This window comes from Rhipicephalus microplus, chromosome 2 (assembly GCF_043290135.1).
Source record: "Rhipicephalus microplus isolate Deutch F79 chromosome 2, USDA_Rmic, whole genome shotgun sequence".
NCBI lineage: Eukaryota > Metazoa > Arthropoda > Arachnida > Ixodida > Ixodidae > Rhipicephalus > Rhipicephalus microplus.
This window is the reverse complement of record NC_134701.1, coordinates 223,124,889-223,250,734: the sequence shown is the minus strand read 5'-3', so window position 1 is coordinate 223,250,734 and position 125,846 is coordinate 223,124,889. Positions and strand designations below refer to the sequence as shown.

Genomic DNA, 125,846 nt, shown 5'->3' with positions numbered 1-125,846 from the left:
CGTACTCATTATTAGAGATTGTAATATTATTGCCGATGACGAGTTGTACTTCTTCAGCCTGACGCATGCTCACCTAAGTGTAAAAAAATTGCAGTTGGCAATTGAAGTTTGCTTCAGTTTTCATTTCTCAACGGTTTTTAATTCTTAAGTTCAAATTAAGAAAGTATTTTGAAAAAGAGCTCCAGTTCTCGGACAGCAGTCATGCTGAAGATTTGGATTTCAGGAAACGTGGCATTTGTCTTGGGGACGTGGTCTGACTTTGCGAGTATGAAAGGGCAATGACAATATGCTGGGTGTAGGTTGGCAAACTCGCTCGTCACTTGCCTCACCCACACTCTGGTTGAGCCGAGAGTCCAAGTCTGAGTGACTAGATCTAGGTGAGCTATATCTTGGAAAACTTGAGTTTGAGTGAGTCTAATTGAGAAAATATTAATGAGTCAGACCCACCCCTGCCGAGGAAAATTTGGCGAGTCTGATTCCGAGTGAGCCCTAAGCACAAAACATATTTTTCAGGTGAGTTTGAGTGGACCCTACATTTTTTGCCGACCTATGGTCCTATCTACTTAACTTCCGTATTACTATGAGCCTCACATTGGCTCATGCTTACAGTCCCGTGTGTTGACATGTGCTTCAATCAATGCACCAGTGTTCATAAGCCAACTTGATATGTATTGATACGATGCACGAGTTGTGGCGGGAAAGAGGTGCCTCCCTCTCCTCAAAATTCTTTAACGAGAGTTCTTTGTAGAAATACTTCGTGTGAGTCAAACCTTTGAATAAAAATGTCCTTACTGAATTGAAACCACTGATGTGCCATACATGAACATAAAAGATCCAAAAGGGCCCTGTGGAGCACCAAATATGCAAGATCTTCGTGTTAAAGAGCATTGATTGCATGGCCGAGAAATCTGATCCTACATTAACACATTCAGTGAGTCAATGCACTCAGGCCCGGATTGAGTTGCAAGACTTCTTCAAAATTTAAATGTGACGAACATGCGATTTATACTTTCTAAAAAAGACGGAAGGTAGTGGTAGTTTGAATAGACAAGAATTCATGCGGTAAATTTTGTTCCTTGCTTTAAACTTCACCATTCTTTTATTTGGCTTTTCCACTAGGATGTTGGCATTAGTGACAAAACAATGAGCCCACCTTCAAGCATCTGATGTGTTTTTGTGAACGTCACATTATCTTGATTCCATTTGACTACTAAATTTTTCACCAAAATTTTAGGAACTGGACAAAAAGAAATGTTTTGGCCAGTGGTTATTTTACTACTTAAAATTTTTTTTCAAGCACGGTAATGTTTACAACATTAATATCGTTAAAGGCAGTTATCCGAAATTTTTGAGTACAAATCTTTAAGGCTATAATTATGTGTACTGCAAATATAAAACAACGTGATGATGATAGTCACATTTTTTTTATACGCATGATGACGATAGGATGGATGGATGGATGGATGTGGCTGTACCCTTTAGATCGGGCGGCGGCTAACGCCACCTAGCCGTAATACTTAGTGAACTAATCATTACATTTATCTTTTTTTTTCCTTTAAATAATGAAGTTGAGGATTCGTACTTCACAGTGAAGGGTTTCATTTTCACTCGTGCCTTGACTTTAGCCACCAATCAGATAACCTCCTTCTAGTTAATTCTACCCGCTTAAAGTCTATTTTGCCCTCGCTGTCCCTAAATCCCAGTGCTTTGAAAAACTCTGCGCCATCATCCTGAACTATAGGGTGAAGCCCTTTACAGAACATTATCAAGTGTTCGGCAGTTTCTTCTTTCTCTCCACACGCACTGCATATTGTGTCGACCCCTTCGTATTTGGCCCGATATGTCTTGGTTCGCAGTACTCCCGTCCTGGCCTCAAACAGTAGAGAACTACCCCGAGTATTATCATAGATCCTTTCCTTGGCAATTTCCTGCTTAAAAGTTCGATAGATCTCTAGTGCGGACTTCTTAATCATGCCCATTCTCCACATGTCAGTCTCCGTTTCCTTCACTTTTTTCTTAACCGATAGTTCTTTTTGGTTTGGCCACCTGCTGTTTTCTAAGTATTTACCAGTCAACTTCCTGGTTCGCTTCCTCCATTTTGTATCGACATTCTTCATGTAAAAGTAGCTGAAAACCTTCCTAGCCCAACGCTCTTCCCCCATTTCTCTCAATCGCTTCTCAAATTTTATCTTGCTGCTAGCTTCCCTGCCCTCAAATGATGTCCATCCCATATCACCTTGTACTCCCTGATTTGGTGTATTCCCGTGAGCTCCTAAAGCAAGCCTACCTATTCCACGTTGCTTAATTTCTAATCTTACTTGAACTTCTGATCTCATGCACAAGACCGCATTGCTGAACGTCAGCCCAGGAACCATGACCCCTTTCCATATTCCTCTCACAACATCATACCTATTGTAATTCCACAGTGCCCTATTTTTCATGACTGCTGCATTCCTGTTACCTTTAGTCGTCACGTATATTTCGTGTTCCCTCAGATACTCGGTCCCTTTGCTTATCCATACGCCCAGATATTTGTATTTATCTGTCGTCTCTAGCGTGACCTCCTGTATTCTAAGCTCACTACCTTCGTTGTCATTGAAAATCATGACTGCTGATTTTTCCCTACTGAATCTAAAATCTAACCTATCTCCCTCATTACCGCAGATGTCCATCAATCTCTGCAAATCTTCCTTGTTGTTGGCCATTAGCACTATATCATCTGCGTACATTAATGCTGGTAGTGCCTGATCAATAAGTTTTCCTTGTTTGACTAAAGAGAGGTTGAAGCCCAGTCCACTTCCCTCTAATTTTGCCTCTAATCCTTGTAGGTACATCATGAATAATAAGGGTGACAGGGGGCACCCCTGCCTAAGCCCCCGTTTTACCTCTGCAGGCTTGGATACCTGTTTTTCCCACTTTATAACTACCTTGTTACCTTTATAGACACCCTTTAAAAGATTAGTGACTACATGTTCCACGCCTAGTGTGTCCAGTATTCCCCACAATTCCTCTTGAACCACGCTATCGTACGCTCCCTTGATATCCAAAAATGCTAGCCACAGGGGCCTGTGTTCCTTTTCTGCTATTTCGATGCACTGCGTCAGTGCGAACAGATTGTCTTCCAACCTCCTGTGTTTCCGAAACCCATTCTGCAGTTCTCCCAGCACCCCCTCATCCTCTATCCATGCCTGCAGTCTTTCTTTTATAATCTGCATCGCCAGCCTGTAGACCACTGATGTCACTGTTATAGGACGGTAGTTGTTTATGTCAGCTTTGTCCCCCTTTCCTTTATAGATCATGCTCATCCTGCTAAGTTTCCATCCATTGGGAACTTCACCATCGATTATTATTGTACTCACTGCCTCTCTCAAAGCCTGCTTAGACTTCGGACCTAATGTTTTTATCAGCCTAATTGGAATTCCATCTGGGCCTGTTGATGTACTACTAGGAACCCTTTTCTCAGCCCTTTCCCACTCTTGTTGTGAAAATGGAGCCATTGCACCACTTGATTCGTCTTTGTCTATTGTGGTGCATAAAGTACTTTGTTGAAATTTTTCTGTCACCCTTGTTCTTATATATTCAATAGCTTCGTCCCCTTCTAGCCTAGCACCTTGGGCTGTAGTTATAAAGTTCTGCTCTAGGCTCGTCTCATCTCTTAGGGAGTTTAGATGGTTCCAAAATTTCGCAGCTGCCTTTCTATCTTTTTTATGTACTTCTGCCAGCCACTGAGCTCCCTTCCTTCTAATCTTTTCATTGATCAGAAGGGATGCATCCCTTCTACAGCTTAGAAAGGTTGCCCATTTTCTTTCCACATCATGTGTCGGTTCACCCCGCTGCTTAGCATGTCTATGTTCCCTAGAGGCTTCCTGACGTTTTGCTATGGCTCTCTTAACTTCCTCATCCCACCAACTTTTGGGTTTGTGTCTTCTTTTCCGGGGTGACTTGTCACGCGTCTTAGCAAGCTCTATCTCAAAGAGTCTAATTAGATTCGTGTATGTCCACACTGTCTTATTATCCTCCGTGATTACTTTCTCAATTTGTTTAGTGGCTATTTCAATTTGCCTTTCTGGATAAAAATTTTCCTGTAGTTGCTCATCTCTTCTCCTTCCCACTTTCACTGCTCTTCCAAAACTTAGCTTGATACGTTTGTGATCGCTACCCAGACTTCTGGAGCCACCTTCATCTATGTGCATTTCCCTGAGCTTATCATACATCCTATGTGACATCAGTGCATAATCTATCGTCGACTGAAGCCTTCCTACCTCCCATGTTATTTGCCCTTCACACTTCTCGGTACTGTTGCAAATGATCAAATCAAGCCTTTCACACATATCCATGATCATTTTGCCTGTCGGGTCGGTATACCCATCTATATCTTCTATGTGGGCATTCATGTCTCCTAGTATAATTATCTCGCACTCTCTTCCTAACTCCTGAATGTCCTTTGATATACACTCTACCATTGCCTGGTTTTCATCTCTGGCCTTTGCTCCAGTCCACAAGTACACGAAACCAAGGAGTGTCATTTGACCTGCCACTTTCCCTTTTAGCCATAAATGTTCCTTGCACTCCTGCTTGACCCTTTGCCAGTCTGTACTTTTATGAATAAATGCCCCAATACCACCCCCCTTTCTGCTGCCTTCTGTTCTATTACAATACTCCCACGCGTAGTCCGGATTGTTCGGAGGTTGTTCCATGTCCCTGAGATGTGTTTCTACAAAACCGTATACCATCGGCCTCTCTTCCCTTAGCTGTTCTTCTATCTCTTCCCACTTCAGCCTGTTCCTACCACCCTGCATGTTAATATACCCTATGTCTGAATTGGCTCAGCGCTCGTGGCTACGTCTATTTATGCCCCGGACTCTACGTATCTTAGATATTGGTGCCACTTTGGAATCGTATCTGTCCGTACCACCTGTCGAAGAGTCTCCCTGGTTGTTTTCCTCGTTACTAGCTATCCTGCACCCCGAAGGGCTCGCTTGCCCCCCAAAAAAGCTACTGCGCGTCCTGCAAGTCGCCAACCCACCTCATGACCTAGCCGCCCATCGAAGTGAATTCTGTCTCGTTGAAAACCCCCCCACCTATGCACCTCTCTGTTTATTTCCACCACCTCAAAGCCTTTCTCTCGACTCATCCGCCATATCTCTTTGTTTGCGTTGACCACCGCTCTTTGCAGGTTGCTATCACGCACCGGTACCTCCGGTATCGTGCATATCACTACCTGCACCTTAGGAGAAGTGGCGCGCATGTCATCGACGCCTTTCGCCAGTGTGGCTGCTAGTCCTGCTGCATCTTCATTTAGGACATCGTTTAAACCGCCTGAAATTATCACGAGGTTGCGTCTATCAGCTGTCGTTTTGAGCTTTGCGCTCGCTTGCTTCATGACTGCTTCCAGCTTGCGTCCTGGGAACGCCCCTACTGCAACCCTCTTGTCACCTCTTACCCTCTCTTTTATGGCTTCTGTGCATCGATTTAAATTTGAGTCCCCGGCGATTATCACATGCTGTGACTTTTCCGCTGGATTGTTCTGCACCTGGGGGCTACTTGCACCTGTGACGCCGGCTCTTTTGTTCCCTTCCTGCCCCACCACTACCTCGCTGAAGCTGGGCCTTGCGACAGTTGAACCGGCTAAACCTGTTTTTTCCAAGCTTGCTTGCTTTTCCTTCTCCACCGTTCTGGTTGCCGGTTCCCTACTGTTCTCTCGGTAGGTCGCTTCTTTGTTCAGCTTCGCTAGCACTTCCTCGGCGGACTTCAGTCTTTCTCCCATTGCCCTCGTTTTTTCTCGCTCTGTCGCCAACGCCGTCTCGAGTTTGGCGATTCTCATCAGCAGTTCACTCTGGGCAACCATCATTTTCTCCATTTTTTCCTCGACCTCACATTGCCTACACTTCGCGTCAGCCTCTTCTCCATCAGCTTCTACGCTTGGGTCCACTTTCAAACCCACTCCACATCCTGAACACTTTACAGTCTTTTTAACCATGCCTTTCTGACACCAATTGTCCCTATACTCGATAATTACTAAACTCGAGCCCTGTGCTACGAGAAAAAAAATCTAAGCTCTACTACAAAAATTTGCGTGTTCAATGTGCGCGCCCCTCCCCCACGGGGTGGCAAAAGAAAAAAAAAACAAAAAATTCAAACACACACACCCGCACTAACTAATAAATACCTGGTGACTGGCCCCCGAAAAAGCCGTACTATAAAATAAGTGCTACGAAGATTTCAACCGCTGCCTTATAATTATAGAGACAAGCTCAAAACATGCAACAACACTTATCTGCGCAGTCGATCCGGAGCGCTCAAAAAACACCGCCATCCACCTTGACAGCCTGAATAGAGTGCCTAGAATATTTCTCCTAGTGTCGTGAACGGGCCGGCCGAGGGGAAATGGTATGCAATACAGCCGCCAGGTGGCAGTACCGCTCTCTGGCGCGCTGCTTTTTCGGCAAGCTGGGGAGGCAGCAAGCCGGAGACGCTTTGTGTTGAAATTGCAGTGGTGGTTTCATGGCTTAGCACGCGATTGCCTTGTTATCCTGCGTTTTCCATGCAGACTGTAAATAAAGCGTGGGAATTTGAACGAAATGTATGCGAGCTCTCTGCCTTGTTGAGATTTTGTGTCCTGCCGTGCCGCCTCTTCATAGATTGGCCGCTCGCGCGTTACCAATGCTACTTTTTAAATTGCGGTAATTAAGGGGTGGCCAACCGGGGGCTCCCAGCGGTACGACTGTTCAACACAAAAAATCACATATTTCTCTCCTCATCCGCGACCACCATTCCCTCCCGTAGGCTGCTGTCGCGACTTTGTTGTCATGTGCAGAATCGCAGGCACTGTACAAACCCTCTCCTCGCAACTTTTTATATATACAATGTATTATGGACACTTACTTTCCCTGCACTCGGTGGCAGGCCTGGACGCACCCACGTTCAAGGGTCATTATCTCTTCGATGGGCCCTTCACGCCTCGAAGTAATCAGAAAAATAAATAATGCCAAAGCAATGACAGTGCGCCAGACGAAACCACTGGCGAACAGGACCCCCTGCGAATGAGTTACCAGCAGTAAGGAAAAACAAACCAATACAAAATGTCAATTTACAATATCAACATTTATTGCAGAAGTCAGTGTCAAGAATTTCTTTACATTTTTCACTTTGGCAGCTCCGAACTCGTAACAGATTCACAATGCCAGATTTCTTAATTACAAAAGCCCCTGTACCAGGAACTTATTTACATTTTTTTACATGAACAGCACTGAACACCTTACTGACACCGCCGCATTTTCAAGAGCTTTTGCTTCTCTCGCTTAGAGGACAGGCTCTTATTTGTTGCTTTCGTGAAGAAGTACAGTCTGGTGAGTGCGTAAAACTTAATAATCGCTGTAGTGAGCTTACGACCGTGCTCAATGCAGCCAACTTTTTCAAGTTCATGACCCTGAAGAAAAAGCAAGAAGCTAACCAAGCTTTCGGCATGAAGCTTGTTCCGGCTGAAAAACACAGTGAACGCATTTTCAAGCTTTGTGATGAGCTTTTCAAGAGCGTCTGATGGGTAGAGCAGGCCCCCATGGTTGAACTGATTCGTCAGCGTGGCATTGCAGTTCGATTCTGCTTGCAGAGGCATAATGCAGAGACAAGATGCACAATCAGGGCATGGAAAATTTTTTCAGAGATTTGCGCACAACATAGCCAGCTATATAGAAAATTAGCTGGCTATCGCTCTTTTCTTCTACCATGCCATCATGGTCAAGCAGGGAGGCATGCCTTTCCAGCACTTCTTCAGTGCCTGCGGACATGCTCGTAAAGCTGTGGACTTTTCATTCGCATAAGAATGCACTCCAATATCCACAGTTTGTCATACGACATGCCTCTGGTTGACTTCCGAGTGGCTGCCTGAAAGCAGGTTTTGACAGCAATACGCTGCTTCACTGGCAGACCACTCAACTTTTTTTCTAAAGCAGCCCTGGCAATTTCCATTGTTGACTGCCCGTAGCTCTTCAATGCTCCTTTGCGCCTTAGCCAGCTTCTTCCTGGCCCGGAACAACTGCTCAGACTTCCTAAAAATGCGCTGCTTGAATGTGCCTCTGCGTTTCTTCTTCAGTGTGTTCCGCTGATTTTGAATCAGTCTCCTCAGGTACTTGCACCTCAAGCAAGCTTTCCCATCCTGCATAGTAACCAAGTACTTGGGCGAAAAACATCCGCTTCCGAAACGGACGCACTTAGTGCCAGCGGCAGGCTCAATTTCGCAGCCGCAACAAAGAAGCAGATTGTCGGCCCTTTTCAGCGAAGCGAGTGCGTCAGTTCCGGTGCTGACATAGTGCTCTTCCACATTTATGCCGCGGCAGTAAGTACTGCAAAGGTACCCATCTGCAGCACCTACTTCCTTGCTTGACGAAAACACTACGTGTTTCAACACGCACACGTCACCCGGCACTGTATTGTAGTGCCATGCGAAGCACAATGCTTCTGGGTTACTGGGCAAGCAAATTTTGCTGCAAAATGCCGACGGCGGTGTTATGCTGTGAAACGGGTGCGGCGCCTGTGCTGTTTCCTCGCCAGCGGCAGCATCGTCACAGGCCTGGGAAGTCGTGTGTTCATTCGGCTCTTTACGCTTAGCAGGCGGAGCTGTGCAGTCAGCAATATTCCTCTCTTTTCTTTTTCGAGGCACTGGTTTAGTCAGGTAAGCGGGGCCATCCGGGAAAATGGTAGGAACGGCATCCGGCGTTAGCGATGGTCGTTCATGGTCGAATTCGACGTCCTCACCGTTGATGACATGCTTGAAAGTTCTTTGGATGTAGCGATCATCAAAATGACGAGAACACACTACACAAGTTTCGTCTAGAACTTTGTCACCTCTTTTGATGTTTCGCGCCCATTCTTGAATACGAACAGGATCTGCCAGGGCCCTGAACAGAGACACCTTCTCCTTGAAAGACTTGTACCCGCCTTTGCACAAAGGCACAAAGCACGTTCTTCCTTTTTTTTTTTTCAGGCATAGTCACACACAATCGCTGCACGAGAATTCACGGCACATATTCGAAACGTAGCGAGAACAGGCTTCACCACACAGACAAGTCGCCACCCGACACAACGTTGAAAGGCCCGGCCGGCACGCAAACTGACGCGCCAGTTGCAAGTAGCGCCCCCTAACGCTGAATCCAAATCAATTTCCCAGTCGCCGATGGGGAAGGCGCCTGTTCATGACACTAGGAGAATATTCTAGGCACTCTAGCCTGAACTGACTTGTTTGTTGTGTAGTGCCATCTAGGTAATAAAGTGCGTACTATGGCCAGACAAGCCCAACCCCCCCTGCGGGCACCACGGCCGCCAGCGCGTTAGCCGTCGCTGTCGGATGATCGTCAGATCGTGTGAGAGCGGTTTTTGATATGCGCATACGTTGAGCGCTTTTGCAGCAGCTAGAGCGCTAACCTGACTGTTTGCCTACACCCACGAAGAATGGCCGCAAGGATAGTGTTGTGCAGGATCTGCGCTCCATTACTCGGCCGAAACCAGCATCTTGCTGCGGTACGTACATACGTGACTGTTTACTGTCCCTCTCGGGTTGCACGTTGCGAGATGCCTAGCGTGTGATAACATCTACCCGCATCTTCTTTACGCGCGCACTACTGTTGCCGCGTAGGACGAACAGAGAAAATGATAAGTAAGCATTATATGCGCTCATCTCTACGACGGGTTGTGTACGTTGTGCAAGATTCAAACGTGAGCTCGGTGTACTACGGAGCTTTTCGTTTGCATTCGTCACATTAAATAAGCGTCGGCATTAATGGTTAGCACTACATTGAAACCATTTACATGGTTTTTTATGGTGTGTCTTAGTGCAATATTGCAACCTGGTCGAACGGTGGGAGTTCAGAAAGGGCGTGATCCTGCGCGCATGCCGCTATTGTCATGTATAAGTTTGCTTTAGCCTCGTTGTTAATATGACACTAATCTTTCCCTCTAATGCTTCCAGAGAAGTATCAGTACGACACCCAGCAGAAATGCCCAGTTTTGCAACTCGGCCGAGGAGGCGATCAAGGAAATCAAAAGCGGTTCCAAGCTGCTCGTAGGAGGTGCGTGAAACGCCCTTGCGGCGTGTTGATGAAAAGAGAGAGGCAGATATTTATATAGGGTAGACAAACGTTGCATTTTTCCTTGTAGTAACTCGTAGTTCGTCGCATATGGGTGATTCCACCTAAGGCCGAACAAAGCATGGCTGGTCGACCTCTTAAATTTCTTTCAAAATATATCTATTGTCGCCTTATCAGTGAAAAGAAGAAATCAGCAATTGGTTTTGCTGTAAAATTTTTTTCTCGAAGCACAGCAAATCAATAATGACGATGAGGTGGTGTGCCATGCTTACCTGCTCTGCTGTTTTTTTTCCGAATTTGGGGATGAATTACACAAAATATATCCGAGCTACGTACCTCACATTTGTTTAGCTAAATATATGCCAGCACTTACGATCAATTATGTTTCGATTCTCTGCATAGTGTTCGTTTTTTAACAAGAATTCCCAAATCTGACTTAAGAGCATTTCTTTTTGTCTAGTTTGCAAGACTTTACTTCAAAAAGGGCCTACGACAGAGCGGTGAAAATCCCGCATTACTTTCTCAGCATGCTTATTTATAAAACTGCCAAAGCATATATTAATAACACCTTATAATAAAAAGATCTAATTGCACTAACATCAAGAAACACCCTATTTTTGATATTTTTTATACTTTCCCCACTTACTCACCTGCATATCAGCTTTCACAATAAATACGTTGCATTATATGGTTTTACTTGCAGTTACGGCCCATCAAAACATGCCATTGCACAAGGATAGGCAATTGTAGATTAGACTTCCTGCCCGCTAAATATGGAATGCGAACCTCTACTTTGGTTTCTTAAAAGGCAAGGCAGCACTGAAATATCTGTCGACTGCACTGAGAACGCCAATTTCGAAATGGTTTGATCATGGGAGCGGCCATTGCAGGATTAACGAGCACGCAAGCGCGCACAGTCCAGCGTGTTCTGTAGCAAAGAGGGCTCGTTTTCGTGTCCTCAGATGGGTAAGCTGCGGTACAGCCAGGGATAACTTCCACATATGGGAATTGGAGCATAGCTACTTTATCCACCCTTTGCTTGCATAGCAGCCATGTGCTGTTAACATTGCTCACGTAGCAGACATTGTTTGCACTTTTTGTGTGTCCAAAGTAAGCGCGAACAAAAGCACGTCTACAGTACATACTTGTGTATTTAAACTGATCTTGTATATTTGTATATTGTAAACTTGTATATTTAAACTGAGGTGACGGATCTAACGTGGGTAAGGCAGGATTTCAATGCACATGCTTGAAGCGTAAACAGAGGCAATCGGCTAGAGTCACATGTTTGCTGTCTGCAGCTAAAGTTCCCCGACCGCATTCTGCGCCCGCACAAGAAACACTTCGCGTCATTGACGTGGAAGTTGAAGTTTGACTCCGTTCCCTCTGTGGTAAGCACCTGAAAACTCTTGTCAGGAAGCTGCGAGCGCTTACTTCTCGCACGCGGGTGACAGCTGCTTTATCTAGATAAACTGTGCTGCACGAATTGATTGATCTCAGTGAAAACCATAAAGGTGGTGCTCTAGAAGCCAAATCAAAAAGGAACAAATGCCAAATTATAGACAACTGGGTACGCCCGCCCATATCAGATAGCGGCAGTAGACGACTTGTACTGGTCGTGCACACAGTCTGCTGCTCACACTTCATTTGACTCCGATAGTGCTTGTGCTTTGCTCTGCTGCTGCTCATTTCATGGCGGCAAAGTATAGCTCCTAGCAAAATTGTTGTGCAGACTACCATTCAAAGCACAAGAAGCCTATTTCAAGGACACAAAATTTTTGCAGAGTTACCGACTTATACATCACAGCTTGAATCTCTAGTGCCTCAGTGAACCCCATGCATACAACACTAATTTCTCATTATTCACTACCATATTTATTACTGCTGATTTGCAGCAGCAAGACATGATTACTCAATACAACATCATGCTGTATGCGATGACAAATTTCGTGCAATCTTCAGACCCATGTGTTGTGCTCAGTCATGTACAAAGGCCTTTTTCGACAGGCCCTCTTCACACCGGAACATGGACTGCGCGCGCTTGCTTGCTCGCTAATCCCGCACCCATGGCCGCTCCCGTGACCAAATCGTATTGAATTGGTGTCCTCAGTGCAGTCGACAGATATTTCAGTGCTGCTTGCCTTTTAAGAAACAGAAGGCCTGCATTGTATACTTAGCTGACAGGAAGTTCGATCTATTGTTGCCTATCCTTGCGCAAGGGTACTTTTTGACAGGCCGTAACTGCAAGTGAAACCATATGATGTAACATGTTTTTATTCATTGTGAAAACTGATGTGCAGGAGAATAAGTGGGAAAAGTATAGAACATATCAAGAATGTTTTTTTTTAGTCGTCATCATAAGCTTTCCTTGCATGCTTTTTTCTTAAAGTTAGCATAATTATATCTTTTGATTAAAAAGGGTTATTATTATAAGCTTTGGTTGTTTTATAAATAAGCATGCTGAAACAGTAGCACAGAATTTTTACAGCTCTGTCATAGGCCCTGTTTGAAATAAAGGCCTGCAAGCTAGGCAAAAGAAAATTTTAGGTCGAATTTCAGAATTTTTATAGAAAAATCTACACTATGCAGAGATTCGAGATATAATTGAGCATAAGTGCGAGTACGTCTATATTTAGCTAAAGACATTACAGGTACATAGCTTTATTATAATCTGTATAATTCATCCCCAAATTTGAAAAAAAAAAAGCAGCAAAGCAGGTAAGCGTGGCACTCCACCTCTTCATCATTATTGATTTACTGCGCTGTGAAAAATTTTTTTTACAGCAAAATCAATTGCGAATCTCTTCTTTTCACTGATAAGGCAACAATATATGAAATTTTGAAAGAAATATAACAGGTTCACCAGCCATGCTTTGTTCGATCTTACGTGTAATCAACCATATGTAAAACTGGAGCGAATGCCAAGCTTCAGCGTTTTTACACCATTTGCAGGGAGTGAAGAAACAGTTATTTTCTGAATTATCACAATAGTGTTGTCTTCAAAGTTTACTCCGTAACTTTTTCATTCAAAGTGCAACACAGGACATCTGACACAACTATATAGAGTGTATGCATGCAAGCCTGATTGGCTAGTACTGACACTTTGTTGATATAATCACAAGATGTTTATACCTGCAAGAGAAACTACAAGTAGAGAAACACACGGTAGAAAAAACAGTGTACAGCCTGCACATTTTGTCTCATTTGCTGGCTGTGTAAGTTTGCCCTGGGCTATTGCCTTGGTTTTTTGCAAAAATCTACAGCAGTCACACAAGTGCCGCCTGTATCTCTTAGGATTTGGTCTCTGCGGAATCCCTGAAAACTTGATATCTGCACTCTCAAAGTCTGGTGTTAAGGACCTTGTTGTCGTCAGCAACAATGCCGGTGTGGACGGCTTTGGCCTTGGGATACTACTCAACACGCGACAGGTTTGCAAGTTTTTTTGCATGCTGAAATTGTGATGTCAGAAACGCTGAGTGGCTTTGTAGTAATTGTGATTGTTTAGGAATGAAGAATGATCTTAATGCCACTTACTTTTTGGTTGACTGACCAATAAATAAAAAGCAACGAAACTCAATGGTTTATTAATTTTCTTTCTATTTCCTGTAGCGAAAGTATACCTTTCAGAATGTGCCTTTTTTAAATAATGGTAAAGAAAAACTGCGTGTGAATGGGCAGCACGAAAAAAGAAATTTGATTAGCATCGGACTAGCGTCGGCTACTTGAGCTTTCTGCGTACGGTGTTATCTGCTCCAGATACTGCTGAGTTTCTAGTGAATAAGAGTAAGCGGTCTGTCTCGTACGGCTGCACGCATTCCTGGCACAGAGCCCAAGGCATTCCTCTCAACGAGTGCTCACTGTATGGGTTAGACAGCTCAAGAAAAATATGCTGCCTGTGGCTTTCGAAACCTCAACTTGTGGAAGTTTTCAAACTCGTGCGTTTTGTGCAAATAATGTACACTGCAGCCAAAATGGCTGCAAATAGATTCAAGTGATAAACTGCTGAGACATGTATGGTTATGTGAGCTGTCGAGATGGCCAATATCAAATCATTCAAATAAAGTGTTAAGAAAGTAAAGTCAGAATGAAGAACAAAACTGCTAACAGTTTCTACCCTTAATATGGCACCACCTACCCTGCTCATGAACCCAATATTCAGTTTCTTGGTGTTGTTGACAGGTCTGTAATGTGTTGTGGTCAGAACATATAAATTATTTCCATCTAAGTAGCTTGCTCTATAACGTACTGAAATATCTTGTTAGGTTTTACCTAGTCAAGTAAACCTTTAGCTATATTTCACTCTTGTTTATTCACATTTTCATTATGGCATGCTAATATGGAAAATGACATCACAAACTAGCATAGTGAAACTCTTTATTTCACGTGTTTAAAGTTATTTAAACACGTAAGGTATTAAAAACTTTATTTCAAACGTTTTTAATTTTGTGAAAGCACAAAGAGCTAATTTTTAAGATGTTTCCTAAACTGCGGCGTTTCCCAAACAGCAGTATATGGGCACCTGCCTGTGCTCCAAAACGCTGAGTCCTCCTCAAGGTCACACGATCACATTTTAATTTTCTGGTGGTAAACGAGGTAACCAGCTTGCTTTAGTATTTTGTCGTACGGTTCGTTCGCCTTTACACTTGCTGGCCCGGTGAGCACACGTTGGCGCATCAGTGTCTCAGTCTCGGCCCAAAGTTCCTTTTAGTGTTTTCATGATTTTCCTCCGGTGCACTTCACACCATCCAGCGTCGTTGGTAAAATCTTGTGGTTGCATATCTTCTCCTTCCACGCTTACAACCTCCATCGCGGGGCTAGACGCAATGTCGAGACGTTCCGAAGGCCCCGCGGGCATCCTGGTCGTTGCTGTACCTCCAGCTCTGTTCGCGGCGGCGGATGCAATGGACGATCTGCGTGGAGACTCAAATTATTGGCGTTAGTGCTGAAAAAGCAGGCCCACCTTGCAAATCTTGTTGTCCAAATGTTTCACTCAACTTGCTCGTCGATTGGTGTGGAAATTTTAGCGCCATTTTACAACAAAAATCGCTTGAAAACTTCGGAGCTCACACAACGTGTGCCTGCTCTCTGCGACTCCTAGCATTCAACCTCCAGAACTTAAAGAAAATGTATTTGAATGTCAATACCGTAAACTCTACTATGAGTTTGGTACGTTAGGAGCAAATGAAGGCTTGCAGAAAGCTTGATATCAATTTATGTACCTAAAACGGTCTGTGCAGGTGTATATTTTCTGTTTATGAAAAGTGTGATTGTTAACCATTCTAAATGGTTTATTCTTGCAAAATTTATGTTACTATTGCCAGATGTTTTTAACAACCTTATTCATTGTGCAATGGATACTCTGCTGCTAGACATGTATACATGAGGCAGTTGCTCTCACAATCTGCGGTCTCGGGAAATCTCCTTGAAGTGAGTGATGGCCAGTACATAGAAAATCATCAGTTCGGGTGTGGCATCGAAATATGTGCTACTAGTTGAGACTCAAGATATGCTGCTTAGTGATGACAACTCCAGACTTGCGTCTCTTCTTCAATCCATCAAAACATTTGAATCTGCTCTTGAAGCCAAAAAGAGAAGCTTATGATAGGCAGAAAGTGAACATTTCACTTATCTTGTCTTTTCAGTGGTTGCCCATGTCCTTAGTTGTGTTTTATGAACATTAGTATTTTTTTTTCTATTTCTCTTCAGTATATGCTGGTTTATTTGTGCTGTGCATATCTTATCTCTAGTTCCTCCACAGTCTCTAGTGTCAATTGTGGCATTTAATTGGTGGGAGCATAATTTTTTTATTTGTCGAGAGTGTCATCAGATTTAAACTTTCAAACGTTTTTCAAAACTTTCAAATGTTTTTATTAAGGGCTAGTAAAAACACTTTGTTTATCTTTACTTTCCTCTGGGTTGGCTCATGTCAGCTGTGCTATTTTAGTAACATGAACATTTATTTTTCATTTGTGTGAATTCTGGTCAGGTTGTGCTAACCAAAGCTTTGCTTATTTCTAGTTGTCTCTTGAGTATTGCTCTTTTGGATCACGTCGATGACGGGATCACATATATTTAATTTGTTGCAAGTGCAGTTGGAAGAGTCATTGTTGAATGTCGATTAGAAGTTATTTGAGTTTTAATTTTAGTGTGGATCAGTGTACCACATAGAAACATGACACGCGCATAGAAAAAGGTTTCACACCTGCCTGTCTCTATGTGTGTGTTGCGTCTCTTTATTATACGTGCTACGCTAATACGCACTATGATTTATAGATGACCACCTCTCCAGAGCAAGAACACCTTTGAACTGTAGTTTTTTGTGTTTACCAGAAATACGAAATAGTGATTAGTGTTGATGTGAATTAGCAGAGACTGGAAATCTGCTACAAAACCTTTTTTGCTGCTACAGGGCAATATAATTCCTACCTCCTGAGCTGCTCTGAGAGGCTCAAGCCTGCTTGTACCCCTGAATATGTTGATTTACACATTATCTATGGTGCCTCTGTCAACAGTCACTATGTAACCATTATGGAAACCCTTTACTGTATTTTCCGCTTTCTTGAACTGTCAAAGGGAGCCTCTGCCTTTTTAAATTGTTACAAATCACCTTTAGCCCAATGTTTGTTGGTAAGTATGGTGTATTTTTTGACATCGTGTGTGTGTTGGTTGGTTTGTTACCTTAGTAATATAGTGATCACCAAGTAATTCATTGTATGAAAGTTACAATCTTCGTAGTAGATCTGATTTCATTCATATGTGGAGTAAGCAAAAATGTTGACCTGCAGAATGGTATTTTAACTGTGCAGCTGTGCCTACTCCTTTTGCTTCCTTGCAAGCGCAGCTAGGGGCGGAGAGGGCTGCCCTTTATGCCGTACGATTGCAATAAATGTTACTTTATGTTTCTTTTGGATAGGTGAAGCGGATGATCTCGTCGTATGTGGGGGAAAATGCTGAGTTCGAGCGACAATATTTGTCGGGTGAGTTGGAACTGGAATTCGTACCACAGGTAAGCCCATAAATAGTCTACTGAGGTAGATAAAACTTAGGTGTACTCCATATGGTGTGTTTTATTTTTGATAACTCTTATGGCTCTGCCCAAAGAGATGAACTCTTATGAATCAATAGTTTGTTACAGGTTTATAACAAACCTGCTGGCAAGTCATTGCTTTCTACCATGAGCTTTCACGGACATTGTGCTGTATGAAATATCTGCGGGCTAACTTTTCTTTCTTAATGTTCATCAGATACTTTTTTTTTACCTCTATCATACACATTTATTTGTTCATTTTATTGACACTTCTGTTGTAAAGGCTCAGTAGTCCTTTTTCTTTCTGTGGTGATTGGTATAGTAACTTGAAAACATACTGTAGTTTTGCTGCTTGCTTAGGTAGTATATGTACAGAATGGTTTCTTTGTAATTCGGATGTTGAACTTGGTGGTTTGGATAACTCCTACTTGTCTTTCTTTAATTGGAGGCGGAAATGTTGTAGGCCCGTGTGCTCAGATTTGGGTGCACGTTAAAGAACCCCAGGTGGTCGAAATTTTCCGGAGCCCTCCACTACGGCGTCTGTCATAATCATATGGTGGTTTTGGGACGTTGAACCCCACAAATCAATCAATTGTCTTTCTTTATTGATTGCTGTTATTACCTTAATTATCGTTTTTTGTTAAGAAAGCCATTGAAAATCGAAGACAATGCTATTTGAAGCTGTTCGATGCCTTTGTGTGAACATTGTTTGCAATAGCATTGAGAGACGTTACCCCTGGACTGAGCTGTTATTTCACTCATTTAGAAACAAAGCGAATATGTAAAAAATATTGATATTACAAACCTCACGAAAAAGGGTCTATGCAGTTGATTCGTAATAAAATAATGACATCAAATGCTTGATTACCTACTGATGTAATGCAAATAGATAAATTTAAATGATATGACACACACCTTCATGAATAGTCTGTCATGTTTCAAAAGTTTATTTGTCTATGTATTCTTTTTTATGTATGTAGCAATCATTACAGTATTATTTAACTTCGACATGCAGATTATCTGTACTTCCTTTGATATTGAATAAGCCATAAATACATGCGTGTATATTTTATCCCTTTGCTGTATACCTTGTACAGGGGGCACGAATCTTCGTCGCGTGGAAATTTACACTTTTTGTTAGAGCCTTCCTCATTTGCATGGAAATAAATTGAAATGCACATGACAGGTTGCAAAAGTAACCCTTATAACATAGCAGCATGACCTTTTTGTACTTTTCGGCCCTTTATAACCTTTTGTGCCCTTTATAACCTTTTGTGGAGCTTCAGCCCATAGTTATTGAATCAACTTTCACTATGCATTTAGTGCGTCTAACTATGCTGTGAGATGTCTGAATGTTCGTTCTCCGTGCGCCCTCATGAAGGGAACGCTTGCCGAGCGGCTACGTGCTGGTGGAGCAGGCATACCGGCTTTCTACACACCCACTGCCTACGGCACACTTATTCACAAAGGTGGCGCCCCCATCAGATACGACTCCAATGGCAATGTCGCCGTCAAAAGTGAACCGAGGCAGGTGAGCCGCATTGAAAAGAAATTATCAGCAAGCATGGGTCATGGGGAACTCTTGTACATGGCCTGTGGAACCGTTTAAAATCATTCACTTTTCTTAGTAGTTTGCCTTGCCGATTATGTTCAGTGCAGTGAGAGCTACTGGTAATTGGAGTGGATGATTGGGCCAGTTGGTTATTCACGATCGATGTATACTGTGTGGTAGAGAACAAGGACGAAAAGTAGATGGGGACAAGTGCAGGCTCCTGTTAACTGTAGCAGGAATTAATAACTTGTTTTTGTAACTCAGTGGCTACAGTGTTGCACCACTGCGTGCGAGATTGCAGATTCATTCCAGGCTTTTTTTTTTCGTTCAGGATTGAGACGTAGCTGCGTATAGTGAGTGGAAAAAGAAAATGGGCTTGCGAATTATGTTCCTGTAATCTATTCACAGTTTCATTCATTCAGTGTGGGCAACAGATGGATTAGTGACTGGCAATGCGTTAGCATTGCCCTCAAATCTGCGGTTTAGTTAGCTGGTGAGACCTGCAGCTTTTGCCGTGCTATGGAGACAAAGTGGTGTTGTAAATATTTTCACCGCATCATTCTAGAATGAATGACTGTAACACACCCATTTGGTGATTAACTATCTTCTTAATGAGAATGCTAATAGAAATTATTTCTTAAGAGACATTGCACAGTTGAAACAAATGCTGCTTCAAATGGATAATATTTTATAGCAACAAACTGCATACAAGTTCGCCCCTGTGTACTTTACTATAGTAGCTTAAACTGTGAAATGTAAAGAAAGGTATTCGGCAGTACGAGAATTAATTGTGTTTCACTTCACAGCATCAGGTATTCAATGGCAAGAACTACATTATGGAACAAGCCATCACGGGCGATTTTGCTCTCGTCAAGGCGTGGAAAGCAGACAAGGCTGGAAACTTAGTCTTTAGGCAAGTTATGTTCTACATTTTTGAAAATTTCAGGTGTAAACAGATTTAAATGTGTGGTGGGCCTACTCTTATTCATGCTTCACAGGAGCATATTCACAGATTCGATGGAAAGTGGAGGCAGTGAAGGTGTTTAAAAGTCCCATCTAATTATTTGCCCGATTAATCTATGAACATAAGCAGTTGCCTGCACCAGTGGAGAAGTTCAGCTACTGTTTAGTGAAGTGCACCCGAGGACTGTATCTCTCGCATGGTATTACCATAATGTTGAACTACCATTTTCGCGTTACCCTTCAGATTGAATTTCATGTCTGGGCTTGACTATAGGTTGGCCGAAAATTACCGGGCCAGTATCCCATGTATTCCTATGGTAGTGTGGCCTGTGAACTTTTAACCTCCCCTGTGCATGTTGTAATTGGTGGAGTTCTCTGTAAGTGTCAGCATAGGTGTGTGCATGGAGGGAGCGGAGGGCGGCTAGCCCCCTAGTCACCTCGTAGAGGGGGGGGGGGGGGGGGCACGAAGTCTGCCCCATACATTGACTTAATAGAGAGGGGAGTGCTTCGGGGGGGGGGGGGGGAGAGGGGGAGGCAAATTCCCCCACCCCTGAAGGGAAACCCTGCGCACATCTATGATAGGCAGCTAAGGCGATCTGTTCATTTCAGTGCATGTTGATCAGATAGAGCTTCAGGGCTGGCAGACTGTGTTCAATCATAAACGCTGCTGTTGATTCCCTGTCCAATCGGAAAACTAAAATGAGCTGTCCACTATGTGGTCTGTTATACCCGTGCCACACGGGCAGAAAAAATGGCATTTACCCCCGAATGCCTTAAGATTTATTGCCATTCGCGTGGTGCCACACGGGCGAACAAAATGGCATTCATCCGAATGCCATTCGAATGCCGTTCGCCACCAACTGCCTTCGCCAGAACTCAGTTGACTGAAAAATGCCTACTCTCGACGACACAGCTCGCGAAGTGAGATTTACCTGAAAGTATATAAAAGAAATCATATTGAGCTAAAAATGAAATTTCCCGTCTTTTATTTGCACTAAAGTCTTAAAAAGGTGCTTTGAACGTTATACAAAGAAAATAAAGTATTGATAATGAAACGCTTGTCAATTTTAGTGTCTATTTACGCTGTGGATCTGACTAGTGTTGGCTTAGGTTGCTACGGTCGGCTGCAACGTTGTAAAACAAAGCAAGAAACTAAAACTTAAAATAGCGTAATACGCTTATTTCTACATTTGATGATTATCTGATGTGTTTGAAGCTTGTAAGTGCTTCTTAATTTTTTTTATTGCTATTCACTCAATGCTCACTTGGAAGGTGCTGTGATCGACATCATCAAGTCAAATGTCATTCGCTTTGGACGTGTAGCAGCGCTGGCGAAACGAATGTCATTCGGGAACTGAAGGCCGTCGCCACCAAATGTCATTTTCTATGCCCGTGTGGCACGGGTATTACTGTTGTCCACTACTGGGGGTATCTTCATACTTGTCTGAAAACTGAATGAGAGTGCGATATGCAGGGAACAGTATTTTTGCCTCTTTACTTTGCCATCGTAGATTTGGCCACGTGACAGCCTTGTGCACTGTAATTGGCTTTCACTTTTGTACTGCTCTTTTCGATAACAGTTGAATCGTTGTTCCTCCCACTCCTTCAGGAAAACGGCATCGAATTTCAATCCAGTTATGTGCAAAGCCGCGAAGTACACAATAGCCGAAGTGAGTCCTTGTGTCACATTTGTAGCTTCTCTTGAGTCTCATTTGCATGTGTGAAACACTCAGTCTTCAAAATGTTTTACTCAGTGCTTTCCCCTTTTTTGGCTCCTTTTCCTTTTCTCCCAATCAGGTGGAAGAGATTGTTGAGATCGGTGCATTGCCTCCCGACCACATACACATTCCAAGCATTTATGTGGATGCTGTATACGAAGGAAAGAACTTTGAAAAGAGGATTGAGGTAACATGCAAGCACAATTTTTTATTTGAGAAAACTGCTTGCATTAACAGTCGCATGTGGTAAACAGTCACATGTGTAATGTGATTGTTACTTTTAGCTGCTTCAGACGTGATCAGTTATGGCCACGAAGAATGTTAATTACTGCTTGTTTATATAATTAATGTGTTGTGGGAATCTTGTAAGTGGGTAAAAAGAAAGTTAGTTGGGTATGTCCTTTTTTTTAGGTTACTTACTTTGAAATTGTTGCGAATGAGGCATGGGCATCTTGAAGCTAGGATTAATTAGCAGAGCTTGGTTTGCTATGATTGCATCTTTTACAATGACAACGCCTTTATTGCTTTCTGTCTCCTATCATACCATTATCTAAAGCTTTCAGCAAGGCAATCGCAGTGCAGCTCTGACTTTTGCTCTGACCAATGCACCAGTGGGGCTAGAAACCTCCCAACTTCGAATCTGTATTACTCACAGGGCTATCCCTGTAAACAGTTTTTTGCAAAGAAGCTTGTTGTAATATCACAATTTGCCACTTTTAAAAAGTATAATTATATTGTTATAACAGCAAAAAAAAGTTAGACAAAATTTGTTAGTTCTTCTGAATTTTGAACAGCTGAATTTTTACCATTCACTTTAGTTTGAAATGATGTCCTATGAAACTTTCTTTGACTAAGACTTTAGAAAAATCTAGAAACAAATTTAACGAGCCATGCAAATTTAGTTTTTGAATGATGTTATTGTTTGGTTCTTGCAAGACTGATAGTATAGCTTCTATTCAAGTGTTGGGCACGCTGTCTGTATTTTCCAGTTTGTAAACTTGTACCTCTGACTGCATTGCAGAAAAAGAAGCTCAGGGAGAAAGCTGGCGCTAGTGCTGGTGGAAAAGATGACCTGAGAAGTCGCATTATCCGAAGGGCAGCGTTAGAATTTCAGGACGGCATGTATGGTATCCTTTTGTGGTTGCTATGCCTTGGTTGCTATGCATTATATAAGTGTGTCGGCTTCTTTACTTTAAAGTTGCGAGATGTGGCATCTTTAGATGCATTGTTATGTCGGATGTTAGATATACACTCAAACCTCATTCTAACAAAGTTGCATCTTACAAGAAAATAAGGTTGTTTTATCCAAAATTTTTTTACAAAGGTTACTTCTAACAGTGTATTCATTGCGAGACAGTTTTTCAATTGCTTTGTTTTAACTGATATTTTGTTATATAAGTGTTTGTTATATTGAGATCTGAGTGTACAGTTTGAGTTGTAGCAGCTGCGTTTCATCCTCTTGTTCAGCCAGAAACTGTGAGAGTACTTCAGCTCTACAGCAAGATATTTGTTAATTCTCCTGCTGATTCCTGGTCTGCAGATTAAGTTCTGTGTTGGCTGGAATAGAAAAACATTCGTTGGCTGAAGATATCAGGGTGGCCAAAATTTTCGAGGATGGCCTCTACTATTGCACAGTTGATGTGCAGCTTGACACCTAGCTTTTCTCAGCTAAATCGATTTATCAGTCAATCATATCTCTATTGCGATAGAGACTTGCCCCTAATATATAGTTCTTCATGTGTATATATTAGTATTATATATGTGCTGTAATACATGCTGTGTGAATCGAAGCAGTGCTGTGTCGAAACTGGTATCCTGAAATGCTGTATTCAGCATTTGCTGGATACAGCATTGGATACAGAAATGCTGTATCCAGCTGGATTTAACGCTGTACCAGAGATTGGTTTGCAGTATTAGGCTGGAGTGTTCGATTTTAGGCCCGGACAAGTCTAGGCTAGGTAATGTGCATCTACCTTTCACAACTGGGAGGAAGCAGCTTGAGCAAGGAGCACCCAGTGGTAAATGCAACCAGTTCTATGTTGAGATCGCAGCCCGTCTAAGGGCCACCCTGGCCCAAAGCCTCCTAAGCACAATTCAATCAGTATAATCTATCAATTGGAAATATTTTTAGTTGGCCGGTTAGAAGACATTTATTTCTTCATGTTTTTGTATGATATGTGTGTTTTATCATTTCACTTTAGCCGAGCAGTCATAGCATTGAAGAATGTATGCTTGAATGTATGCTTTCACAGTCCTTAGCTAGTGTCTCACCAGTCAACCTTGGCATTGGTATACCGGTGCTTGCAAGCAACTACATTCCCAAAGGAGTTCATGTGGTGCTTCATAGTGAAAATGGAATCCTCGGAGTCGTAAGTCGATCTTTGTGTGTTCAAAGCTATACCAAGAGGTTATTCTACTTCATCATTCAATTGTTCCTCCAAGGGATGAATATATTCGATTAATAACCGTGTGCTGTTTTTTGCTGTCCAGAGTCGGTCGAGTTGACAAATGGTTAATGCTGCTGTTTCCTGAACAGTTTCTGATGAGTTATTTATGGCAAGGAAAAGATTTTTTCTAGAAAGTAATGACGCTTAATCATATTTTTATTGAAAGTGTTAGGACATGCACCCCCATTTTACTCTATGACCGGTCTGTCTACCCTATGTTAAATAAAAGAAATGATGAAAGAAAGAACAGGTACTTGAAGCCTACTTTTTTGTTTATCTGGTTCACGATAATGAACTTTCTTTCTTCAGGGCCCATACCCCACGGAGGATGAGGTGGACCCCGACTTGATTAACGCAGGCAAGGAGACGGTCACTGCACTGCCTGGCGCTTCCTACTTTGGCAGCGACGAGTCGTTTGCTATGATTAGAGGGTAAATATTTTGTCACTTATCACAAGCTCTCTCAGCTTTCTCAGTGCGCTGGTTGAAGTAAATTCACTTGATGAACCCAACTGTCTATTCAAAATTCAAACCAAGAATGAAATTTATACCAAGAATGTCTGTTGAGGGTGTGCCGTATCACACCTTTCGCAAATTGCACCAGGCATGATCGGAACAGTTGGGGCTTGATCAATGAAAGTCGACAGAGACAATCGACAACATGTCTGATTGTGTGAATCTGTGCGTAGTAGCGGCAACTATATGTCATCATGACACATGTGCTGCTTTGTACTTTCCTGGTAGTCCGGAAAAGGATACCAATTGCTTTGTCCTTTGCTGAGCATTGTAGCAAATGACTGGGCCTTGCTGAGAGCTTTTCTTGATCGTTATGCAGCATGGAACAGTTGCATTTGCGCGTACTGCACTATGAAGCTAAGAAGGCTGCGGGACAGAGTTGCAGCCTGGCAAGGCATTGCAATGGAAACGAAATGCTAGAGGCCCGTGTAGTTACATTTTGATGCTTGTTAAAAAACCCCGGGTGGTTGAAATTTTCGGAGCCCTCCACTGCGGCATTTCTCTTAATGATATTGTGATTTTGGGACATAAAATTCCAACAGGTATTACTACAAACTCTGCAGCTTGAAAGTCCCTGCCGAGTTGCCTGCTATCTCTAGTCTAACGTACCCCTTTGCATTATTCTGCCATTGTTTTTCAGAGGCCACATTGACCTTACAATGCTTGGTGCAATGGAGGTATCGCAATATGGGGACCTTGCCAACTGGATGATTCCGGTGGGTTGAAATTTCGAGCCCATGAAAGTAGGAATGAAAAGCAATTGCAAATGCCAATGTGAACTTTTTTTCACTGCAGTCTCTCTCAAGAGCATCGTAGTACTACTATAAACAAACATACGTCGTTGCCTTGTATGTAATATGAGATGCAGTGTTTGCGTAGGTAGGTTATAGTGCATGAAACTTTTTTCATCTTACAAAAACAAATATGTTTACAATAGCATCTACTGAGTCGGGAATAGTGCTACTTAATCAGGCTTGCTAGATTTGGTCATTTGCTTTATGACCTACTGTGATTTTGCTGCATGCTTTCCCATTCCTACTAGTCGTCAGGATGGTCAATACCATCTTGTGGTGAAAAATGAAATGTTTTTTCGTCATGAGGTCATGAAAAAGAAGTGTGCCTCAATTTTCGCTCAAAATAGTTGTAACCTGACTTGGTGAGCAAAATTTTCCAAAATAAAGCTTGATCCACTGCATGGCTTGGCACAAACAAAATCTCCCTTTGTGCTTTTTAATTTCTGACGGTTTGATGTGTTATTATGCTGCCTACTCTCACAGCCAATACAGGACATAGTGTGTATGATGTGCTTTGCAATTTCTATCAGGACATATTTTGTATGCTAATCAACTCAATGAGCACGTTACTTTGAAAAAAAAAAACAAAAAAACATTCAGGTATTTCTAGAAATGGCTTAATACAATATGGTTGGTTAATCACAAAAAAAAGAGGTTCATCTGAGAATGTCTTCGGGTGTTAAAGCTGTGTGGTGATAAAACTTGACATTCCTGAGCAAATTTTATTACACCGGCAGGTTTCGTTGAAGTGGGAAGAATTCTGGAGAACAAGAAATCTTATTACCACAGAGTTCTAACCTTTCACTGCTTTTTTATAAAGGAATTGTGTGTGAAGGTAATCAAAATTGATGAACCCATTTTTTTAAGGGGTCTGATTTTTTAAAGGTGCCCTTAACTTTACTTGCACAGGGTTGGGTAGGTGTTCACTTAGGATGCTGGGTGCTACGAAGACCTTATGGCTCGCCTATCTGAAAATGCGTTCTTGTTTTTGTTGTTGTGTCCATCATGCTTGCATTCTAATGGGACAGAACGAAAGAGTGTACAGTCGAATCTCGATAATTCGAACTCGAAGGGGCCTGAAAATTTGTTCGAATTAAAAGAAGTTCAAATTAATGAAAGCTAAATAAACGCAGGGCTCTCCGTGCAGTGGCGCATGTGTATTGAGCTAACACACGAGGGGGAAGTTTCAAAAGACTTACATTTATTCAAAAATCACAGGAAATTCGTTATTAATTGAAGTAATCGGTGATGCGCATCTGCACATGTTTGCCTTGTAGCGAGTCAATCAATTTCGCACGCAGCTTGCAAAGCATTTTTACTTCGGCTTCAGCATTCTCCTGGCAAGAGAAGTTGCACGCCAAAATGTGCCGTTGTCAGATAAAAAGGAGACTCGGCACGAAGCGCTTTGTCTCAGAGTCTCGCATAACTCATCAACCCATCATCATCCGTACGTCTGTCCCGGCTCTTCCTCCCCCCCCCTCCCTGGCGCCGTCGCTTTCTAAAGACAACAACGACTGCGTAGCGGAGAGCCGCAGCATGGCCAGCACATGAGGAGAAAGGAGAAGCGTCTCCACACAGAGAGAAGCAGATCAGCATTTTGAGAATAAACCAACACTCCACAGCAGCTTTTTTGTTCCTCTTCGCGCACGTCGTTGAAAGGAGAAGGGTTACGTGGCAGGGACGAAAAAGGGGGAAGCGTGGCATCGGCGCGTGACATCGGCGCTCCCGCAAGGGGCAAGGGCTGCAGAAGATAGTGCCTTTTTCCTTTCCTTCAACTACACATTCATTCAACCCAGCATCAGCTTTCTTTTTTTTCCCTCTCTCTCTTCGCGCACAGTGTTAAAAGGAGAAGGGTCTTTACGTGGCAGGGACGGAAAAGGGAGAAGCGTGACATGGGCGCACGCCGATCGGCATTTGAGAGAGAGCAAACATTCCACCACAGCCTTTTCTTTCCGTTTCATTTCCTCCGCGCGCGTTGAGGTGTCGCAGGTGCCGCCGCCGGAACGGGTGGGGTGCTGAGAGCATTTTCGGAGCGCAGTATGTTCGAATTAACCGTCGCAAGTGCTTGCACGTTCGAATTACCGGGCGTTTTCGCCTATTGGACTACACATAGCTTTGACGGGACCTCATCGTGAGTACAAATTAACCGGAAGTTCGAATTAAGCGTGTTCGAATGAATGAGATTCGACTTGACCTGTACTACTCTTGAGGTGCTCGTTAATGAAGCCCGTGTAGTTGGAATTGAGATCCCAGCATTTTGAAAGTGGCACCTGTAACGGTTCTTGCATTTTTCTTTACTAACTTGAACTGGACAGAAGGCTCTGGGCACAGTACCTTCTCTGGCGCCATCTTTCCTGACCTTTTCCTTTTTTTGGTGCAGGGTAAGATGGTGAAGGGCATGGGAGGTGCCATGGACTTGGTGTCCAGCAAGGCGGCCGGCACCAGAATTGTCGTCACCATGGAACACGTGGCGAAGGGCAACAAGCCGAAGATCAAGAAGGAATGCACGTTGCCGCTGACTGGCGAGCGCTGTGTTGACCTCATCATCACCGAGAAGGTGCTACTATTCTATAGCTGGGCATTATTGTTTCCTCAAAAATTTTTAGCTGTCTGTTCATTGAATGAAAACATTTTTGAGAATGAAATAATCTTTTGAGTGTTGCAAACAAAGACGAATGAGTTTGTAGTGTTGAAAGAAATTGTGATTGAATTGATGATGCACTTGTAAGAAGTAGCAGTGAAGTTCATAAAAAAGAAATAAATGAGAAGCCACTCACTCCACAAAGAGGGTGCCTTGCATCCTTCACTTCTAAACATACCCTTGCACCTTATGCTGTGAGTTGTTCCTTGGTTTCATTGCAATGAAATTTCAGCGAGTTCTTTATATGTTAGGTAGCGGGTGAAAAAAAAAAGTTTCGTTAGATTTATGGCAGGGTTGACTCTGTGCCTTGACTGAAGTATTCAGCAGTATTTCTTGACTGTGTTTAGTATCTTCATGATGCCATTATGACTGATTCACAGCTGTAAATATGGATGCCTGTTGTAGTGGCTTGTCATTGACCTTTTGCTGTCCACATAGAGGGGCGGCGGAGCTTTTTTAAGTGACTGACTGCTTCCAAGCTCCTCTTTGTTACAAGGATTGAATTTTGACCACTTTTAGAAGCGGTGTTTGTTATAAAGTATCCCTTTGTTAACAGTCATGTTTGATATCTATTGAAGTTCATGTTGACATCACATCCTGACTTCCCCTTTTACTTCCAGTGTGTGTTTGAAGTGGATGAAAAGAAAGGCCTGACACTTGTTGAGATTGCAGATGGTCTTAAGGTCGATGACATCACAAGTAGCACAGCCTGCCCATTCGAGGTGAGTGTACTGGCACATCATAAAGGTCTGGAGCATTGGCCCTCTGTATTAAAGGCTTTTGGTAAACTATGTGCACCTTTTAAAGTGATGTATCCTAAAGATTATGACTAAGACAGGAAGGTGTCCTATACATGTGATAATGACAGATAGGAAAGTGTCACTGACATGTGTCATTTCTTATGCACAGGCATTGACTATGAAACTTGTGCATAGAAAATGGAAGCAAGAATTCTTGTGTTTGAGCACTTAAACTGGCGCTGACAATCTTTGAGGCCACCTGCTCAGACTCCTTTTTAGGTAACCAAATGGCAGGAGGCACAACCCGCTGGCAGAGAGTGTACATATGACCCTGCTACTGTAACACGAGACGCTTGTGTTGGGTCTCTACCTGCTGGTGGTGTTCATGCACAGTAATAGTTTTTGTTGCAAAATATTAACAGAACAAGTTGGAGCGTGCCCTACTCTATGGAAGACGAGGAGGCAGAGGGCGAATCTGGGCACGCGCACGTGGTCGGGGCAGTTCGTCGCTAGAATTTGCAATTAACGGACGCCTGTCTTTCACGTCTGGGTGAAGAGTCATTTCGCTACATTGTTAGTGCCACGAAACCCTGGACTGCCCCTCGAGACACTTCCTTTCACGTTACGGCCATGGCAAACTCTGACCACCTTCGGAAGAAGTGCGGCTAAAATTTGGTGTCACCCGAGCACTAGAACTTCTAACGGACCTTCTGCAGCAACCGGATCCTGACGCCTCTCAGATTAACGGCCACATGGATACAAGGAGGCAGTGCTGTCAAAGCTCGATGACATCATTCTTGTGACCACAAATGAAAAAATTCTCGACCACGAAGTAGGAACAGCGCGGGAATACAAGAAGAAAATTTTCTACGTGGTGTCGCGTGCCGAGTTCTGGTTTGAAGAACGTGATAGGACGGCCAGAACACAGGCTCAAGCAACCGAGCCCGGGCCCAGCTACCTCGAATTTCTGAACTCTGCGGACGCAGCAGGCCAGGTCAGAGAGCACTGTTAGCGTTCAGTGAAACTATTGAAGCTATAGATACCAACTTTCGATGGTAGTCTCAGTGGATAGCAGTCTTCTTGGGACGATTTCGATGCTACCATCCACAAGAATACTGAGCTGCCACGCATTGTAAAATTTAGGTACCTCCTCACCTACTTAACCGGAAGCGCGAAGCGAGCTGTCAAAGGCATCCGTCTAGCGGAGCAAAATTACAACCTTGCAACCCTCACAGATTGCCTTGGACGCCAGGATCTGCTTGTGAGCGAGCATGTTGATCATCTTTTTGCGCTAAGCCCCGTGAAAAGCTCGTCAGAGGTCTCAAAGCTTCGCCTGCTGCTCGACAGTGTGCAGTTTCAAGTTAGTGCCTTGGAAGGCCCCGTAGTTGCACCCGACCAGTATGCCGTGGTCTTAAACCCTGTCCTCATGCGATGTCTGCCAGAGGATCTTGCCATTATGTAGAAGCAGAAATCCAAGGAATCGAACGGCGCCTCTAGCTTGCCGTTACCCCTGAAGACCGAACACGGCTAGCCAAGGAGTTACTAACGTTTCTTCACATTCAAGTGGAAATCCGTGAGGAGGGTGGCTACAGTCTCGTGCATCGCAAGACGAACCCAGGACGCACATATCTGAAGAAATGTATGCCGTGGAATGCATACCGCCAGTGTCAGCACTAACTGAATCTACATTGCTTGTTAGATTGCCGTGCCCACTATGTCAAACCAACGATCATGTTATCGCTGTCTGCAACGCCAACCTATCAGCTGAGGAGAAGCGAGCAAGGCTGCAGTACGCCAATTGTTGCTTTCGCTGTGGAACATGCAATCACATCGCCAGATTGTACCGAAAACCTATTGGCCTCAAGTGTGGTAGCTGCCAGCGGAGCCACCTGACAATTTTCTGCGAGTTATCCAGGCCAGCGGGGCATCCACAGCCAAAGGATGAGTCACCCGCGTCTCGCGAAACCCCATCGGATATCATGCGAACAGTCACGACTGCCCAAAACAACCACATTGAATCTACTCTTGTATTATTGCAGACAGGCCGAATTTGGGCAGAGTTCGAAGACCGATGACTCCTTGTGTGATTGCTGTTGATAGTGGTAGTCAGCGCTCATACATTCGTGCAGACCTGTCGAAGATTCTTCAGTGTTCCGTCGCGGCAAAAGAAGAGCTACGAGCTATCTCTCGTCATGTTTGGTGACTCAAGATCATCAAGATGAATCTGCACAGAGGGTGTGAATGTGCGACTATGCAGCCAGTTCGATGTCTTCGCAATAACCGTGGAAGCATTCACGATTCCGGAAATATGCACCGTCACAAGTCCACCACTCGAGCCCAACATTTTGCACCCGCTTGACGAACAGGGGTACAATGCATCTGACAGCCTTCAAACAAATGCATGGCAATCTGAAGAGATAAGTGTCCTCATTGGATCTGACGCTTATTGGCAAGTTGCCTCTGGGAAAATCAATCACATCAGCGGAAGTATAACTGCGATCGAAACTACTTTTGGATGGATAGTGCAAGGCCCTATCAAGTCCGACTTTTGCTCCTCATCTAGCACGCTGTTCACCGTGAGTCATGGTTTGGCTACGAACGTTGACGTATTGTCACTGTCACCTTTCGATGCTATTGGGATCAATGGTACCCATTCTCGAACCTTAGACAAGCACCCCTTCATCTCTGCGTTCGAGCAAGGCATATCTAAGGGAAATAAGTGGCATCAACTTGATGATTATGTTGCTGGCGGCCGGAACATGGAACAATCTGAGATGCCAGGCAAGCGAGTTGACTCTCGTCATGACCGCACTCGTTTTTGTCATCGGCAGTGCCATGGTGGTGACGCCGACCTTGCGCGACTTGTTCCAGACCGGCCAAGGTCGTGTCTTCGAGATTCGTCACGTCAAGTGCACCTATCCCAAGTACGTGAAGGTGTAAGACAGCCGCAAATCAATGACCGCAATGCTCAGGCACTGCGGAAGCAGGGGAAGTGGCGCCCAAGAAATCGGTGCTGTTCATTCAAAGTTTCAAAGTTTCAAAGTTTATTTGCAGGAAAATACAAAAACTTCCCTGCGGGAGGCAAAGACTAAAGGCTAAATAGCCTGACGAGGTCTTGACCTCCTGATACAGTCTGCATCAGTGCCATATTACACATATTCACACATCAGTAACATACATATACAAATAAGTGACATTATACATATCTTATTTAGTTACATAGTATACATTCAGAATATGTTTTACATAAACAGGAAACAATTTTGGTATCAAACGATTCTGTTTAAGGGGAGATGCGGGTCGAAAAATCGCGTTTTTTGCGAAAATTTCCACTTTTGAGATATTGCTTCTAAAATCACTTTTGATCATTCAACTATCATTTCCCCAAAGGTCATAGCTGAATTCAAACGAGAAAGTGGTAAAAAGTCGATCTGCGCTAGTGAAGGTAGCTGCCGAAGTCGCGAATTCACGCATCCGACGGCTATTTTTGAAAATCCGCCACTCGGCAACACGATGACGTCCGCCATCGGGGTTTGTTCGGTGGTGTAGATCAAGGCTCCTTCTAGTGCACAGGCGTCCCCCTAGTTTCGTATTTTAGTGAGGAATTTCACAAAACAGTCGTTTCCAAGTCGGTTTGCAGCCAAGCTGCAGCCGCTTCGCGCATCTCTACCGGTCACATGGTACGCTACCGAGGCCGCCATTGGCTACATCTGATCGGCCTCGCTCGCTGAGCGCTTGCGACGATCGGCACTTGCCGTGCGTTTCTACGTTTTTCCGAGTTCACCATGGATAACTCGAAGAAGCGAGACTTCCGAGCACGAAAGTTTGCAAGCAAGAACAAGTACCAAGGGCGTCGACGTAAACCGAAGCGTAAAGCAGCGGTAGAAGAATGCGAGCCGCGGGCCACTAGGCCTAATCAAGGCAGCGGGGATACGGCGGCTTGCGGGAACTTTGACGAAATCGACGCCGCGATCAAGTTCATCAGCGCATCAGAAAAAAAGATTGAACAGTTCGAAAGCGAAAGAACGAAGAGTGTTTGTGGCTCTGTGAGCGGAGTATTTTGTGACATCGGCGCACTGACATCGATGGTAAGCCGTGCTGTTTGTCCAACATGCCACACCGCTGGACTCGTCGTTCGCGACACCGCAAGTAAACGTAAGGGCCTCTCTTCGTTCCTCGAGCTGCACTGTGATAACAGTGAGTGTCCTGAGTCAGTGGTTTCTGCCGCGCATAGTTCGCGGCGTGTTCTGCCGGAAAGACAGCCCACCGATGCCGGTGATGACTGGAGCTACCGAAGCGGCAGCTCGCGTGACAGCTTCGCTGTCAATGTGAAGGTAGTTGTGGCTGCGCGTGCAATAGGCATTGGGCATGAACAGCTGTCGCGTTTTTGCGCTATTCTTGGACTGCCAATACCTATGCATCATAAGACTTTTATTGCAATTGGCAAAAAAGTTCATGCTGCAGCTACCAAAGCTGTGCAAGAAAACCTGGCGAAAGCGCGGATGATAACTAAAGAGAAAGTGGATGGGGCTGATGTTGCTGTCATGTATGATGGCACATGGCAAAAAAGAGGGCACAAGAGCCACAATGGCATCGGCACTGCTGTGTCTGTGGACACTGGTTTGTGCCTAGATTTTGAAGTGCTATCGAATTACTGCCTTGCCTGTAGCCGGCACCAGGACTTGGGTGATGAGGAAGAAATATGGCAAGCATTCCACACACCTGTCTGCGAAAAAAATACAGAGTGCTCCTCTCATGCCATGGAGACTGAGGCAGCTTTGCGCATATGGGGCAGGACATCCTCATACACAACACCATTGCGCTTCACCAAGTTCCTCAGTGATGGGGACAGCAAAGCTTATACCGCTGTCGCTGAGGCCAAGGTATATGGTGAAGCTGTTGTGGACAAGGAGGAGTGCACAAACCATGTGGCCAAGCGTCTAGGCACTGCACTTCGGAAACTGCCAACAAGACTTCCACGAGGGGAAAAGCTGACAGATGGCACAATTCAGAAGCTGCAGAACTATTACCGTATTGCAATCACAAACAACAGAGGTGATATTCTGAAAATGCATCGTGCCATCTGGGCCTCATATTTCCATTCATCATCGAGCAACACAGCAGGCAGCCACCGATACTGTCCAGAAGGGGCGACTTCCTGGTGCAAGCATAGGCGAGCTGAAGCGCTTGGGGAGGCCCCACCCGACCACACACCAATCTTGACCAAGGCTCAAGGATTGGCTGTGCTTCCCATTTACAAGCGGCTCACAGATGAAAAGTTGCTGGTGCGTTGTATCCAAGGGAAGACCCAAAACGCTGCAGAATCTTTGAACAGCAAAATCTGGTTGTTGTGTCTGAAGACTAAGTTTGCCTCCCGGACAACAGTGGAAACTGCAGCTGCTATGGCCGTGTTGTGGTTCAATAAAGGACATTCAAGCTTTGAACACGTGCTAGAAGAGCTTGGTGTAGTCCCACCAGATCAACTGATCACCCTGGGCCAATCCCGCGACCAGAGGAGAATCGAAAGAATGTCTGCGTGTGAAACAGCCGAGGCAAGGGCCCATCGGCGGAACGTGGCAAAGAAAGCGCGCCTTGATGACTCCCTTCTCAAGCGGCGTGACTTGCTCTTTCGATATTCATATTTTAGCTTTTTCATTGTAATAACATAGGAGGTCCCGCCTGCGGTTTACTACCTTGGGACCTCCTCCTGCATACTTACTCACAATGTACACTTCTGATGCTAATAAAGAAACATTGATTGATTGATTGATTGATTGAAGCGGCGAGAAGGATCCACATATGGAGCAGGACAATTTTAGGTGCTCTAGCTGTGTCCCTTCTATGATATCACCAAGTTTTGTGCAAATCGCACTGTGTAATCATGAGTAAACATATTTACAACTTTCAAATGCATTTTTCTCGATTTCCATTTTGAGGTAATTCTCTCATCTTGTGCACAATCTTTTTTAGGCATAAAATAGTCCTATCTTGATGAAATTTTGCACAGAGCTTAATCAGCCACTCTAGAATACAAGTATCTACTTTAGGTTGCATTATACATCACAGATTTTTTGTTACACAACTTGATACACTGATAGAGAGATGTAAAATATGCATTTAGTACTTTTAATTTTTTTTTTTTAATGTAGCAAATAAATTTTCTGTTTGAGGTACTTTTCTGTATTGTACTGCTCAAGTGCAGCAGAATGAGCCATTTTGCAATTCTGTGTGAAAATTTTTAGTAAGCTTTATTATGTGCACAAAAAACACTATATTTTGATATCAAAGTTGTAGTAACTCCGGAACTACTATAGCTATCAAACAAATAATTGCAGTTATGAAATCAGCACTGCAAGCTTTACTAACACCTAAAATTTCAAGGAGCTGGGTTATGAAATAAAAAAAAACCTTTTTCGAGTAGCATCTCCCCTTAAGTATCATTGGTCTTCATTAAGTATCAAGGTCTTCATTGACTGTGAAGACCCGCTCAAGAGGGTTTCGACCGCTGAACACAGAAGGAACGCAAGGAGCGCAACAGTTCCTTCAATGACGATGTCTACGATAAGGACAACAACTTGGCCCAGGGCAATTATCTGGACTACTTGCCTAATTTTGACCATACGCCATCTGGTGGAGAGGACACACAATGGTTTTACTGGAGGAATCCCATGAGGCTTCTAAGCCAACACTCGAGAATCACCGGCAAACCTTATAAATCGTCCCACTACTGCAGCTCAGTTAGGCATTACACCACGAAGATGTCATAACAGTGATCCCGACGAGCTCAAGTGCTTCGTCCTGTCCCATTTCTTACTGACGGATCGGGACACCTTGCTACGACACCATGCCTTCACCTTGGGGCTCTCGAAAGAACATGTATCGCAACACAAGGCCCGTCATCGCCAACACTAGGCGGTTGGCCTATGGAAAACATACCAGTGAGCTGCCCACATATCTTTGTCAGGCCATATTGCTACCGCGGAAGTTTCACTTTCGACGTGTGGGATTCATCTTGGGCCCCCTGGAGGATGTCGCGAAATAATAATGAAGCAACTTGAAGCGTGCCGCACTCTATGGAAGACGAGAAAACAGAGGGCGAATGGGGCATGCCCACGTGGTCGGAGCAGTTCGCCGCTAGAATTGGCACTAAACGGATGTGTCTCTTTCACGTCTGGGTGACGAGTCATTTCGCTAGTTTTTTTTATTTATCAGGCACACATTTCAAAGGATCAGTCACCCTGGATATAACAAACCTTGATATAACGAACACTTCTATAACAAAATGAGAGAAAAAGTGTAGTCAGAGATAGTGCTACGAGTATGTTTATAACGAGTTTTCGGATATAACGAAGTTATTTTCGTGTCAAATGCGATTTCATTCAGTGCAGTTATAGTTAATAGGATGTCTATCAGTAATGGACAGTGAATCAGGGTGATGGGTGGAAAAGCGGAAGGGGTGGATGGCATTTTCACTGCCGGTGATCATAAACAAAATGGTGTTGCAGTCAATTAAAAAAGACTTTGCATAAATAGAGATAAATTGATTAAACAGGAAAATGTTTGCCTCACTTCTTCTTTCACGGGTCCCACTCATCTCGTGTGGGGTACATTACTCTGCCTCCTGCAAATTTATTTCTTGTTCCACATTAAACGTTGTTTCAGCAATAAGAATTTATTTATTTATTCTGAAAAAGGGTTTATTGACGACTGTTGCGACGGTGGTCCTACGAAGAAACACGATCGTGCAAGAGCAACGGTCAAGCAGATGCCGGCGATGATCAGCACGAGCCGAGCGAGCGAAGCCCAGCACCCAGTACCCAAGCGGTGGCGATGTTGCTTGCCAACGACGCTCTTTCTTCTTCACAATTTGCCCCCGCCGAAAAAGAGCCATCCTGGCGACCTAAGAGTCTGGAGGCCGAGGGCTATAATATGGCTTGAGGCGGGCGACGTGGACGATGTCACGTCCACGCCGGCGCATGTCGTCAGATGGGGAAAGTGGCTCGATGAGAAAATTCACCGGCGAGGTTTGCTCCAAAACGCGGTATGGGCCCTCGTACTTTGGAACGAGTTTTGAGGAAATGCCGGGGGTTTGGTAAGGAACAGCCAGCCATACAAGTGATCCCGGGGAATAGCTGGGGCTTTGTGAAGAGTCGACGTTGTTTTCTTTCTGGCGCTGTTGTTCTCGAGACGTAAAGGTGCGTGCGAGTTCACGGCACTCTTCCGCATTTCGTGCAGCTTCGGACACGGATGGGCATTCGGATGCGTCAGGACGGTATGGAAGGAGAGTATCGATGGTGTGGGATGGTTCGCGTCCATAAAGAAGAAAGAAAGGTGAAAATCCAGTGGTAGACTGTGCCGCGGTGTTATATGCGAACGTAATGAATGGAAGAATGCGATCCCAGTTAGTATGATCGGATGTCACATACATGGCGAGCATATCGCCAAGGGTGCGGTTAAATCTTTCCGTGAGCCCGTTAGTCTGCGGGTGGTATGCCGTGGTCTTGCGATGAACAACATGGCATTCAGAAAGCAGAGACGTGACGACTTCTGATAGGAAGGCTCGACCTCGATCGCTTAGTAGTTCTCGAGGTGCACCATGTCGTAATATGAAGCGATGAAGGATGAAGGATGCTATGTCCCGCGCAGTGGCACTTGGAAGGGCGGCGGTCTCAGCGTAGCGTGTTAAAATGGTCCACAGCGACTATAATCCACCGATTTTCATCTGATGTTGTCGGTAGAGGGCCATAGAGATCAATTCCGATCATTCGAAAGGTTTGGCAGGGCACGGAAGCGGTTGAAGCGCACCGGACGAGTGGAAAGGCGGTGATTTGCGACGTTGACAGTCAGGACAGCCCATAACGAATTTTCGAACGAAATTATACATTCCGCGCCAGTAGAAGCGATGGCGAATGCGTTCGTAAGTTTTGAAAACTCCGGCATGACCACATTGGGGATCGTCGTGAAAGGAGGCGCAGATTTGTGATCGCAAGCTGCGCGGGACAACCAAGAGCCACTTACGACCTTCGGGGGCGTAGTTGCGTCGGTGTAGTAGCCGATCACGAATGGCGAAATGAGCAGCTTGACGTCGGAGAGATCGTGGTACCGCAGTGGTTGACGATCCAGAAAGACAGTTAAAAAGAGAAGCGATCCACGGGTCCTTGTGTTGTTCACTGGTAAAGGAGTCGAGGTCGAGAGATGCGATGGAGATACCAGTGGTTCCGCAGGCCGAGTCGGGAGGTAAAGGCGAACGCGACAGGGCGTCGGCGTCAGAATGCTTGCGTCCGCTGCGATAGATGACACGAATGTCGTACTCCTGGATTTGCAGTGCCCACCGAGCTAGGCGGCCAGAAGGGTCTTTCAATGTGGCGAGCCAACAAAGTGCATGGTGGTCCGTTACCAGGTCGAATGGGCGACCGTACAAATAAGGGCGGAACTTGCGAAGCGCCCACACTAGCGCCAAGCACTCTTTTTCAGTGACGCTGTAATTGGCCTCAGCTTTAGTAAGTGTGCGACTCGCATAAGCGACGACGTATTCGGAGTAGCCCGGCTTGCGTTGGGCGAGGACGGCGCCTAGACCAACCCCACTAGCGTCTGTGTGAACTTCCGTTGCAGCTGTTGGGTCGAAATGCCGAAGAATTGGAGGAGATGTTAGCAGACTACGGAGCGTGGCAAACGCGACGTCGCAGTCAGAAGACCAGGATGAAAGGTCTGCATCACCGCGTAGGAGGTTGGTCAGTGGTGACATGATTGAAGCAAAATTTCGCACGAAGCGCCGGAAGTACGAACATAGTCCGACAAAACTGCGTAATTCTTTCAGTGTAGTAGGTTTCGGGAACTCAGCGACTGCTCGCAGTTTTGCAGGGTCGGGTCGAACACCATGCTAGGAGACGAAAAAAAAGATGGACAGCTCTCAGATGGACAGCCCTAAGATGGACAGCTCTCGCGCGGCGAAGCGGCACTTTTTAAGGTTCAGTTGGAGCCCAGCGTTGGTTAAACACGTCAGAACCAGTTGGAGCCGAAGCAGATGCGTAGGAAAATCGGGAGAGAAAACGACAATGTCGTCGAGGTAGCATAGACACACAGACCACTTCAGTCCACACAGTGTGTTGTCCATGAGCCGTTCAAACGTGGCAGGAGCATTACAAAGACCAAATGGCATTACGTTAAATTCGTACAGGCCATCTGGTGTAATGAACGCAGTTTTCTGGCGATCAGCTTCTGCCATAGGAACCTGCCAGTATCCAGATCGTAAGTCTAAGGAGGAGAAGAATTCGGCTCCTTGTAGGCTGTCAAGGGCGTCGTCTATGCGCGGTAATGGATAGACGTCTTTCCGCGTCACCTTGTTTAATCGCCGGTAGTCGACGCAAAATCGAATCGATCCATCTTTTTTTCGAACTAGAACGACAGGAGATGCCCAAGGACTGTGCGATGGTCGAATAACGCGACGGCGTAGCATCTCTTCGACCTGGTCGTTGATGACGTGACGTTCTGCAGCAGAGACACGGTACGGTCTTTGACGCAATGGCTGGTGCGAACCGGTGTCAATGTAGTGGTGCACTGCGGAAGTCCGACCCAATTGCGGCTGAGAAACGTCGAATGAATTCGCGAAGTGCTGGAGGACATTAAGAAGCTCGGCGCGTTCATGGGCACTTAAGGTGTCGGCGATGGAACTCGAGAAGGTGTCACTCGATGAGCACTCCAGTGGGGAAAGGGCATGAAGTTCGGTCGAGGCGCTACTGCACGATTCGTCTGGCATGTTAAGAAATAAAGAGGAATCGAGGTACTCCACTCGACCGAGACATTCGCCGGCAAGTAGCGTAAGCGGTGCAGAAAGGGGGTTGTGGACGAAAATATTGCTTCGGCCCGCAGTGACGTCGAGTGTAGCGAAAGGCAAGGAAACGGCTCTGCGGCTCATGAAAATGTCGGAAGGTGTAAACATTACTGTAGCATCGTTATAGTCATCGCAGCAAACCGGGACAACGGCAAGAGAGGCTGGCGGAATTTCAGTGTCCTCACGCACGACAAGTTTTGGCGACCGCTCAAGGGTTTCGTGCAAAGGTTCGTCACACAGGTGCGAAAATTGAACTTCAGCGCGTGCGCAGTCGATGATGGCATGATGATTTGACAGAAAGTCCCACCCGAGGATAACGTCATGCGAGCACACCGAAAGGACGATGAACTCGACAACGTACATAGAGCCTTGGATGAATATGCGGGCCGTACAGGTGCCAAGAGGTCGAACTTGTTGTGCGCTAGCTGTACGAAGCGATAATCCAGAGAGCGGCGTGGTCACTTTGCGTAGGGAGCGGCAGAGCTGGGCGGCTATAACAAACGGCAGCACCTGTGTCGACGAGGGCAAAGATAGAAACACCATCGACAGATATAGCGACGACGTTAGCTGGTGAAGTGCGAGGACTTGAGCATTTCGACGACGGCGCAGTTCTTGCCTCTGGAACTGCGGCGTTCAGTTTTCCCGGTTGGAGGAAGCGAGTCCAGGACGCATTGGGGACAGTGATCGCCTGCGAGGAGATGGGGAGCGGGGAGAGTGAGTTTGAGGCTGGTGTGACCGAGACTCAGGAAAGTTAGTGCATCCATACTGCGGTGAGGGATAGGGAGCAGGTATGTGCATGGGCTGTGGGTCATACGGTAACGGCCGAGTAGCGTCGTGGAGTGGTTGGAAGCGACGGCGACAATATCGTGCCACGTGTCCTGGAGTACCGCAGGCGTAGCAGATCGGTCGATTGTCAGGAGTGCGCCAGGAATTGCTGACTCGTGGTGCGGCCCAAGGTGTCGAAAATGGGGCGGAGTGGGGAGCGACTGAAGACATGGGTGGCAAATGCTGCTGGCGGGGTCTGCTACGTACCACCTGGGCATACGTAAGAGGCGCGGCCACGGGCTGCATAGCCGGCGCATGGGCAACAGGCATGGCCACAGGCTGCTGGTGGGCAGCGACGGGAACAGCCTGAGCTACCTCTTCGGCAATAACGTCGCGGAGTGGTGAGGGCAGACGAGAGGACGGCGGCTGCTGCGTGAAGGGAATCAACGACAGTTGCCGAGCTACTTCTTCACGCACAAAGTCTTTAATCTCTTGCAGGGTTGGTGAGTGGTCGGGAACAGAAGTGAGACTGGAGAGCGAGTCGGCGTGTGAGGAAAATGGCCGAGTCAGGGCGCGCTGCTTGCCCAACTCGTCGAAACTTTGACACAAAGTGACAAGTTCCGCAACGGTGGCAGGATTACGGGCCAGGAGCAGCTGATATGCACCGTCATTTATCCCTTTGAGGATGTGTTGAATCTTCTCCGACTCGGGCATGGTGGTGTTCACACGGTTGCAAAGACCAATAATGTCTTCGATGTAGCTGGTGAAAGATTCCGTTGGCTTTTGTGCGCGAATCCGCAAGCGTTGTTCGGCTCTGGACTTGCGGACTGCGGGTCGGCCAAAAACGTCAGCAAACAAGGTTTTAAAGATGGACCACGTCGTGATGTCGTTTTTGTGGTTGTTATACCACATTTCGGCCACGTCAGTGAGGTAAAAGATGACGTAAGTCAACTTGTCCGCGTCATCCCACTTGTTGTTTGCGCTCACCAGTTCATAGTTAGCGAACCAGTCTTCCACGTCGGTCTCATCAGCTCCGCTAAAGACCTTGGGCTCTCGCAAACGAAGAACGCCGGGGTTGCTGGGGGATGGAGTGGAAGAGCCAGGTTGCGCGTTGTTGGTAGCCATGATGGGAGGTAGCGTTCGGTTGCGCAGCTCCAGGTTCAGGCGACGGCGAATGGCAGCACCCAGGTACAGGTGACTGGGAATGTCAGCACCTTCCACCAATTGAAAAAGGGTTTATTGACGACTGTTGCGACGGTGGTCCTACGAAGAAACACGATCGTGCAAGAGCAACGGTCAAGCAGATGCCAGCGATGATTAGCACGAGCCGAGCGAGCGAAGCCCAGCACCCAGTACCCAAGCGGTGGCGATGTTGCTTGCTAACGACGCTCTTTCTTCTTCACAATTCATTCTGTTTACAATGATAAGCTTATGGCAACTATGGCACCCCTTTGAGTCTAGCCAATGCCTCCTAGAAAAATCTATGCCTGCGACATGAGCTGAAAAAGCGCTGCCCTACCCTTTTCATTTTCCTCCTTTCTGCCCAGTACAGTTGCTAGAGCCTCTCGCGGTGGCTCCTTCAAACCCACAGTGGCGCCCTGTTGGTAACTCGAGCAGAAGACTCGACATGCGTTTGCGGGAAGAGTGCCAACGTTGTTGAAACCAATGAAGGAGTTGATTATACTAATGTGCGACGAAACGCATCTCAAACGCGCTAGCAACGCAATGTCGTAAACCAGTTGAAAACATTGCCGCACAAATAAAAAGGCATCGAGAGAAATAAACGCATGAGAAAAAATTGCAGCATATCCACGAACTGAATGGTAATGAGTGGGGCGAAGCGACCGTCCATTTGTTCGTGCATCCGTCCGTCCATCCAACTGTGGGTCGATCTGTTTGTCTGCGCGTCTGTATGTCTGTACGTTCATCTATGTAGTGAACACTCCAAGTACCGCCATCTCACATCTTTTTATTGTATATTGATTATATACAAGTACCGCCATCTAGAAGACATTCCAAGAACTAAACGAGAGGTGGCTGCATACTACATACATCGAGGACGCACAAACCACGGCTTAAGGAGCTTCAACATTCCAAAAACTAAACAAGAGGTGACTACCTACTACATACATCGAGGACGCATGAACCACGGCTTAAGGAGCTTTGCCCACCGGTGGTTGCAATGATAACGTGAAGAATGGGAGACGCCATAAGGAGCTTCGCACCTAAAAAGTTACAACAGCTGTTCTTGGTGAGCGTTTCTTGCCTTGATTTGGTGCATTCCTGGATAAAGCAATGCGTTTTTGAGTCGTGTGTTCATCTTGCCAAGAAATAGTTTTGCTGTGTGCCCAAATGCTCGTCAAGTCTCGGGAAAAGGTGTTGCAGATACCTTCGGGCAGCTACTTGCATGACCAGTGATTCGAGACGACTTCGAGAGACGACTGGGTGCCAATGTGGAAAGCTGTAGTGCGCACAAAGGAATAACCAACTGAAACGCTGCCGCAAAGCTGCTTGAAAGCCAACCCCTGTTGCCAAAAGCGGAGATTTCTAAAGTTTCTTCAACTGGCGCTCCTCCTACGCGCTTCACGAACGCGCAACCAACCGCCCGCAAGAAGCAGCCAGCTGCGCCGCTTCACCGACACAATGTTGCCGACATGGTTGCTCTCACCAGTTCCAGCGGTACAGTCGCTAGCGCCACCACACAGCACTCGCTCAAAACTTGGGGCAGCGTTCCTCTTATGGCAAAGGTGGTGACGTCCCAGGCATAGTATCTTTCTAAGAGGCGTTGATCTGGCATCAGACAAAGAGTGCTCGACAGCGAACTGCTGGCCTGGTGAGTCTGTTAACAGCCACCACATCCCGGTTTCCTAGAAAATCAAAACCTTTTTGCCTTTTTTTTTTCATCTGTGGGACTTGGTGTTTCACGTAATGTCTTCTCTGCCGTTTCCACCATGGTTAGACTGAAACTTGTGTGATTCGAGAGAGAAGAGAGCAAGCGTTGAGTGTATCGTATGTGTAGTGCATTTCCAAGATGTATATTTGGTCTATGCAATCAGACCAGTCTGGTCTACAGATTGAGATATCGTTACACCCGTCTTTCAGAAAAATGTCTCGCGGTGCTTTCAAGCAAAGAAAAATCTAATGCACTTTTGCCTGTTCTTTGCTATGCTATGCAAGTTGGGGTAGCATTGAAAAATGTTGTGCAAGTTTAAAGACCTGAGACATATTTTATGCACACCTGATAAAGAATAAAACAAGTTATGAAACCACTATCTGCAATAATTTTTATTTTCATGGTACCTATTTGTTTCGGGCTTTCTCAACTAATGCTGAGTGCATGTATTTATTTCATTTCTAGGTGTCGCCAAACTTGAAGCCAATGCAGCAGGTTGAGCTCTGAAATCGCCTTATGACCTAACTTTGATTTGGACTTTGATGTTGATATTTTTGTACCTTGGGGGGGAAGCTTGTTGGTCTTGTTGAGAGTATTGGGAATCGTTATAGCTGTGGTGAATGTTGTGCGCTCTACTGTATATCATACGAAATTTTTATAATTTGTCAATGTATTTTCTACAATGCTTTGATGAGACTCATTGGTTCAGTGTGTTATGTTTTGAAGAATTAATCATTTTTTGCAAAAGCAGCAACATCTTTATTGCATGCCTTCCTCCGTTACTTCTTAAGGTCCGTTCGTGTATTTGTAGATGTTATTGTCGTAAACAAGTACAAATATAAGTTTTTTTTTTGCAAACTTATCTTGACGTATGCAATTGTATGAATGTCACAACCACTGATGAGATGTTTGATTTGAGTGAGTCTTCTGTGTCATGGCAGTTTTGCTGATCTGATAATGTTGGAGCTGAATATAATTATACTGTCTAGTCTCTTGCTTCTGTTTGTGACCTGTTTTTTTTTTTTATCTTACATTGTGCCAAGACATTAACGAAATGTGTGTACAACTACCGTATTTACTCGATTCTACCGCGCCCTCGATTGTAACGCGCACCCGATTTCCACCGCGAAAAAAAAAAAAAAAACGTAAGACATCGATTGCAACGCGCACCCATTTTTTCTCGCTGGCCCGCATGATCACACCACTCGAAAAAACGACTCCTTTCGGGAGCGTCTTCCATTTAAATATGAGGTACGCGCGAAGCTTGTGCCCATCTGACGTGTAACAGAGCATTGCCGTCACTGTAGTTTTACCGTGGACCGATGTCAGCATGCGAACTTGCTTCGCCCCCTTCTTCTCGACGGTTGTGGTGCCAGGCATGTCGAAGTAAAGAGGCGCCTGATCGGCATTCCCGATTTGCCCAAGCAGGTAGTCGTTGTTGCGCCGCAAGTTTAGGACGAACCTCTGAAAACTGTGAAGCTTTTCATCGTACTCCTCCGCAAAACTTTTCGCATATGCATGTTCCCCTTCGGAGGGAAAAGCCTTTCCTCTTCATAAAGTTAGTTAGCCAGCACCTGCTCGCTTAAAACTGGCTCCGCATTAGACATTTTTCTAAGACTAATTGCATAGCCCGCACTTGGAGCAGTTCTGCCGTCACGGGCCGCTGTGCTGCTCGCTGCTAAAGCACATACTCGCCGAGCAGCTCTTTAATTTGCGGAAACCGACCCTGCTGTGGTCCACTGAAGCCTTTGCGTAGAGCTTTGCTGTCGAAAATCTTCTGCTTTTGTTTCCGCCGGTCCCGCACGCACGTTTCGGGAACTCCAAACGACCGCGATGCGGCCCGATTTCCGTCCGTTTCTGCACACGCGATGACTTTTCTTTTAAAAGCGGCATCATGGTGCACTCGAGTTTTTGGAGTCGGCCATTCCACGCCGTCGATGCTAATGCACTACTAGATGACGAATTCCTTAGCACACGTACGAAGTGCCGCACATGAGAAACACATAGGCAGAAATGGACGACGCGCCATGCCGACGCACGTAGGGGGCGGCCATTTTAGATTTGCCGATGGCAATAGATTGGCCGTAATTTTTTTGTTCGTACTCGATTCTAACGCGCATGCGATTTATGAACTCACTTAACCGGAAAAAAGGTGCGCGTTAGATTCGAGTAATTACGGTATGTTACATTTTGATGTGTAGCAAATAACTTTGATGCATTTTATGCCACGAAATGAAGATTGCCATGTAGCAGTACGCTATTAAAAAGAGGTCAGTAAGTGAAATGGATTTTGGCATGATTCGCTCCTTCCCAAATGAAATCTGTAAGCTGTTCCCACTTTAATTGAACAGACAGACTTAAATTTTTGGGCTTTGGTGTTGATAAAATCTTGCCACACCCATAAAATACTTAAAGTTAAGTTTTTATGTTGGATATCTCATATCTAAGTATGATGAGTTTTCTAGAAATTATGAGCATATTCTTTGGAGCTTGCATACACCAGTTAGTCATGATGCTCAAGAGAGAGGAGTTGTACAGATGTGAGTGCTGACAAGTCAGTGCTAAGTAATGCCTCTGGATTGTTCGTGCTCTGAATTTTCCACACTGAAGTAAATTTTTGAGCTTCCATAATAATGAAACACCACCATAATAAACTGAATGTAATGTTATGTTCATGTTGAACATCACCTATTATGCACGCTCGATTTTGCAAGCGTAAAAAATAAAAATAAAATCAATTTCATCCAAAATGTGAAGCATTGATGGTGACAGCAATACACTTGAAGCTATGAAATGGTTCGTGGCTTTATCAGCCTTGTATATTGCAGTAAATGTTTCACACACAGGCAGGCACAATCTCTCCTTGCCTGATGAATCCTCTTAACACTGCTTCCCACAACTCGGGCACATTGAACAGTGCAAAGAGTAGCAAGCAAATTCATTTTTTTGCTTCTCTTTTCTTTATAAGATGAGAAGACATGAGGTGCTGCATTAGGCAAATCGGAGTCCAGGGATGCCGGGGCTGACACATTAAACTACGACTTGCTTCGACTTATTCAACCCTTAAAACCGTCGCTTCAGGCCTTTTGCGAGATCGGGCACGTGTGTTGTTTTGTTAAGGCTTGTGTTTTATTTTTTAATATGCATGTGGCCCCGGCTAACTCTGGTCCTGCAGTGTTCGCATTTGTGACTATCGATGTTTTCTCAAATAAAGCCCAAGGGGATGTCAGCGTTTACCTATGTCAAATCTATACACTGTAACGTCCTTGCAGGATCTGTTGACTGTTTTACTAAATATTGAGACAGCAGTTTGTAGAGGCACTGTTCATAAAGCTTAATTTGATACGAGTTTAATTCAGTTGTCTAACTCTTTTGTTACCATGCCTATTGAAATTAATCACGGGTGATTGACGCTTTGGATCGTTGATTTTGGCATGTTAAATTTGTTTCTCGTGCACCCAGCACTGTCTAGTAGTTAGTCCAGCCACTCAACTTTAAAAATCAATTTGAATCGGCCAGTTTTGGTGAAGTACTGATTTTTGAAAGAGCTTTGCGCCAACCAATGTGCATGTGTTGCTGAGAGAATGCATTTGGCTGGCGAACTTGACAGTAGTGCGTGGCCACTGTGGATTATGCTGCAGTAACATCAAAGTTCTGTAATAAAGAAACAGTCTTTGCAAGTAAAATATCAAATTTAGATGTCAGCCTCGCAATATCACCGTGTTGAGCAATAATAATTCCCAGAAATTTATGCCAGCTATTCAATAGAAAGCTGTTGCTAGGAGTGAGGAAAAATTTATTCTGCAAAGATATTTCTAAAGGTCTGCCGCATGTATAAAATGTGGAGGTGGCCTTCTGAGCCAGTTTCCAGCAGCTTTGGCTTCGCTTGTATCCTTATATTACACAGGGCCGCATCTAGTGTCAGTAGTCACTTCTGTGGCGTCATCGTCATGCATGCATGGGTGTGGACCCGAGCTGCAAAAAACACGTGCCCACTCAAAACTGTCTGGCAACCGCATCTGAATTGATTGAGGATGAGCTTAGAGTTGGAGGATGACAGAACCTTAGCTTCAAGTTTTATGGCGACAATGTTTTGCATCAGCCTGAGACATCCACAGCCGTTCATGGGTTTGTTTTGTTTACGGCCTCAAGTTGTCTCCTCCGCCATATATGCGTAGTTGCTGACCTTTGTGCAGTCTTATAGCTACTCTGGTTACGTGCGAGGTCCCCGCGTTGCTGAGGCACGGTGTGCTGGTACTTCTCCTCCCAGCAAGAAGGCCGCTGGAGCACATCTTGGCCCTGATTACGGAGCAGCGTCAAAGGTTCAAGAACTGCGTGTGATATTGTTCTTATTTTAATACGATGCGCAAAAATGCAAAGAAATATGCTTGGATGCATATGTTGGAACTCTCACCCATGCCGAGTGAGGTGGTTCATGCAAAGAGGTGACGCTAGATGAAATAGTGAAGGTCATTGGACATCCGATTTATAGAGGAATTATTCACATTACGGACATCCATTTATACTAGAACACCTGCAAGCTTTTATTGCAAAAACAAACAGAATTTTTCTGAGAAAGGTATACAACTTCACTTGTGTCTCACGAAAAACCAAGCTGTGCTTCTCTAATGCGCGCATGCATTCGTGTTTTGCTTCATGTAAAATATACAGTCTTAAGGACAAATACTTTGTTTTTGTCCTTGGGACTATACTGTCAAGTTCATTTCAGAATCAAAATCCACTTTGCTTCTGTTGGTACGCGTGAGTGACGCAGAGACTAAGCATGTATCTCAGACTCTCGATACCAAATAGCTTTATTGTTCCTTCAACTCGGTGGACTTGGGGACCGATTCCTTTCTCTCTGCATGCTTTTATTGGCGGTGCAGAGGGAGCAAAGGAATGTCTGTATTCGACACGCTGCCAGTGCCACCTGCTGCGCCTGCACTTGGAGTTCACCACACTTGTAACACACTTGTTGGGGGGTCCCCCAGGCAAAGAGTTGTGCAAAACAGCTTAACGGGATTTAGTCAATTCCTAATGCCTTCTCTCATGGTTGCTTTTACAGGTCCGAACTTGACAGTACGCCGATACAGATATTCTTGACATTCTTGACTCCTAAAAAGGCAGCTTGTACAGTTTGTATTATACGTTTTTGTGCGGCACAGAACTTCTGCTGCTCACAGCAGTGTTGACCGCTGACCCAACAGGAGAAGCAGCGTTCACATGGCTTTAGGGAATGCATTACCACAGTGGAAGTGTCGTCGTCATCAGTAGTTGACACGTTAAAGCAAGCAGGAGCGCCTTTGAGGACAAGCGTATGGCATAGAGCCTGCAATGGAAAGAGAAATTGATAATAATCGTTTACGATTCGTTTCTTGTATTTAGTTCTGGCACTAATGCGGTGACAGACAGACAACCAACTTCATTTGATCGTGAGGATCATTCGCGCGAACACTTATCGGGGAAACCGCTGGCCGCGTCCGAGTGGGGGCTGGGGCACTGTGATGTCCCGCCCTTTCTTGGACTCTCTGGATTGCCTGGAGTTCCATATGGAGCAATCAGCCCCAAAGGGCTTTTCTCAGTTGGCTTTACTGGATAGAAGGCCATTAAGTAACGCAGGCCATTGCCAAAGCATATGTGGGCCAAGGAACAGTAAGTTTCATTGCAGTCCGGATAACTTGAATCAGTCTCTGTTGAGATATGACTGAGGAATCCTCGCGAGGAAAATGAGCCTGTCTGGAGCATTCTAAATGTGACTGACTGAGACCTACCTAACTTCAGGTGAGGAAGAGGCCCTTCTACTAAGCCGATAGTGGAAGCCTGGGAAGTGATTTAATAGAAAGTAAAAAGAGCGCATCCTTCAGCTGGATTTCATCCTGTCTCCATAAGGCTGCCATTCGGCCACGGTGTGTGAGATCTCGCGCATGGTCATGGGAAAGCTCGTTAAGGTTAGGTATAGTCTGATGAACGTATGCACCCATATGGGCGGGAAACCAAGAGATGAAGTGAGTGCCAGGGTTTGTTCTTTTTCAGAATTGAAGCAGCCTCTTGTCCTAGGTTACCCGATTCAAAAGCTTTGATGGCAGCGCGCGACCCTGTAAAAATGTTGGTGTGGGAGAGGTCGGTCATGGCCAGGGCTATAGTGACCTGTTTTGCGACAGCACTAGTAGCTAACCTAACCAAGGCCAAGGAGCATAATTTTTTGTTGCCATCAATGACTGCCAGCGTGAATGTACAAGACTTACCATACTGAGCGGCATCGACGAAGACAGTCAAATCATGATTCTTGCCCACTTTCTGTAATATTCTTCGTGCTCTGGTTTTTCGCCTCCCTACATTGTATTGCGGGCACATATTTGGAGAGAATGGGCTGACCGCAAAAGTATCCCAAGCCGCTCTAGATAAGGTCATTTCTCGTTCATTAATCATTCTAGGAGCCATGCCAGCCGCGTCTAGGATGCATCATCCTTCCCTAGTTGATGAAAGCCAGACCACCTGTGCAGTGACGTGCGCTTCGATCACTTCATCAATGTCGTTGTGCATACCGAGTTGGCTTAGTCTGTCAGAGCAAGTGGTTATTGATAACCCCAGTACTTTTGTGATGCTCTTACACATGATTGTGTTTTGCTTATATTGTTCTATTTTGATCAAATTGAAGGCCGAAGCTACATAGTTAATGTAACTGATTAGAAAGATGCGGTGAATCCTGAGTAGGTTGTCTTCACCTAGTCCTTCCCTGCACCCTGAAACTCTAGCAACGAGTCAGTATGTTTTCACTTTTGGTCGTGATGTGCGTGAGGGTTTGGGCATTACGTCTGATTGTGTCAATAAGTAATCCTAGAATCTGAATTGAATGTAGTGGTGGAATGCGGTGTCCATTTTTTGCAAAAAGAACGATGGGAATTTAGTAGGCTAGTGCGAATATTTGAATGCTTTTAATAGTTGAACGAATAATTTGAATTTGCTTGGAATCAAATTTAAGTTATTGAAAATTTTGAATTATTTGAAAAGAATGAATAAGGGCATGTTAGTTTGCATATGACACCTCGCAAAGGTAGTTTCACTGCAATGAAGAGGTGCAAAGCCATGAGAGCATCTATTCAAATGCATATTATTTGGCATATAACTCCCTGTAAAAATGATTGCACTGTAGCGATGTGATGCTGAGTCGTGAAAAGTACTCGGAGCGAATCCTCACTGCCGCGATACCCCACTTTAAGGTTAAATGAGGATATTACCCTCACATCATTTTATTTTGAGGTTTCAAGTTTAAAAGCTTGTTATACCGACTAATATGCTCCAAGTGTACGAAATTTTAAAAAGTAACATATTTTACAGGCTATCACATGCATTATACTGAAAGTCGAATCCTGCTACTATTCAAAGTTTTTTCCACTTTCTTCGATGCTACCAAATGGCATTTTAAACAGGCCTTGTTTGCAGTGTTTAGAAATATTATGCAGATTAGATAAGCCATGACTAATGTGCCCCTTTTTTTTTATAATATGTGACATATACACTTCGAATTTGATTCGATATCGTTCGAACAAAATCGCTATTCGCTTCGAACCTAGAATTCAATATCCGCACAAGCCTAGAATTTAGTCCAGGTGTGGAAGTCTCCTAACGCCTTGCTTGGCCGGCCTATACAGTAACAGTTCCAATTATCTGGGGCACTGTTGGAGGCCTGTGTCTTCTAGGTAGCACTTCGTTTCGTCTAGGGCTGATTGCAGCACATTTTCTAGATCTGCGAGTGATCCTTCCGGGCACCAAATCGTGATATCGTCCGCGTAAATTGATGGAACTATATTGGGTAGGGTGCTGAGCCTCTCCGATAAGCCTTTCATGACTATGTTAAATAACAAGGGCGAGGTGACCGTTCTTTGCAGAGTGCCTCTGGCCCCAAGGGTGTATTTACCTGACGTATGTTGACCGATCCTGATGGTAGCCGCTCTATTCAACAGGAATGATCGGGGAACATTCACTTTTTGCATAATACTCAACTGGCGATATAGACGTAATTGGTCATACATTTTTTTGTGATACTCGACTTGGAAGAAACATCTTCGATATGTGCAACAGTAACAAAGAAGTATAACAGTAACAAAGAAGTCTGTCAGATATTACTCTGAATAAAACGATACGTTGATTAGCATTGCAAACAGGTACGTGTACGTACCTATTGTAGTTAAGGCACTCTAAGTATGCGAAACAGCATTGAGAATGTATGTAACCAAGTTGTTGCTATGGCAACAGTGTGCTAATGTTACGCAGGGGTCCCAGGCTCGCCTCAGCTGGAGGGCCGCATTCGCGAAATTTAGCCTCACAAAAACCAGGATAGTGAAAATAGCGAGAGACTGCTTTTTCACTAGCCCCTTTTTGCATGGGACCCCTTTTCGCAAGGGAAGGAGGGCAGGCGTAGATAGTTTCAACTTATTGTTGTACCTAACGTTGTCATTTGAAACAATTTCTTTCCAATATTCTATATATGAGTCATTTCTGAAGGGGATTAAACGTCACATTTTGAAAAATCGATACTGATTTTCATGAAGTCTGAAGCCTGGGCGCCACTCATAATAATATAGAGTTTTCATTCAAACTTACACTGATTGCATGGGATGCCTCACAAATAAGAAGAAAGGGGGAAAGCCTGCGACCAGTCTCGTCTCTGTAGCTACCCGATTAGAGTGCTATCCACCATGGTATTGCTTGATCGCTGACCCGAAGGTCTCGGGATCGAATGCTGGCCGTGCCAGCCCCATTTCTGATGAAGGCACGTCAAAGAATCGCAGGTAGTCGAAATTCCTGAACAGTTTCACTAAGGTGTTCTTTATACTCAAATAGTAGTTTTCAGACACTAGACACCGACAATAACATATTATTAACAATGAAGCTCAAATAATTGCAACAATAGGTGAGAAATTATTGCGATTACTATGTTTAGCAATGTGACACAACTTTATTTTGCGTTAAGTCGTCGGCAGCGTGTTCGAGACATTTAGTGGATTGGGGGGCGCACCGGTGACACTTGACTGTAACGTTACTGTGCCGAACACAAGACGTATAGCGTTCATATAAAGTGTTTTTCATTGTGTTGCCTACATTCACTTGAACCAATAACCATTTTTGATAACTTCTTCATTATCGCGCCATATGGAGAAAAAGCACAACGTGGCATGTCAGTGTATACCGGGCCGTTGCGATAATTACGGAAATGACCGTGCAGATGAGGCCACACGATCTTCTCATGGTGTTTTCCTTGTAGGCCTATACCCAGAACGGATGCAGGTATACAAGGCAAGCGCTCGATCGCACATGAATCGACACTTGTGCTGTGGAATTTGATGGAATTCACCAACGCTCGTATTCATAACTTGTACCTGAGTGTACAGATGAGTCTTCTGTCTCAAATAACTAGTGCCGCGGAGACGCTCCTGTTCCGCCTGGGGCTCGGGTCGCCTTTCACGAATATACCTATTTTGGACCGAAATGACCAATAGGCAATCGTCCATCTTTTCTGTCAGTGTTGGCGCTTCTATGCACCCAAAAAAGAACTTTCAAAACTGTTAGATAGACTTGACAATCTTTCCTTGTCGGAGGAAAGGGCCCTAGGGCACTTGCCGAGACTGTCCTCAGCGTGGAAGGCTGAGAGCACCGTTGTGTTTCTTGCGGACAATAGGTTTTTTAGAAACAGACTTCATGCATTGTTGTTTATCACATTGTTCCCTTTATTCTATTTCCTTTCCTTTTTTTGCTATTCTAACGTAGCTTTTTTGTAATCTTTTTTTCTCCTTACCCCCTTCCTTAGCACAGGGTAGCCAGCCGGTCTGGCCAGGCTTCGTGTCATCGCGTCTTTCCTCTACTCCCTCTTTTCTTCACCGAATATATTATCTTCAACAAAATTATTTTTTCATTTATTTTCATATGCATCATTAAGACAGATTGTATAAACCAACGATCACATTTCCTCTTTTTTTCCGTCATAATACATTGAGTCAAAAGACCATTTTTACATTGTTCGGGCAACACGCAGGCGACAATTTACATGAACAAATGCGCTCACCTATTCAAGTGGCTCCGATCCTTTGGGATGTCTGAATCTTTGGCATTGAAAAGATACTTGCGGATTCCCAATAAATAGTTATCCCAATATGGATACCAATCCAGGCTCCGCACGTCAATATTGAATAACTGTAATATAAATACCCCAGCTTTCATTAATAATTAACCTTGACACAAAATGTTATGCCTGAAATTGCACGTGAAAAAATGCGTCAGCACTTCTACCTAATCATTTATCATTTTACTGTGCAGTTAACGTTAATGTCACCAAAGCATAGATGTGCCGTGGCGTAGGCATTTGAAGGGGGAAGTCAATGATGTCTTAGATAAGTATCTAAGATTAGCTAAGTGATATTTTATGAAGCATTCATATAGACCAGGCAACATAAAGTCCTTTCACAGGGCTCGCGTATACGTGCATGACACGATCAAGTATACCTAGGTTCTCCTTATACTTTATTTAGTTTTTAGTATGCAACCAATGAAACTGTAATATTAAGTTTTCCCACTGCAATGCTCGCAAAAGACTATTTTTAAATTTGTTAATGAAAATAATCACTCAGCAGACAAACACAGGGCGAGTTATGTTCCCCATTATATATTTAAATCGGCCTGCTCGACACTAACATGGCCAAATCCTTACAGAATTCTCTCTTCACACTCTTCATTTTAGAAGTTCACTTCTTTTTTTCCTTAGTGCTAGACAATACTGCCCCATATTTTTACTCAGTCGGGATGGGGTTTGTCCTTAGTTAACTAAAGTGAATGACTGTGGCCTTGCACTTTTTTGGCAATAAGTGTGGCCAGGGACGCCTGGTGTTGACAAAAACGACAGTTTAGTTCTTACCTTCACTGGTGACGATTCGGGGGGACCAAAGGTAGGCCATTGTGAGAATCACGCCATTGCTTAACTTTCATCTTCCCATTCAATACGAAGACTATTCTTTTTAAGAGTCAATGAGCGGAGGGGGGGGGGGGGGTTGAAGGCGCTGTGGTCGTACCTACTTCTCGTCCCCCCTCAATATTTGAAACATTGCTTCAAATGCTCGACCTCAATTATTACTGTGGCAATATGTAAAACAAACAAATAATGATGATACAAGTATTGTCTGCAAAGAAACTGGGTTTGGTCATAGGGAGCACTGCGGATGTATCTGAGCTGCAGATATGTCCAGGCTTCTTCAAGGACACTATGGGTCATATTTTGAGAACATGAATGACAACCAGCACCATTCTTAATGATTTGTAATAGCACCAAACTTCTAAGGCAGTTTCTTACCAGTTAATTGTAAGTTCACTTTTCAGCGCTGTGCCCATACATCCTCCATCTACAGACTTAAGGACTTACCTGCTTATCCTTGGGTGTGAGCTCTCGTGCAAGGCTCACGACATTTTCAGTCCTAAATAGCCAGCCATGGCTAATGAAAAAACGTGGAACGTCCATGACTTTGCGAATATTCTTGTAACGTTGCACGTATCTGCAGAACAAATTGTTTTAGTAATCCACAAAATAAAAGAACCCGGAGTTACTACAAGGAGGAGCGAGGAATTGTCGATGAAATACACTGATGGCAAAGCCTCCGCTTAGCGCTGATATTTACCCAACCTACACGAGCAGTCCCGTTTAACAGATTGTACTATTTCAACACAGCTCATGTACAGCTCTAAATGTTTGATCAAGCAATGATATTGCGTGGAGAGAAAGGGCATAGTAGTGATGGGGCATTTAGCTCAGTATGATTTTTTATTTTTATGCCGTAGGATAACTTGCACTATCTATTAGTAGTGTGCGCACTGCTTATTGCTTGATCTGCTATGACAAAAGTTGAAAGCTGCAAGAAAGGTTCTCTAGCTGATCCAGCTTCCGTGTCCTTTTTGGGAGCACTTAATTGTACTAATCTAGACTATCATTTTATGCCAAAGCGAGCAGGACAGTGTGAGAAGTGATGCCAGCCTTGGCTTTCTTCCAATCAGCATCAAGCCAAGGTCTGCGGCCTGTGCGGGCAGGTAACGAAGGCAGTAGAGGTTGATGTTATGCCACATATAGATGTTGTTGACGGAGAACTTTGGATAGAAGACGGCATTTGGCAGCGGGTGTCGCAAGATGGATTTCTGCATCGCGTCAGCCATTTCAGCCCACGTGTGTTGCTGCTGGGAGCCGCTCGCACAGTGGTACACCTTCACACCAGTCGGTCTGCAGCGGGAAACCAGTATACGTGTATCAATGTGAGACATAATGGCAATACTTTAAAGAAAAGCAAAGCGACAGCACAACGGTATCGCTAAAAGCACAGCATTGCGAACTGCCCAATTTGTAGTCGTGAAATTACCACGCTAGTGTAGCTTGGTCTTGAATTCTCCTCTTCTAGTTCATTTCCCAGTGCGCAATCATCTTTAACGCTCTGTTACCCAATTACACTGCACTTGGGTGCATCAGAGCACAATCGAAACCACTTGTAACGATACCTATTTTAGCAATATATTAGACATAACAGGAAGAAACTTATCCACTGATGACTTTTGCACACTTTCTGTGGTGGAACAACTCGATTGAAATTACGGTTCCACGTCGTATTATTGGGTATAACAATTAATTATGGCTGCTGGATGTCCGTTCTGGAAGATGATGAACATAAAATCTTTGAAGAAGACGTAGATGAACGGGAATTTCAAGTTGCTGCACCACCGCCCGCCAGCTCACACGTCCTTACAATAGGATGTGTGTTTTACAGTCTCCTCGATATTTTCAAACATGTGCTCCTCACCCGTCAGAATTCTTTCACATCTTCGAACTTGAATAAGCTACGACATACCAAGGTGGCGTTGGCCCGTGCACAAACAGTAACCCCTTTGAGTTCACCGTATGTTTCCCTGCATATCGATGTGGTCTTGCAGCAAAAGCTGATATTTATTGTTGCTAAGGCCGGAAACATGCACTAGGGACAGTGCTAGTTCGAGCCTGCTAGAGGATCGACGCAGGAGTGTTGGTGGCTTCAGCTGTTGCTGTTTTGGATATGCAATTTTAGCCAAAAGTTCTGAAAAAATTACTCTTGAAATTTCATCCGAAATTGCAGTCGGTCTTTAGATTGAATTTATAGCCCTCGTGACAGTATTTTGAAAACGTCAGAATTTTCGAATATGTTCGAGAAAACCGCAGCTATGTTTTCCTTATTACTGATGTTAGTACATCCGATGCGATATTTCAACTTTCTCACTGCAGCCTATTGTCCTCCTATGTGTCCCCCCTTGCAACTCATGTATCACAACTATCGGCAGCCTATTGTCCTCCTATGTGTCCCCCCTTGCAACTCATGTATCACAACTATCGCTTATAACATTGGGACTTTCGTGGCTCTAGAGTATCGTTATAAGTGGATTCAACTGCATGGAATGAGCTGTAAAGGCCCAGCCAACAGGCTCCAGCTTTTTTTTTACGCCTCCAAACAAGCTCTCGCATCTTTCCTACGCCTAACCAACCTCCTTCCACCCGCAGTGACGTCAACTTGGCGACGTGACGCAGCGCGGAGCTCGTCAATTGGTCTAAACCAGGTCTCAGCAAACAGTAACGAAGTCAACGTCGCCGAGTTGACGTCACTGCGCGTGGATGGAGGTTGGTCAGGCGTACGAAAGATGCGCGAGGTAGAGTTACTGTTTATGCTACCTTTTAGTGATGGCATATAGTGTAACTCTAGCGCGAGCTTGTTTGGGAGGTGTAAAAAAAATACGTTTGAGCCTGTTGACTGCGTAGGAGGGTTCAGTTTCTCGTACGAAAGGGACAAGGCAATGGTGCCAGAGGAAGTAGTACAACTTTTCAAGAGTACATGCACATATAAACAATTTCTCTCGAACTTAAAGACAGCGCTTAGTCATTTGAACTCTATCCCTATGAACCTCTGGCATCGGTCATAAATCGCCACAGCTGAATTTATGGGGCATGGGGCTTTTTTTTTTTGCTGTTACCCACATGCCATAGGTTATTTTGGCGTACGATCTAGTCAAGCCGCCTCTCGGCAGCTTTTTTTTTTTCCCGTTGTCCTCCATCTGTGAGATTGTACAAGGTGGAAATAAATTTGAATTTAACATAGACTTTGGGTATCGGTATGTGTCGTGCTTATAACCCGACAAAATTCATGTACTGCCTTGATCCGCATGACACAAACAGGAGATGCGTCTGGCGAAAAATGCAGCCTCGCCCCCCCCCCCCCCCCTCTACGACTGCATGAACACAAACATGCACGAACAGCCGTCACCTTAAGCTATAAAAGTATGCTGGATCTGCATTATAAAAACTGGTGAGGCGCAAAAAAGGAGGGCACGAAGAAAGAAATGGTCTCTGACAAACAAGAACTGTTTTCTTCATTGCTGTTCTTTTAGTACTTTAATTACCAGCTTTCTCAAGCGTAGAATCAACTAGCTCAGCAACAAGTCCTGTCGGATCTATGTGTGAGGGCGAAAACGAAAATATGGACGCACATCCGAACACGAAGTGCGCTGTGGGCTGTTTAGTTTCGTTGTAAGTGACTGTCCCGAACTCGTGAAATATCCATTTGACACGTCAACAGAGAGACAGTTAACTGACTTTCCCTCTGCTATGCACTATTATAGTTCCTCAATCTGCTCCTCAGATATCTAGCCAGCGCTTATATCCAGTGCTTATATTGGCGCCAGTGCTTCCATTATATTAGCGCCAGTGCTTACATTACATTGGCGAATTCATTGGTCATGCTACGATGTATCACGCACTTGCCTTTTTGTAGAAGTGTGCCAGGCGATGCATATGAGTGTGTTTGCCACAATGTCTACTGGAATGATGTCGGCCAAGCACTTCTTGTCCGTAATCAATGAAGACAGCTGGCCTGTACCCAGCTACAACGGTGTGAAAACAAACACGACAGCGTCTACAAGACTCTAATAGTTCGCGTTGTTTTGCGGAAATTCACTTTAAGATATAAATACTAAAATCATTCAATGGTGCTGTCTCTACTCACCGCCACGACGATGCCCGTACAGGCTTTATAATTGTCAAGCCAGCCCTTAAGATAATAGAAAAAAAGGAATAAACATTTAAGTGGTCACTTCATATGCCGTGAATGCTCATTTGTAAAGCTCTCTTTTATTTTTTACTCAATAATGCTTTTACTGTCGAGAAGCATGCATATTTCAAGCGATACATTCATAGATCTAACGTGCGAATTTGTTCGATTAATTATGAAATTGGCATTCAGCAACATCGTGTCTGCGACAGATAGCGAATTTTAGCACCTGTGATAGGGTTGAGTCGTTCATCACCTTATCTTGAAGGAGAGATGGCAAGACTACTCCTAAAAAGTACTTAAACGAAATTACAAATTACAGATGGCTGAAATCATTAACATTGCATTGTGGCTTACCTTTTAATAACAATGAAATTACTGAAGATGTGCGGGTACTTGAAACTTGGATAATTCAATCCGACTCGCAAAGCACATTCACTATTAGATGCGAAGCAGCTCTCTGACTAGCCTGTGTAACCCTTTCCGTCCGTGTCTCCGTGCCAACGCTCCGCACCATGTGCCCCCCCCCCCGCCGCAGCTTTTGGAACGATGCCAAGTAGGTGAAGTCGCAGCTGCGCGTTGACGTCACTCTCAGCAGCTGCCGGCTCCTCCCACGACACCAAGGTGGTATTGCTCCTACGCCCGCTCACGACACACTGCTCTCTCGCTTCACCCTCACCATCGTCCGCAACGCTCGACCGCACGTCAAGAGAAAACACTCTTTCGGATCGTTTGTCTACGATGAAAATTACAGGAAACCCAACCCGCCTCCTGTGTCATAGCGTTTCAAATAAATGTTTACTCGAGTAAAGGCTGCATAGAGTTTCGTTTAAAACCGTTCTTCCAGCACCCGCGTCAACGCCCGTTTCAACCGAGTCAACGCCCTGCGCACCGCGGCCGCTTCGCATCACATCATGGTTTCCTACGGGTAGATGGTTCATAATTTTGTAAATATTTGAGCATCACACAACTTCGAACACCACAAAACCAGCGCAGAAAATCACATACCGGTGCAACATTCTGCAGCATTCGATGCTCAAATCCACCCGCCGGCGCGCTTTTCCAAATGTTGCGTTCATATTCAAGCGTAGTGGCCAGAGCGTGGCATAATGTATGAGGCCTCCAATAAAGTTTCGATCTCGTTCAACTTTCCAAGCTCGAGGTTCGGAACTTGAATTAACTTGCCTCTGTCATTCTTTTCGTCAGTTTTTATGTCATCAGGGAAGTGGGCGTGCCATATTTTAGTAAAAAGCAATCGGGAAAATAATGAGTAATTTTTTTGAGATCATTCAGTTGAAGTAACTTTACTAAATTACCAGCCCATAATGGTAACACAGTACATCATTCATTGCCTCAAAAAGGAATTACTGTGTAGTGAGGAAGAATGATTACTTCATTACTGATAAGTCTCTTGGAGGGAGTATTAGAACGCTCGATACATAAAGCGCACGTGCGCAACTGACCTGCAATTTCGCAAGGCATTTCAAACCTCGATCGAAACGCCACCTCTGCGAACCAAACTTGGGAGATAATTTAAGTTCAACGATAAAAGTTGCATTGGACAGCAAGGTGAGAAAAATTATCAGCTAAGAGGACCCCTGATTTTATTTGTCGTGGTGAAACGATTTAGGTATGAGGCTTACCGGAATCGGCTCACTCAGCGCAGCGGTGACGGCAGAAGCTCGCACAATTACTACTGGTACGTTTTCTCGTTCATCCGCCAGCAGCAACTCGGCCATTTTCTTGGTCAGAGTGTACGTGTTCGGATAGCCGAGCAAGCTCTGATCCTCAGGGATCATCGCAGCATTGTCTGCATACCTGTCGAGAAATAAGTTTTGTCAAATGGCCGGCTGGAATTTCGTTACGTTTCAACAGGACGGATACATATGTTTTCAGGCGCACGCACGCACGCACGCACGCACGCACGCACGCACGCACACACACACACACACACACGCACGCACACACACGCACGCACGCACGCACACACACACACACACACACACACACACACACACACACAAATTAGCGATTTACTTAAATCTCTGTATATTCGGGCAGATGGGGTGAAGGAAAACGACAAGGGAGAGACATGAAGACGATCGAAATTTCAACCTGGCTGAGGACACCTTGTTCTATAGAGAAGGAGACAAGGGCAGAAGTACTGTCGGACGTACTTACTTTTTATAAAATTTTCGGATATTTTCACTTGAGGTATCGATCACTTCGTCAATTTCAGGCTTGTCAAAGTTGCAGTATGCTGTTGAAACATGAACGAAGGCCTAGAAAGAAAGCCGCTGGCTTAGTTGCTCATATTCAAGAATGGTCGTAGCGTACGAAAAAAAAAAAAAACTCTCCCGCTAAAGGGAGCCACGTGTAGATGCGAAGAAACGGGCACTAACGCTTACACTGGCGGCGACGTTGACGCTGGCGCTCATCGCGGCGTTGCGCAAGAGAGAAACCCGGGGAGGCGCAAAGCACGCAGTGATGGACCGATGTTTCCAAATGGAACGTGGCAATCGCTGCTAATGGGCGATGAGAGACAAAGGATTCCAAACTCGCCGTCCGCTTTTGGATACGCGCATGGTGCGAATTTTTATTGTTCAGCAGCGCTCAGGAGTAATCTCCCAACGGCATTACCTTGGAGGTAAAGTTTTAGTGCCTATATATATGGGGTGACCCCACGTTTATATAGATACATTAAAATATCTATAAACTTTGGGGTGGCCAGTGAACGGTGGTGCAGCGCCAGTAGACTGTACTAGAATTGGGGAGGGGGTCCACTGCAGCGGGCGGCAAGCGGCGCGGGTGGAGCAAAATGCGCGGAAAATTCGTAGTTCACCTGAAGCTCCAGCTAGAGTTATTCTCACATGATTGCATAACTCTGGCTCCAGCTCAATTAGGTTGTTGGGCCGGTGGAGCAGGGGTTGGAACCGTTTGCCGAGTTGTCGTCGGCTCGGCGCGGCATCTTCTGCGCGACATGCATGAACGCTCGCGCTATGTTTTAAATGCGAATGCATATCTTAGTCGGGGCATGTCAGGCGTCTGTCGGTGTCCGCGTGCCGGCAGGTGTTATCTCTCTGCTCTCACTCCCTCTCCCATAGTGAGAGATTCTAGGGTTGTTGAAATGCGATAGTCAAAATTTCCAGACCATTTCCTCTGACGTGTTGACTGTTTTTTGAGAGTGCCTGAAACCACTGGTTCTAACCTATGAATCACCCACTGATAACAACCTGAAGTTTCTAGATTTGAAGCTTTTGCTAGAATCCCGACATGTTTGCTGGATGTATGAACCAAGAAGCGGCTAGCCACTTCTGCCTTTCAGCTTAGCTCACTCTAAATTGGTCAAGCGGGGCATTGCTAACCTCTGCCTGGCCAACGCCTTAAAGAAGTCCTGCCCCGACATGGTACACCGCAGCTTCGCTCTACAAGTGGAGCGGCTCACCAAAGCTGGTTACCCCGCGCATGCTCTCGTTTCGGTAGCGGAAAAGCTGGTCACTGTCGTGAAGCGAGGCGACGAACCGGATGAGCGAAACAGTGTCGGAAAAAGCCGGCCTGTCGTACTACCTTACGTGCACGACGTCTCACAGAGGCTAAAAAAGATTGCTCAAGACGCCAACGTTCTTGTGGTTTTTTCTGCACTGGAAATACTGCAGAGGCTTTGCAAACGGGTCAATACACCTCGTGCAAATTCTGCCTCGTGCTTTGTCGCGCACAGGACACGCTACGTCCCATGCGCAGTGGGAGTCGTATACTTGATTCCACTGACGTGTGGGCGCATCTATGTCGGGCAAACCGGCAGGTGCATAAATGACCGCCTCCGAGAACACCGAAACAATGTGCACAATGTGGTACAAAGGCATCTTGGCATTCATTGCCGAGATTGTGGGTGCACCCCTCTCTTTGATCTGTGCTCAATATTGGCAAGGCACAGGGACCAGCTTACCCGAGAAATTATCGAAGCCGAAAAAATACCCTTGCTAGGAGATAAAGGCGTAAGCACATAATCGGTTGCTTTATCACAGGCTGAACGTGATTACCTGGCTGGGCTTTGAGGCAATAGATGACCCGTCACACGTGTTTTGTTACTGATGTGTAGATTAGGCTAGCACTTTACCTTCATGCTCTGTTATCATCCTTTTTTAGCAGTATATATTCTTGCCACTCTGTCAAATAAAGTTAGTTGGAGGTCAGCGCTCTTTCTGTCTACCCTGTCCTTTTTCCTTTGTTCGCGCGCTGAAACATCTTGCAAATATGACTACGCACCAACTAGCCCAAGCTTCCTCTCGTGTCGTTAGCAGACGCTGTCGGCGTTGCGAGGCGAGAAAGGGACGAACGTAGGAGAGGTGTGAGAGAGGGAGGGGACCTGCATTCGCGATGGGAGGAATGCCGAAGAGAGGGGGGAATGAGCGTAGTAATGGGCAGGCACTTCCTGCCTCCGCACTGCGAGGCGAAGGAGTAGTGTAGAAAAGAAGAGAGAGGGAAAGTGGATGCGCAGTAAGGGTGGTCATGCCGCACACCGGATGGAGCTCCACCGTAATCTGCTGCCCATCCAATGTACTGCGCAAGAAATTAAGAGCTGTTTTGCTGATATGAAGACATAAGCTGTGTAACTTACGCGAATATTTGACATTTTCTTGCATATGTCCAGAACTCTCCTGGTACCCAAAACATTGAGTTCAAATGCGTCCCTGTAATGCAATCAGGTAACAATTTCGGAACTGTAGAATGCATTTTTTTCTTCTGCAACGTCTAGCATTAACCCTTTATTGACGAGACATTAAATATTTTTATGTATGACGAGACATTAAATATCAAATATTGGAAACATACTTTTCTTGTACTGCACGCGTCCTTACTTTTCGCATTAGGCGTTGTAGTAAATGTATTTCTTTGAAGGTTCTCTTAGAATCCTCACATGAACTGGCCTGTTGACCGCCTGAAGGAGGCACGTGTAATACTACCATACACGAAATGTGAACTTACGACCCTGGCTGGTACTGCCAGCGTGAAATGAAACCCGAAGAGCGGTTATCATTAGAGATGATTATTATAGTGCGCGCCGTCCAGTCACTATTGACAGGCGCGCATTTACAGGCCCTTGTTTTGAATCACTGCACGCGTCCACGGTGATGACTGGATGGTGCTCACTGTATTATTGGTAATGCTTGGCTCGGTTCTGTTTCATTTGTCACCGATGATATTTTGTCATTCATAGGCGGAAAAAAATATCATGGCGATTTTCGTTTCACTACAATGTCATGCTCGTGACATTTGTACAAAGAATGAAACTATGCCGTTGCGTCACTACACGTTGCTACCGTATGGCGCATGAACGCAAGTGTTCGTTCAACTTGCCTTAGGGGATCTTCGAAGTTCACCGTGGCTCCCGAATGAAAGACAATGGACACATTGTCCACTAAGGTGGCGTAATCGGACTCACCGAGTCCCAAACCTGGCTGAGCCAGGTCTCCGGCTATTGCAGTCACCTTTTCAAAGGCCTCTGGCTGTTCTCGCTTGAGGTGTTCGAATATCTAGTTACAAAACAGAAAAGCACATGAAGAGGAATGTGAACACTTCGTATATTGTTACTATTGCGATATATAGTTTTTGGCTAACCGGGATTAACTAATCAGTAGTTAGTATAATAATAATAATAATAATAATAATAATAATAATAATAATAATAATAATAATAATAATAATAATAATAATAATAATAATAATAATAATAATAATAATAATAATAATAATAATAATAATAATAATAACAATAATAATAATAATAATAATAATAATAATAATAATAATATATTTAACGTGCCGAAGAATAGTACTGACATGCGTATATATAGATAAACATAGCTGTGCACCTGAACAAGTGTGAGGTACTCACTTCTGAGTTGAACATTTTCTTGAGCCTCGCCTGAGGCTCTTCACCGCGTTTGCTACGCACGAGGAGATAGACTCGTCTCAGGCCACAGCAGGACCTCAATAGTTTTTCCAAGAGCACCTGGAATATGAATACACACAACACACAAATCAGGCACACGGGAATCACACTTCGGAGATAAGGATCGAAAGTAACGAGAAAGAACTCAGGCGGGGAGGTGAGCCAGTTTAGCGTAACTGAACTCCCTTCTCGAAATATTTATTAGGGATAATCAAAATGTAGATCTGTGCCGCGTGTTCATTCTTTCTCCGTCCCGTATTTCGTGCTTTTTACCTCAGCATCTGCTATTATGTAAACGCAAGGTCACAAGCGGTATCAGCGTCGGTACAAAAGCAGCAAGAGCTGGCCGGATGTTCGGGCAGCGTCGCAGCAGCAACCAGGCAGTCTTAGCTCGTGCCTCGCGCCAACGTGTCGATGTCGCTGCAGTAGTGGGCATTCCTCTTCACTACACTTCGTCCCCAGTCGGAAAAGGAGCCATCCTGGCGACTCACGGTGAACAGAGTACGAGCGGATCGTAATAAGGTTTTAACCGCTGTACGTGAACAGTTTCACGACCCGAAAGCGGTGGTCTGTGGATGGCGTAACGGGTTTGACGATGTAGTTAACAGGTGAAGTCTGCGAGACAATGCGGTAGGGACCCTGGTATTTTGAAAAAAACTTCGAGGAAAGGCCTGTAGGCACAGCGGGAACCCAAAGCCACACAAGAGTGTCCGGAACAAAGTTAGGGTACGGGTGGTTATCGTCACGCCGAGATTTTTGTCTCCATTGGTCGATGGTTGTGAACGACTGGGCGAGCTTACGGCATTCCTCGGCGCGGCGGGCAGCTTCAGAGATGGGCGTAGACTCGGAGGAATCGGGGTGGTAGGGCAGAATGGTATCTAGTGTGGTGGAAGGGTCTCGGCCATATAACAGGAAAAATGGTGAAAAGCCCGTAGTCGCCTGTGGAGCAGTATTGTAGGCGTATGTCACAAAAGGCAGAATGAGGTCCCAGTAGGAGTGGTCTGAGGCAACATACTTTGATATCATATCCCCTAGGGTACGGTTGAACCTTTCCGTCAATCCATTCGTCTGCGGATGGTAGGCGGTGGTAGTCCGGTGAATGATACGGCATTCGGCAAGGAGTGCGTTGACGACTTCAGAGAGGAATACACGTCCTCTGTCACTGAGAAGTTCACGCGGTGCGCCGTGACGGAGAATGAAGTGCCGCAAGAGAAAAGAAGATACGTCGCGTGCCGTGGCAGCAGGCAAAGCGGCTGTTTCTGCGTATCGCGTCAAATAGTCGACAGCGACAACAATCCAACAGTTTCCGGAAGCCGTGAATGGAAGAGGCCCGTACAGATCGATCCCAATGCGGTCGAAAGGCCCGGCTGGGCAAGGGATTGGCTGGATTGGACCAGAGGTATGATGAAGCAGAGCTTTCCGTCGCTGGCACTGCGGGCATGACTGAATGTACTTGCGCAAAAAGGTGTACATGCCTCGCCAATAAAACCGGGAGGAAAGCCGAGCGTATGTGTTGAAGATGCCCGCATGTGCGCACTGAGGGTCAGCGTGGAAAGCTGAACATATTGCAGCACGAAGATGGTGAGGTATGACCAGTAACCACTTTCGGCCATCAGACTTGTAATTCCTGCGATAAAGGAGGCTATCGCGGACCTCAAAGTGAAGCGCTTGACGGCGCAACGTTCGAGAAGATGGCGAAGTCGACGGATCTGAAAGGAATCGCAGAAGAGAGCTGATCCAGTCATCCTTGCGTTGCTCAGATGCCATGTCACAGTTTTCTGGGAACGCAACCATTTCGTCCATGGCAGATAAACATGCAGAGCTTTCGGAGGACACAGGTGAGCGTGATAGAGCGTCGGCATCAGTGTGACGTTGGCCAGACCTGTAGACAACACGCATGTCGAACTCTTGCAACCGCAAAGCCCAGCGAGCTAAACGGCCAGAGGGGTCCTTCAACGTGGATAACCAACAAAGTGCATGGTGATCGGTGACTACGTCGAAAGGGCGACCATATAGGTACGGTCTAAATTTACCTAGAGCCCATATAATTGCCAGACACTCCTTCTCTGTCACAGAATAGTTCTTCTCCGCTTTGGTGAGCGCACGGCTTGCGTATGCGACTACGTACTCCTAGAATCCCGATTTGCGCTGCGCGAGCACGGCGCCGAGTCCAACACCACTGGCATCGGTGTGTACCTCCGTCGGGGCAGTCGGGTCGAAATGACGCAAGATTGGCGGCGAGGTTAACAGGCGGCGCAACTTTTCAAAAGCATCGTCACAGGCGGGTGACCAAGCGTAACTTTTCGAGTCACTACGTTGAAGTTCAGTCAAGGGGGCGGTGATCATAGCGAAATTCTGAATAAAGCGGCGGAAATACGAGCAGAGGCCAAGAAAGCTGCGCAGATCCTTCAGAGACACAGGTTTAGGCAACTCTGCAACTGCCCGAAGCTTGGCGGTGTCAGGAAGAATACCCTCTTTAGATACAACATGACCGAGGATGGTGAGCTGACTTGCGCCGAAGCGGCATTTCTTCAGGTTGAGCTGAAGGCCGGCGTCAGTTAGGCACTGCAGCACTTCATCTAGCCTGCGGAGATGTGTTGGAAAATCCGGTGAAAATATAATCACGTCATCCAAGTAGCACAGGCATGTTTTCCACTTCAGGCCACGCGAAAGATTGTCCATCATCCGCTCGAATGTTGCGGGTGCGTTGCAAAGACCAAAAGGCACGACACAGAATTCGTAAAGGCCATCAGGTGTGACGAAGGCCGTTTTAGGCTGATCTTCACGTGCCAGAGGGACTTGCCAGTAGCCACTCCGTAAGTCAATAGAAGAGAAGAACTCCGCACCTTGGAGGCAGTCAAGGGCATCGTCGATTCTCGGTAACGGGTAAACGTCCTTTTGAGTTATTTTGTTAAGACGATGGTAGTCAACACAGAAGCGAATTTACACGTCCTTCTTCTTAACGAGAACGACTGGAGATGCCCAGGGGCTGTTCGAAGGCTGGATGACGCCACGCTTGAGCATGTCAGTTACATGGTCATCGATAACCTGGCGCTCGGCTGCGGACACGCGATAGTGTCTTTGACGCAATGGCGCATTGGTACCCTTGTTGATGCGGTGACACACGGCTGACGTGCGGCCGAGGGGAGTATGCTGGCAGTCGAAGGAATAACGGAACTTGTTCAGCAGTCGTAGAAGCTGAGCACGTTGCGAAACGGTTAACGTGTCGGCGATGGAGCTGCTCAGTACGTCCGGCCTAGCAGTCTGCGGCGAAGAGGCACAGGTCACTCCGGCGACTTCGTGTTCGGCAGAAGGACCAGCCGGCATGTCGATAATTGCAGAAGGGTCGAGACTGTAAACACGCCCGACGCACTCACCCCGAAGTAGTGTTACAGGACATGACAACAGGTTCGAGATGAGGAGTCTGCTGACGCCGTCATGAAGTTCTAGAAGGGCATAAGGTAGCGGTGAACACTTGCGACGAACGAAAAGAGCAGATGGCGTGAAAAGGGCACTAGACTCGCCGAGAGAGTTGCAAGACACCATGGTAAGGGCAAAGGGTGCGGCGGTATGATGACGTCTTCAGCAACAAATAGTTTGTCCCCGGTTTCATGAGCATCATATAATGGCGCGTCGTCAAACACTTCAAATGCCACCTCGGCGCGAGAGCAGTCTATGACGGCCTTATTAGCGGCGAGAAAATCCCAGCCCAAAATGAGGTCATGGGAGCAGGAATCCAACACTAGCAATTCAACGACATAAATGAGGCCATCAATCGCGATACGAGCAGTACAAGCAGCGGCCGGTGTGACGTGATCTGCGCTGGCTGTACGAAGTGATACACTTGCTAGTGGCGTCATAACTTTTTTGAGCAAGCGGCAGAGTCTAGCACTTATCACTGAAACTGCGGCACCAGTGTCGACAAGAGCGAGTGCAGCGACGCCATCCACATGTACGTCCAGAACATTCGTTGGTGAAGTGAGAGGCCTTGGTCTTTTCGCTGGCGACGCAGTTCCTGCCTCTGGAACTGCGGCAATTAGTTTTCCCGCCCCGGCGATGAAGGACGACGACGCATCGGCGATGACGAGCGGCATCGAGGTGATGGCGAGCGGCGGTTAACAGGAGGGCGGTGGTCGGCGTACGATGACGTCTGGTCGGGGGGCTGAGAGTCTGTAAACGAAGGGCGCGGTGGCACATAAAGGGCAGGTTCGAAGGTCTGGTCGTAGCTCTGGTGGTAGACAGGGACGCGCCGACGGCAGTATCGCGCTATGTGGCCAGGTAGCCCACAGGCGAAGCATATTGGGTGATTGTCGAGTGTACGCCATTGTCCACTACTCTGGACGGACCTTGGCTGAGTGAACCGAGGAGTGGGTCGGAGCGGCAGGGCTGAGGGAAGTGTCGTAAATGTCTGAAGAGGTGGTCGAGCCGCCACTTCAGCATAGCTTAGAGGTGCATTTACCTCGGCACAGGCAACAGGGCTCGGCAATGGTGAAGTGTCACGGACAGATGGCAGAGCCGCACAAACTTGCTCCTGGATGACCTGGCGAATGTTTGCTGGCAGAGGTGACGGTGGTTGGCCGGTTGTTGATAGCAGCGATAGCTGACGAGCGACCTCAGCACGAACAAACTCCTTGATCTGCGATAGCAGCGACTGAAGGTCAGATGTGGTGGTCAGGCTTGAGAGGGTGTCATCCGGGACGTCAGGGCGTCGCGTGAGAAGACGCTGTCGTCGCAGCTCGTCGAAACTTTGACACAACTCGATGACCTCAGAGACAGTGACAGGGTTCTTGGCATTTGAAAGGCGTCGTCGGAAATACCTTTCATGATATGTCGCACCTTGTCAGTTTCTGCCATCGATGGGTTGACACGCCGGCAGAGATCGAGGATGTCCTCTATGTAGCTGGTGAATGTCTCACCAGTTTGTTGGGACCGGCCTCGTAGGCGTTGTTCTGCGCGAAGTTTGCGCACACCAGGGCGTCCAAAAACATCTGCGATGCAGGTTTTGAAGGTGGTCCAAATGGGGATATCCGCCTCATGGTTTCTGTATCACAGCTTGGCAACATCCGTTAAATAAAACATCATGGTACCAAGCTTTGTAGGATCGTCCCATTTGTTAGTAGCGCTGGCTCGTTCATAAGATTCCAGCCAATCCTCAACGTCTTTCTCGTCGGTGCCGCTGAAGATGTCGGGTTCTCGCAAGAGCTGGGCACCGGGAGAGCTCCTGCGTGGTGAAGCCGGTGGGGGTGTGAAGACAGCGTCGTCAGGCATGACGGACGGCAGCTTTCGGCTACGCAGTTCCAGGACTGGGGAAGACAGCAGCACTCTCCACCAAAATATAATGTAAATGCAAGGTCACAAGCGGTATCAGCGTCGGTACAAAAGCAGCAAGAGCTAGCCGGATGTACGGGCAGCGCCGCAGCAGCAACCAGGCAGTCTTAGCTCGTGCCTCGCTCCAACGGGTCGATGTCGCTGCAGTAGTGGGCATTCCTCTTCACTACACTGCAAATATATGCTTCTCTGTTTTTCGGTATTTGTGCTACTGCGCAGTATAAGCGGAGTTAAGCCATTAGCCAAATAAAAGATCATATGGCCGGCGACAGGACGTAGTGGGAAAATAGTACGGTTGGACTAAAGAAACTACTTCCACTCACTTAGATAAAACCATGTTTATTTGCGGTTTTCACAGTACGTCCCTGTCGTCGAAACTCCATGTTCGGTCTCAAATCAAATAAGAATGATTTCCTCGTGTGCATTAATTTTATAACGTGGCAACAGATAACGGACGTCACAAACGCGTGTTGTTCTAAATGAAAAAGCATTCGATGGACGACGTTGATTTATCCTACAGTGCACAATTGACATTACAAGCGCTTTCTGATCGACACTTAAATGGCTGGGTTCAGCAATTGTGGGAAATCGCTGTCAGTCATTCCGATGCGTATAGGTGGTAACAGAATAGTTGGAAGCGTCACCACAAACAAGTTACTCCTTCTGAGCTACGGTGCTTTGCCGATTGGGGCTTGGTGTCGCTTTCACAAAATTTTCTGCCTTCGGAATCAGCATGGAAGAGAGTGCTGCTTGCGATTCTCCGCCACTGCTCTTGCTACAGCACGCACAGGCTGCCGCTAGATCCTTGTCAGAATAGTCAGTGCTCGAAAGCCGACGCGATGTGCCTTCGCACGGAAAATCAGTCAAGGCTTTATTGAACGGTAATGGTCTATTGAATGGGTTATAGCACCCCCCTTCCCCCGATTTCTCTCTCCCCCTCCCTCTCCCTCTCTCGTTTTCTCGCGTCTACTTATTTCTTCGCTTTCCTTTTGCCCCATTCTCCCTCTCGCTAGTGCGGGGTAGTAAACCGGATTCTGCAACTCTGGTTGACCTTCCTGCCTTTATCTCAATTTATTCTCTCTCTCTGTTTTAATTAGAAAGTATCCGACACGTAAAATTAAATACGTGCCCTCTTCGTTCAGTCCTGTCTTTACTTACAATAATGCTATTATTAACTTTTCATTACGACAGTTTCATAAGGTGACCGCAGTGTGAGAGGAAGAGAGAGACAGAGAGAGGTTTATTAATAGAAAGGCAGAGGTGTCGGCCTGTGCTAGTTGGTGCTCGTCTTCTGCTCTGCGCTTGGTAAGAAGGACAGGCGTGGAATGGAGTGATGATGGCGGCGATAAGTTAATTGGCTGATTGTACAGGGCCATCACGTCGGGTGCAACAGTGCAACTTAAAAGTCATTTATATTGATCAATTATAACTAATGGGCACTAATATTGTGTCTAACAAAGCAAAACAAGCCCTCAAGTTTACACTTTCATTGTCTAGCTTAGTGGCTTGAAGAGGCGACAGCCGCTCAAAGCTACGCTGTTGGCGTCATGCAAAAGAACCTAAGACGAGCTTACCACATAATAGTCTATTATCAATTCGTGCAATCTACGAAAGAAATAAGTTCCTGTCTCAGTGCTATACGCACAGGTGGCTGCTTGCTGGTAGATAAGATTGCGTTTATCAACGCTTGCGAGTTTGCGAGCTCGTGAGCCACAATTCTTTTTCGCTACTGCAATGCAACGTGTTGTCGTGCGCTAAAAAGTGATCGCAAGGGGCCTGTTAGCGTAAACAAATGACGGGCTTTGTTGGCGCTTGTCACAGTCGTACCTCTTAAATACGTTGGCTTATCAGGCAAGTAGTTTTGGAAAGATAAGTTGTTTCCAACGCAGAAAAAAGTAAACGGCGTCCCAACGTACGAACGCGCGCGGACACCACAGTCTCCGTCCGCCGAACCTTCGGTCGCAACACTATAGGATGCACCTAGACAATGCCACATAGATAACTTCAGGCCTGCTCACTGTGTCGGTAGTGGGCTCTGACGTCATTCCGTTTTGACCAGTGTGTTTCGCTGCACAGACGTACCTATGCTTGCTCTCGTCGCTCGACAGACATGGATTGCCAAGCCCGACGAAAGTTTTCGTGGCGTGCTTGCGTTCTTGTTGGCGACTTGAGAAGACCATATTTTTCTGTGTCCGTGAACTGCAGCGTGGATATGTGTTGCGTTTTGTGCAATGGATATTCGCAATCTGCACGGCTGGACATCCGAAAGGTTGTGCGATGCTGCGTGGCGAATTTTCGCGGAAAAGGTACCGATGCTGCGAGTGTTCTCGTTACCTAAGGACAACCGAAGAACGAAATGGGAGCGTGTCGTTCGTCAAGCTGACGTCGACATTCGTTTTCTACGTGACACGAAGGTACGTGTGGCCATATTACATATTTTTAAGTCTTTCCAATGGCCTCATCGCCACCATGCTTCGTTCTTTCTCCAAAATGAAGGTGTCATGTGTGCTTCTGACTTGTTGGTGTAGGCCCTGACATTAAAATAATAAACGTGCGCAGCAGAACATTTTTAGAACAGGCGTTTTCCTTCAGGGTCAGTAAACATTTTGCAACTGGCGATTAGCGTCGCGGACTTACCTCTGTTCATTTGGTTGATAAAAATGGAAGGAATGCTGTTGCATTACTTAGTGCATCGGTTTGTGCATGGTACTTTCTTGTCGGTGTTCATACCACGTTTTTGCAGTATTATTGCGGTCAGCACCTTAGTCTAATATGTTTCCTTGAAATTTCCTTGAAATTGAATTGCTGCAGTGAAATTACTGTCAGTCTCTCCCCCACCCATTTTTTCCCTCTCTTCCCTCTTTCTCGTCTTTCTTGTCCCCTTCCTTTATCCCCCAGTGTAGGGTAGCCAACCGGATGTCTTTCTGGTTAACCTCCCTGCCTTCTCCCTTTTTGTTGCTTCCTCCTCCTTGAAATTTCCCTCCCTGTCCTTCCTCTTTCAATCCTCCTCCTCCTTAAAATTTCTATGCTGCAAACACTTACGGTAAAGCGCTTTTTTAATTGGCTTTCAGGTGTGTAAGCTTTACTTCAAGCTAGAATAATAAAAAAAATACTGATCCAAGAACTGGCAGTGCAGTAGAAACACCCGCAGGGGCTATATGGTTTAATATAGACCCAGTACTAACAGTTTTTCCAGACACCAAGGTGTATGACTGACTACGCACCACTGCGAGAGGGTCTAGAGCGAAAAAGGAAACGCCGCTTCTTGTGTCGGTCACGATAGATTTTGTGGAATGAAAGATTTTGTTTTTTCTTGCAATGGTCATCACCCTGATATAGTGCTGAATACTATACTTGTAGCCAGTTCAGCCATCTCGCATCTCCTGTGGCACATACCCGCTCTAGTGCGGGTATGTGCTACCTGTGGCTACGTACAACAACGGAGGAAGTACAGGCCCACATCCTAAGGAGCTTCGCCCCTAAAACAATATATGAAAATATGGTACACAATCACAGTTTTAGAAGCGAAGTTTCTAAAGCAGTGGGTTTGTCCATGCATGTCTGTGGCTGGTTCGTAACCACCTAGCTGTATGACTCGCTCAGCATGTGGTGCTAGTGTGACAGAGAGACGGACGGACAGACAGACAGATGCACGGACGCACGGACGTACGCTTTGCCCCACTCATTACGAATGATGATGTGTGGAATGAAGCGGCCATCCGCCCATGCTATTCTGTGCTCCGTGGATATATGCTGGACGGACGGACGGACGTATGAATGGACGGACAGAAACACGGACGGAAAGACGGATAAACGCTTCACCCCACACATCATCATTCCCTCCGTGGATATGCTGTGTTTTTTTCTTTTCTCTCGACAGCACGTTTTTCTCTTTTTTTTTCAGCCAGCTGGCAAATGGCAAACTGTTTTTACACTTTTGTGGAATGCACACAACACACAGATACAATGAAAGGTCATGTGACTTAGGTGCGGGTGTTTCACATTTTGAACCGGAATTGATAGTTAGTGACTAGTCCAAAAAGACGCTAATTGAAGGTGTTAACGTGGCTTGCCTTAACGGTATTTTTTTGCTGCGAGCAACTCCAGCTGCTAACCCCACTTTAAAAATTAAGACTAGAGACTAGATATCTAAGATCTTCACGCTCCCGATGAAAAAACTTTGTATCTCTCTTATGTTGTTTGAGTACCACACGTTTTGACACAACAAACTCTGTATGTAGCCGCGCAACACTCGCTGGTTGACCGTGCGAGGACATCGTAATGGCGGACTCCGTAGCAGATGACGCGGTTGTCTCCACCCTCCAAAGCGGTGGAGGCGGCGCGCGCATTGAGGAACCCTAGCGGCGGCTCTCATCTCTCACGCGTACTTTGGCCCGCATAGAGAATAAGGGGGTGTATGCTCGATCGCGCGCCCTTATCTTGCAGTGGGGAGAATCGTCTTGGCTAGCCTTTGAGTTTCGTTGGAACGATTCTGTTGTAGTTACCGGGTGCACAAAGGTACCGCAATCGTTGCACAGCCTCCATTTGCGAAATGGGTACGCTTTTCAGACACAGCCAAGCAAGGAGAGACGTGGAATGGGAGGCTGCGTTCGTACGGCTCCTGTGGACGCGCAACTAAATCTATGTTTCTAGAGTTTTTTCTTCAAGTGTTCATGAACTGTTGCTCGCATCGGTTCCGAGAAGTCATCAGGATCCTACCGATACCATATTTGACCACAGCGAGTGAGTTTTTTTCAAGTTAGGAACAATTTCTTTTCCTGTGGAGCGGTGCTCTCTTTAACCCTAACGAATGGCTCGGGAGACCACGCTTTTGCTGGGCTTGTTCTCGCCTGCGGCCGGCCCTTCGGAGGCCCGGTGCGCGGCACTATTTGCTCACGATGGAGTATGAAGTGCACGGAGAGGATATTTCAGAAGAAGAGTTTACTCAAGATAAAGGTTGGCAGTCCGCTGGGGCCAGAAGAGCTGGCGCCAAAACACGCACTGCTGACTCTAACGCGCCATCGTCGCAGCCGGGCGCACGCCGCGGCAAATCGAGAGGCGCTGCGCTGAAGTCCAAAGTAATACACGCGGGAAAGATGCCCTCCCTTCCTCAAGATGACATCAAGATTGTGATCCGGCCGAGAGGTGGACTCGATATCTCGAAAATTGGTGCAGCTACGGTGGCTGACGCAATACTAGTTGCCGCTGGCATAAGCCAGGAAGATTTGTGCCAGGATACTCTATGCCCGAATCTGCAGCAAAATATTATGGTTGCCAGTACTCCCAAGCGCGAAAACGCAGACCGATACGTTCGGATGAAGCAAATACTCATTTCAGGCAAGGTGCACGAGCTAAGTGCCTATGAGACTGCTTCACAACGCAACGTCCCACTTCAAGACGGCCCTGACGTCATCGATGCGAAGATTGTCAACACAAATAATCCACTCGCCTTAGCAGCCAAGAGAATAGCCCAAACTGGCACGGTGCTCATCGCTTTCGACGGGTATCGTGTACCGAACTTTGTCAGGTATGGACCAGTGCTGATGCAGCTAGTGCTCACTCTACCGCAAGCAAATCGACGTGTGTTATGCGTGCGGCCGTCTTGGTGATCGCGCTGACGTGTGCCCCACTCCCGGTGACACGATTTGCCGACGCTGTGGTGCCGCAAGCCCTGACAAGCAACATGTGTGTACTCCCAAGTGCAAACTCTGTGGTGGCCAGCATCTCACGGCTAGCAAAGACTGTGCTCAAAGGTTCAAGATCTCGTACATTGTGCGCCGTCGTCGCAGTGAGCGTGCCAGAATGGCTGGTGCTGCGTTACCATCCCCGCAACGTCACCTCGACACTGCGGACGAGTTCCAGTCTTCGTCACCCACCACGGATGCTCAACGCAGAGGACGCCCCCATTCCAGGGGACGCTCGGGAGGCCGCTCCGGATCCAGGCGCCGTGGTGCCTCCAAGGGATGTTCCGGCTCGCGCTCCAGGTCGACAGAACGTGCCCGGGGAAGTTCCACTTCTCAGCCTCGCTCCAACTCAAAGCCGGGGCACGTTTCGTCGGGGCCGACCGGGTCCCGCTCCCACACGCCCACCACCTCTAACAGCAAGAAGCCGACGCTCTCCTGGGCCGACAAAGCCAGAGGAAGACGTGAGTCTCCTAGAGGCAACGAATCGAATCGCGGTTCTCCCCACGCGAGTGAGCTCGACGAGATGCGACGAGCTAACGAGCAGCTGAGGAAAGAAAACGCGCAGCTTAAGCAAGAAATGAGCAGGCTAGCAGCGGAGATGGCGGAGATTAGAAAGCTCGCGTCCTCACCCCCTTCGGCGCAGCCCGCCCCAACCCCGGTCGCAATGGATACGTCTGAGGCACTTCATAGGCCTAGCGGAACCAAGCGCCGAGCGGTTGAAAACTCACAAGAAGAAGAGGCGGTAAGCTTACTGTCGCAACTCAAGGTTTCCTTTGTGAACATGCAGGCTACCTTAGCGAATATTCAAGAAGCCGTGGCGCATTCAAAGATGGGATTAGGAGCACTGAGGGAATGCATAAGCAAGTTAGAAGAGGTCGATGCGAGGAGAGACCCTGGTCCGACTCCTTTGCAGGTCCCAGCACAACGCAATGTACTAGCGCCACCGACTGAGGGCGCGATCCTTCGGGCTGCTATAGCTGCTCAACCATCCCCTCAGCCTAAACATGGATAGTGTGGACGAAAACTTCAGAATCTGGCAATGGAACTGTGGCGGGTTTACTCTCAAAAAGCCCATTCTACAGCAATATTTAAGAACTCTCGATGTTAACCCCAAATCATCGCTGTTCAGGAAGTTGCGTCTGGCACCCCCATCAAAATCCCGGATTACCTAGTAGCGTCATCACATTAAGGAGGTAGGGGAGTTGCCACACTTATCAGCAAAAGGTACAATTACCTATCGCATGACCTCGGTGCAGTTGCCGATGGCATTGAGTACGTAATGACTGAAATTATAATGAACTCACCCAAGAAGGGTCTTCGAAGAAATAGCCTTTTTATTCTCAATTATACTGCAGTCCCAGTTATCGCAGTGCGAGAGCAAACTCTCTTCTCAAAAGGGCTGTGAGCATGGCCAGTAGTTACCCCCTTGTAGTTGTAGGGGATTTCAACGCCCCACACAGCGTGTGGGGATACATGTATGATACCCCAAAAGGACGAGAGCTATGGCAGACTGCGACAGAAGCCGACTTGACGCTTACAACTGACAAGGATTTCCACACTAGGAGAGGTAACTCCATATGTAGGGATACCACCCTGGACCTGACTTTTGTGGAGAATATAGATGGGGTCAAATGGGTCAACACGGCTCTAGACCTCGGAAGTGACCACTACATCATCGAGGTATCCTTCGCGATTGCCCGCTTTAGGACGAAAAAATTCAAAGTGGTTGAATGGGACGCTTTTCGCGAAGTCAGAGCTGAGAGAGCACCGACGGCTGGCACAGACTTTGAAGGATGGTACAAAGGAATCAGAGATGACGCCACGGCAGCGACCAAGGAAGTCGTCACTGACCTCGATGTTGAAAACATGGACAGCAGGTTGGCACACCTACTAGAAGCCAAGCAAGCCCTACTTACGAGGTGGAAGGGACAGAAGCATAACAGGAGCCTCCGCAAGAAGGTTTCCGAGGTTAACAGGGCGATCGAGGAGCACTGCAAAACCTTGTTTAAACAACAATGGCATGAGCTCTGTGAGAACATCGAGGGTCAGCTCAGATCTGGGAAGAGCTGGGGTCTTCTCAAACGCTTTCTCGATCAGGGCAGCACCAGGTCCAGCCAGAGGCGATCCCTCGCGCGAGCCATCCATCTTGCTACTGACTCTACCCCGGACGAATTGGTTGTCAACAAGCTTATAGACAGGTATCTGCGAGTCGCGGATAGCTCTGCACTCACACAGTTCCCGGACTACGCGGGGTGCGACGTGCCGGAGTTGGACCAGGACTATACTGTGGCCGAGATACGGCAGGCTCTCTTTTCCCTAAATGCCAAATCCGCCCCTGGCCCTGATGGCATAACCAGTAAGATGCTCAAGAACCTTGATGATGACTCCATCGAATTCCTTACGGAAAAGATTAATGAGGTGTGGCGCAGTGGGGAGGTTCCCGCTCAATGGAAGATGGCCTACACAGTTCTAATCCCGAAACCTGGTAAAGCACCAGGAATAGATAATCCAAGACCAATTTCCTTAACTTCCTGCGACGGTAAGGTCGCAGAGCACGCCCTTCTGAACCGACTCAAGGTGCACCTCGAGACCAATGACATGTACACCCACAATATGATTGGTTTCAAGGCTGGTCTCTCGACACAGGATGCCATGAAGCTGATAAAGCATCAGATCATCGACCGGAGCACAGGAGATACCAGAGCCATCCTTGGATTAGACCTGGAGAAGGCTTTCGACAACGTTTCTCACGAATTCATTCTCCAGTATATTGCCATCCTAGGGCTAGGGAAAAGGGTCTACGACTTCGTGAGATCCTTTCTTTACCAGAGAACTACCAAGCTCAAGATCGAAGGGTACTTCTCACGGGAGATCAACCTTGGTTCACGCGGCACGCCTCAGGGCTCAGTTATTTCACCAACACTATTTAACATCGTGATGATCGGGCTCTCCAAGGAACTCGCGAAGATTCAAGGAATCAATCATACCATCTACGCAGATGATATAACCATCTGGTGCACCGGCGGGAGCGATTGTCAAGTTGAGGAAGCCATGCAGCACGCAATCGACGTGACCGAACATTTCCTCCGTCCCACCGGTCTCAAGTGCTCCCCATCGAAATATGAACTTCTGCTCTACAAGAAAAGACCCTGAGGCGGCGGCCACCGTGACTGGAAAGCTGCGTCTCAAAGTGAAATACGGCTTTTCACTAGTGACGGGTTCCCAGTGCCAAGAGCGGATTCGCTCCGAATATTGGGAATGTATATCGAGTCCAACGGCGCTAACGGAGCTGCACTGAGACAGATCACTACCAAGACGGAAAGTGCTCTCGGCTTCATCCGGAGGATCACCAACAGACACCGCGGGATCAAGGAAGACAATCTCATCCGCATCATACATGGGTTTGTGCTCTGCCACCTTTCGCACTCGGCGGCCATGTATAATTGGCATGTTGCAGAAAGAAGTAAGCTCAATTCCCTCATAAGAAAGGTTTTCAAGCTCGCGCTCGGCTTGCCTGTAAGCACTGGCACTGAAAACCTTTTCAAGCTCGGTGTTCACAATACACTCGAAGAGATAATCGAGGCGCAAGAGCGCTCACAGCTGCTCAGGCTTTCCGGAACCAAATTGGGCCGCAAGATACTCGATGGTTTGGGCCTCAACTCTACTGACGAGTGCCCCGATTCCATGCAGATTCCCAGAAACATCAGGTCTCAGCTGCGCATCGCACCCATTCCCCGCAATACGCACCCTGTGCACAAAGTCGGTCGGCGTAGGGCCAGGGGTAGAGCGCTGCTCGAGCACGTCCGTAGCAACCCCACTGATGCAAGCTTTGTGGATGCTGCGCCATATGTCCAACAAGAGGCATTCGCTGTTTCCATCGTCGACTTAAATTCCAGGCTCACTTGCTCCACCACAGTACACACACCGAAGCCCGTGATAGCCGAACAGGTTGCAATCGCGCTGGCTATGCTAGATAGTCGCAGAGAGTCAATATACAGCGACTCCAAGGCGGCTATCAAAGCCTACGAAACCGGGATGGTAGCCCCTCAGGCCCTCCGCATTCTCCAAAGCGTCAAGAGTATCACGCCCCGTTCTCTCACTTGGTTTCCCGCTCACCTGGGGTCGATTGAGGGCCCTACCTCTAACACGAACGAGGGCGCACACGAGGCCGCGCGAGGACTCACTGACCGCGCTGCCTCCACAGTCCCTCTGCCTCGCTGGGAACCCTTAATTACGTTCAACGAAATAACAAAGCAGTTCTATCTGTCAAGAAGGGTATTCCCTCTCCCACACCCGGCCTTGTGCAGGGCGCAGGCAGTCACCCTAAGACTATTGCAAGCCAGTGCGTATCCTAACCCTGTGGTTCTTCATGCCATCTACCCTGAACGGTATCCAAGTGCGGATTGCCCCGTTTGTGGACTGTTAGCCACATTCAATCATGTGTTGTGGGAATGTGAAGCCATCGGCCCCGCCCTCAGTGAGGACAGGTGGGCTGCACTTTTACGCAGCCCCGAACTTAAGGATCAAACCCTGGCCGTCCAGAGTGCCCGTGAACGGGCCGCCAAGCTCGGCTTGACGGTCCCAACGTGGGATTAGCCGGGTGGCGCGGGGTCTCCCCTGCGTCTTCTCAGGACAAAAATATAGTTTTAATCATCATCATCATCATCATCATCATCATCATCATCATCATCATCATCATCATCATCATCATCATCATCATCATCATCAGCCAAGCAACAACTGAGACGCTTATACGCGTTAATCTGTACCTGGAAGTACGTTTCTTGCGTCCTTTGTGCGTGAGAAACGCGGGGCACGTTTCAATCTGCTTGCCATTCTGCGCGTGACCTTTCAATTTGTATGCTATCGCGTTCATTGCTTTGCCTTTGCGGCAAATCTGTGACTTTTTAAAGACGATAGTCTTTCTTGGGGACCTTCGACGGAAAAATTTTGGCCTGTGTGTCTGTACATTTGTCTGTTTGTTCGGCCTTATTAATACCTCAAACGGCACTAAACGGCCGATCCCATCCGCAGCGCCCACCAATATTGCTCAAGGTTTAGCGTTCATTGTTGTGTGGTTGTCAATTAGAAAGCAATTATTGCGCATATCTGAAACGCCATAACATCACGTCGATGTTTTGTATGTCTGTCTTTATACTAAAAGAGGCACTGTGATATGTGTCGTGCGCGAAGCTTCAAAGTGCGCGCCATTCAAAGTGCGCGCCATTCAAAGTGCGCGCCATTCAAAGTGCGCGCTTGAAGCAGACAACGACGAAGGTAGCACGAGCGCTGAGTAGCGGGGCGGCGAAGGTACGAGAAGGAACGAGGAAGACGGGGCTCTCGACTCGGCCGTTGGGTTCCGGACCCGAGCCTAGTAACAGTCGAGCCCGGCCTACCTGCCACGTTCTACCTGCCACGGCCGTGCGTCGCTGACGTGCTGCGGCTTCAAGGCATCCTGTGCTTGAGGACACGCGGAGCTGTCGGGCTACGGGCACGAGTTCCAGCAGAGGTGTCCGGCCGGGACGCGGCCGGTGGTAGTGCCTGGTCTACCGCGCCAACTGGTCCACCTGGTCTACCGTGCGAGCAACGCGGAGCTGTAGGGCTACGGGCACGAGCTCCAGCAGATGTGTCCAGCCGCGACGTGGCTGCGGGGGCGGAGCCTACCCATCAACTAGTCGCCTGGTTGACCGTGCGGACAACGCGAGCCAGCTCAAGACGTAGCAACGAACCTCGGTGAGACCGACCTCATGTCTTGTGTCCATGTTAAAAAGGAGGGACGGTTAGTTTAGGACTTTGATAGTTCACAGAGACAGTGAAGGATTCTTTAAATAGCCTGTCCATGTTATGTGTGTTCGTTTTTCGTGTGTATAAAGTGTGGCGTACAAACGGCCTCGTCTTTTCGTGGGAGTCTGGGGCGACGGCTCGGACACCCATTAACTAAGAACCTGCACGTTGCTATAACACCCACTGCAATGTAACACTGGCGTCCGCTGTGACAGGACGAGGCCATTTGTATCGCTTGAGTCAGGCTGACGATTAGTGAGGAAAAGATGAGCTCGACAGATTTAATGGCGTTGGCCATGCGCATGGGTTTGGAAGGTGCGGAATTGAAAACTTGGATTGATGAGCGAGAAGCTCGAGCTCGTGAGGAAAGGGCGGCAGAAAGAGAGGCGAAGAAGGAACAAATGCAGTTGCAATTACAAGTCGAGGAGCAGGCCCAAAGGACGATCCAATTGCGCCTTCAACTGACTCAGACTGAAACCGCCAGAGAGCCTGTCGGGGCAGACATAGGTCGATCATCAAGGGTGTCTTCCAACGTCAATCCTCATAATTTTATACCAGGATTTGATGAAAACCGGGATGACCTAGATGCGTACTTAAAAAGGTTCGAGAATGTGGCGACAGGGCAAGAGTGGCCTAGAGACAAGTGGGCCACGGCTCTGAGTTTGTGCCTAAGCGGAGAAGCGCTAAAAGTGTTTGGTCGCCTATCCCCTGAAGATGCACTTGATTACGAGAAAGTGAAACTGGCTCTATTTCAGCGATTTCGCTTCACAGCGGAAGGGTACCGTGAGAAGTTCCGGCACAGTAAGCCTCAAGAGGGAGAAACCGGCCGGCAGTACGCTGCACGATTAATGAGTTTTTTCGACCGATGGGTGGAAATGTCGAAAGTAGACAAAGAATACGCGTCAGTTCGTGACCTGATTGTAGCTGAACAGTTCATCAGTAAGTGTCATGATCGAGTGGCGCTCTTTTTGCGTGAAAAGAATTGCCGTAAACTTGAAGAAATGGCTGAAGCGGCAGATCAGTTTTTAGAGGCACAGCGACAGTCTAACCTGCTTGTTTTCCGAGAAAAGGCTGAAAACGGCATGGCTGTGAAAAGTGGGAGCACGACCTCAAAAACTTCAGTGCAATGTTTTGTTTGCAACAAAATCGGCCATAAAGCCTCAGATTGTCGCGCTCGGACGAAGCAAACTTACTGTGGGCATTGTCGTAGGGCAGGACACGATACCCAAGTTTGCACCAAGAAACCCGCCACGTATAAAAAGGCTTCATGTATATTGTCCGAAGAGAACTCTAAAGACAATGATAACGCATCCGGCGGCGGGCCCGAGAATAATGTGTCGGGGGCAGTAAACACGCAACAAATGGCAACGAAATATCAGATGCCAGTTCTCCAGGGTCTCCTATTTGGTAAGCCTGTCTCTGTTCTTCGGGATACAGGAAGTAACACGACGGTTGTGCGACGTTCCCTCGTGCCCGACGAAGTGCTGACAGGAGCTATGACGACAGTATTTTTAGCCGATGGGAGCAGAATAAAAGTTCCCGAAGCAAAAGTGGAGATATTTTCGCCTTATTTTTCTGGCACGGTGATCGTTAAATGCATGACTTCCCCATTGTATGACGTCATCGTGGGAAACGTGCCAGGATCCCGTGATCCCAATGATCCAGATAGCAGGTGGAGCGAGGGACTGTCGGAAAGGAAGACGAAGTCTAAAAGCGTCAAGGAGAGATTAGGGGTGATGAAAGCAGATCGCTACGAGAGACCAATGATCAGCGTAGTCAAGAAATCAAGTACTTCGTTGGATTCGGTGAAAGCAACCGCTTTGAATATCAACCAACGAATCTTCAAGATTGAGCAGGCGGAGGACAAGAGCCTAGATCTCTGTAGGAACAAAGTTGGGCAGGTGTTTTTTGGGAGAGGATCGACAGAATATTCGTTTGTTATGCAAAAGGGAGTTTTATATCGCCATTATCGGTTATCCTCCGGCAAGATAGTACAGCAGGTAGTTGTTCCTCGCAAACTGCGGAGCCAAGTACTGCAGCTAGCTCATGAAAGTCTGATGGCGGGCCATCAAGGCATCAAGAGGACAATTGACCGAGTACTAGGATCATTCTATTGGCCAGGAGTTCAGGAAGAAGTAAAGAGATACGTGCGATCCTGTGACATTTGCCAAAGAGCATATCCAAAAGGTAAAGTGGGCAAGGCGCCTCTGGGCGTAATGCCGTTGATCGACACCCCTTTCGAGCGAGTGGCAATCGATATTATCGGTCCTTTAAAACCTGTGTCGAGAAACGGAAACCGCTACATATTGACCATGGTGGACTTCGCCACGCGCTACCCGGACGCGGTGGCCCTGCCAGCAATCGATTCGGCGACAGTAACAGAGGGCCTGGTGGAGATGTTCTCACGCGTAGGATTCCCGCGTGAAATTCTATGTGATCAAGCATCTTGTTTTACTTCCGAACTGATGAAGGAAGTCAACGAGTTACTGGCCATTAAGCACCTCAGTTCTACACCTTACCATCCTATGTGTAACGGGTTGGTGGAACGATTTAACGGTACGTTAAAACAGATGTTGCGGAAGCTCTGCCAGGAGGAACCAAGATCCTGGGATCGGTTGCTTGCCCCACTCCTTTTTGCCTATCGTGAAGTGCCTCAGACCAGCACGGGATTTTCTCCCTTCGAACTTATTTACGGGCGTGACGTCAGAGGACCACTTAGTTTGTTAAAAGAATTATGGATTGGAGAACACATCGGCGACGAGGCGAAGACAACTTACGGATATGTATTGGATCTGCGAGATCGTCTTGAAAAAACACTGCAGTTGGCTCATGAGAACTTGACACGAGCAAGAAAATCACAGAAGCAATACTATGATCAGCGAAGCACGAAACGTCAGCTTGAAGTAGGCGACCGGGCCCTTATTCTACTCCCTACTACGGAAAATAAATTACTCATGCAATGGAAAGGACCTTTTAAGGTCACAGGGAAAAAGGGCAGTCATGACTACTGGTTGGACTTGGGACGTGACACCAAGTTGTTCCACATCAACATGTTAAAGCGTTACGAGGATCGCGAACCGGAGAGGTTTACACAAACAGCGTCATTCGTAGTGATGGAAGAAGAGGAGGCAGATTCACCTATACCAGTTTACACTATTGAACAGTAGGGTCCTGAGGTGGAGCCTGGCATTGCAAGAATACTCATTTAGCATTCAGCATATAAAAGGGTCGGAGAATACCGGTGCGGACTTCATGAGTAGATTGTGAGCCAAGAGTTCGGACTTCATGCACTGTGATATTGGGTGTTGGACACTCAAAGTATGTCAGTGTATTTAACGGTGTTCTTGTGTATTTAGTAAATATTGGACCTCGACATGTGAACTATACAGAGGACATATACAGTGAAGGGGTTTACAGACCGCGCACGTGTCAGCAGTTTTTTTTTTTTTTTTAAAAAAAGAAAGAAAAAACTCATTTAAGGGGGGGCTTTTGTGATATGTGTCGTGCGCGAAGCTTCAAAGTGCGCGCCATTCAAAGTGCGCGCCATTCAAAGTGCGCGCCATTCAAAGTGCGCGCTTGAAGCAGACAACGACGAAGGTAGCACGAGCGCTGAGTAGCGGGGCGGCGAAGGTACGAGAAGGAACGAGGAAGACGGGGCTCTCGACTCGGCCGTTGGGTTCCGGACCCGAGCCTAGTAACAGTCGAGCCCGGCCTACCTGCCACGTTCTACCTGCCACGGCCGTGCGTCGCTGACGTGCTGCGGCTTCAAGGCATCCTGTGCTTGAGGACACGCGGAGCTGTCGGGCTACGGGCACGAGTTCCAGCAGAGGTGTCCGGCCGGGACGCGGCCAGTGGTAGTGCCTGGTCTACCGCGCCAACTGGTCCACCTGGTCTACCGTGCGAGCAACGCGGAGCTGTAGGGCTACGGGCACGAGCTCCAGCAGATGTGTCCAGCCGCGACGTGGCTGCGGGGGCGGAGCCTACCCATCAACTAGTCGCCTGGTTGACCGTGCGGACAACGCGAGCCAGCTCAAGACGTAGCAACGAACCTCGGTGAGACCGACCTCATGTCTTGTGTCCATGTTAAAAAGGAGGGACGGTTAGTTTAGGACTTTGATAGTTCACAGAGACAGTGAAGGATTCTTTAAATAGCCTGTCCATGTTATGTGTGTTCGTTTTTCGTGTGTATAAAGTGTGGCGTACAAACGGCCTCGTCTTTTCGTGGGAGTCTGGGGCGACGGCTCGGACACCCATTAACTAAGAACCTGCACGTTGCTATAACACCCACTGCAATGTAACAGGCACACACAAGTAACTCTAAGGACTGTAGCGTTTATCGCGCTGCGCTGACAGTGCAAAGCGATGCTCAAAAAGGTAAGTGTTTCCAACGCTTTGCTACGACGACACGGTGGTGGCACTTGCCCGTCGCTTTGCGTTCTACACCTTATGACCTCCGAGACAGGTGCGCATCTTTCTCCGCGGGTGCGCACGCCTTCGTTTTCGAAAATAACTGCCAGATGGCACTCGTGTCTAACGTGCCTCGATGCGTTCGTTCGCCTCCGCTACACGCTCGAAGCACTCAAATGCCTAGTTCACACTGAAACATCCGCTTTCTACAGCGACCGAAATTCCCCTGCCGCCAAAACACAGCGTCGTTCGCACTGGACGCGCCCCGCGCCGCTGAATATGCCATCTACCACGGGGCGAACGCGTGATGGATGCGCTGTCACCCAGTTGTCGCGGCTCGCAAACGCTACTACACGCTATCCGGTGGTGTATACTTCGACGATTCTCGTACGCAAGAAAAGACAGTACTGCTTACTTTGCTGGCAAGTGGCTGTCTTGTAATGCACGAAGAGCAGAAAAACCACCGACGCCAGCGGCGTTGGTGGGTTAGTTTTGCTTTGCAAGACCGCAACAAGCTCGGTCACGCCAACAGCAAGCTCGGCCACCCCTTTCACGAAATACGGAGGCGAAGTAGGCACAGAGTCGGTTGAACTCCCGTTGGTTTCAACATTCAGTTACGTGCACTGCAGCATAACAAGTGAGTAGGGCTTGGCCGCCATTCTTCGAAATTCCTTGACTAGCGCTCCTATTGGTCAATTCGGCGGCAGACGCCGCAAAAATCGGTCCGAGAACGATCGGCGCGGAGAGGGCCCTTTCGGCGGATCTCGCCGCCGTCGAACCGGATTCGGAGCACTTTCGGCGGCCGGAATGCTCAGTGTGAACGCGGCCTAACGCAGCGCCTCCAGAATACCATTCACCGATTTTTTTTGCGCAGAACATCAAACGTTTTGTTCGCTCTCTTCAGACGCTAGACTGTCGTCTTTCGACGACATTTGCTGCGTAACATGCAGATTCGGGGCCAATTTTTTCTTTTGTTCTTCGAGATGATGATATTAAGTGCGAACATTGCTGAATTCGATGTCGAGGGAAACACGACAACACAAACAACGTACAAAAATTGAAAAAGTAAACAAGAAAGAAATAGAAAAAGAAAGAAACGAAAAACATGTTAAGAGAAGTAGAAATAAAGCAAACAGAAATAAAGATGGAAAACACAGAAAAATAAAAACAACAAAAAAGGAAGAAAAAAAAAGAGAAAACGTAAGAAGGATGCCCAGTTCCACACTTTCTTCAGGCTCGGAACTACTAAGACGAAGCTGCCTTAATGTTTTGTTTTTAGGTTCCGGCTAGCAATTAACTAGCAAATCTAGGTAGGCTATAGCGATTGAAAATACTATGCGAATGGTGCCCGATTACGCCATAGCATTCTGCCCTTTAGGGAGAAGCCATGTTGTTCTTCCTTGCGTCGTGATCACCAGGGGCTGCACTCCGAAAGTGTCGACCGTCCGTTTCATCGCGCACCGATTCCAGCAAGATCGAAGCCGCGTGGGTCACCACTGGGGCCAGCCCTAATCTGAACAGGCCGACATCAATTAAGCAGAAACACCACACAGGTACTACGTGGCACAATAGAAATATTGGCAGATAATATTCGTTCTGAGCGATGATTTTGAAATAACAGCGGCACACTTGTAATATATTTTCGTTATGAGAGTTCACTTAAAAATTTCAAAGTCAGAAAGATGATATCTATGATTGGAAACTGATGTTGTCATTGATCGCAAAGCTAGTTAGGTACGGAGAAAGAAAACTGATTCATAACCAGAGCAATCACGGAAGCTCTTTTCAAATAGCAAAGGTAAACAGTGTTATCCAATTTGGCTCCATTAGCGTGAACGTGGCGCCAAGTGGCCGTGGCGGCACCGAGATACTTACACGAATAGGTCTTTCCTCTTGATAGAAACCGGGACGGCTTTCTGCTATACCATAGTAGAGTACAAGTTACTCTGACTCGTTTAACACATTGTCTACACAAACATTGCTTATGCTGGTCGCCGCAATGGCAGATGTATTAAGTGCAGCGTAATGCTCGCGCACGATAAAAAGCAGCACTCAGTATTCTAACGTTACCCTTTCATAAATGGGTAAACACCCAACCACGCGAGAAACCTTTGTGTTCATTTTTCTGGCCGCGGAAAAAATGATTTTTCAGCAAACTACAAACACCATCCTGAATGACCTATTGGTGAACACTGCACTAGCGAAGTGCTCCAGGCTATAGGTCGATATATATATATATATATATATATATATATATATATATATATATATATATATATATATATATATATATATATATATATATATATGACTCACTCAAACGATATATTTCGTACTTAGCGCTCACTCTGACTCACCGAAAGACTCACTCGAACTCACTAAAACATTACTTAAGCAGACTCACCCAGGCGGACACTCATGGCTCGATGTGACCCGGAGTAAGTGTGTGCGAGCCGACTCACAAGCGAGTTTGCCGACGTTTTTGGTAGACAGCTATGTATAGTTGCATACGAATCGATGTGGCAATCCGTATATTGTAAGTAGGACTTGGACAGAAATGTGCGCATGTAAACATTTTTTTTTTGCAAAGTGAACTCAGGCCTGCAAACTATAAATTATAACGTTCTTCTTTCTTTTTCACTTGTCTTTGTGTTTTTTACTGGTTCCTTGCCATTTCAGTATTACGAGGTTGTTGAATAACTTTATAGGAACCGGCAGTGCTAACCAGCAATGTCTAAAACTATTCATTCGAGGTGGAGAATACGTAGAAAAAGAACTACAAGCATTTTCCGGTAATAATAATGACTAGTGGGGTTTAACGTCTCAAAACAAGTAGTAGTAGTAGTAATAGACTTTTATTCAGCCAAATTTACAGGCCGAGCATTTCGACCACCTGTGCGATCAGTCGACGCTGTTCTTCTTCCCCTTCGGCGCCGATCCAGTCGAGCCAGGAGGTGATGGAAAGGGATGGGAAAGGGTAATAGCTGGATTGCTGAGCAGTTGGGCAGTAAAACAGGCAGTGTGACAGGTCAGCGTATGGGGAGGGACAATTAGGACAGCAGGGGTTAGACCTATATTTATAAAGGAAAAGGCGAGAGGGGGTTATCAGGCAGTTCATTTGGATGTGCCGTAGAGTTCGAGCCTCGAGCGCAGTGAGTGATGGATGAGGGGGAGGGTAAAAACGCTTGTGGAGCCGGAGCTGGAGATAAACCTCCTTGATAGTGTGACGCAAGGAGATCTGCCCATCGCTATTCGCGGAGCTCTCACTGTCTTCCGAAGGTGTGGGCCAGGGAATGAACGGTGCCCGGTGCAATATATCGCGGGCAAGCTGATGAGCTAGCTCATTGCCGGTAATACCCGAATGCCCAGGAACCCAGCAGAGGAAGACAGTGGAGGGTTGAAGAGCAGAGGCCGCTCGCTCGACCTCCTGTTGAAGAGCAGGGGGCAACGTGTTGTTCTGTATGTGACGGATGGCGGCGTGAGAGTCGCAGTAAATCGTGTACTCGGGGAGAGAAGGGAGGGAGGAAAATGACTGCATGGCGTGGACCATGGAAGGACCTCGAGCGAAAGTACATTTGGCGGGTGTAAGTATGGTCCGCTGGTGTGCGTGTCAGGTGCCGAAAGGTGTGGATGGTAGATAACGTAGCCACACGAGCCCCGAGGAGCCATGTATGAGGCATCCGTGTAGGCAACTCCCTGTGTAGAGAGAGGAGGAGAATGATGCTGTGTTGCCGCATGACGCCGGCCGGCGTGAAGAACGGGAGACATATTGGATGGGAGGCGAAGGATGCGAAGGTTAGAAGCAGCGGTGCTAGCGGCAGAAGGCAAGGTGGGAACGGAAACAGGAATGTGAGGGATACCAGCTTGGGCTAATAGCCATTGGCCTTGACGAGTGAGAGAAAGACGGGCAATCTGAGAGTCGTGCTGCAGAGAAATAAGAGAACGTAATGGATGGAAGAAGCCTGTGGCAAAGAGCTTAGTGGTAGAGGTAGTGAGAGGGAGGTTTAGAGCTGCCTTGTAGAGGCCTAATAGAGCTCTTCGAGTGTGTTGAGTTGCGTTTCGGTGAAATGAACGTATGGCACAAAGTACAAGAACTTGTTAAGGGCAAGCACATGTGCAACCCGGCACGCATGAGCCTCGTGGAGCCCCGACTGCCAAGTGACAACGCGTCGCAGGAGGTGGGTCACCGAGTGGCAAGTCCTCACGGCGTGATGTAGGGCCTGCGCGTTCTTTGTCGCGTGCAAAGGGAAGCCAAGAACTTTGCATTGCTGAACAGTGGGGATGAGAGAGCTAGAAAGATGTAGGGAGATGAGGGTATTGTGGGAGCGCTGGTACGCAGACCGGTTTAGCAAAAGTAGTTCACATTTCTCCGGTACAGGGGACAGGCCAGCAGTAGCGAGAAAGGAAGCGATAAGGTCCAGACCACGTTGCAAAGTATCCTGCACGTGGCCGGGACATCCAGACGTACACCAGAGAGTGATGTCGTCTGCATAAAAAATATGGTGGAGGTCAGGTATTTGGGACAGTTGGGAGGCAAGGGGGGCCATAGCCATATTAAATAGAGTAGGAGATAGTACGGTACCTTGAGGAGTGCCGCGGGTGAGGGAGTGTGGGTTAGACAAATGAGTATCGACTCTAAAGCGAGCAACTCGATTTGAAAGAAATGATTGGATGTAAGAATACATGCGGGAGCCACATGACAGGGAGGAGAGCTGAGCGAGTATGTGGTCATGACTCACGCCATCGAATGCCTTCCGTACATCGACGGTTACAAGCGCATGGATCTGACAACGAGAAGGTGAAAGAAAAGTATGCTGCAGAACAAGGAACATGTCCTGCGCACGAACGTGGCGTCGGAAGCCAATAAGAGAAGGAGGGAAAAACTCTTTCGCCTCAATAAAATCAGACAGTCGAGTCAAGGCCATTCGCTCAAGAGTCTTGCCAACGCATGACGTCAAAGAGATAGGGCTAAGGTTAGAGAGAGATGGAGGTTTGCCCGGCTTCGGAATCATGCAAATTAGGGATGATGTCCAAGAGCTTGGAAGACAGCTGCTGTTCCATGCTTCGTTGAATGTGTGTAAGAGAAATTCCTTCGCGTTGTCGGGGAGATTACGTAATGTAGTATATGTTATCTCATCCTCACCGGGTGCCGAGCGTGTAGATTGAGTGGCTAAGGCAGCTTCCAGCTCCCTGAGCGTGAATGAGCGGTCCAGGTCTGGGTTAGCTTCGCCACAGTAATCTGGGTAGGAAAGTGTGAGGGGGGGGGTGGAAGATACAGAGATTTTAAATTTTCAAACACATCAGATGGAGTCCCTTGAGCGAGAGCTTTAGCTAGGGTGGGAGCAACGGCAGGCTTGGTACCTAAGAGAGACCTAAACAGAGACCATGTAGAGCGCGAGTGCAGTGCGGAGTCAAGGCCGTCACACAGCGTGTTCGAACGAGAGTGCTCGAGAGAAGTGCCGTAAGCGATAATTTCGGCCCGCAGAGCATCAATTCGGAAGGAAAGTTGGACGTTGTGTGGCTGGGAGCGGAGAGCGCGTTTCAAACGTTGATGACGTCACCATAAGCGGAGGAAGTGAGGATCAGGGCCAGGAATGGGGAGTTGAAAACGAGCGCGGCGACTACAGGATGTCATTGCTGCGGAGATCCGCGACGTCCAGTCGTCGTAAGTTTTAAATAAGTCAGACAAAAGGTTATTACGGAATGCTTCCCAGTCAGTGTGAGCGATTCGTTGTTTCCGCCTATTGTGGGAAAGAGAAAGAGGGGTGGTGATGTGTATGAGAAAGTGATCACTGAAAAGATTTTCAGCGGACACCTGCCAGTGAAAAGGAAGGGAACTCCGAGAGAACGTGAGATCGGGTGTAGCGGAACGCTGTGAAACAGTGCCCGCTCGAGTAGGGGTGTCAGGAGTATTAAGAAGGGTGAGATGGCGTTGCTGGGCGAGGCAGTGTAGAAGGCGACCTGGTTTGAGTGTTTGGGGGTAACCCCAGAGCCTATGGGGAGCATTAAAGTCACCCCCAAGGAGGATATGGGTGGTCGATGGAAGGGAGTGCAGGAATTTGCCAAGAGCACTAAACAAAGAGGACGTGACAGGGGGGTTGTAAAAGGACATCAGGGCGAGAGAAATACGGGTAGACCACACCAACTAATAGACCACACCAACTAAATGTTTCAGGAGGGGGGGAGGGTACGTCTAGTGGTTCAACGAGAACGTCATTGCGTACATAAATGGACGCAAGTGGCTTTACCATCGTAGCGAGATATGCACGGTAGCCCGGGACGGCGAGGGCCACCCGATTCTCCTGTATAAGGAGAAAATGGGATAATGTTTGGCGGGTGAGAAGATATTGGTGGAAATGGGTCCTATTATGACGAAAGTTGCGGCAGTTCCACTGCAAAATATCTAGGTCCTTTTCACGCACCATCTAGGTCTTTGAAGTAGAGGAAGCGCCTACGCGTGCGCGTTCCTTCTTTTTTTGCCGGGGGAAGCGACTCTTGCAGGGAGTTAAGCATATAGGTGAACGATTACAGTTGCTTAGATTGGGTTTCGAGGGTCGTAAGAATCCGGACAATTGAATTTTCCAGCTGGACCAAACGAGTGTGATGCGCAGTGGTGGTGGTTTCGACCATGTTGGCCAATTTGGTTACATGGGAGTTGGAGGTCGGGGCGGTGAGTGTGATGAGTTGCTTATTTAGCTCCGTGAGTTGAGAGGTAAGAGAGGATGTGGTAGTTGCAAGTGTCTGCGTCAGTGCGAGTATTTTCTCTTGTAGCTCATCCGAGACGCGTTGTTGCTCGCGCTGGTGGCGCTCCAACATAGCCAGTCGCAGATCGAAGGAGCGGCTCTCGTTACTTAAAGATGGTGAAGGTGTGTTTGATGAAGAAGTGCACATGGGAGGTATTCCCTTAACCTTAGCGGCGTATGAGCCCGAGGGGGATGTTGCGGGAGGTGATAGGAACTCATGCGCTGAAGAGGAGGGCGGTGAAGGCTGAGTGGCTCGGCGCATGACTGTGAGACGGAGAAAAGCTGCTTTGGCGCAGTCGCGTTGCTTAGCTAGAAGGTAGGGGCAGGTGGAGTCGAGAGATGACTGGGTGTTGACTTGGCAATGGATGCACCAGGGTTGGGCGCAAACGTGAGCATCGGGATCTGCTGGTAGAGGAGGCGCACAGCGGTGGCACTTGGCCGGAACGCTGTGTTGGGGGCATTGATGAGCACGGTGCCCTATAGCAAGGCACCGAGTGCAAGTAAGGGGCTTAGGTTTATCTGGACGGCATCGGGAAGAGACGCGTTTGAAGTACACAAAGCGAGGGATGATGGTTCCAGCAAATGTTATGAGGACGGATTCAGTAGAGCCCATCATACGTGCAGCGTGTATATCTGAACTAAAGGATTCGAGGTCATGCAAGAGCTGAGATGTTGTGAAGTGACCACCGACGTTGTGTATGACGCCGAGACATGATATTGGAGGACTGGGGGCATAGGGCTTAATGGTGAACGACTTACCTATAAGTTCCAGACTTGTGAGGGAGAGTAGGAGGTGGGCAGTGAGAGGTGAGTGCGTTTTCAGAAACACAAGGTTCTGAGCAGGTTTGGCTTGAAGGGTGACCTCCGCACTGGTCTTGGGAGAGAGATTTGCAGCGGCTATGATGGTAGAAAGCAGGTCATAGAGAAGCAGTTTCGGCGTGAGTGTTCCAGGTGGAAGTTGGATTCCGACGGTGATGAGCTCGGAGCGGGGGTGGGCGGTCGAGGCAGGTTTTCGATTGGCACTAACGGTGTTCCAGCTGCCTTCGGGGGATGGCGTATTGTCTTCGTTGACCTGCGATGCCGTGAAGTTCATTTCCGTCGATAAGTCGTCAGCTGAAGTGATGGAAGGCAAAACTTCGGCGATGGAAGGAACGACGCTCGTCGAAACGCGCTTGTCGACAGACTCAGAATTTCCAATGGGTAAACCAGACGCAGATAAGGTGGGGAGAGCAGCAGGCGTGGTTGATTGCAACGCCAACGCTGCATTACGGCTCTCGGGCTCCGGCGTTTGCGTGGCTATCAAGCTGAGAGTAGCAGAGACGCCACCAGCGTTGCACGTTGCTGGACCGTGCGCGCTGTTGAGGAACGCTGCCTGTTGCTGTATTGTTGTCGGCGCAGGGCTGGTGACATTGCCAGTTGTTGACAGCGGAGGCACGGCTGTATCAGCGGTACGACCGGAGGAGGCTGGGCTTACCGACAGGGCGTCAGTTGTCGTTGGTGTCGAGTGCTGGGCGGGACTCTGCATCGTGGAGGTGCAGGCGCGGCGCGTTAGGGTTAGCGCGGCGCCGCGCCGCTTCGTACTTTTGAAGGGGCCTGGGGGGCCAGCCTGGGGTCGGACCGGGGTCCGGATGGTGTCGGCGTGTCCCGGAAGTCTTCTAGAAGGAATAGTGAGCTTGTCCAGACACGGGCGGGGCCCGGTAACGGGCCAAGAACACGTGAAAGCGGAGCACTGTATGCGGCCAGCCAAACAAAACGGTGCCACCTGGCGGTCCTTCCCTTCACCCAAACAACGATACGTTTATGAGTGACACCGTAGTAAAAAGTTCGGGAATTTCCCCTCACCACGCTGCCTTTAACGTGCACCTAAATCTAAGCACACGAACATCAAGTATTTTTACCCCCATCGGGAATGCGCGTGACCTGCGGGTCACACGCAGGTCACGCGTGACCGATTCAAACGCGTGACCTGTGGGTCAGCAGTTGAACATAATAGCCACTAGACCACCGTGGCGTGTAATTTTCCCGTAAAGTGTAACATATCCGTACTGATTCCTGTGCAACTTTAGACAGCGAGAGCCTACCTTTCCGACGAACCCTGTCCCTCCTGTAATGAACACTTCCCGACCATTGTAGAAGTCTGATACACGACAGCTTTCGTTTTGTCGGTGCACTGGCACTGGCGTTGGACTACGTTCATGTCGGCTCATTGCGGGTGCCACGATGCAAGCTTCTTGGTGCGCTAAAAATGAAAACAACAGCATAAAAACGGCAAATTCACACTAAAAGAGAGCAGAGCGATTTCCACACGTTCCTGTAACGTTTTATTGCTCACAACACGGTTGCTCACGATAAGCCCACCACCGTGGGCCGTGATGCGTAGGATGACATTTACACCCCCCCCCCCACACACACTCAATGTATATATATATATATATATATATATATATATATATATATATATATATATATATATATATATATATATATATATATATATATATATATAGTCAACAAGATAAATCCTCCGTGAGTGGTCACAACGTGGTTTATTTCGACGTTTCGTCCTTAAGTCTGGCCTTCATCAGGATTGTAGACTCTAGACCGAAACGTCGAAATAAACCACGTTGTGACCACTCACGGAGGATCTACTTGACTACATGCAACGCTACGGCCACTCAACCACCAACCGTATATATATATATATATATATATATATATATATATATATATATATATATATATATATATATATATATATATATATATATATATATATATATATATATATATATATATATATATATATATATATATATATATATATATAAGGGAGAGAAGTGTATACCTAAGGGCTCGTATTTCCGTGGTTTAACACAATATTAAGGAGATATAACAGACAGTAATGCGTAGGAATGTACAGGGGAAGTTATTAGAACCAATGGAATGTAAATAAGAGGAAAGAAAAATGGATGAAAAAATTACCAGCTGCGAGCTGGTAATATATATATATATATATATATATATATATATATATATATATATATATATATATATATATATATATATATATATATATATATATATATATATATGCCAAGGAATGTATGTCGGAAAATATTAGACCAAATTGTAATGTAAATATGGATAAATTAATGTGGGTGAAAAGATAACTTGCCGTGGGCAGGAACCGAATCATACTTGGTGCCTTTAGGTTGTATACGAGAGAGTAATCGTCAGCTGCCAGCTCGTTATAAGTTCACATGCTACGTGACGTCACACAGGCTGAAAAGAGTGTGCTACACTCACCGCCATGGCTACTTGTGGCGCTGACTGACACTCCCACGTTTAAATTCATATATAAAACTCAATAAAGTGGCTGGGGGAATAGCCGCCGTGGTAGCTCAGTGGTAGAGTATCGAACGCGTCATTCGAAGGTTCGGTTCCTGCCTGCGGCAGGTTATCTTATCACCCACTTCGCCTTCTTCACATTTATATTACAATTCGGTCTAATATCTTCCCTTATGCTTTCCTTGGTGTTATTATCTGTTAGACCTCATTAATATTGTGTCAAAACACGAAACAACAAGCCCTTAAGTATACACTTTTTTCTTTACACACACACACACACAAACAATATATATATATATATATATATATATATATATATATATATATATATATATATATATATATATATATTGTGTGTGTGTGTGTGTGTGTAATTGAATACACATTTCATGCGAGACGATTTGCTGCAAAGCACCATATGATCATGTCGGTGCACAACGCTCTATTTTAAAGCGTAATATTAATTTAGGCCTAATAGTCACCGAATAGCATTTTTGGTATTATGTAACTGGAACCAAGCCTACCCGTGATACGTTGGCTCTGTAGATGCCGGCCACTGATACGTCATTTTCGCCTTCATTACGTACAAGCCTTAACTATGCTTATCGCATTTTAAGAAGATAATAAACAATAAGCAGCTGGTGGTGATCATTAATTAGCGACTGCAGAAAACACGTTTTTCGATGATCACGAAGAGACCGCATCAAGACACAGGAAAAGTGGAACGCCCCGCCGCGGTAGTCCAGTGGCTAAGGTACTCTGCTGTTGACCCGCAAGTTGCGGGATTGAATCCCGGCTGCGGCGGCTGCATTTCTGATTAGGCCCGTGTGATCAGATTTCGGTGCACGTTAAAGAACTCCAGGTGGTCGAAATTTCCCCGAGCCGTCCACTACGGCGTCTTTCATAATCATACGGTGGTTTTGGGACGTTAAACCCAACACATCAATCAATCAATCAATCAATCAATCAATCAATCAATCAATCAATCAATCAATCAATCAAGAAAAGGCGGAAAGACCACATACCAAAAAGTTGATGTTATGGTCACGTATTGCGTGCAGCCGCGTTCAATATGAATTGCAACTCAGAAGCGCGTCGCCTCACGTGCTCGAAGGTATGCTTCAACTTTCCCTAATTTCCACAACTAAATTACGACATATGTTCTTATTTGGGATCTTACAAAAGGGACAGAACAGCTTTTAGTTGTGGGCCTGAAAGCAAGTTGAAGCCACGTGCAATCTTTGAACTCGTGGGGTGACGTGCTCCTGAGTTACACGCCAGATTGAACGTGGCTCTACTATCGTGAGCAATATGAGCTCGAACACGCGAGCATGTGTCGAATAGCCTCGAACTGAACATTGGCCGATCAGCAGCGGCCGCTGTCGAAAACAAAGTGGAAAGGGCGCCGCGCTTCGGCTAACTGTTCACGCTCCCGCCTCGATATCGTTGCTGCAAAATGCAGGTTATAGCGCGTCAGTGGCTGCTAGCTGTTATATGAGCTCACATCAACGCGCACTGCCACAACCAATAATCCATGAAGCCGTGCAGCTACATAGATATCGGCTGGGACGTAGCCTGCCGTGATGCACAGGCCATGTCTTTAATACATCTATAGGTTTGGTTTATGGAGCATTTTGATACGTGTCTTTCATGTGTTTGTTTTTGGTGCATTTTCTTTTCGTGTTAACACTGCTAGCGTTGGCACGCTGACAGCTGCCGTTCTACAGCAGCGATCATGTGGGATGGCCGATAATCTAAGAACACCGTCCTTGCCCCCCCCCCCCCCCCTTTTTTTTTTCAGCAGTGCCATCCACGTATCACGTTATCTGGGTTCTTAGACTATTTGCTACGCACTGGCGTATTCGAGCTCATATTAATCACGATAGTAAGTGCCCAGCAAGGAAGATTCCAGTGATAGTAATGTAGGTTTAGTTGGATTAAAAAAAGCTATTTTTTCGCGCCCATATATTTTGACAAAAGACAAAGAAAGCTAGAGTAAAGGTTGTGTATCCAGGTTCAAGTAAATTGGTTGTGTACCTTTAGTAAATTGACTATTCCAACAAGAAAAAAAAACGTTGCTCTTCGAAGGGATATGCTAAGAAGCGGTAATACAATGCCTACTGATCTTCTGGGCTGAATAGTGCTGTACTATCGGACAGATGAAGCAGTCCGTGCCGTAATTTAGGTACTTCACAAGTAAAGAACTTCTGAGATGCCTTTGAATTAATTAAAATAAATTTAATCTCCCTCGACCTTCCTCAAACATGACATCTTGTGGTAAAGGTTACAGCGGGACCACATGTCTTTACGGGTATTTGAGAGAGCTCATCAACAAGGTGAACGATGTTTCGTCCCATCAATGGGTCTCGTCTGACACAGCCGAACGTTCTCCCCTCTTTTACACAAAGACACCGAGCTTTAGGTTTCAAAGGCTTCCAGCTACCAAAATAATTACTTACGATCGAATACAATTTTAGAAGTCCGCAGCATTTCCTCCTCAGAGGTGGATTCACACAGGCCTGCGCCAATGAGCGCGCACTCAAGAGTGAGGCCATGGGCCTGACTACTGGTGACTCCGCCTTCGGAGAACATTTCCAAGAGCATAAAGAGGACTATGTCTTTCGTCGCGGAGATAATCTACTAACGCTCTTCGGTCACCTGGGCGGGGCTTCTCTGCTCTTCTTAATTTGTATCCGGCGATAGGCGAGCTGTATGTGATGTGTAGCAGTAAACATTGCGCAATATTGTCGGCGCATACACTGCATTCGTAGTCAGGGAGTGCAACAACTTCATTCGGTCCGCGATGGACGCGCGTAAACTCACCGTCACTTGGCTTGGCTCACGCGGGGACGATCAGGTGAAATGAACAATAGCAGATTTTGACTGTATGCGAGAGTATTTGTCACGTTTATTGCGTTCGATATCTTCAATTAAAAGTTATGCGTATGGAGCTGTCGGCGACGCACATGGCTAGGTCAAAAGTGATGTATGATACTTTTTCCGATTTGAGAATTCACTCTTGCGTGAATGCATCGTTCTGTCGCTCCTTCGTTATGTCCTTATCCTGCAGTGTGGCGTGGCTTAGCACATGCCCCATCCCCGTCCTCATGTATGTTAAATGATCGCACAACAGCGCCGTGCACCGCAAGGTACAAACAGGAAAGCGAAGCACCAGAAGGGCACTGCGCGCACGACGCTCTTGGACGCTTGCTGTCATTTTCAGCTGTCATGCGAACGATATCCGTGCTGTAATTTACCGCGCTCTCACAGGTTTTGGAAGCATGGCCATCCGGCTGCGAAAGAACCAGCATACTGAACCACAGGCGCAATTTCGAAGTGGGCGTTACATAATTGCTGCGTACGTACCATACACGGTAAAAATAACCAAGTATGGTTGACCGAATCTGGCGTGGTAGTCGTTGCACACATCACATATATCTTATCTCCAAGTCGCGCCTACTGGTTTGCCGAAGTACTTTAGAACAGGAAAGGGAGGTTGTCGCCTGTGTACGAGGTTTAACAAGATGAATCGGTGGGCTAATTGGTGCTTACCTATAGTAACCTTTAGCGCCGGAAGACAACACAAGGTAGAAAACTGTATGGTCATCTGCAGAGTTTATAGTGCTGTGTCATGTCATCTATCTTGTGTCGGCTAAGAGCACAGAAAGTATAGCTAAACCACATCGGGTACGTGCGTGCATCACATTGTTTTATCTGCAAGTCGCACCTACCGATTTGCGGGAGTGCTCTGCGACGTTATTAAGGGTACGAGGTACGTGCATCGATCACGAAATCCAGCATAATATTTGTAGGCGCATCATCTTTCCCATCTTGAGGTCACACTTACCAGGTTGCAGAGGTCCTTGAGCACAGGAAAGGAAGGTTGTTCTTGGGAACAGATGATGTCTTCGCTCGCCCTTGTGCTCTCCCGTATGCACCAGCCGCTTTTCGCACAGATTCACAGCAGGTGTCTTCAATTGCAGCATGACCGACTGTCCCGTTACATGAATCGCTCTGCTGTCATTATTCTCGTCTAGCACTATTCGTTTCAACTTAGTTGTCGCCTTCACCGTCCTACTCGTTATCGTCGCGGTACTCCTCCGTCCAGCGAGAAGCACCGCGCACTTTGAAAAACGTAGCTGGTTCATTGGTGCTATACTAAACTCAATTCGTGACTTAGTCTATGCATATATGCACCGGGTGGCTCTCATAAGGTGCACGGTCCGAATGGTGTGCAACGCCGGTTTGCTTTGATGACCCGCGACGAGTGATGTCAACAACGGCACCGGGTTGCGTCCTTTATGCGATTTTTATTGCCTTTGTCGATGCACTGAGGCGACGTCGCGTGGCGGCTATGAGAAACAATTTGACAGGCGCCGCTTCATTTCCGCCGTACGCGAGACTCGTGGGCTGACATGGGCGTATGGGGTTTACTTTTAAAGAGGCAGTACTGGTTCATGCTCTGCGTTGCGTATTGTTGCTCGTTTCCTCCTCTTAATCTAGGTTTGTGCTTCCAGGTCATCATTGTAGGCAAGAACGAGCGGCAAACAGGTATGAAGTGCGTATTGCAGAAACGGTCCCTTGCAAGACCTTGCAGACCTTCGCAGTAAGACGGTTGTCGTACTCAACGAAAAAGAGCATGTGTTAGGTGCAAAAGCCAGCCGCTTTCCCCCAGCAAAGTATGTAGTATACATGGGGCTCTAAATGATTTACAGCTTTTGCCAAAGAAACAGCATTAACCCGAGCGGCAGTTCATTCTTAGTACGTTTATCCGTTTTGGCTTTTCGCGTCTTTGGTTGCATTGATCTCGCGCACATCTGTTTTCCTTTCACAACAGGAAAGTAAGCCCACGGGATCTCATCACTGAAACATCAACAAATGATTATAATACATAATGAAAAGACAAGAGAGAGTTAGACTGCCTGGATGGACCCTTCCTTGAAACAGCGACAAGCAGAGCGGCAACGTCACTAGACGTAAACGGATACACTTGTGAGGGGCGCACGTGTGGCTTGGAAGACAGGCTGAGAGAAGTGAGCAGTGCATTCGTAAAGAAAAAACAACTCCCTTTTCGTCATCGTACAGCCTGGATGGCTTGGACACAGCACGCTAAAGCGTCTCCCGCCATTTCCCCCTCCCCCGCGTGACGTGGTTAGAGAAGAGATTCTTGAAATTGAAGGACGGTGAAGAGTGCCGCAGTAACTGTCTCTCAGGCTAGGACACCGCAACCGCGACACTTGGGGCAGAAGAAAAAAAATGGTAGGGGAAGTATTAGTGGGGAGTGAGAGGCATGTGTGTGTGGGGGGGTGGGGGTGGGGGATGGAGCGTACTTCTAATATATAGTGTAATTTGGGTGAGGGTGTCTCGGCTGCTGCCGTGCAACTGTGAGGTCACCACAGATTCGTAGATGGTGCAGGCTGGAAGTCGACGAGGAAGAATGTGGGAGCTCATGTCGGCGCCATAAATACAGGAAAAAAGAAGGACAATCTCAGCGACATTCGCGTGTTCGTGCGTGTGTGTGTCCGTGCGTGAGCGCTTTGGAAACTCGCCACGATTCGTCTCTGTGAGTGAAACTGGGCCCTGTACTCGCATAAAACGTACCCTTGTCGACCCGCACTGGCTGATTTTCTCTGCTGCTACCTGCGAAAGGAGTGCGTGCTTGCCACAGCAATCTACAACCGTAGTACATAGTTGCACGGCACTACTGCTTTCGAAAATGCGGACACCAATAATGAATCATTCGCCACGGGGTGAAAGGGGAGATTCAGCAAAAATTATGCGAGGGACACGGGGAAATTGTGCAAATATTACATGCTGCATTGGCGGAGTGTACTTTTCGGTTCGGTGTGGGCACCTGGAGTGTATCAAGAAAGGGCAGTTGGCATGTAGTTAAAGCCACGGGAAACACTTCTCAATGCTGCTTTTCTGAGGAGGAAGAAAGAAATAAGCAGAAGCGCAGGGTGGTTAGCCAGTTCTTAAACTGGTGGCTACCCTTTCCTTTTTTGAGCCTTCGGACTGCAGAAAGCGGGAGGGTGCGTGACTTGGTGTTGTAGAGAAGGGCGAACCCGCCCGCCCGTTTGTTGCTCGTTGTAACGAGTAAGTGCAGGGGCCAACCGAACCATTTCGCGGTGTTGTACGGAACGGTGCTTCAAGAAATGACGTTCCAGGAACTTGTCCTTTTTCGGAGAAACACCCCAGTTAAATTCGGATCAGCGGAACTGCAACGGTAACACATTTTTTAAAAGAAGGAACTGCTGAAGAAACGCTGTTCCTTCGATAAATATTTCACAACATTCAACAGGTGCTCGCACGCAACACATCATGCAGAAGATGGTGGATGGGTGACCGTGGGAGGGACATGAAAAATTATGGACCATATTCCCGAAGGAAACCATGATGGGATGCGAAGCACCAGCGGTGCGCACGCCGTTGACCCGGCTGAAACGGGCGTTGATGCGGGTGCTGGAAAAACGGTTTGAATAGAAACTCGGTGCAGCCTTTCCTCGAGTAAACCTTTATTTGAAACGCAAAGACACGGGAGGTGGGTTGGGTTTTGTCTAAGTTTCATCGCAGATAAATGAGCCGAAAGAGTGTTTCCACTCAACGTGTCGTCGAGCGTTACGGGGTGTGGAGAGGGTGAAGCGAGTCAAAAGTGTGTTGCGAGTGGGCGGAGGAGCCGGCAGCTGCGGGAGCTGCAGCGAGTGTGCTGCGGGTGAGGACGATGGTCGCCTCTGGATCGTGGGTAAGCGTGCTAGAATCCTGCCTCGCATTTCATGCCTGAAAAATAGGCGAACGTCTTCTGAAAGCGAAACAGAGAAAGACGAAGATGAAGAGGAGGATAAAGAGAGCACGTGTCAGTTCACGATGATGATCATCGCGCGTCACTTGGAGAGCTCTGCTGTCAACACACACGCACACACACACACACACACACACACACACACACACACACACACACACACACACACACACACACACACACACACACACACACACAGCTGTTTGCAATGCTGCCCAGGATGCTTGCGAGAAAATTTTTTTTGCCCAAGAAAGTGAGTCGTCGCTAGAGTTCTTAGGCTTTATTTGTGCTAGCCTATGCATTAGAATTCAGTGCGTGTGTGACCACCATATGATTATATGATTATGAGAGATGCCGTTGTTGGGATTCGATCCCGCTACCTGCGGGTCAGCAGCCGAGTACCTTAGCCACTAGACCACCATGGCGGGGTCTTTGTTTTGGCGGCAGTAACTTCTTTTGCAACCGTTTTTCACGACTGAGCGATGAGTGCGAAAGATAAAACGCAGCCAACATCTTTTTTTTTTCTTTTCTTCAGTTCATGCTGTTCTGAGTCGAGTGCTACGCTGGCTATACGGCAACTACTGCCGTATTGCGTTGTGCAATGTATGTGTAGTTGTTTGCATTTACTGCGGACTGCATTTTTACTGTTCTGCGGGTCTTTTGTAATATCGCCTATATGTTTATTTTTTTCCTGTGTATTCTGTACTGATGATATGGCGGCTGTATTGCTGCGTCGTGCAGTTCAATAAACCTATCTCTTCGTGCCCGCGTTTGTCAAACATTAAAATAAAATGGGCATGCACTTACCAAGAATATGATTTGAAAATAAAAATTGTCGCTCTTCCTACGATACTCATGTTTTATTCAAAATGTGTGCGTAGACACACAGTGACATCGTGTGTTTGCCGCTTTGACGGTGCACCTTACACGAAGCTAATCGATGCACGCAAAGAACGCGTTCATAAAATGAAAGTTTATATGGCATCAGAGACGATCACGCGAACAGCGGTGGTCTCGGAGGCTGTTTTTCGAATCGCCTGAAAACAGCCTTCAGGATCACCGTTTCCGCGCTCCCACATCTCTGAGGCTGCACAGTTGCCCACGCCTGTTTGTTGCGCTGCGAACCCAAATCATCCGCAGGGGCCTATGCATGGTCTATGAGAGTGTCCCCTCCTAACCTTTTATATATTTGGTCTAAGGAAGGCAGCGGCTATCGGCGGTACGACGCAACGTGAAGACGTGGTTCCATGTGCCGTTGCTACAGCAACCATGCGTGGTCGGCTGCAACGCCGGCACTCGCTGCTCGTCGCGTTTTTCGTTCACAAGATCGTGCCATGTGGTTCCAACCAGTTAACAGACTTACCGGTTACTATAGCAACGCCCCCTTTCGTCTTGAAGTTGCGTCATCCCCATAAGAGATAGCAGCTGCCGTCGCTGAGCAGGCTGACGCGCACCGTTGCTACTTTATATATCTGGGCGACCACATCTCGCGACTGCCCTAACCGTAACAGTACGCATCTTACGTCGTGACGGAGCGAAAGTGGATGCGACGTGAAGTCGGTCACAGGATACGCCACGCGACAGGAATTGAAAGGCCCGTTGCTACAAGAAGGATACGTGCGCGAAGTTGTTATGAGGACGTGCCAGCGACATCCACGTATGAGTAAATACGGAGGATACGTTTTGTGTCCACGAAAGCCGAATATCACATCGTGATCGCCGCGATTTCCAAGGCGATGGCCCTCACAAGGTGAGCCGGCTTTCTGGTTTAAGCACAAATAGCATTACCCCGTGTATTACCCCGTGTAGTAGTTTGGTGAGTCTAATTTCGGGGTTTCTGTGCAGCCCTACCATGTCTGTCTATCACTTGCTGGTATTAAAGTGGTCGTCACTTAGACAGGACGAGAAATCAGCACGCTGTAAATGAAGAGGCAAACGCATACGAACACGTCCGTATGCGTTCGCATGTTACATCCACCGAGCTGCCATGCAGCATACCATGTGACGCTTGTCTGCGACCGTACTCATCTTTAAGCACCGATATATTACAGTAGAATTTTTCAGAGCCTACTATGAGACTGATATTGTCAGGTTTTCAGGATGTCGACGAAGGCAACAGTCGAAATGTCATAGAAGAAACTCTTCCTTTGGATGAAATTGTGGTCGGGAAACTGAAGGTCAGATAACAGCGATATAACTGGGACTGATAGCGGTTGAACAGAGCGTCGGTTGTCTAGCGGTGATGTGCGTGGCACATTTATTATTTCACTTTCACTTACTTCATTTTATTTCACATATCGTCGTTTGTTTTGATGCAAAACCGCTAGTTGTATACCTGAGTTGTCTGTACCAGTATAGCTGTGACAGACCACACCAGCTCGTTCAAGGACGCTGTGGAAGTGCCCTAGCTTCACGGCGTGGTCAATATCATGTTTCGTCAAGGGAAGTCGGATGAAGCATAATTTGTCACTAGTGAGGTTAAGCTACAAGTTACGCACGACGTTGGCGTCGCACAGAATTTTGTCAGAACCTTCTTTCGTCACAAGCCTCCCCAAACATCTTGTGCAAACGTGTATATTTGCACATTGCTGCCCAGTACCAAAAATTTATCCAGAAACCGAAATATTGTACTGGCAATCCCCTGCAAATCTAGCACGAAATCACGGTTCAATCTGCTCAAGAATGTCACTCAGCGCAGGTGCAACTTTAGATCCGATACAAGCGCCAGATTTTTAAATTAAAGGATACGCTGTATGTTCAGGAATCTTGCGCTTGTATCGGATCTAAAGTTGCACCTGTAATGAGTGACATTTTTTGAGCGGGATAGACCGTGATTTGATGCGGGGGGTTGCCACTACAATAATAATGGTTTGTGGATGATTTTCGGCACTGGGAAGCAATGTGCAATATATATATATATATATATATATATATATATATATATATATATATATATATATATATATATATATATATATATATATATATATATATATATATATTCGTTGAGCGTACAAATTAATTTATTTCTGTTTGGTATTTCTTACAGCGTCTCAATAGCTCCCTCTAAATTGTCAGGTGGCATAGCTAAATTAGTAAATGTTAAGACGACTGTTTATTTACATGGACATTCCAGACTTCTGAAAACACTACCGAAACATTTTTACAACACCTTTTCTTAAGGTATTGAAGTACTCTTGTCTGCTGCAGTTTTGGTCATAGAATCAACAGGACAAGCAGCGTTTCATGTTTCGTTGGAGAATGCTTCACCACAATGATTCTGAAGACTCATGCTGTCGTCGTCATCATTATTTGACACAGTAAAACCAGCAGAAGTGCTCTTGAGGACAATCGTACAACGTAGAGTCTGAAATGAAAAAAAAAAAAGATTCATGCAGCCGTAAGTTTCATATGGTTCATATTACTCGGGCAGGCATATAGAATTGTTAGGTGCCATTTATATGTATCGTACTCAAGCATCGTCCATTCTTAAAAAAAAATCTCTTAAATTTGTGCTACAATGAGTACAAGTCTGTCAAACATAACTTGAAGTGAAACAGAACGTTTACTTGCAATCCAATCAAGTAATCTTCCGTAATTCAGGCAGCCGTGAATTGAACAAAGTAAAAGTGTATCAAGAGTGTATAGCCGTGTGTCTGTCAGTGTTTACATAGACGACAACGACTATGTATACAGATTTGGGTGCAACTTGAAGAACCCCAGGTGGTCAAACTTTTCGGAGCCTTCCACTACAGCATTTTTTAGAAATGATAATCATAAGGTGGCTTTGTGTCGTTAAAACCCACATATCAATCAATCAATCAATCAATCAATCAATCAATCAATCAATCAATCAATCAATCAATCAATCAATCAATCAATCAATCAATCAATCAACGACAATGAATATATGTCCTAGGAAACGACGCTATGGTTAGCGGGACAAGTTGGTCGCACTTCATAGCAACATTACTGCAGAACGCGAAACGTATAACGTAGACATAGTTATAGAATCAGTTCAGGATATTTTCTATGAAATGCTCCTTTTTTCCGTTCATTTTCATGTTCATAATTAGGCAAAAAGGAATGTCACAGTGACGCTAATGTTGTACTATATACTGGTTTTAGCCTAAATTTATACTCTTCAGAAAAATCGGGCAACACACGTGAACATCTTCGCATTTACGAATGTGCTCACCTTTTCACCTGTCTCCGGTCCTTAGAGAGATCCGAATCTTGGGCCTTAAAAAAAAACTTACGAATTCCCAGCAAGTAGTTATCCCAATACGGATACCAATCCATCCTTCGCACGTCAATATTGAACGACTGCAATGCAAATACATCGGCATTCGTTATTAACGAGGAGGCGAGCTGTGAGAATGCGCGCAACAAAATGTATCAGAATCTGTACTCTGGCATTTCATAGTGGAGTTACTATCGATGCTGACTAACCGTACATGCTCGGGGCTTAGCTATTGAAAAGAGGGGTCAGTAATACGAGATACGTATCTCGTATTACCTATGACAAATTATATTGATTTGGTCATCTTCATAAGGTGACGTCAAGTTTTGTTCACGTTGGTCGTGAACATAATAATTCAGTTACGCTTTGCACAATGTCGACATTGCCTGCTAGTGCATGGTATTCATGGGAGATAAAATTTGAGTATAGAAATATATTAAGGAGTACTGGACGTAGATAAAAAAATCGCTCGATTGCGTCATGGCTCTCCTGAGTACAATTAACTCTATCACTGCATTTTTATTGGGGACAATTGAGTATTATTGTGCCATTTTAGCGTTTCTTTAAATGTCATTTGAAAGGCTGTACGTCGGATTGATTACTAAACAAGAGAGTAACAACCTAATAAACCTACAGAAAAGACGAAGGCAGTAGAGGTAATTTATAGCAATTACAGAAAAAAAAACCATTCCCCCTGTAGAAAACAGATTGAAGATGGAGCTCGGAGGCGAGGAAGAAGAAGTAGCCAGGGGCACGCTCTGCATTTTTTTATTTTCCTGTTCTGTCAACAATAAACCGAAGACGTATCGGTTCTGTGGTCTCTCTGGTCCTTCTGAAACACCCCCGACACAAAATGACAAAAACTGCAGAATTTTAGCCACTGGAATGTCGAGAGAGAATCGCTAGTTTAGAACTTGCGTAAGGATTAATCTACCGCCAGATGAATTTCAAATTATTTATGTGGTTTTGCGTGCAAAACCGTATATGCTTATGTGAATTTCTACCGCCAGGGGTTCTCTATAGGAGTGTAGAGACCAAGACGTTCGATGAAGATTGAAAAATTCTCTGTTTCGCCAAAAGGGTGAAGCAATGAAAGCGATAGCAACTTATCCGAATGTTTTACGAAGTAATGCTAGCATTTTTAGGAGCAATATTATTTGTAGTAAACATGCGCTTGCTGAGTAACCAAGTTTCCTGAAGCGCAGCCACAGTAGATGACCACAAGGTCCGTGCGTAGTCACGGAGTTGATAAGAAGCGCCTTCAGTGGGCAGCGCACGCTGGTTCTAAGGGCTGTGTCACCGCTGATGGCAGTTTTTTATGTGTAAAGTGCATCTCTATGTGGACGGCCGCTCCAGGTACACTTTTGGCACCGTTTTTCCGTGTTTAGAGCGCTGCCCGTCGAAGCTTCAGCCCGCTGTGGCGGCAAGAGGCAAGCGCTCGAACGTGGGAACCAGAAGCGCCCCCTTCCCCTCCTTTTGTTCACTCACGACACGAGACGAGATAAGGGCGCGCGGCGCGCGCAGACGACCCCGGCTGGAAAGGCAATGTGCGCTTGCTCCGCCAAAGAGAAGGCTAGCGTATTCTTCCCCATATATATATATATATATATATATATATATATATATATATATATATATATATATATATATATATATATATATATATATATATATATATATATATATATATATATTGAAAAAGGGTTTATTGGCGACTGTTGCGACGGTGGTCCTACGAAGAAACACGATCGTGCAAGAGCAACGGTCAAGCAGATGCCGGCGATGACCAGCACGAGCCGAGCGAGCGAAGCCCAGCACCCAGTACCCAAGCGGTGGCGATGGTGCTTGCCAACGATGCTCTTTCTTCTTCACAATTTGCCCCCGCCGAAAAAGAGCCATCCTGGCGACCTAAGAGTCTGGAGGCAGAGGACTATGATATGGCTTAAGGCGGGCGACGTGGACGATGTCACGTCCACGCCGGCGCATGTCGTCAGATGGGGAAAGTGGCTCGATGAGAAAATTCACCGGCGAGGTTTGCTCCAAAACGCGGTATGGGTCCTCGTACTTTGGAACAAGTTTAAGGAAATGCCGGGGGTTTGGTAAGGAACAGCCAGCCATGCAAGTGATCCCGGGGAATAGCTGGGGCTTTGTGAAGAGTCGGCGTTGTTTTCTTTCTGGCGCTGTTGTTCTTGTGGCGTAAAGGTGCGTGCGAGTTCACGGCACTCTTCCGCATTTCGGGCAGCTTCGGACACAGATGGGCATTCGGATGCGTCAGGACGGTATGGAAGGAGAGTATCGATGGTGTGGGATGGTTCGTGTCCATAAAGAAGAAAGAAAGGTGAAAATCCAGTGGTAGACTGTGCCGCGGTGTTATAGGCGAACGTGATGAATGGAAGAATGCGATCCCAGTTAGTATGATCGGATGGATACATGGCGAGCATATCGCCAAGGGTGCGGTTAAATCTTTCCGTGAGCCCGTTAGTCTGCGGGTGTTATGCCGTGGTCTTGCGATGAACAACATGACATTCAGAAAGCAGAGACGTCACGACTTCTGATAGGAAGGCTCGACCTCGGTCGCTTAGTAGTTCTCGAGGTGCACCATGTCGTAGTATGAAGCGGTGAAGGATGAAGGATGCTACGTCTCGCGCAGTGGCACTTGGAAGGGCGGCGGTCTCAGCGTAGCGTGTTAAATGGTCCACAGCGACTATGATTCACCGATTTTCATCTGATGTTGTCGGTAGAGGGCCATAGAGATCAATTCCGATCCGATCGAAAGGTTTGGCAGGGCACAGAAGCGGTTGAAGCGCACCGGACGAGTGGAAAGGCGGTGATTTGCGGCGTTGACAGTCAGGACAGCCCATAACGAATTTTCGAACGAAATTATACATTCCGCGCCAGTAGAAGCGATGGCGAATGCGTTCGTAAGTTTTGAAAACTCCGGCATGACCACATTGGGGATCGTCGTGAAAGGAGGCGCAGATTTGTGATCGCAAGCTGCGCGGGACAACCAAGAGCCACTTACGACCTTCGGGGGCGTAGTTGCGTCGGTGTAGCAGCCGATCACGAATGGCGAAATGAGCAGCTTGACGTCGGAGAGATCGTGGTACCGCAGTGGTTGACGATCCAGAAAGACAGTTAAAAAGGGAAGCGATCCACGGGTCCTTGTGTTGTTCATTGGTAAAGGAGTCGAGGTCGAGAGATGCGATGGAGTTGGTACCAGTGGTTCCGCAGGCCGAGTCGGGAGGTAAAGGCGAACGCGACAGGGCGTCGGCGTCAGAATGCTTGCGTCCGCTGCGATAGATGACACGAATGTCGTACTCCTGGATTTGCAGTGCCCACCGAGCTAGGCGGCCAGAAGGGTCTTTCAATGTGGCGAGCCAACAAAGTGCATGGTGGTTCGTTACCAGGTCGAATGGGCGACCGTACAAATAAGGGCGGAACTTGCGAAGCGCCCACACTAGCGCCAAGCACTCTTTTTCAGTGACGCTGTAATTGGCCTCAGCTTTAGTAAGTGTGCGACTCGCATAAGCGACGACGTATTCGGAGTAGCCCGGCTTGCGTTGGGCGAGGACGGCGCCTAGACCAACCCCACTAGCGTCTGTGTGAACTTCCGTTGAAGCTGTTGGGTCGAAATGCCGAAGAATTGGAGGAGATGTTAGCAGACTACGGAGCGTGGCAAACGCGACTTCGCAGTCAGAAAACCAGGATGAAAGGTCTGCATCACCGCGCAGGAGGTTGGTCAGTGGTGACATGATCGAAGCAAAATTTCGCACGAAGCGCCGGAAGTATGAGCATAGTCCGACAAAACTGCGTAATCCTTTCAGTGTAGTAGGTTTCGGGAACTCAGCGACTGCTCGCAGTTTTGCAGGGTCGGGTCGAACACCATGCTTGGAGATGATGTGCCCTAAGATGGACAGCTCTCGCACGGCGAAGCGGCACTTTTTAAGGTTCAGTTGGAGCCCAGCGTTGGTTAAACACGTCAGAACCAGTTGGAGCCGAAGCAGATGCGTAGGAAAATCGGGGGAGAAAACGACAATGTCGTCGAGGTAGCATAGACACACAGACCACTTCAGTCCACGCAGTGTGTTGTCCATGAGTCGTTCAAACGTGGCAGGAGCATTACAAAGACCAAATGGCATTACGTTAAATTCGTACAGGCCATCTGGTGTAATGAACGCAGTTTTCTGGCGATCAGCTTCTGCCATAGGAACCTGCCAGTATCCAGATCGTAAGTCTAAGGAGGAGACGAATTCGGCTCCTTGGAGGCTGTCAAGGGCGTCGTCTATGCGCGGTAATGGATAGACGTCTTTCCGCGTCACCTTGTTTAATCGCCGGTAGTCGACGCAAAATCGAATCGATCCATTTTTCTTTCGAACTAGAACGACAGGAGATGCCCAAGGACTGTGCGATGGTTGAATAACGTGACGGCGTAGCATCTCTTCGACCTGGTCGTTGATGACGTGACGTTCTGCAGCAGAGACACGGTACGGTCTTTGACGCAATGGCTGGTGCGAACCGGTGTCAATGTAGTGGTGCACTGCGGAAGTCCGGCCCAATTGCGGCTGAGAAACGTCGAATGAATTCGCGAAGTGCTGGAGGAGATTAAGAAGCTCGGCGCGTTCATGGGCACTTAAGGTGTCGGCGATGGAACTCGAGAAGGTGTCACTCGATGAGCATTCCAGTGGGGAAAGGGCAAAGAGTTCGGTCGAGGCGCTACTGCACGATTCGTCTGGCATGTTAAGGAATAAAGAGGAATCGAGGTACTTCACTCGACCAAGACATTCGCCGGCAGGTAGCGTAAGCGGCGCAGAAAGGGGGTTGTGGACGAAGATATTGCTTCGGCCCGCAGTGACGTCGAGTGTAGCGAAAGGCAAGGAAAGGGCTCTGCGGCTCATGAAAATGTCGGAAGGTGTAAACATTACTGTAGCATCATTATAGTCATCGCAGCAAACCGGGACAACGGCAAGAGAGGCTGGCGGAATTTCAGTGTCCTCATGCACGACAAGTTTTGGCGACCGCTCAAGAGTTTCGTGTAAAGGTTCGTCACACAGGTGCGAAAATTGAACTTCAGCGCGTGCGCAGTCGATGATGGCATGATGATTTGACAGAAAGTCCCACCCGAGGATAACTTCATGCGAGCACACCGAAAGGACGATGAACTCGACAACGTACATAGAGCCTTGGATGAATATGCGGGCCGTACAGGTGCCGAGAGGTCGAAATTGTGTTGCGCTATCTGTACGAAGCGATAGCCCAGAGAGTGGCGTGGTCCCTTTGCGTAGGGAGCGGCAGAGCTGGGCGGCTATAACAGAAACGGCAGCACCTGTGTCGACGAGGGCAAAGGTAGAAACACCATCGACAGATATAGCGACGACGTTAGCTGGTGAAGTGCGAGGACTTGAGCATTTCGACGACGGCGCAGTTCTTGCCTCTGGAACTGCGGCGTTCAGTTTTCCCGGTTGGAGGAAGCGGGTATAGGACGCATTGGGGACAGTGATCGCCTGCAAGGAGATGGGGAGCGGGGAGAGTGAGTTTGAGGCTGGGGTGACCGAGACTCGGGAAAGTTAGTGTATCCATACTGCGGTGAGGGATAGGGAGCAGGTATGTGCATGGGCTGTGGGTCATACTGTAACGGCCGAGTAGCGTCGTGGAGTGGTTGGAAGCGACGGCGACAATATCGTGCCACATGTCCTGGAGTACCGCAGGCGTAGCAGATCAGTCGATTGTCAGGAGTGCGCCAGGAATTGCTGGCTCGTGGTGCGGCCCAAGGTGTCGAAAAAGGGGTGGAGTGGAGAGCAACTGAAGACATGGGTGGCAAATGCTGCTGGCGGGGTCTGCTACGTACCACCTGGGCATACGTAAGAGGCGCGGCCACGGGCTGCATAGCCGGCGCATGGGCAACAGGCATGGCCACAGGCTGCTGGTGGGCAGCGACGGGAACAGCCTGAGCTACCTCTTCGGCAATAACGTCGCGGAGTGGTGAGGGCAGACGAGAGGACGGCGGCTGCTGCGTGAAGGGAATCAACGACAGTTGCCGAGCTACTTCTTCACGCACGAAGTCTTTAATCTCTTGCAGGGTTGGTGAGTGGTCGGGAACAGAAGTGAGACTGGAGAGCGAGTCGGCGTGTGAGGAAAATGGCCGAGTCAGGGCGCGCTGCTTACTCAACTCGTCGAAACTTTGACACAAAGTGACAAGTTCCGCAACGGTGGCAGGATTACGGGCCAGGAGCAGCTGATATGCACCGTCATTTATCCCTTTTAGGATGTGTTGAATCTTCTCCGACTCGGTCATGGTGGTGTTCACACGGTTGCAAAGACCAATAATGTCTTCGATGTAGCTGGTAAAAGATTCCTTTGGCTTTTGTGCGCGAGTCCGCAAGCGTTGTTCGGCTCTGGACTTGCGGACTGCGGGTCGGCCAAAAACTTCAGCAAACAAAGTTTTAAAGATGGACCACGTCGTAATGTCGTTTTTGTGGTTGTTATACCACATTTCGGCCACGTCAGTGAGGTAAAAGATGACGTTAGTCAATTTGTCCGCGTCATCCCACTTGTTGTTTACGCTCACCAGTTCGTAGTTAGCGAACCGGTCTTCCACGTCGGTCTCATCAGCTCCGCTAAAGACCTTGGGGTCTCGCAAACGAAGAACGCCGGGGTTGCTGGGGGATGGAGTGGAAGAGCCAGGTTGCGCGTTGTTGGTAGCCATGATGGGAGGTAGCGTTCGGTTGCGCAGCTCCAGGTTCAGGCGACGGCGAATGGCAGCACCCAGGTTCAGGCGACGGGGAATGTCAGCACCCTCCACCAATTGAAAAAGGGTTTATTGGCGACTGTTGCGACGGTGGTCCTACGAAGAAACACGATCGTGCAAGAGCAACGGTCAAGCAGATGCCGGCGATGATCAGCACGAGCCGAGCGAGCGAAGCCCAGCACCCTGTACCCAAGCGGTGGCGATGGTGCTTGCCAACGATGCTCTTTCTTCTTCACAATATATATATATATATATATATATATATATATATATATATATATATATATATATATATATATATATATATATATATATATAATGTAGTGGGCCTCTGGCTTGACTCAACAACAAAGAAGACAATCTTGCGGCTTAGCTGTTGAAAATACGCTACTTTCGCTGCCTCAAGGCGTACTTGTGCTTTGTTCACGTTGTACTGCGACACTGGTGGAGGTGCTGGCCCGCGACACCACCTGATGCTCCACACTCCCACGGGGAGCCGTTCATCCAGTCCAGAAGCACTTGTCGACACTCCCGTGCATCGCTTCAGTCGTCGCTTGCGAAGCCTCCCTCCAGAGTGCACCCCCTCGCAGGAACACTCTACAAGGCAGCGCTCACATCTACCAATGGCAACCGCCAGTCCACAACAGTTACTACGAGACAGCAGTTCACCAACCCCATCTCAGGTAACCTTTTTTTCACCGCTGGTGCCTGATCCCTTTGGTGGTGGACCACATGAAGACGTCGAAGACTGGCTTGATCACTATGAACGTGTCGCCAATACCAACCAGTGGTCTCTTGAACAAAGGCTTTCCCGCGCCTATTTCTATCTCGACGACAGTGCTCGTACTTGGTACGAGAACAGAGAAGGCAGTTTGTCAACATGGAGTGACTTTAAAAGAGGGATGATTGACACATTTGCCGATGTTGACCGGCGCGAACGTGCGCAACATATGCTCGAGCTACGGGTTCAGAAACCCAATGAAACGGTCGCAATGTTCGCTGAGGACATGGCCCGTCTCTTCCGTAAAGCTGACCCGCACATGACCGACGACAAAAAGTTACGCTACCTCATGCGTGGCGTTAAAGAGCAATTGTTCGCCGGACTTTTGCGGAACCCGCCAAGCACCATGACAGACTTCATCAAAGAAGCTACGGCTATCGAGCGGGCGCTTCACCTACGATGCCGACATTACGATCGCTTGTCCAGCAGCACCCACATTTAACTCGCCGCTACGACATCTGATAATCACAGCTCGTTACGCGATTTAATACGAGAGATTGTTCGCGAAGAGCTGCTGAAGCTGCGGACTCAGGTCACGGAACCACCCACGGCGTCTGTCGCTGAAGTCGTCCGCGAAGAAATACGCCAAGCGTTTTCGGCAGCTGATCCTACTCACGATCAGCGACCCATGAGCTACGCAGCCGCGCTTCGCCGCCCGTTCCGCCGTCGTACCGCCAGCCATAGACAGCCGTTCCTTGGTCGCCACCACAAGAACAGACACCGCGGCGCCCTTCCGTCGTGCCACCGTACGAAATGCAGCCGTACGAAGAGCCGTCTCCCAACGAGACACGGCATTTACAACATTATGAGCCGTTGCGGCGTCCACAGCTTCGTAAAACAGACGTCTGGCGCACCATGGATAGACGTCCACTTTGTTTTACCTGCGGAGGTGTCGGCCACATTTCTCGTCATTGCTGGCACCGCGTCGGCACGTTTCGACCTCTTCGGCAATGGTCTGACGATCGACGCCCCAACGACGACTACCCATCACGCCGGGACGCTGATTCTCAACGACCTTCCTTGTCTCGGTTCCATTTTGACAACCGCCGTGCCAACAATGACGACAGTGAGCCTAATTACCAGCCAGGTTTGGGATGTCGACCACGTTCTCCGTCTTCGGCATATTCGCCTTCGTCGCGCCACCGCACTACAGCCGACGCCAGCGGAAGGAGGTCACCAAGTCCACGCCGGGGAAACTGAAGGCGGCGACCTCCGGGGGTGAGGTTGCAGGCCGCCAAGGCGACGAAGAAAGGCCCCCGTTACTCTTACCACAGGACGCCGTAAAGCCGACTAGTTGTAACGTTGACGAAACTGTGACCACAGATCTTACCGTTTTTGTAGACGGACAGCAAGTAACAGCCTTAGTTGACACCGGTGCCGACTTTTCTATCATAAGTGAAAACCTTGCCGTGCGCCTAAAGAAAGTGAAGACTACGTGGACGGGACCTCACCTGAGGACAGCAGGCGGCTAGCTGTTGATGCCTGTCGGAAGGTGTACAGCGAGACTCGGCATCGGCGGCTCTTCTTTCGTGGCGACGTTTGTCATCCTCACCTCATGGTCAAGGACCTGATCATAGGGATGGACTTCTTAAGAGAATATGGTGCCGTCATCAACATCCCGGACCGTTCAATTACGTTCCGCAACAGCCCTGGTTTGGTTGACTGTTCAGACGCAATACGTAACAGTTTACGTATAATTGATGATGATGTGGTCGTCCCGCCACGGTTATGCACTCTTGTTTCGGTGGAAGGGCGCGAAGCGTTTGATGGCGAAGGCATTGCCGACCAAATTGGCTCGCTGCTATTTAGCCATGGCATTTCGGTCGCACGAGGTATCGTCCGTCTCACTGGTGGGCGCACGAATTTACTTTTGACCAACTTCAGTACTGAGCGCCGGCACCTTCCGAAGGGCACAGCTATCGCTTCTTACGACAATATCGTAGACATGAGAGGCAGTTTATGTTTATCGGTATTAGACGAAGTGCCTAATCAAGAACCAGAACCCGTTCTCGATGTTAGTCCCACTCTGTCAGAGGATGACCGACAGAGACTTCTTCAGCTACTAGCCGAATTCCACGACTGCTTTTCATCGACCTCACGAGTTGGTCGAACACCTTTGACAAAGCATCGAATAATCAACGAGGACACGGCGAGACCTATTCACCAGAACCCTTATCGTGTAGCTTTAAAGGAACGCGAAGCCATACAACAACAAGTCGCGAAAATGCTTGAAGATGATGTAATTCAACCATCACAGAGCCCCTGGGCATCGCCTGTAGTGCTAGTAAAGAAAAAGGACGGCACGCTGCGTTTTTGCGTGGACTACAGGAAGCTGAATCGGGTGACCAAAAAAGATGTGTACCCGCTCCCACGCATTGATGACTCCCTTGACAGACTTCGGCACGCTCGCTACTTTTCTTCCATGGACTTAAGGAGGGGATACTGGCAGATCGAGGTAGACCCAAGAGACCGAGAGAAAACCGATTTTGTGACGCCAGATGGTTTATACGAATTTAAAGTCTTGCCTTTCGGTTTGTGCTCCGCGCCCGCGACATTTCAAAGGCTTATGGACACGGTACTTTCAGGATTGAAGTGGAAGACGTGCCTAGTCTATCTGGACGACGTTGTAGTATTTTCAACGACTTTTGACGAGCATCTCCAAAGGCTGGAAGTTGTTTTACGTGCCATACGGTCTGCGGGCCTAATATTGAAACCGGAAAAGTGTCATTTCTGTTTCCACGAACTTCAGTTTCTCGGTCACGTCGTCAGTAACGCGGCATCCGACCCGATCCTGGAAAAATTGCCGCTGTCGCACGGTTCCCAGTACCCTCCAATAAGAAGGCTGTCAGACGCTTCCTGGGCCTTTGTGCCTATTATCGCCGATTTATCGCAGACTTTGCCCGCATCGCGTCGCCACTAACTCGTCTCACAAGAGACGACGTTGCCTTTGAGTGGAACGAAGAACAGGAGGCTGCCTTTAATGACCTGCGTCAACGTCTTCAAACGCCCCCAGTGCTTGCCCACTTCGATGAAGAAGCCCCGACGATGCTTCACACAGACGCGAGCAATGTTGGTCTGGGAGCTGTGCTTGTGCAGCAGCAAGAGGGCACAGAAAAGGTAATCGCTTACGCAAGCAGAACGTTAACACGTGCCGAGGCTAATTACTTTACAACTGAGAAGGAATGTCTCGCCGTAGTATGGGCGGTTTTAAAATTTCGCCCGTATTTATATGGCCGCCCCTTCAAAGTAATTAGCGACCACCACTCATTGGGCTGGTTAACAAGTCTAAAAGACCCTACCGGGCGATTAGCGCGTTGGAGTCTCAGGCTGCAAGAATTCGATATTGTAGTCGTACACAAGTTAGGCAAGCGACATATGGACGCCGTCTGTCTGTCCCGTTCACTCATTGAGTCGGCAACCCTACCTGAAGAGGAGGAAATGGCATTTCTCGGTGTCCTCGACACGACCGCCATTGCGCAGCAACAACGTGACGACGCTGAGTTGCTTGGCCTAATTAACTACTTGGATGGCAGATCTCAGAAGGCGCCAAGAGTTTTCGCAAGAGTGTTGTCATCATTTTGTTTACGGGACGGAGTACTCTACAAAAGAAACTTTTCGCCGACGGGATCCGCCTATCTGCTCGTCATCCCACCAACCCTTCGTACCGAAGTACTCAAAGCATGCCACATCGAGGTGAGCTCTGGTCATTTGGGTTACACGAGAACGTTGGCCAGAATACAGCAAAAGTATTACTGGCCGAGACTAACCACAGCCGTGAAGCACCACGTTCGTACCTGTCTCGACTGCCAGCGACGCAAGTCACCACCGACTAAACCAGCTGGCCTCCTGCAACCCGTACAGGTCCCAACAGCTCCATTCTACCAGATCGGCATGGACATTTTGGGCCCACTGCCTACTTCTACTGCAGGGAACCGCTGGGTTATCGTCGCGACGGATTATCTGACCCGTTATGCCGAGACAAAGGCTATCCAGAGAGGTACAGCAGCAGAGGTGGCGAGATTTTTCATCGAGAACATTGTACTGAGGCATGGTGCACCAACCATCGTGATCACAGACAGAGGAGCCGCATTTATGGCAGCTCTTTTGGATCACGTCCTCATGCTGAGTGGAACAGCGCATCGTAAGACCACCGCCTACCACCCACAAACGAATGGGCTGACAGAGCGTCTAAAGAAAACCATTGAAGACATGCTTTCGATGTACGTAGACGTTGAACACAAAAATTGGGATGAAATCTTGCCGTACATAACGTTTGCGTACAATACGGCAAAGCAAGAAACGACGCGCCTGACCCCGTTACGCCTCGTTCATGGACGAGAAGTACGAACTATGTTAGATGCGATGCTACCGCACGAAGGTGACGACATCGACCCATACGCCAACACGTTTATGGAACACGCGGAAGAAGCTAGGCAACTTGCACGTTTACGGATCCGCCAGCAACAAGAGTACGATGCAGGCCGCTACAATGCTCACCGCAGAACAGTCGTCTATCAAACTGGCGACAAAGTATGGGTTTGGACACCCGTACGGAAACGAGGACTTTCCTAAAAGCTTTTAAGAAGATACTTTGGGCCTTACTGAGTACTGCGACAACTGAGTGAGGTTACTTACGAAGTTGTTCCCGACAGTTCGTGTAGTACCAATCGTCGCCAGCCTCATCCTGAACTCGTTCACGTAGTGCACATGAAGCCTTACGTCAGCGAGTGATTGCGTGAGACTTTTCTTTAAAAAAAAAACTGCATTATTGACTTCGCATCGGGTCGATGCTCTTTGAGAGGGAGGCAAATGACCCGAGACTGCGTGTGAACGACAACGATGATGTGGGGATTTAGCAGACACCATGTAGTGGGCCTCTGGCTTGACTCAACAACAAAGAAGACAATCTTGCGGCTTAGCTGTTGAAAACACGCTGCTATATATATATATATATATATATATATATATATATATATATATATATATATATATATATATATATATATATATATATATATATATATATATATATATATATATATATATATATATATATATATATATATATATATATATATATACGTAAATGATGGTGGCGATGGCAAAAATTATCCGAGAGGGTCCAGGTCCATGTAATTTTATTGGTGGCGCGAACACTGAGGAAGCAGTGGAGCTCCTTTCTGTCCTCATCACATTTCTTTTCTCTCAACCCCTTCTTATATTATTCGTGACTATGCTGTGTTTAGCCCTCCTCATCATCGCTTACCTTCCCACCCCCTTGTTATCCTATGCTTTACGTGGCTCCGTTATGCTATATCTTCTCCTTTCATTTTTTCCGTCCTCTTCAACACGATTTTCTTTTTCCACCCCATTACTAGTCTAAACTACAGAAGGCTACAAATAGTCACCGTGAGAACTTCCGACAAGGAGGGTATAACCTCCATGGGACAACACAGATTAGTTTCATGTGAGAGGAACGTATCCGTACATTTACGCGAACAGTTCTTGCGCAGCCTCTAGCGAAACTGTGACTTCATCTCTTATGCCCTGTGTTGTGACACCGGGTCCCGTGGGTCTCATTTTGGTAGCGAGCCCCCGTCCTAGGACCCATCGTCGAACAAGTCAGATGAGGCGCTCGTAATAACGAGAACGATTTATTTACTTGGTTAGTAACTGAGAATTTGAAATGAAGTGATCGAGCGATCAAGTAGAACTCAAGAAGTCGAACTGAAGATATACAAGAGCTCCGCTTCTATAGCGCCGCGTCGCCAACCCGGGGCTCATTGTCCGTGGCTTCAGCCAATACGGCGCTCGAATCCGTGCCGAGCCTGTCTGGTGAATTTGCCGCAGATATATGTCACTATAGCGAGTAGCGCGCCGTGGCAGCTGCACAGGACCGAATGTTTACCGTAGCGATGGTTTGCAAACATATTACACCATCGTCATTACTTGCGCTGTAAGCACCATGCATCTGCTTCTTCAACGGAACACAAGCATTTGTCACAGCCATGATCAGACTAACAGTGCTGCACTTTAGGATTCCGCAGCTTGCATCAGCGCGATCAAAACAAGGATATCGAAAGGAATACACGCGTATAATTATCGCAACGTCAAAATTGTGAAAATTTGTCGAGCAACAACGTTGTTCAGAGGGCCCCGGTGAAGTGCAGGAGACGTTAGCGAGGACTGAAGTCGTAACTGCATATTTCATTGCTATAACCATTTCGCTTCGCTGCTCGAGCTCGAGCGCATTGGCGGCACGCGGTGTTTTGTAATATTCACTGTAATTGGGCTACATGCAATGCACAAGAAAAACCATGTTTTTTTTTTTAAATGCGAAGCATTTCTTAGCGAACTTCGGCGACTTTGAGCGTATCTATCTGTCTAGCCGCCTACGACTTTTAGCTCTCCTGGCCGTTTCGATAATCATATCAATACCAAACTTGGTATGGCATAACATGACTGTATGAAGAACATATTTGGCTAGTCATAACATCAAAACTATGACATGCGTGTCATGAATGTGGTGATTTACATTTCCTGGTCCCGCAGATCTTGCGGTGATTTCGTTCACATGGCATGTTGCAAACTGGTATGACATGACATGATTGCATGGCGAACACAAGAGACAGACCCTAACATGGAAATCATGACATGCGTATCATGTAACAACATGACCACATGCCATGGTTATGATGCGCTACAATTAAAGTGATACATACAATCAAAGTGACTTACGAGCGTGAAAAGAACATTAACGCACGACGAGAAGGGAAGTGCAACTCGCTGCTCGTAAGCTAGCAGCTGATCGTTCATAATCGCTGTCACTTTCTCACCGCGTTGACAACCATCTACTTCCAGTGAAAATCCTCGACGTCACGACGGTTTCCTTGAACATCACTGCTGAAAGTAATCTGAGGAGTTCTCTCGGCCGAACGGCTTCATTAGCACCAACAACGCGTCATTGCACAACCCCAACACGGCGTCTCTCACCACGTTTTTCTGGGGGTGTGGAAAACATTTCGCTCCGATAACAGGCAAGAAAGGATTCGCTTGAAGTGTGCTGCTGTCTATCAACGAACGTAAAAAACAAGGGGTGCACTGTGCAGTGTAGGCCAAGGTTTGGAAGCGCAAATAGTGAGCCTGCGCTACTTTCCGCTTGCAATGGATGTTGTAGGATTCATGCACTACAAACGCACTGACAAATGCTATACGCACTTAAAACAAGGTGAGTTTCAACTGCAAAGGTTAGACAATAATACTTAACTATCCAAAGTGGTTGCAGAAAATCTCGCGAAGCTGATATGTGTACTCTGCGGGCTATAATCTAAAGCACGAGTTGCCACGTATTTTCACGAAAACTTCGTCTCTCGCAAGAACGAATCAGATTTATCGTGTCACTGACGGTCCAGTATATTCACTGATGCATGCAACATACAAAGGGATTTGTGTTAAATATATGATGAAGAGATGTCAAGTCAAAATTCATAGACGGAATAGACCCACGCTGTCCGCGCTGTTGTCATACGAAGTGCATCCGACGGACGCACGCATGGATGGGTGGACTGACAGATGCATGGACGGACGCACAGATGGACGTATGGACAGGCGCATGGACAGACGGATGGACGGACGCACGGAAGAACACAGAGACGGACGCATGGGTGGATGGAAGGACGGATGGATGGACGGATAGATGGATGGATGGAGAGGACGCACGGACGAACGTAGGGATCCGTGCGTGGACGGACGGTCGGACGGATGGGCGAAAGCATGGGCGGAGTGACTGACGCTTCACCCCACTCATCATCATTCACACCATGGTTATGCTGTGTTCTTTTTTTTTATACCTACATCGGAAGCTGAAATGTTTTCGCAATGCTCGTGGTTGCTGTCATCATATGTTCCGTACCCATATCCAACATCGCACATTTTGCAGCTCCATTTTGACATTTTCGCAACACGTTATAACGATAAGTCAGGGAAATTACTATATCAGGGAAAGGACCACGCATAGTTTCTAGGCTTGAAAATTTAAATAAGCGAGCTCAAAGTTGTCTTTTATTTGTTAAAAGTCGTCACAGGATTCCTTGCGCGTACGCAAACGCTACATATTGCATATGTGGTACATAGTGTTTTCTCAATTCCTAGACTTACCTGCTTATCCTTGGGAGAAAGGTCACATGCAAGCCGCTCGACATTGCTTGTTCTGAAAAGCCAGCCATGGGTCAGAAAGTACTGTCCAACATCTATGATCTTGCGAGCATTCTTGTAACGTTGCACGAACCCGCAGAGTAAGGAAAAATAAGCAAAAAAAAAAAAACAAGAAGTCGGAGTAATTATGATGGATGATTGGCTGGAAACGGTTGACAGTGTACTTGTTTGAAGAACAAGTGCAGTGCTCCAAGATTTATACAAACTATAGTCATGCAATCCCTCGTAGTCTTGATAAACACCCCACACTATAGTGTGACATGGCTCGTGTGCAGCTCTAAATGTTAGATTGAGAAATGGTTAAATTGTATGAAGGAAGGGTATGGGCATGAGTGGAGGACCTTAAGAGCCATAGTGCACTTGATTCACTCACCTTTTCCCATCATAGTTACGCGCGTTACCTTATAAATGAGCCCTGAAACACTTTCATGAGTAATCATGGAATTAATCCACTGGAAAAACGTATTGCCTCACAAATTCAACGCCGCGAAAATTTTAAGAATTCGTCCAGTACGAGCGGAGTTGCAAATATTTGTCACACGCTGCAATCGCATTCTTTCTTCTTTCGTTCCGACAAAAGCGCTGGAAGCTAAGCAGGGAGGGATGGGAAGGGGGCAAACCAAAAATGTCACGCGTACCTCATGACCTTGAGCACTTTTTTCTCTTTTTTTTCTTCCCTCGAATACGCGGTTTTTTTCGGTGCGATGGCCCGTGCACACGTGAACAAGTGACGGCCTCTCACGGCTATCTCTGTAACAACCAAGCACACCATGTTCAAATCTGCCAATGGCTGATAGATGGGCAATATACGTGTGATTTTTGAGCGTCTTGCGTCATTTGTCGGGGGAAGAGAAAGGAATTTTCAGCTGACTAATAATTTATTGTGAAATCCAGGCCAGCTTGCCGCGCTATAAAGTTTGGCTCGCGTGTTCTCGGGAGTCTCTACGACCGATCGGCAGCGTTTTCTGATCATGCTCAAAAAGTGTTGGAGGGCCCCTTTAAGCACAACATTACTGGGTCAGGTATCACAAGATGCACTTAGAAACAATGATCCTGTTGGAAGCTGAAAGAAAGAATGGTCATCAAGCCGATCCTGCTTTTGTGTTCCTACTCTCAACAGCTGACACCACTTGTAATTTTTGACAGTAGTTTTGCAGACTAGAGTAATTAATATAGCAAATCGTCCAGGAGAGTGTGGTAAGTGATCCCAACCTTGGCTCTCTTCCAATGAGCATCAAGCCCAGGTCTGCGGCACGTGCAGGTAGATAACGAAATCAATGGAGGTTGATGTTGTGCCACAAATGGCTGCTGCTGGTGACGAACTTTGGGTAGTAGGTGACATTTGGCAGAGGGTGTCGCAAGATGGCTTTTTGGATAGCGTCAGCCATGTCGGCCATCTTGTATTGTTGTTGGGAGCCGCTCGCACAGTGGTACACTTTCACACCAGTCGTCCTGCGATGGGACACCGTTATGAAGACCGTATGGCGAGGTTCGTACGAGAAGCAAAATAGGGTTAACAACACTCTTGCCCCCTCTCCGCGTAAATGCGTATGATACTAGTGCATAACACACCGATGTCCCGGTTGTTTTATTGCAAGTCTGAGAGAGCTCCATTATTGTTGCGCGCGAGCCTAGCCACATAAATTTGTCACACATTTCGCGGGACTTATCTATATACGTCGAAAAAATGTCGCCGGGCAGCATGTACGTTGCCATAAAAAATTGGCTCGCTCGCTTTGGAATGCCCTTTGGGACGATACGAAAGATATTGATATGTAGAATTTAACGTCCCAAAACCACCACATGATCCTGAGAGACGCCGTAGTGGAGGGCTCCGGAAATTTCAACCACCTGAACGATACGAAAGACACTTGGCCATAAAGCGAATATTATTAATATTGCATAGTTGATTTTAGCTAATTAGGTAATTAAACACATTATAAAATCTACCCTAATGAATGCCACTTCTCGGCCGACCACATGTCATTGGCTTCATTCAGGGGCATAGCCAGGGGGTAGCACACCGGGCCCGTTACCCCTCCCCCAAGGAGGTGGAGAGAGGAAAAAACTTCATTCCGAAAATCCGTCGAGTTGGTGGAGTAGGCTAATTGCCCTGCCTAGGTAACGGCCAGGAGTCCTTGAAACTTGGTGGCTTCCTCGGCCCGCTGGACAGCCCATATCTGATCTTCGAGGACTGGGCTAAGCATTGCGGCTTCCCAGCGCGCGCGAACGCTGTCACTCAGGGCCGCATACTCGTTATGGGCACTAATCCCTCTACGTTCCCATAACATATGCTTCAAAGTGGCTATGGAGTCTCAACACTTGCACCTGTCCGTTTTGTGGATGTCGGAATATATAATGTGTGAGAGTGCAGGATTCGGATACGTCCTAGTTTGTAACTGCCGCCATTCGATAGAAGTATTTAGTAGTTTCGCCATAGCATACAGAGCGAGAAATGACCTTAGAAGTGTGGCAACTTGGGCGCTCGTGTCCTTCGTGTCATTCTTGTCTCTGTGTTGTCGTTTTGTTCTCGCGCTATAACTATCGTCATGGGAAATGACAATTTAAAAAATGCCACCCCCCCCTTTTGAAAAAAATTCTGCCTGTGCTCTGGTTTCATTCATTGCCATTCACTTAAAAAATTTCTTGGTTCTCAGTTTGTGCGTGAAACACTTTGTATATGCCTACTTTGGCGTAGCATACGTTGTACCGGTCAGTGGATGTGACCTTAGGCATATAATATTTGTTTACATCCCGATTCTTGTGTTACTAATGTCATACGCATGTGTGATGACGGAGCACGATACTGTTATTGAAACATGACCAAAATAACTATAGCTTGCCTAAATTTTGGAAACGACTGCCACAATTGAAGCGCAGAATATAAGGCCAGTAGAGGTTGTAACAGCAACTAATCCATCACGTACGCCAACAGTCACCTTTTGCTAACCTTGGCACTCTAAGTAATGATGACAGTGTCCACTATAGCTCGCCCACCATTGCATAGTTGCAAAGTGTTACGGACACATAATAAAGTAGAGATTGGGGTAGTAAATCCTGCAGTTACTTGTTACCACGTTTTATTTTTAAGACTGCATGCCTCCTCTACGACGTCTTTGAATGCCTGATGCCCGAGAACGCTTTTTCGAATGCTGCGGACCGTGGCATTTCTGTTCGTTTCGAACTGTGGGTGCAGCCACATGAAATTTTTATCGTTGCCGATGCCACCGCAGACCGCGCAGAACAGGGAAGCACGTGACACAGTCTTGAATAATCAAGCCGAGCTGCACGCGAAATCAGTTATAATGCATTGTAATAGCATTGAAACTTCGCGAAAAAGTCTGTGGATCTCACATTCTTGACATGGACTTTTGCAGATCACTCAACAGTGATTACGACATATCACACGCTCATAGTTCTGATTATTTTTTGGATTTTTCGCTTTTTGGGAAAAATGTGAGTACTTCGCGTGACAAAGTACCAAATGTCGCGTTTCCTTAATTTCGAACTTGAAATGGAATCCATGGCAGTGTTGCGTTAAATTTTTCGCATATTAGACATTTAAACAGGGCCAGTGGTTGCCTTGTAAGCTTTTCTCTAGGTAGGCCACTATGACGTAGTCGTAAGCACTGGCCGAGGATCAATCAGTTCATATATATATGGTTCCCCACCATGGTGGTCTAGTGGCTAAGGTACTCGGCTGCTGACCCGCTGGTGGCAGGATAGAATCCCGGCTGCAGCGGCTGCATTTTAG

General features: G+C 46.9%; 2 protein-coding genes across 2 annotated transcripts; one reads left to right on the top strand and one right to left on the bottom strand.

Moving 5' to 3' along the window:
• The first annotated feature begins 9,300 nt into the window (after positions 1 to 9,300).
• SCOT (Succinyl-CoA:3-ketoacid CoA transferase) lies at positions 9,301 to 43,830 on the top strand. The gene is made up of 15 exons (XM_037421538.2): positions 9,301 to 9,516; positions 9,965 to 10,064; positions 13,377 to 13,510; positions 16,996 to 17,088; positions 18,491 to 18,640; positions 19,468 to 19,574; positions 21,234 to 21,294; positions 21,422 to 21,529; positions 22,364 to 22,469; positions 23,617 to 23,711; positions 24,099 to 24,220; positions 24,945 to 25,020; positions 27,479 to 27,655; positions 28,360 to 28,461; positions 43,434 to 43,830. Exons 1-15 carry the CDS (start codon positions 9,448 to 9,450, stop codon positions 43,473 to 43,475), a joined length of 1,542 nt encoding a protein of 513 aa, XP_037277435.2. The 5' UTR covers positions 9,301 to 9,447; the 3' UTR covers positions 43,476 to 43,830.
• Positions 43,831 to 54,929: 11,099 nt separating this feature from the next.
• Positions 54,930 to 94,305, bottom strand: LOC119170393 (putative fatty acyl-CoA reductase CG5065). Its single transcript, XM_037421539.2, has 9 exons — positions 94,044 to 94,305; positions 63,960 to 64,076; positions 63,422 to 63,597; positions 62,682 to 62,754; positions 60,245 to 60,345; positions 59,707 to 59,881; positions 58,019 to 58,063; positions 57,778 to 57,896; positions 54,930 to 55,224 (listed from the first exon to the last, which is right to left on the bottom strand). Exons 1-9 carry the CDS (start codon positions 94,221 to 94,223, stop codon positions 54,930 to 54,932), a joined length of 1,281 nt encoding a protein of 426 aa, XP_037277436.2. The 5' UTR covers positions 94,224 to 94,305.
• Positions 94,306 to 125,846: the final 31,541 nt, after the last annotated feature.

Excerpts from the sequence above, each read along its gene's own strand:
- SCOT (XM_037421538.2), top strand. The coding sequence starts at position 9,448 with ATGGCCGCAAGGATAGTGTTGTGCAGGATCTGCGCTCCATTACTCGGC. Across the intron at positions 22,470-23,616 it reads ATTTCAGGACGGCATGTATG|TCAACCTTGGCATTGGTATA; the intron begins GTATCCTTTTGT and ends GTGTCTCACCAG. Across the intron at positions 24,221-24,944 it reads TCGTTTGCTATGATTAGAGG|AGGCCACATTGACCTTACAA; the intron begins GTAAATATTTTG and ends ATTGTTTTTCAG.
- LOC119170393 (XM_037421539.2), bottom strand. The coding sequence starts at position 94,223 with ATGCTGTTGTTTTCATTTTTAGCGCACCAAGAAGCTTGCATCGTGGCA. Across the intron at positions 58,064-59,706 it reads CGCTGAGTGAGCCGATTCCG|GGCTGGCTTGACAATTATAA; the intron begins GTAAGCCTCATA and ends TATTATCTTAAG. Across the intron at positions 55,225-57,777 it reads TGGCACACTTCTACAAAAAG|ACCGACTGGTGTGAAGGTGT; the intron begins GCAAGTGCGTGA and ends TTCCCGCTGCAG.